Source organism: Pelmatolapia mariae, linkage group LG14 (genome assembly GCF_036321145.2).
Source record: "Pelmatolapia mariae isolate MD_Pm_ZW linkage group LG14, Pm_UMD_F_2, whole genome shotgun sequence".
NCBI classification, from domain to species: Eukaryota; Metazoa; Chordata; class Actinopteri; order Cichliformes; family Cichlidae; genus Pelmatolapia; species Pelmatolapia mariae.
Window position 1 is genome coordinate 17627379 of NC_086239.1, and position 144179 is coordinate 17771557.

Consider the following 144179-nt stretch of genomic DNA (forward strand, 5'->3'; position numbering starts at 1 on the left):
ACTATAAAAGTGAAGGGTTGCTATGGAAATGGCATCTGAGATCTGCCATCCATACCATTAAGCGTGAGATCCAGTGTTCATTTATCTTGAACAGGTCTGTTAACCTATTGAGGTGACCCTAACATTAACCTTATGAAATCAGAATATGGACACATCTGGTATGTGTGTGTCCAGAGTTCATTAAATTTAACATTTTACATCAAAACTGGAAATTTTGAATCCAATATCTTGTATCTTGGGACATTGTTTTTGAGTGTGCTTGATTTTAATTGAGTGCTACCTGGGGCATTGGATACTGATTTTTGTCTTTGTCCCATTGTGCACAGAGATTTCTCCAAATTCTCTGAAATTATTTAAAATATTACGTACTGTCGATGATTTGACGAATAAAGTGTTTGCATTCTGAAATTGTTCCACAATTTGCAATCAGTTTATGAGGGTTTTTTTTTTTTAGAGATTGGTGAACTGTTGTCCATATTTACTTCTGAGAAACTCTCTAAGATGCTCTCTCTATACACAGTCATGTTACTGACCTGTTGCTAATTAACCTAACTAGTTGCAAAACTTTTCCCCAACTGTTTCTTTTGTTGCCCCAATCCTAACTTTTTTTTGAGACATCTTGCTTCCATCAAATTCAAAATGAGCTCATATTTTTCCTTAAATTATACATTTTCTCAGTTTATAAATGTGCCTGTTGTTGATAAAATAAGGGTTTATGATATTTGCAAACCATTCTATTGTGTTTTTATTTACATTTTTACACAGCATCCCAATGTTTTCACAACTGGAGCTCTGGAAAATGTATGACACATCTGGTATGATTGAAAAAGGAGCAAATGTTGGACCTCAATTGTAAATTGTTATCATTAAAGAAGTTTACTAAGTGGTAATTGTATACAGCAAAACCTATTAGACACCTGCTTGGCTAATTGAATTACAGCCTGAAATCCACCATTTAAGAACCAATTACAAGACAAAAAGAAAGAAGAAAGAAATGTGACATCATCCATTTTTATTTTCAGTGACAGATTTGATTTTCTTGGTCATGCATAGATATTCTGCCAGAAACCATTTAACTAGGAGGTGCAGCAGAACCTTCCCCAAACTGCAACCTCTCACCCAGTTCACTGGTCCTCAGCTGCCCATCATCATTCTGGTCTGCACCTGCATCTATAAACATTATTTACACATTTGGGGTTTTGGTCCTTGTGCACTTATAAATGCCATCTGTCTATGCCAAATATGGCCTCACATCAGAACACTCCTACCTTTGTGTTTTGTTCCTGAACATTACCCATAAAGGTTGAATTCATGCTGAGTCCTTTTCCCCATTCAGAAGCCTGCACTTGTTTTAATACAAGCTTGCACAGAAAATTGTGTTTTGTGTCATTTTTATAAGGGAGGGCAAACACCACATCTGTTGCACTGCTCTTCCTGTACCTGCTACTGCTGCAACTGTGAAGTCTCACAGACTTGTTTCTCACATATTCAGGCACTTTCTTATCATTTGTAAGCCATGCTGCATCTGTTGCATTGCTCACAGGTACCTCCACTTTTAAAGGTAGCCTACTTCACTTGATTCATTAGATTAAGCACACATTTTCCCAACTTGAAAATAGAAACATTGGAGTAGATAAAGACACCATGCAGTTTTTAAACATTTCTACAGTGCTGCACAGCCTTGTAGAAGCTTTGAATAAATGATATATTCACTAGTGTCAATTAAGTTTGCATTTGAGTCTTGAGGCAGTTGTCACTTATGGGGAGTTTTACCCATTTTCTATTGCTCTGACCGTTGGAAGACTACAAACACACATAGATAATGTGAGAGTCTGTTCATGCGTGCATGTGAACTCTTATGTTTTCCTGTCAGCCCATGTGCTCATGTCAAAGCAAGCTTAGAAGGGTGAGGAGGAAGTGAGAGATAAAAGTCAGTAAGGCTATCACTGCAACATCTAAAGCCTGTCCAGCCTGCATGTGTGTGTGCATGCTTGCGTGTATGTCTATGCGCTTTTAATGGTCTACTAATCCCAAATGCATTTGGCTGGCAAACTAATCCAATGCTTGTCTAGCCAAGCTCTAAACCCCACTTCTATCCCACACTGCCATCTCCCTGCCTCTCCCCTCGATCCCTGCTTCTCTCTATCAACATCTATCTCCAGATGGTATCTTGGAGGTAGGTGTGATAGAGAAAGCGGGAGAGACAGACAGACAGAGAGAAAGAGAGGGCGGATGACCTCAACGGAGCCTCCTCATTGGAGCGCGTGGCGCGCTAGAGAGAGAGAGAGGAGAGGGGGTTCATTTGTTGCCATAGTGAAAAAGTAGATTAACCACCGCGAGCACAGTGCCCTGACGGACTCGTGAGGGATGCTGTGTTTCTCTGGGAACATACACCTGTCCCGCAAGCAAAGGTAGGCTACAACTTCTCTTCTTCTCCTTTCGTGGACAGAGTCAGACATAGTGGCACGAGGACGGCGTGGATTACCTCATGAATTCTCGTTTTTTCTCCCTAAACCACACGACTTTTGCGTCTCAAAGTGCGAGGAAACGCTTCCTCAAACGACCGGCTTTCACACTTTCACAGGCCCATTTATGAGAGGAAAGCCAACACGAAAAGAACAGCAAACCTGTCTTTTATGTGAGAAAGAAAGAGCCACATTATCAGATGTATTTTTTTTTTATTGTTATTGTATTACCTACAAGCATATATTGATGAAATCATAAAATTGGGTTTTATTTTCTATAATTCATTGAATCGAGATATTTAAAAGGACTCGCAAACTTAATTTAAATTCAAAGATGCCATTACAAATGCAAAATTAGGTTTTCTCTCTAAAGCTAAAATTGGTTAATGGCAGTGTCCGTGTTAAAGCCTGTGCCCAGAGACATTTGCAGGAGAGCGCGATGTTTCTATTACATTTGCATTGATTTATTTCTATTTTTTTTTAATCTTTAAGGATTTGATCTCCGTGGGTCTTTTAGGTGGACGCCAGCCAAAGCAGTAGGTTAATGGCTCTTTACTCATCTGAACGCTATGAAACTTCAAATGCTATCGATCTCATCCACAGTGCCGTCGTCTCAGCCCACAGTGTCACCTCTGAAGTCTGTTTGATCAGAGAGGAGACAGACTCTCATAGTCTAGCCCATCATCTTCTTCCTACATTATGAGGCAGTGCAGCTCACGGGGCAAAGCAACCCAACCGGGGTTTTTGTGTTGCCTACTTTTAATCTACAGTATCCGGATCTAATTTTTGTTTGTAGCTGGGCAATTAGAGATGCGTGGGAGTGAAGGAATTAAGAACGAAAATAGCGACACACGGAGAAAACACGTAGGCTACATGCGAGTCAGACATAAGTTAGACAGTGGGCTCACAAAATCAGTAAGCTCCATCATCGCACTGATCAGTGTTGTACTCGTGGATTTCACTCGGTCACGTCCTCTCCGTTGCGGGATGCGCGCTTTGGTGAGAACAAAGTTGGACAGTGTAGTTTAAGTTTTAAAGAAAAAAGTGTGTGTGTGTGTGTGTGTGTGTGTGAGAGAGAGAGAGGGGGGGGGTGGGGGGGGTCAACTCTTCTTTGATCTGCTGAATTACACTCAAACCTGCAAGGGTTTGAGTTTTCCTCTAAAGAGTGTTACAGTATCTCAGTAACTTTAGGCATTTTGTAACTGCTTATTTTGAAGGTGAGGCTGGACTGAACATCCACTGTCACCTGTAAAGGTTGTTGGTGGCGTGTGTGTGTTAGGGAAGGAAGAAGCTGGAATCAATCAGTTGCCACAGAGGAAATAAAACAAATTTTTTAATGCACTGTTTTATACTTTCATACTGAGCTCACTGAACGCTGCTGTAGTAACAAGAGACTATTGATTGATTTATTCTGGTTTAATTCTGGAATTGTGAGAAGAATGTTGAATGCTCACGACAGACACTGATTAAATAATCAGTGTCTGTCTTTGGACATTTCAACTTTAAAACTGAACTCTGAGGACCTCAAAGGTGCTCAAACAATACATTGTTGGGTAATTTTGCTTATTATTCATAATAATACTTAGCGCTTGTAAACCAATAGATAAAAGAACACAGAAAGGATCTCTTTGGGAGTGCCCAATAGAGTTTACTGAATGCTTTAAAAATGAATCAAACCAACACGATGTATGGAGCAGGAGAATGCCCAATGGATGGATGTTAAAATGAAACATGCCTGAACAAAACTGTCATTAGCAAAATTAGTTCAGATCTTTTGGACGTCCGTGATTTGGGCTTGTTCCAGTGTATCCCAAAGATCATGGTCGGATCTGGGGAGTTTTCATTGTCCTGTTCCTGATTTTTCCCTAGCAGTTTTTGCAGTTTCTCCAAGCATATTATCCTGCTTGGAGAGACTGCTGCAACATAACCAATTCTGTTTCATTCCAGCTCAGAGGATGGCTTGTTTTTGGTGGAATATAGCGTTCATGCCTTGCTATGGTTACACAGGGGCATTGCTTGTTTTAACAGAGCTTTGCTTGTTAATCTAGGAAATTTCCCACGTTACCAAAGTGTGCTACGCCCGTCAGGTACAGTACAAACCGTTCATACTTTCAATCATCCAGGGCTTGATTTGTTCCCATTCCAGCTGGAATAGCATGGACCAGGACCACTCTGCATCAAAGCTGGGCACATGCCAGATCCACTATGTTAAAGCAACAACAAGAAAATAGTGATCAGAGACAGTCTTAGCGGCAGTTTTACAACCATAACATAACATTTCAGGTTGTGAAAATGTTGTGTGCAAATATGCACAAACCTCTTATTTGAAGCCCCCACCCCCTGTCCCCCACCACACACACACACACACACACACACACACACACACACACACACACACACACACACACTTTGGCCGCTGATGGACTCCATAAAGCTAAAGGCATTAAAAAAGACTACCCTGTGATGTAAATGGATTAGCCTAACAGTTGTAGGGTATTGTCTTACATGAGAATGAAATAAAACTATAAAGCTTTGCAGATAAACCCCGACACTCGAAGGATTACTCTACCGTCTACAGTACAGCTGTACAGTATGTCTATTATTCACAGCAAGACTTTTGCGATTTGTCTTCATTTTCACCACATCAGGTCAATGGGAGGAGGGGGCAGGATGATGTGCTAAGATGGATGAAGTGAAGAAAAAAATGAGAAAAAGAAAGTGAATGACCCATGGGCACGCTGTCTCAATCATAAACAGCAAAGGGATGGGAGGGGGGAAAGAAAAGTGGAGGGAAATGGGGAAGTGGGTGTTTAAGTGCAATTGGATATAGGGAAAACTGCAGAAAAATGGTGGCTACATTTACAAAGATGGAGAGCAGGAGGGGGCAAAGAAAGTGGGGTCTGCGGAGGATGAGATACGGGGGAGAGAGGCTGAGAAGAGGGAGGAAAAGGGGGCGGGATGAAGAAGAGGTGTTTGGAGAGAGGCTCAGGTGTGCGTGACTGGAAAACGGAGGAAGCTCGGAAGCTGCACAGCGACCAGAGGCAGCTTGACATTGGACTCCACATTATTAGCCGCGTCTTTGCTCCACGGTGGGAACTTGCACACCGGTTATCAAACGGGACCGTGCCAGTGTTGTCGGAGGGGCACGTAGGCTCCTATAGGTAAGGCTTGATATCCAGTTTTTGCATGCACATAGCCTGTATTCTGCTCAGACTCATATTGTCGCACTTTGTTATAACCCACTGTTCTTGCAGTATTCCTGAATGGACTTGCACTTACACGTGGCTTACTTATCCTTGAATTACACGGGTTCGCTGTAACCTAGTTAAAGAAAGCAGCCAATTGCGCTGATGTATGGGAGAAACAGGCATGCCACTGAGACAGAGGACGGCCAGAGAGGCGGTTTTCACCGGCGCGTGTTGTAGCTGTGCTCATTTCAGACCGTGTCTCTTTCATGTTTCGCACCTTTCGATCTCTTTTTCGGATCTGTGCAGATGATGGACTCTTTTTTCCCCCTCTCTTTTTCCCCTCTTCTTGCGGTTAACGGATGCAGCGCTGCGCCAGTCGATGTTGTTGTCTCTGGATTTGATTTCTCCTTGGAGAGACTCAGTTTGAGCAGACGCTGTACGTGCCTGTCAGCGATTAAGCACTTGCAAAGCGTCACATCATTCAATTAATTACTTTAGATTGATGGTACAGGAAGACCAACGAAACCACAAAGGATTAAAAAAGGACATAAATAAATGCACCTGGCTGAAAACTGCCGATAGTCTTACTACTAATGGAGACTGCGAGTCCCAGATAAGTGCTGTAAGGTCACATCTTGTTTTGGGGGAGTTGTGCAGGCGCCTTGTCTCATGTGGCTGCAGCGGTTTAAGTCTTTACTGTCTAAGCCTTGTTGGCGTGACGATGCATGTGTGATATTTGTATCCCATTCATACTGGGAGCTTGTTGGTGATCCGTGCTCAAAGGCAGGCCTGCACTGACATACCTATTAGCCATCAAATGCCCATATAAGCTATGTCACTGTGGTGCACTGAAGTTATAGAGGTTCAATGCTGTTTATTGGTTCTTTTACTTAGTGGGTGTACTGGATGTTGCAGACAGGCGAAAGGTAAAATCAAAGAGTGTTTGTGTCTCCAAGCCTTGGCGCTTTTCTTCATTAGAACATCACTCATCTGTGGCACTGAGATGATTCTAGAGACAAGGCAGCAATTACAAAAATAAATCTTTAGTCTTCTTGAAACCTGCAGATGCACATTGTGTCAAAGGGTTTGTGCAGAAAAAACAAAAACAAAAAAACAACAGCAACAATATTGACCATCTCTTTAGCTGGGAATAGGAGGCACATGGAGAGAACCATTGTTACAAGCCCAATCAGCAAAAGCCTTCCCTGCATAAGTGAATGTGCACACAACACAGAAAAGCAATATGACCCATTTCAGATACCAGCAAGTAATTTGAAAAAACACCATTATGCCAGATCATTTTGCCCGTCCGTTCCTGTTGACAGTTTATGTTTCATGTTATTATTTTATGTGGTATGTTGCAGTATAGTATTGCAGCTCCTGTTTCTCTCGGTTGTATAAAAACACCTTGCGAGCATTGAAGTAATTCTTTATTAATGTCAGGATTACGTCTGGTGAACATTTTGTTTTTCATACAAAATGATTCAAATTAAAGACTTCTGATAACATTTCAGACTTAAATGTCATGTTTACTCAAACCTTTTTATAAAGGCTGCAAACACCCCAAAAATATTCCCCTCAAAATGTTTTACAGGGGGATATTTTGAGAGAACCTGTCAAATATTAGTTTTCTTTGACCACCAATGTATTCAGAGAAAAGGCAACAAAACATCTTTTGTGTAGATATCCATTTATCTTGACACATGTCACATGACACATTTCAAAACTTGTATGCCGTTAAATGAGCGCGCTGGAGAAATAGGGTATGTGGGTAAACGCACATCCATTTGTATTTGGCACACTTCATTTGACATGATATGTGTCTCTCTATGGGATCGTGTGTTGTTAATAACGGCGGTAAGCTTACTGATGTACATCTGTCTTAGGGTGCTTTCTTCTTCTCCCCTCATTTAACCTGTCAGAATGTGCAGTCAGTGGAGAGCTTTTACAGTCAAACGCAAACTGCTCAGATGATGGAAAGCACAACTATAATCTGTTCTGAAAACTCCAGACATCGCCCCCTCAACCCATCATTAAATGCAAACACAAACGTCTGTGCGTCATACAGGACAAGATAAAGAGAATAAATGCATTTGTCTACAAGCCATGCGTCTAAATTTAGTGTAATTCTTAACGCCCCTGTTTAATACGCAGTAAATTAAATGCTTTCTCAACACATAAAGCAGTATGCGAGGCGGGGAGGGGGAGGGAGAGTGTTTGTTACTGCCTGTGTTGTGTGTTTCTGTTTGTGTAAAAGTTGATTTGGATGGTTTTATAATGCCCGTGTGCATAGTTTGGATGGAGCTAGAGATATAAATGCCTAATGGCGTGAGCAAGATGTTTGTTTAGGGAATAAGGATTTGACTTTCTTTTCAGTTCGGCCAACAAGAGAATGATACGGGGGGAGGGACAGACAGACACGGTGTATCTGTCTGACTGAGTGTGCAATGCAGAAGCAGTGGATCGTTCAAGGGAGGGAGAGAAATGATGAAATGAACGTGGTGAAGCGGTTTTGGTGTGGGGGTAATGTGTGTCTGCTGTGCAGTGAAATTCTAGGGAGAGATTCTTCTATGAGGATTCTTCATCTTCATCTTTGTATTAACGTGTCAGTAGAAAGACAAAAGAGGAGGCCAAGAAAGAGACAGAGTTGCGTCACTGATGGAGAGGGAGCGCATGCGAGACAGAGCAGAGTTTTGTTTGATTTGTTCATTACTGGAGCAGCAGTTAGCCCTGTTGCCATCCTGACACTGTCACGTTAATTACGTATAGAGAGACTCTGTCCCCTGGTGCCTCTTTTTTTAATCGTTCACGCCTTCTTGCTCTATCCCCTACTCTGTCTCTGTCTTCCTCTACCGTCTTCAGCATACACTCTGTTTCTTCCTCCTCATTTCCTCTCCTTGCAGTGTTCCTCCATCTGTCTTTTTTGTTCGTTCGTTTTCTCTCTCTTCCCCCAAACAGCAGTCTGCTAACCGCCCGACATCCCTGCCACGACCTTGATCCTGTTTTGCATAAGCAGTGGATGCCATCCTCTGCTGAACTGTCCCAGCTCCCCTGCTGTTTACGGTCAATTAAATTTCTCAGTTGCAGTGAAGGAAAGTATTTGTGCAGCTTCGGGGTTAGGCAAATTACAAGTCTTACCCATTAATGCAGAGGGATGGCTACTTGAAAGTTTACCCGAAGGATGAAACTGATGCCCCCGCACTTGGCTGACTGTTAAACACAGGGCGCTTGGTGTACATCGCTTAGCTAGATATGTCCCATATGCTGTTTTGAATCATCCACTTAGTAGCTGACTTGCCCACGTCTTGCAAAAGGGGATTCTTTACTGTTGCCTAAACTCTGCACTTCATTAAAGGAATCCTTTCTATAATTTATAATAACAAGACACATGGAATACTCAGCGTTCTTTGCCAGAACAAAAGGAATACAAAATACCCCTGAAAGCACTGCTTTTTTGCCAGAAGGATGTATAGCAGTCTTGGTACAGTTTGAAAACAATTTAAATTGTAATGATAAAAACACAACGGGGGCTTAGTTTAGAGAGAACACCCAAAATTCACAATTAGAGTAATACCATTAAAGCAGCAAGAGAATTAGCTATAACATGGCCTCAAATTTGATTTGGAGAGAGTCGGGGGGCAGACACTTGAGGATTGACTTGTGGTATGCCATGTTAATGGTTTTACTTGGTACTCATCATTGGTTTCAAACAGTGCTGCTAATCTTCAAGGATCAAAAACATTAAAAGGAATTAAAGAGAAAAAAGGGACCTCTAATGGGTTTATGTGCACTTGTTGGCATTGTGGTTGTTGTGCACTGTATAAAACACCTCACAGCAGCTGTGAGGTGTGACACAGCTGCTGGCAAATGCAATGATCAATATTTTGATTTTATTTGCACAATTTCCATTTATATTAGCGACTAAATGATTAGAATTACAAAAAGTGAGGTAGAAAATACAAACGTAGGTGCTAATGTCCTGTTTTCTGGACTTTCCAAACAGTAGCTGGAAAAAAAGCACAACATCACTTAATATGTGTCATTCAAAATAATGCACTATTCAATCTGAGCTCAAGGGCGCCGAGCCAGTACTTACATGTTCAGTGCTGTGAAAAAGTATTTGACCCCTTCCTGATTTCTCACGTTTTTTTCTTATCTCACTTACAGTCAGGTCCATAAATATTGGGACATCGACACAATTCTAACATTTTTGGCTCTATACAACACCACAATGGATTCCAAATGAAACGAACAAGATGTGCTTTAACTGCAGACTGTCAGCTTTTATTTGAGGGTATTTACATCCAAATCAGGTGAACAGTATAGGAATTATGACAGTTTGTATATGTGCCTCCCACTTCTTAAGGGACCAAAAGTAATGGGATAATTGGCTTCTCAGCTGTTCCATGGCCAGGTGTGTATTATTCCCTCATTACCCCAATTACAATGAACAAATAAAAGGTCCAGAGTTCATTTCAAGTGTGCTGTTTGCTTTTTGAACCTGTTGCTGTCAACTGCCAGGATGAGATCCAAAGAGCTGTCACTACCAGTGAAGCAAGCCATCATTAGGCTGAAAAAAACAAAACAAACCCATCAGAGAGATTGCAAAAACATCAGGCGTGGCCAAAACAACTGTTTAGAACATTCCCAAAAAGAAGGAACGCACTGGTGAGCTCAGCAACACCAAAAAACTAGGAAGACCACGGGACACAACTGTGGTGGATGACCAAAGAATCCTTTCCCTGGTGAAGAAAACACCCTTCACAACAGTTGGCCAGATCAAGAACACTCTCTAGGAGGCAGGTGTATGTGCGTCAGAGTCAACAATCAAGAGAAGACTCCACCAGTGTGAATACAGAGGGTTCACCACAAGATGTAAACCTTTGGTGAGCCCCAAAAACAGGCAGGCCAGATTAGAGTTTGCCAAACGACATCTGAAAAAGCCGTCGCAGTTCTGGAACAACATCCTATGGACAGATGAGACCAACATCAACTTGTACCAGAGTGATGGGAAGAGAAGAGTATGGAGAAGGAAAGGAACTGCTCATGATCCTAAGCATACCACCTCATCAGTGAAGCATTGTGGTGGAAGTGTCATGGCGTGGGCATGTATGGCTGCCAGTGGAACTTGTTCTCTTGTATTTATTGATGATGTGACTGCTGACAAAAGCAGCACAATGAATTCTGAAGTGTTTCGTGCAATATTATCTGCTCATATTCAGACAAATGCTTCAAAACTCATTGGACGGCGCTTCACAGTGCAGGTGGACAACGACCCAAAGCATACTGCAAAAGCAACCAAAGAGTTTTTGAAGGGAAAGAAGTGGACTGTTTTGCAATGGCCAAGTCAATCACCTGACCTGAATCCGATTGAGCATGTATTTCACTTGCTGAAGACAAAACTGAAGGGAAAATGCCCCAAGAACAAGCAGGAACTGAAGACTGTTGCAGTAGAGGCCTGGCAGAGCATCACCAGGGATGAAACCCGGCGTCTGGTGATGTCTATGTGTTCCAGACTTCAGGCTGTGAATGACTGTAAAGGATTTGCAACCAAGTATTAAAAAATGAATGTTTGATTTATGGTTCTTATTCTGTCCCATTACTTTTGGTCCCTCAAGAAGTGGGAGGCACATTTGCAAACTGTTGTAATTCCTACACCGTTCACCTGATTTGGATGTAAATACCCTCAAATAAAAGCTGACACTCTGCAGTTAAAGCATGTCTTGTTCGTTTCATTTGGAATCCATTGTGGTGGTGTATAGAGCCAAAAATGTTAGAATTGTGTCGATGTCCCAATATTTATGGACCTGACTGTATGTATTTCAGATCATCAACCTAATTTTAATATTAGACAAAGATAACCAGAGTAAATACAAAATACAGTAAATCATGATTCACCTGGCTCTGTGTAAAGTAATTGTCTCCCTATGTTAAATCGTAATTGCATACCTTGGAAAGTTCAAATTCACAAGCCACACCAAGGCTTTTCCAGGCATCTGTTGGTCTGGAAAGGGTTACAAAGCCATTTCTAAGGCTGAATACTAACTTAACATAACCATAGTGGGAGCTGTTATCCAAAATTGGAAGAAACTTGGAATAGTGGCGAGCCTTCCCAGGAGTGCCTGGATGACCAACATTACTCCCAAGAGTGCATCGACAACTCATGCAGGAGGTCACAAAAGAACCCAGAACAACATCTAAAGAACTACAGGCCTCACTTGCTTAGGTTAAGGTCAGACTTATGGTTTAATAATAAGAAAGACATTGGATAAAATGGCATCCATGGAAGAGTTCCAAGGAGAAAACCATTGCTGGCCAAGAAGAGCACAAAGGCTCGACTCACATTTATCAAATAACAGCTTGAAGATCTCCAACACCTTTGTGAAAATATTCTGTGGACTGATGAGACAAAAAATACCATACCAGCTGTCAAAGACAGTGGGGGTAGTGTGACGGTCTGGGCCTGCTTTGCGGCTTCAAGATCCCCCCCCCCCCCCCCCCCCCCCCCCAAACATAGGTTTAGAGGGCAATTACTTTTTGATATGGCTGTAGGTAGCTTTGGATAGCTTATTCCTTTTAATAAATTCAGTCGTATATGTTACAAAGAAATGGTGCTGTCGTAAAGCAAAGAAATGTGTCGGCAAAGCTCCTTGGCCTAACCATTGCAATTTAGTGAAGTATGGCAAGTGTGGAGTAATGTACGTGTAATGTGTTTGCCAGTAAGAAGGCTGTAAAACTGACGATGATTCAGATCTCTAGGGTGAAATAAACAGTTCGGACAACCACTCTCATGATGGCATTCTTCACTTTAACACAGTGCTTCCTGGTACAGTGAAAAGCTGCTATTTCTGTCCTTCTTCTGTTCAGTTTTCTCACTTTGCAAAACTATCCATTTGTACCAGGTTGGACCATTTTTGTCACCCCTGTTGTACTTTTATTCAACCACAAGTTTTATGAATACATATTAAAGACCCAGGTTATTATATGTGATCTAAATTTCTAGCTAAATTTTATGCCCATAGCTTTACATAAACATGTCTGTCTATCACTGATTCCCCTGCCTTTTAATTTGATGATCCAGGAGTTATTACAGTCAATGGGATTTAACCCGAATTTTCTTTTACATTTCCCAGGTTGCACCGCTGCACCTATACCAGCCATTGCAGTGATGGTCCCACCTTGAAATCCAGACGGAGCAAAAACGAGTCAGAAGAAAGGATCGTTCTGAGATCTTCAGTTTTCGAAAACTCCTCCGTGCCACAAGCTCATGCCATGGCCAGGAAAACAGTTTCTCGGAAAAGTAGTTCCCTGTGACGGATCCACAATACAAAGTTGAGGTCTGCTTCTTCTTAGTAACCCGAAAAGACCAAGATGATGTTTTGGCTGCTGCTAGTTCTGTCCCTTTGGCTGGGTCCCAATCAAGCCGACTCTGCTCAGTCCAATGAACGGCGAGTTGTAGCACACATGCCTGGTGACATAATCATCGGAGCATTGTTCTCTGTCCATCACCAGCCTCCTGCTGATAAGGTAAACTGAAGTGGTTGTGTGGTTAATACTGGTATAAATGAATCATCTGTAGCTAAAATGATTACATTTTACTTCAACTGACCTTGTGTAATTATTGCTGGATTTCAAAGAAACACCATGAAATGATATAGAAATTAATACTTTTAACACAGTGACAGAAAATTGATGCATTTTGTCCAATCTCCTGTACCAAAGGTTATAATGTTGCTCTGGTTCTGAGACCCAAAGAATGCTTTCAATTTGTAGAATGGGTAGCTCTCTGTGAGTCCATCGACATTTAAGTTCCATTAGCTGCCCCGGGAACCAGAAGTCACCCACTGACATTTAAGCTTTTTCCATCTCATTAAGGATAATTGCAAACAGGAAAAATCGAAACAAGGCAGCTATGTGAATACAAAACCAATATTATTCCAACAGTGAAGCACCTGTGTATTAAAAAGCACGGTCTCTTGCATTCATATGGGTAAAAATAACCATTTATAATAATCTAAATGTCACTTCACTTTGGCTTGATTCCTATCTCCTTTGTGTTGTCTGATCAGGTGCATGAACGCAAGTGTGGTGCGGTGCGAGAGCAGTATGGCATCCAGAGGGTGGAGGCCATGATGCATACACTGGACCGCATTAATGCTGACCCGCACATCCTTCCCAACATCAGCCTGGGCTGTGAGATCAGGGACTCCTGCTGGCACTCGGCTGTGGCTCTGGAGCAGAGCATCGAGTTCATACGGGACTCGCTGGTCTCCTCTGATGAGGCCGAGGAGTGGGGCGGCGGAACTTCTTGGGGAGGCGGAGGAGGGACCCTAAAGTGCTCAGACCCCTCTGCCACTCCAATGCGGGGGAAGAAACCTATTGTGGGTTTAATTGGACCTGGGTCAAGCTCAGTGGCCATCCAGGTCCAGAACCTGCTACAGCTATTCAACATACCACAGATTGCCTACTCTGCCACCAGTATGGACCTCAGCGATAAGGTGAGCTCTGTTCCTTGTAGACGAATGCTACTGAAGCTCTACAGTTGCACACAAATAAATATTATATAAGACTCAATTACAGAGAAAATCTATTACTGCCACTTTTACTTTAAATTAATTATGCGAAGTTATTCATTACTCACCGAGTTGAATGCCCTGCATGCTCCTGCAAAACACAGCTTGACGCTCTTTTTGTTTCTGTTGTTCCAGAGCCTTTACAAATACTTTATGCGGGTGGTGCCTTCAGATGCCCAGCAGGCAAGAGCTATGGTGGACATTGTCAAGAGATACAACTGGAGCTACGTGTCTGCAATACACACAGAAGGTACGGTCACCCACGCAGACTCTTATGTTTTTCTTTTGTCCTTTTCTCTCTTTTTCTCTCTGTGTTTGCCTCATTATACTGTGTTCTTGACTCCTCTTTATATTTATTTGCCTGAAATACCTTCGAACGCAGCCATGTCCAAGCTGAAAGACATCTGAAATCTGTGATGCCTCAATAAAAAATAACAAAAAACCAGAACTTTCTCATAAATTCCAGCTAAAAAGAAAAAGAGGTAAAATTGTCTTTGAAACAAGGCAAGGAGTTTTATCAGCGTAAGGATGTGAAGGAAGAGGGGAGAGGCAAATACAACTGACGAGATCAGCCACGGCGTAGCAACGCTGCAGCAGAGAGCGAAGGAGCGGTTATTACAGAGATGAGGTTTCGGCTTATGAAAGGAAATGCGTTAAAATGGAATTACTGTAGATGGGTTAAAGCTACCTCTATGCCAAGAAGCTGATGGAGAGTAGATCAGAAGGTGATGACTGGAGGACAAAAGGGTCGTGAGAACTAAAAATTATGCTAGAGATTGAACTCTCAAAATAAATGCCTCCATCCTCAGTGGAAAACAACAAGGGAAAAGCACGTGAAAACCTGGAGGAGGATTGTGTAGTACAGACAGAGAGAATACTTGCAGGATTTGTGTGACTCATTCATTCACTCTCTCACCCTGAAGTTATCGGTGAGTTGAGTCACTTGGTTCGCTGGTGGAAGATGCTGAAGATAGTGCAACAGCTACCTGAACTGCAGGACAATGAGTACCTCTGTGCCCGCTGAGAGAACAGCTATTGAACCTGAAAGTGTACGATAAAGAGCGATAAGCACACACACAAACACATATCAAGGACTGTTGATCCGGGCCTCTGGCTTTGCCTCCAGCTGCTGCAAGAGCTTTTGAATTTAGGTGTAATGAGTCTGTGTGTGTGCGCGTAGGTGTGTGTGTTAGTGGTGTGCAATTATCTAAGAGTATATATGTGTATATGCATATAGGTTTGTGTATATAAGAGAAATAAGTTTATGTGAGAAACAGCAGATCTGTTCATTTGAAGAAATAAGGCTGCTGAGTGTTTTGTACCCTGAGATTTGCTAATAAGAATACCACAAGTCAGCACGAAGTAATTTGCGCTAGTGCGCCCAAATGACTTTCATACACTATAAATTTCTCTCACAAACGCTTTCACTGTAGAGCTGTGCGATAATAAATGTTTAGTTAAAACTGATTGAGTGTGAGTGAGCATATGACTCACTGAACCCTGGTAACATGGATTGATTCTAGTAAAACCTTGTGAAATTAAATCCTTATTTGCTTTAATTCTCCTCCAGTGAAACTGAGAAAGGGATTTGTTCACAGATGTTGAGACATATTTATAAATCTTGTCTGAATTTGTTTATTTAAATGAAGAGCTACAGAAAGATCAGGTCACATATTTAGAACAATATAGTGCATATGTGTGACATTTTTGTTTTCTTTGTAATAAGAGTGTGCCTGTGGGCTTACCTATAATGTTATAACAGCATGTATACAGAACAGCTACAACATTAAAACCACTGTTGGTTGGATCCCTGGCTGTTCTGCATGCTTAATATCCTTGTGCAAGATGTCTCAAAATGCACTAAAGCATAGAAAAAAGTGCTCGTTTGGCTGTGAATGGATGATTGAGGAACATAAAGTAGGAAATCACTGTCTAAGCACTGTTTTGTGCAGAAGCCTTGGGTCCTGACATTCACATGGACATTACTTAGGTGTGTACAACTTGGCAGACTATACAAGAGCCCCTGATGGCAATGGTCTTCTCCAGCAGGACAGTGTGTGTCTCCACGCTTAAGCACAGGGCAGGGAATCCAACAAAATTCCAGCAAAACATTGATCAAACCTCCAAACTGCCTACACCCTGGATTTATCTAGAATCTACTGAATGGACTGGAATAAACCCACTTCACAGAAGCTCGACTGCGTGTTCCACAGGACCCAAAAGATTTTCTTCTGGCATCCTGGTGCCATACGATGCGTGACACCACCAGAGTCCTGACACTTCTAGCAGCACATGAGAAATGTGCACGATATTATCAACATTTTTACAGAAATTTATGCCTTAGAGTATTTGTCTTAGCTTAAATGTGAGGAAAATACTGGTCTTTTCAATTACAAAGACTCAGCTTAACCTTGAAACAGGTTTTCAAGGTCAGATTCTGCTTTGTCAAATGCAAAACATGGCAAAAACAATTAGTGTGACAGAGAGAATGAATTAAGACGAAAGGTAATGGATGGAAAAGAAGTGGAGGACTGAAGGGAGAGGACATATAAGGTGGGGGTGGGGAGAGAACTGTAGGAAAAATAAGGGAAATGAAGGATTATTTTTTTTATTTATTTATTTATTTTTTAAAAAGAACCAAGATAAATTGGGAATGGGGAACAAGGAGGGAAGAGAGAATGCAGGGAACCGATGATAATAATGCCAGAAAACGACAGAAGACGGAGTACAAGGTGTGTCTGTGTGTGTATTAGGATGTGGAGTGCTTGCAGTAGATAAGAGAGCGTACAGGAGCTGAAGATTTGGAACAAGATTGGTAGTGGTGGTGCTGCTGCTGCTGCTTCTGCTGCTGGTGGTGGTGGGGGGTGTTACAGAGACTCATTAATTCTCTGCATTAAAATTTTGCATCTGGAGGCAAAAGACGGGGGAAAGTGATATGCAAGATACTGGAATACACGGAATATCAGCAAAGTCATTACACTGAAGTAATGAAATACTGCATTATTTTTTCACCGGGAGGATATAAGGTACATGCATGCAATATGTTGATGTTATTACTGTTTCTAGGTTGTGTAACGCAGACTGTCTGGGCCTGACAGAATATCTTTTCAGCTGTGACTGCTAAAATCGATGCCTGAGATGGACGTAAGAACTCTCGAGCCAAGCACTTTCCCACAACCTTTAATGCAAAGTAACAGGTTCTCTCTGTAACTCAGTTTTAATGGGTGCTTGTTCTTTCGCGAATATGTCAATGTCTAATCCTCAAACTTCAAACGTCACAGTATCTTATCAAAAGTCGATTTAAATGTATCACATAGGCCACTACTATTAACAGAGAATTAGTAGAATATCATTATATAGCCTTCCTTTGGTCACTTTAACCACAGATGCTGAAGGTGAATTATGGCAGGAACTGTAACGTAACGTAGCACCTCAGATATATCGTGTTCCAAAACATTTGATAAAATAGCATCAAGAGAATTGAAAGGTCAGTTGCATGGAGCATATATTAAAAAAAAAAAATCATAAATGACCTTTTAATTTAGGTGATGTCTGTGGGACAGTGGCAGAAACACTGGCAGTTCTTGGAATAAAGCCTTTGTAGAGCACCTTGGAGAGACCTGCTTATAGCTGAATATACTTATCTGCATCACTAAATGCTGTGGAGGGAAAGGGACCCTCTCTTTACTGTCAGCATTTTCCTAATGCACCATCACATGTGTTTCTACCACACGGTCTCATGTGATGATCACAATAGGTTGCGAATCCAACAACTCACTTACTGTTCATTGTGTGACTTTAATCAGCCAGAATCATCATTATCATCCTCCACCACACCGAGTTTACCATTTCTTTGTTTCACTCTTTCTCTGTGGCCTTCCTCTCCCATTTCTCTCTGTGTTCCTCTGTTCACCTCAATCCAATTCAGCTGAATGGGTTTTATTGGCATGATATTTGACATGTGTCACCCCAGCACGCTGAAACAGAAGTTGATCAATGTCTCAATAAATCAAGATGTCAACTTTCCCTCCACACTACTGTTTTGTCTTTTCTCATTTCTTTCTCCTGTTGGTCTTTATTGACTCATTTGATCCTAGCACTGCAGATTCTCCCTCTGCCTCTCATCCTCTGCGTTTTGTCTTCCTCTCTGTTCTCGTCGTTCCCCTTTCTGCCATTGTGTCTCACACTCAGACTCTGGAACAAAACATGGTCCTTGTCTATTTAACTCCTGTGCCTTTTTAGGATTGAGGAAGAGGAAAGTAGGAGGGGTTAGAAAGGGCAGTGTAGAGAAAGGTTTAATGAATGGACAAGAAGGAAAAAAAAGTGTTGCCTAAGGGTGAAGATTCAAAGAAGGACAGTTTCTGGACGGGTCCCCAAACAACAACAATGGCTTGTGGTTTAATGAGCATGGGGTCACAAGACTGCATCTACTCAAATTGGCTTGTCCTCAGGTTTCAGAACTCATGTTCGGGGAATCAATTTAATGGCTTCTGTTAAGACAGATAGTAGTTTGCCAAACATCCTTCAGACCAGGCGCTAGAGGGACTAACTGCATGGTCATTAAAGGGGAGACATGTCTGACCTATTGTTATGCTTTTAATGGGAATTAATGATTGTTATGTATGCAACAAAATGAAGCTATGTATGAGGAAAAAGATGCATAACATTTCCACTGACCACAGGCAGACCTGCAGACCCAGATTCCTGATGAGAACAGCTTTTCCACTTTCCTCAGTCGATTTTTAAATGAGCTTTGGTTCTGAGAAAACACCAGTGTTCCTGGTTCATGTTCACATGTGGTTTCTTCTTTGCATTATAGAGCTTTAACCTGCATTGTGGATGCCACAGTGAATTGTGTTCAGACAGTGATTTCTGGAATGTTCCATAACAGAATCATCCCTGTTTTTAATGCAGTGGTGCCTGAGGGCCCAAAGATTATGAGCATTAAATATGGATTTTGGGGTTTTTTTGTCCCTTGTGCACAGAGATTTCTTCAGATTCCTGGAATCTTTTGATGATATTATATGCTGTAGATGATGAGATATTATAAGTTTGTACAGTTTTATAGTGAAGATTATTATTCACAGTAGGCACAGCTGTTTGCAGATTGATGATCCTCTGCCCATCTTTACATCTGAGAAACCCTGCCTCTCTAAGATGCATTTTTAATACCCGATCATGTTAATGAACTGTTGGCAGTTAACACAATTTTTTTTTTGCACTATACAATTTTTTTGTTGCCTCTGTCCAAATTTGTGTTGCTGCTATCAAACATAAGCTCCATCACTCCATCAGAAGTGATGCAAGGCTTGGAATCAAAATGCATGCCAGTGATGGCCAGAAAGTTTCCCTGACAGACAAATGAATTTGGGAACCAGTACAGAGGAAGAGAAGACTGCTACCAGTTGCAGCCCTTTTATGCGTGTGGGCTGGCTTTTGTTTAGGAATGGTGGGAGCAAAAGTGTGTTTGTTTGACAGTGTGTTAGCATTGTTGAGTAGAACCGAAAGAGTGAGAGGCAGAAAAAGAGAGATAAAGAGAACCACGGCAACTTTACTGAAAGAGAAAAAGTGAGAGAGGGCGAGATGTCTCACACATAAATCCCTGTTGAGTCCTGAGTGAAGTAGGTTACAAGCTTTATCGATTTTGATGATGGTAACTGTGTGTGTTTGTGCGTGCATGTGCGTGTGTGTGTGTGCGTGTCTCTGTGTGTCTGTGTGTGTGTCAAAGGATGGTCTGCACCATCTGTCTCCCACTCCTCTCACTGAGACACTAATTACAGGACTTTACACTTCACTCCACCACACTGACTGGCCTGACTGTAGACAGAAACACACACACACACACACACACACACACACACTCACACACACAGAGCAAGATCCACAGTGGTCTGGGACTGTGGGACCGCTTCTAATTTCTGTATAATTTTTCTCTTCCTCGTTTCTCCCTTGACCCCTTCTTTTTTCCTCCTCATCAATTTATGTGCTGCACAGATCAATGAGACATAATTAGGTTGCATTCTGTCACAAACACACAGGAAGAAACAAACATTAGATAAAAAGAGGGGGGGTTTGATCTTTTCTTCAATCAACATTGAGAAGGGAAGGAGATAAGAGGGAAGAGGAGGAAAAATTAGAGAGGGGAATCCTATCATGTTCTTTGCCAGTGTGTACAACCCTTCATTAGCATAAATTCCAGGTCACCCACTTTCTCTGGCAAAGAAAGGGGTGCCACAGTGGGGAGATGCTTTCTCTGACACAAATTTCAGCATGCAGGCATCTATCTGTCTACAGTTAAGTCCACAATTTGTTGGACAAAGGCAATTGTTGTGATTTTGACTTTGTACACCACCACAGTGGATTTTAAATGAGACAATCAAGTTGTGAATGACAAAAGTGAAACCGTTTTTAATCAGGGTGTAGCATCAAGCCAGTTAAACTAATGCAATATTTATCTGGTCAGTTAAGAAGGAGGGGTAATTACTTTCAGCTGTTGTTGTTAATGAAATTAAGAGCAGGTACACTAGAGGGGCAACGGTGAGACAACCCCTAAAACAGGAAAGGTGTTACAGCTGGAGGCCACTGATGTTTTTTCCCCTGCACCTCTTTTTGGACTGGTTTGTAACTAGTTTTAGCTTTTAGCTAGAGTCAGTGTCACTACTGGTATCACAAGGCAATACCTGGATGCTACAGAGGTTGCACAGGTAGTACAACAAAATGTCTCTGACCAACAAATCAGAAACGGACTTCATCCTATAGGGAGCCCTGTACTCACTGCCCGGCACTGTGGAGTCTGATTAGCATTTGCATAGAATACCAGAAATGGCAGGTCCACCGCTGGTGCCCTGTGCTTTTCAAAGATCAGAGGAGGTTCACCCTGAGCCATGGAGAAGTCGTGGAGAACGTAACATCGTTCAGCATTGATGGTATATCAGTGATGGTCTGGGGAGGCATATCCATGGAGGGACGCACAAAACCTTTTCTAGCTAGGCAACGCTACCCTGGCTGCCATTAGGTATTGGGATGAAATGCCTAGATCCATCGTCAGACCCTATGGTGGTGTAGCAGGTCCAGGGTTCCTCCTGGTGCACAACAATGCCCGGCCTCATATGGTGAGAGTATACAGGCGGTTCCTTGGGAAACCGTTGCTATTGACTAGCCCCCATGATTGCCTGACCTAAATCAATGTTTCAGTCTATTCAGTACCACCGGACTGGACCTCAGACTGGAACAGGGCACCAGCGATGCCATTATTAGTCTAAAAAGCCCAAAATAAACCCATCGGATAGACAGGAAAAACTTCATGAGTGGGAAAAATCAATAGTCTGGTACATTTTTAAACAGAGGGAATGAAATGGCCAGCTCAGCAATATCAGGTCTGAAAGGTGCCAAACTCTGTCTGTCTGCTATTGAATCCGATATTAAGTATTAATATTAAGCAATTCGAATCATCCACAATGCAGGTTATAGGGAACATACAAACTCACTATTTTTGCAGTCTGAAATATTGAAAATGGATGATCTAGTGAAATTCCAAACAGCACAAATTCTATTCAAAGCAAAAAATAAAGAACTGCCAGGTAATATTCAGAGTATGTTTTTTTTGAAAGAAGGAAGTTATAATTTAAGGGGTTTTTGTAACTTCAAAACAGGGAAGGTACGAACTACAAGAAAAAGCTTTTGTGTTTCTGTTCATGGAGTGAAACTATGGAACAGTCTGAATATGGAATTAAAGCAATGTCCAAACATAAAACTGTTCAAAAAGAGTTATAAAAATATGATCTTCTCGAACTATAAAGAAAAGGAAAATATTGAAATTAAGTGAATGTCTCTATTTAAAAAAAATAAATAAATAAAAAATTCATGATGTGATATTGTAGTATAAAGTATATCAGAAATCTGTTCACTATTTCTATTACAAATTATATCCGTAAGGAAGCTGACTAAATATTAACTGATAATTTATGGCAACGGGGTGGGATTAAATAAGTGTTTACTTCTTCCCACTCCCTTTCAACATGTAAATTAATCAGAATGTTGGGTTTTTTTGTATGTATTTTGTATAGTATTTTTTTTCTCTCTCTTATTTTCTTTTCTAAATGTACCCGTATATTGTTCACATGTTGAAATAAATTACTAATCAATCAATCAATCAAGTGATCTTTAATCATCATTGATCTGCCAATTCCCTACCACAAAATCTGTGTGATGGCTTACTCTGTCCATGCAACCCATTATTTCACTTGGATTTCCAGTAGAGAGAAACTATCAGAAGTGGACTCTCAACTGCTGTGAGATAAATGTGAGAAAGGGCAACTTTGGGCAATGTCTAGACTTGATTCTCCTGACATTTTCCCAAGTTCCTGTGTGGAGTAGTTCATCTATCTCTCTATGTGCTTCCATCTGTCGACACAGAGACATTTTCCTGTCCTTTTGAAAAAGTTGTTTAAGTAATTCTGCCTCAAAACTGAACTAATTAAAAATGTCACCTTTTTGTGTGTTTCTAGGGAACTATGGTGAAAGTGGGATGGGGGCGTTCAAGGACATGGCAGCCAAGGAGGGCATCTGTATCGCCCACTCTGGTAAGAGACGCAGGTCAAAATAACCACAGTGAAGTCAACTGTATGAGTCATAAACATTGTTTAAAAAAATATTAGACAGGAAAAGGCTTGCTGGAAATTTAGTTAGTATATAGTTTAGTACTGATTCAAAAGCAATAGAGCAGAAGTGCATCACCCACATAAAGTGCTGCTTAGCATTAGGAAGGGCATTACCATCTCTACTGTGTCGTACACCTAATGCTGTCAACACAAACAGCCTGTTAAACAAAAGTTAAAATTACTTTAAAGTACAGCTTAATTCTAAATAAACAGGAATAGTATTTTTTCAATGAAGGTGAGATTGTAAGTCATTGTGTTGTTCATTTTTAAATTTCTTCTATCTATAAATGTTTACATTGTGAGTACCACATGAGAATCACAGAACTGTGTTTTGATTTGTGTGACAGGGAAAATCTGGAGCAATGCCGGAGAGCAGAGCTTTGATCGGCTGCTGGAGAGACTGAGGGCCCATCTGCCTAAGGCTAGAGTAGTGGCATGTTTCTGTGAAGGCATGACTGTCCGAAATATCCTCATGGCTATGAGACGCCAGGGACTGGTTGGAGAGTTTCTTCTCATCGGCAGGTTAGTGGGGCTAAATATGTACTCTGTAACATGCAACTGTGTTTTTGGTACTGGAGGTTTCAATTTGTGCGGTTTGTATGAAAATAAAAGCCTTAGGCCACAATGCAAGCTCAAAAGGATTTACTATCAAATGAGAGTGATATTGTTTTTCATAGGCCTTTTAGGTTTATTTGCATTCACAAACTGACCGGTAGACTGATGAGGAATTTGTGAAAGAACTACAGGAAGGCTTAAAAAAGTATCTGTTTTCAGTCAGCAGAGCAGCCAGTGGGTTTGCAGATTGCAGTGTTATTAAATCAATTAAAAAACATTAGCTGGAAAATAATGAAAAAAATATGTCCTTACAAGGCAGATGCTGTGGCTTAGTGCTCTTCTCTAAACTAACCCTCTCAGTCTTTGAGAATTGCAGACACAGCTATTTAGTTGATCAGTCGATAACTGGACCAATGTTTATTTAAACACTTTGTTAAAAAATAATATTTTAAGCACTTCTTTCTGGAAAAATGCTTAAAATCTGTTTGATATTTTCAAATTATTTTTTCATGAATTTGTTTGGTCTGCTGGTAAAAGAAGACATTTAGTGATTTCATGTTGCACTGTTGGATGGTTTTGTGATGGTTTTTGCATGTTTGGAGGTCAACTGACTGATGTAACTGAAACTAAAAAAAAATAATCAGAAATTTAAGTGTCAATAACAACCATTATAGCCACAGTTATGAACATTTAATAAGAGCCCATCTGGTAAATATATACTTTCAGCTAGGCTCTGCTCTGCTGTTTTTTGTTTTTGTTTTTTTGCATAAAATGTGCGTGCTGCTGCTGATGAATAGACTTCAAAGCCCCGTCTGTGCTTCAAAGTAGCATCAACCTGTTTTTTGACTAGCAGTGCTGCACACATCCCCAGCTGGTTGTGACTGATTGAACTGTATTTGTTGGATATAATAATAATAATAATAATAATAATAAATGACTGTGTCTTTTGCAATTTTGAAACATAAGCTTAATGCACACACCAATCGCTGTAAACGGCTGAGCTGAGTTGGACGGATAAAGACTTTGTTACAAAATTCTAGAAACTGAAATAAAAACTGATGCATTTCATAAATAGAGATCTGTCTCTGCCACAGACGGGGGTGAAGGCTGCAGGAAATGATTAGATAATGTAACAACCATTTTCTAAGTCTTGTTTGAGGTATTTCTTAGAAAAGCTGCCTTAATTTTTAAATAAAATAATATCCGCGGTTAATAATGAATGAACAGACAAACCCAAAAAGCCAGTTTATGGAAAAGCTACATTTTTTGCATCAGGAGTGGTGATAAACACTCAGTATATACAGCTAGAGACATTGTTGTGGTACAGTATGCACTAACATTTGGTTATATGAGGTCATTTTCACATAAAACTCCATTTCTGTGTGGATGAATTGATATGCAGAAAGAAAAACTTTCCAAATCAACAGTTTTTACCTACATCTGTATATATATGTGTGCGTGTGTGTCTGTGTGGCTACATACGTCTGTATGAAAGTTGCTTCTAAGCCTCTCGAGCTACGGTTGCCATGCCAACTGTTGATTAACATAAGATGAATAATGATTTTAGCACCTATGCCAGCCAGCATGTGAAGAGGAAAAACAATAGCTTTTTGCATATACTGGAAACAACATGATGGGATTGCCTTTAAAATGACACAAGTGTAACTGGTTCCAACTCTGTTCTACTTTCCCCCCCCCCCAGTGATCTCTGCTGTTTCACTAAATCATCGTGCCCTGCATCATATTTGTTGTCATCACCACCTTGATGCTCATTACCATCTTACTCATCATCATCATTATCCTCCTCATCAACATCATCATCATCGTCGCTGTCTATATGAGGTAAAGTCTACTGTACTCAGTCTGCAATTAGAGATTGAAGTGAGAGAGAGAGAACGATCATGAAGTAGGCAGACATTTTCTGTCCTCACAGAATTAAAGGACTTAATCAGTCGTAACTTTGATGCACTGTCAGGGGAGAAGTTCTTTGTTAGGTCTGACTATGTATGATATAAAGAGTTTAATGGATAATTTCCACAGAACCTCCAGGGGAAAAAATAAAATTAACAGTGACAAAAGGCCTCATTCACAAACTGTGCATGCGAAAGTTTTACATACAAATTTGTGATTCATCAATGTTTCCTTGCCTGAATTTGGTCACACTCTGCTGGATATCATGAGTATTCACAAATGATAAAGTCAAGCTGATTCACAAAAAAGGCCTCAATTAAACCACCTCGTTACTAGTGCATTAAATAACAATGAAAATGACCCATTAATCCTAGCTGGATGTTGTCATCGTGACTATAATGTTTTGACAAATACCTGCTTACTGATGTTTGTCCAGTAACTGAAGAGATTCTGTTGTTTTTTTCCTCCATCGCGTTCTTTTCTCCTCATCTGTTTAAGTTTACTTTAATTCTTTTGTTTGGACTTGATTCACTGACATACACATGGTGGTAAGAAGAAAATCATCTGGTGTGCACATGTCACAAATTTACACAGTTATTTTATGTACAAAAAACAAATTTCTTTCCACATTAGTGAATGAGACCCATCAATTGCAATGCATAATGAAGTGTGGGAAAAAAGTCAGTTGTGGGACATCACTATGGTGTCACAATTACATCGTCGTCATCTCCGTTTTAGCAACGAGAACAGAAGAGTTATTCTTCACTCAGCAGAAGTTATCAGGACTAAAAATCAGCCAGTCTGTTTTGATTTGGTCAATTAATTAAAAACCAGCTTTCCTTAGGAATCACTATCATAAATGAACTGTAGTTGTAAATTGGAGATGGTCACGGGTGGGCGCCCTGCTAACTGGAGGTCTGTGAAAGGAGCTTCTGATTAATCCAGTTGGGGAGACAGGTGTATAATGCAGGATAATTAGATTACCGCAGAATCACAAAGATGATGATAAAGCAGGTTTATGGAGTGCAAATGAGCATGGAATACCACAAGATCTCTGGATCTCCAGGGTCCATATTTATACTGTTTAAATAAACCAAGTGCCACATGAAATACGAGCATTTAATCTGAGTAAATTGGTGGTCTGTAATTTATCCCTCACTGTGCCATTATCTCTAATATTGTCCGATTAATTAATTCCACTTCTAATTCTTTTTTGGATTAAGTAAAATCACCCCCCCCCCCCCCCCCCCCAATGCAACTTAATGTATAGTATGTAACCTTATTGCAGACATTAGTAGAAGCCCTTCACATTTTAAGACTATTTTACATCTAGGCTCGGCTCCTACATTAACAATGTACAGTTTGCACATAACATTGTATTTGTTACAAACTCCTCAGTTCAGTAGTTTTGCAACAACTTGAAACTTAGATTTTGCCGATTTTATGAACCCTCAATGGTTGCTTTGTTTAAGTGCTTTTCTGATTTTATATTTTTTTTCTTCTTCCCTCTTGAAATAATCTTAACACCCACATCAGGTCCTGGGGCTCACTATCACATCGCAAGAAAACTAATGTCTCACACACACACCCATAGGCAGCGTAATGTAGACCCAGAGATTCTCCTTCCTGCATCTGAATATGTTTATTGCTTCTCTTCTATAATTCCTTATGGTGCCAGAGGGCTACAAGCCCATTAATGAATAGCTGGGCTGAGATAAATATCTATATCCACACGGGACACGTAGATACCCCCGCACACTCAATGCAATAACATAAATGCAGGTTCTGTCGTAGCATCAGTTTTTCTCTCTGTCAATTTAATAGCCTCCTATTTGTCTTCAAGTAAAACACCATCTCCTTTATGAAGTCTGATGAAGTCTTTTTAGTGACAGCGAGAGATAAATCAGTTTTAGCCGCCACTTTGGTGAGATTTTCTGCATTTTATGGTCGGCTATTATACTTTGATATGTCTCCTGCTCAAGCACTGCTTCTCAGTTACCTGTTACGCTGCGTTTCAGGGAAGCGTTAGTAACAATGTGCACATTATTTCTCACAAAGTAAATGTAAAAAACCCATAGAGAACATTGGTTAGAAAGTAAAAAATGCAAATGCTTCAACTACAAAATGTGTTTAAAACCAGTAGATTTTAGTAAATTTCAGTAAGAATTCAGTAAATTTTTGAAGGCTTGTGGTGCTGCAGGGATTTACTGTGTCAGCCAACGTGTAACCAGTGCTGGCTTGTCTGTATTTCCATAAGAGGCAGACTCTCTGACTCTGCTGAAGAGGCTCATATACTGCTGAATGAATTGAAAGTGAATAGTTTGAATCAAAAAGTCAAAAAGCAGAGTCTCTCTGGAGATCATCCCGCACGAGTCTGCACCCCTTCTGCCTGCTGTTGCCATGGAAATATCCCCAGCCATATTTGGATGAATCCAGCATAGCAGCTGGGGTGATATGTGGCGCATGCGCATGTGTTTATGTGAATGGCTATGTGAATGCGTGGGTGCATCTATATATATATGTGTGTGTGTTTGACTGTCAGTAAATGTGTTTGTATTCTGAGGTTTTCTGTGGCCTGACATCATCTCTGCCTCTGTTGGAAGAAGGGCTTATATATATGTATTTATGGCTATTTTAGTTAATTTCTTACACACAACGCTTTGACTTCCATACATCTTTTGTCCAGATTTCTTCCCATGAATACAGCTGCTTGCATTTTTCAGAGATTAACAGTGTGATGTATACCTGTCAAGCACAGCATCGTAACCACCTGCCCAATATTGTGTAGCTCCCACTAGAGAACAGCACTGACAGTGGTATCCTTTGATATCCAGCACCAGTATGTTGTGAGAGGCGTGCGTGGTCTGTAGTCAGGTTTAGTTGGGTGCTGCATGGCGCTGGTAACACCAGGACCCAAGCTTTCAAAGCAGAACATTGCTTTGTAACAACATGATCAACTTTAAACAGTTTACAGTGGTTTTTATGTTGTGGCTGATCTGTGCATGGAGGCCCTGCAGTGTCGCACTTCACACCCCAGCTGTGGGTTAAGGCCCAACATTCCTGTGTTTTAGACTGAGAGAAATTGGAGAAAAAAAATCTCATGGTAAAACATTTGAGTGACTCAAAGCAGCCTGCCTTCAGAATTGGTTTTTAGTGGGTTGTGCACCTGTATAGTCGTGAGATGAGGCCAAAGACATAGTGAGGGCAGAGAAAGGAATCTAGAAGCAATTCAGAAAGAAGAAGGGAGACTGTGATTGAAGAGAGGAGAGATTAGCAGATCATGGCAGAGAGCAGACAGTGTGTGTGTGTGTCACATTTCTTGTCGCACATAAGAAGCAAATCTCTCAGTAGGAATGTAATTTACGCATCACTGCTGCGCTTTGGATACATCTGCCCTTACAAACACACACACTTACATGTGGACACCCGCAGGTGCTGATCCACATACTGTACAAGCGCAGGTTTCAGTCTGTTAGTGGTTATGGAGCTGTGTAATGTTTTCTAGTATCATGTTAATTAACCCTTGATTAAAACAAGAGCCGTTTCATGTAATTTAATTGGCGAAATGATAGAAATAAATTCTGCTGTTTCTTTTTAAAGCTTTGCAATAAAAGGCGGATGACAATTAGGCACGAGGGAATATGTCGTAATGAATGATCGAAGGATGAAAATGGGGGAGAGGGAGAGAAAGGGGGACCTTTTGTTTTTTCTTGTACATTGCCACATGTGTGATTATTCATCATTAGTGTTTATTTTCCTCCGCTGTGTGTAAATGTGCATGCGTGCAGCTGCATGTGACAGTGAGTGATCTCCCTGTGGTGTACTGACGGTTTCCGGAGGTTCACTGATAGATGCATTTTAACTAAATATAGGCATGTAAACACGTACTGTGTGTTCTTATAACCCAGTGTAAACTGTTGGCATGGGTGTAAATTGGATTTAAAAATTTAACACTGGAAAGCTGTGCTAATGACTCAACATTCGAGGCATCAGGAGCATCTAGCTTTGAATTAATCTCTATCAGACACTTTTAATTAAAAAAAAATAAACTGTTCCTTGGAGCAGTGAAGATGTCCATCTGTATATGAAATGTTAATCTTTAACCAGTGCTCTAATTTCAGTAATTTGAATTTGCAGAAAACACTAAAAGCTTGTCTGTAGAGAGCTGAGGCCTGGTTCTCTCTTCCATTAATTTGTTATTTTATGCAGTTTGTTCTTGCTGAACATTCAGTTCAATAGGTTTTCTTAAAAAACCCAAAAAATCTGTGCATACAGTAATGTGTAAAAGTCTTGAGCCACCTTTCATTTCTTTATATTTTGCTAGGAAAACGAGAAATGGTTGCAGTGATTCATTGAAATGTGCTACTATACATGGAAATACAGTAGATAACGCAAAAATAGAGATGTGGAATTCTAATGAGCTTCAAAGTCAATATTTGGTATGACCTTTCGTTAGACTTGGGAACATGGCGTTGTTTTTGTAGCCATTTTTCTAGTTTTCAGGTTTCAAAAATGGCAGTTTTGATTTTCGTAAACGAGACGCTCTCATGACTCATCGAGTGACGCTACTGACCAGCCAATCGGTGGCATGCAGTCTGATGACATCACATTTTAGAACCCGCTCAGATCGCTTGGAACTCCAAGGAATTAAAACAGTACCTGCTACAAGGTACTATGACCTAATGGCAAACCCTGAAAACTGTGGCGAAACGTGACGGGTCAATCTGAGTAGATAGTAATGGAAAAGGGGATACGAAGATCCCAGACTGTTTCCATAATGTTGAGCTCTGGGCTCTGTGAAGGTCAATCCATGACTGATAGTGTTGCATTGTGTGTTTTTCTATCCAGGTGTGCTTTTACTGCCTCGGCTGTGTGTTTGGGATCATTGTCATGCTGAAAAATTAAACTGCTGTCAATCAGATGCTTTCCAGATAGTACTGCATAGTGGTTTAAAATCTGATGGTATTTTTCTGTGTTCATAATTCCATCAAATTTGACAAGATTCCCAACACCACTGGTTGAAAGACCCATCTTGTTTTACAGATGACTGTAGAAATCCACTGTTGTACCTTTCTTCTGATAGATGTGGATGCATTTTCTGTCCAGTTCTCATGTAATTTGGCATAACTCAGTCTTTTCTCCCTGTTTCCCTTCCTTAAGAATGGCTTCTTGACAGCCACCCTTCCACTGAGACCATTTCAGAGTCTTCACTGAACAGTAGATGGCTCAACTGAATAATTGGATATATTTCTTAGGTCACGTGTCAGGTCTTTTCTGGATTGTTCCCCATTTCTTAAGGATACAAATTTCAGATACTGTTTATCTGCTGTTAATTTTTTTTTTAGGCCTGACAATTCTTTTTTTTGTCCTCCACTTGTCCAGATTCCTTAATTTCTTTAAGGAGACATGCCAAGATTCTGACAAACAACTCTTTGGGAATCACCAAATACTATTTTATGTCTGCGAAAATCTTTCTTGTTTGGCATTTTTCATAGTTTAAACTAAAGAAGTGGGAACAAATGAGGTGTTTTTGCAACAGGCTGCTAATAACAAACCTAAAGATATTTAATTTTTTTCCTAAGTTGTCTGTTATGTGTAGACATAACCCTGCTTCACCCCTCATGTCAGGTGCCTATTATATTAAGAACAAAATGCTGTGTTTGTGGCTTAACAAACTTTTACATTAACATTAGCTAGCAATGGTTCAGGTCTAGCTAACAGGTATTCCTTTAATTCTGCTTAGAAAAGGAATAACAACAATAATCCACACAGCTTGTTATTGGACAAATATGCACATTTGTAGAAACATCTTTCACGATATTTGAATTTTTTAAACAAGCACCCTGTTTTCATCACTGTTCCTGACATTCTTTTGTTGTACCACATCAAAAGTTTCCCTGTGAATTTGACAATGGAAGAAATTCATAAAGCAAAGAGCCTTGGATCTTTTCATTCAGTGGTGTCAAAAGTGTCAACTACATATCAAAGAGTTCTGGCAGAAGGTGTATGACTTCACTTTATAAACTCCAATAAAACTCTGCCTTAGCTTCCATTTTCTGTTGTCAGTTTGGGTGAAGTCCGCTAAGACAGCCGATCAAAAGGCTGTTGCATGAAACTACCCGACATCACAGAATTCTTTATTCAACTCACACACTGTTCCCTGTCTTTATCTGTCTGTCTCTACCTGCTTCTTTCCTTGGCCGGCTTGCTTCCTTCCCTCTTTGTCATGCTCCTCACTTTTTGACACTTTCTTTGTGCCCTGCTTTTATATTCTCTGTCTGGGTTTTTCTCATGAATGAATTTTGTGAGTTGAGTAGAAACACTTAAAGCCATATCAAGGACAGCAGCTTCATTGTTGTTCAGTATGACGCCTGAAATTGAAAACCTGCCATTCTAGGGACATTTTGCAGCCACAGACACACCCAGCCTACACAGCAAAATCTCCAGTGTTAATTCAACTCCTATAGTGTTAAAGTTAACACTTTTCCAGTGTTTATATAATTCTCACTGGTTTAGAGTTAAAGTAACACTTTGCAAAGTGTTATTATTTTAACTCCATTGTAGTGTTAAAAATATAACACCCATAGTGTTAAAATTTCACTCTGTATGGTGTGAAGTGTCTTCACTCAGAGTGTAACTACCTAACATTTATAGTGTTGTTTTAGGACACTGATAAGTGTTCACTTTTACACTGGCTTGGGTTAACTCTTTTCACTGAGGGTGTTACTACACAACAACTATGGTGTTATTTATGACACTTTTAAGTGTTTATTTTCACACTGGATTGTGTTGACTGTTTTCACTTAGAGTGTTATTCTGTAACTTTTACAGTGTTATTTTGGCACTTTAAAGTGACATATATGAGCTTTTAAATACTAGTCTGTATTAATTGTCTGAATACAAAAATGCATTAAAGCGCAATTACTGTATGACTACTGTGTTACATTCAGTGAAAATCCTTGTTAAGTCCCTTTACAGGATAAAAGGAGAAAACATAAAATTGGTCACATAAGCATTTTAATAAATATTAAATTCCAAGCACCATACAGCATACGTTCACAACAAAAATAATGGCACAATGTACAGACCATCATCATCACCATAAGCACTTTGCAAATCAAAGGGCTTGTATATTTCAATACAGTCTGCTTTAACAACATCTTTTTCATCCGTTTCAAACACTTTATAAGCATGGCAATGTTCACTGAAATTTTCAACCACAAGCTTCTGAACTATGAAGTAGGTGTGACTATTGACCAAAACTATTGTTTTTATTCTGCAAAACACCGGCATCTCATGTTCAGAACCACAACAAATGACCAATCCTGTTCTGTACTCAGTCCCATTAATGTTAACCCAATTAGCAGAGAAAGCCTCTTCTGCAACAGCAGGCAAGCCTAGGGAGATCATTTCACTATTTTCCTCACTATCAACATCAAATGATTTCAAGGGCCCATACTCAACATGGCTTAAAGGACATGTCTCCCACTTGTATGCTATGGATGTTTGATGTTTTTTGGCAAGTGACACTGTGATGTTCTTAAAGTTCTTAAGGGTGTCTTTGAACACCCTATGTTTAGCCTCACCTCTCATGCTCCATACATGCAATAATGGCCCAATTTTTCTGATGCAAGTTGGGTAGTGCAACATAAAGTGGTGTTTGGGAATCATGTTCCTACCTGGATACAACAATTTGAACAAGTCATGATGTTCCATTGTTAAATGTTTTAGAAGCACAGTCATGCCATGTGTAACAGATGGAGAGAATATGATGTTAATTATTTGCAACAATAGCAATAGCATAGTCCAGTTCTGATTTCCTTCTGGCACAATATCACCAAAAATTAAAGGAATGTTTCTTATCAGACAAAGAGTCTGAATGGAGTTAAGACCTATACTATTACCACTACTGTCTAAGTTCACCCTTGTTGGACGATTTTTGCTCTCCAAGTAGCCATAGTCAAAAGCATAGATCCGTGACAAAAGAGCATGTTTCGGCAGAAAATTGTCTGACAGATATTCCAACAGTAACTTTATCTCATATTGTGCTACCCCTTCGAGAATATCATGCATAATGTCCAAGGAAAAGTTCTGGCAAACATGAAAGAATTGAAGAGTGTTCAGTGTAGAATTCTTTCTTAAGCCAAACACATGTAGCTTTTGAGGATCAGATTGCAACTCACTGCAGTGCATTTCAAAAAGTTCTTTCCCTCGTAAGATGATCTTTGGATCATCCTCAGTATACACACTCTGTGCATCCTGTTTTGCAATTAAACACAAACGACAAAAGTAACGTCCACTGAAAGACTCAACAAAACCCAAAATTGAGTGCATCCCCAAGTTGTCCCCAGTTATCTGACATATAGTGCCATGGACCTTTTCAGATGAGAAGGGTAAATCAATGCCATGGCTCTCCAAAAACTTTATGTCATCAATCAGAGGCTGTAAAATAGGATCAAAGCCGTATTTTTTCACATCTTCTGCATGAAACAATGCAACCAAATGAATGTTCATCAATGCAGAATTTAACTTTGGAGGCAGATTTCTGAGGACAAAATAGATTGCACCAACTTTGTGAACACCACGTTTGGAACCAAGTGGATTAGCAGTCTCAAAGTCATCATAATAAAGCTGAATTTGCAAAGAAGTCTGTGGTTTTGAAAACAATGGATGAGACTTATAGTAACTCCCATCACAAAAGTCTTCATATCTGTCTTCTTTTGATACACATAGTTTAGCAAGCAGCTCGCAAATATAAGAATTGCGACATATAAATTTGATTGTTTCCAAAATTGGAATGTACACAAAAGTGTCTTTTACTGGTACCTGGTCATAAGTGCCTGATTTTTTATTTAACCTTGTATCATAGCGTATTCCTAAAGTCTTTTCCACTGGATCCACAATTCCCCATTTTTCACGGAAATATGACTTTCTTTTAGCTTCAGTGTCGAACTTCTCAACTGGATTGTCAAAAGTCTCAAGACATTTTTCCACTGGAGATCTAACAGGATTTTCTGTTGGCACAACGTTCAGTACTTTATGTTTAAACTCACAGTGCAGTCCATCAGCAAAATCTTCCAAATCACAAACAAGTGATGACACAAAACTATTTGCCAAACCACTACCATTGAGTTTACCAATAATTTTAGTGCAAATTGCTTCAGAATTTTTTTTAATTCTTTGACCTGACCCATTGTTTTCAGAACACCCAACCTCTAGGCTCTGAGTAACACTTGTTCCTGCAACTGCTATGTCTGTATCTTGTAATCTGTCAAAATCAGCTTGAAATGACTCTGAGGGTTCTGCATCACCACTTTGACAACAATCTTCATCATGAACACTATTTAAATGTTTTTTTAAACCAGAATATGTAGTGAACTGACGGCTGCAACCATCTTGTGAACAAGCCAACTTAAATTTGGTGCTTGGATAAAAACTGTGACCTAGTCGCAAATGACTTATCAAAGCCTGACTGGTGCTATGCAGAGTTTGACAGATAAAACATTTAAACATGGTTCTCATTCAACATTTTGGCACGCAACTCACGAACACGTGGTGACTCATCTGTTGAGGTGGCATCAATGTTGAATATGGTGGTCTGCACAAAACTGTAGAGATGAACCAGTGACTCGTCGTAAGATAAGTTGAACACGTAGTGGGATTTGAAAAGTTCATCAAAAGCACTGAGTGAGCTGGTGGCTTGGCAGGGGATGAGCTGTTTGTCCACTGCGATGTAGAAGGTGTCAATGCTGTTCTGGGTTCGACCAACAGCGAGGATGTATGGTTGTTTACCATCTCTTGCTTGCAAGTGTTCATCAATGCTGCAGCATGACTAAAAACAAATGAGATATTGACATATAGGCCTAGCTTATACTTGCTGAGTATGAACCATTCATTCAGTTTGACATTATGTGCCCTGCTAACTTATTACAAAATACTAAGACACATACTTCATGGAGAGGAAAACTAAAAAGTGCAAAAACTGAAAAAGTGTTTTGTAGGATTTTAAAAAGTGAGACAACATATTTACCTTGTGAAAGTGCACCATTTTGTGTGCTGCATCAGTTGGACTTATTTTGGTTCTCCTCTTTCGTCCAGCTGTGGGTGGCAAAAGTTGAAGGAGTAGCAGCAGAGAGGCCATGTCACTGTCCCAGTCTGTGTATGGTTGAATTTATAAAACAATTTCAAAATGACAGGTAAAAATAAATATTATTAAAATCAAACAAGCATGGTGCGACGCCTACCATTTGCATCACTCTCTGTTGGTTTCTCAGCAGCTTTTATCAAACGACACAGGTCAGTTGACTGAGTCAGCTGTTTGGCTTCTTTAATAACCTTTGGCTTGAATGACATGTCCCACTTCTCAAGCAACTTGGTGGCTGTTTCAGCACCAAACAGCAGCAGGAAGTCTTGATTGACCTGTTCATCATACACACAGGACATAAAGACAGTGCTCAACATTGTTTACATTGCAATGTGATTTTGAACAATATGGGATATAGCCTGACTGGGATGACCAATGATCACATCTTTTACTGTTGCCATCCACATCAGCAAAAAAAAAAAAAAAAGGATTAACAGTTGAAAATATCAAGTGATTTGACTTACTAGTCCTTTGACATCCAAAAAGCGTGGAAATGTTTTGAAGACATCTGCAGTTCTTTGTGGATCATGCACCAGATCCTGGCGATGGTGGAACGTCATTTTCATCTTCTGAAATACACTTGCTTCATCAGGAGAGTGAACAAGAAATGAGATGGCCTCCTTGCAGGCATCTCCATCAAGTTGCTGAGGCAATGTGGTTGCTAATCTTCTGCGCTTAGGCCCTTGTTCTTGATGCACTGGGACTTCCTTCACTGGCCGTTTGGTTGTAGACCTGGACATGGTTTTGAGGCGCCACGCTATATATCCAGTGCCTTTCACTCCGTCGTAGAAATGCTCCTGTCACATTTAAACATAGATGAAAAATAAACATCAAATGCAATCTTACAGACTTTGCAGATTCAGCAAAAAGAAACCCAAGGACTATTATCATGTAACAGGTGCAATACATGTTAAACAACATCCACAATTTCAATACAGTTTTATGACAATAGTTATTAAGAAAGAGGAATTAAGATTTTTCTTTTAAATCATTTAGCTGATGTAATTATTCCATGATGAAAACTAAATAATGTGCTGTTTTACAATCACTGCATGACTTACATAGCCGTTTGGAGAAAATGGATCCTTCAATGAGGGAAAGAGTGTAATTATTCCAAGGGCATATTTCTCCTTTTGCTTACGGGAGGGAATTCTGCTATAGAGGAAATACAATTGACAATGTTAAATCAGAAGTATGTGTCTTTACTGCAGTATACATTACAAGAATATTCCATATGGCCCATCTTTACTTTTTTATTAGGTACTATTACTCTTACCCATGTCGCTCAGTCATATCACTTGCCAATATGTTAACAAGCTGCCGCCGGGTGCGGTGGCTCAGTGAATTTTCGGCATTGTATTCTTCAAGAATTTCCTCTCCACCAGGTTTCCTAGTCAAGGCATTTTTAACCATCTGCTCATATAAAAGGGAAAATAATAACAATAAAAACTTGTTTGTCAGTAAAGGTGAAAGTTTAGAGGAATGTCAACAAACCTGTGAAAGACATATCTAGCAAGAAGCACTAACTTCTACTAACATTTTTTCATACAGGGCAAGTTGGGAACCACCATGTTTTGAATTTCAATTTGTATAACAATCTACAGTATAAATGGTGTCAACTCAAAAATACAAAAGACATTTTCTGTTCTCAATTACCTCTTTTGCAGCCTCTGACACAGAAACATTTGGTGCAGAACTGTCTTTGCTGGATCTACTGCGGCCTGCAGGAATGCCCTTTTCCCTGAGGTCACTGTCACTTGATGAAAGTGATATAGTGTCCGTGAGGGAAGATAATGTATCCGAGGAGGATGGTGTGGAATGAGCTAAAGGACAAAAATCTTTGGGAGAGATGATTTGGTTAACTTTCTTTAGGCTACTCCACAATGCCATTAATAACACAATTTCAATGTTCATGTTCAGACAACATTCTATACAAATATGACCCAGCCCTGTCCACTGTCATGTATATTGCATGAAGACAGGTCAATGTCATCTGCATCAAGAGCAAAAGAACTTGGCTCTACATTGAGTGGGCTATACTCTGAAAATTTAAGTTATGATAACATTTACCTTCATCTGAAATCTTTTCACGTATTGTCAGGCATAGGTCTGGTTGGGCCTCCAGTAACTCCAGAAAAATGTCTTCTTCGACAGCTGTGTCAGTTTCATCGAAAATATCAAGGTCAGCAGCATCCGGAAGTCCAAACTTGGTTTTGGCTTTACAAAAAGATAAGCATAATGTCACCTAAAACGCCTGAAAAACTTTTTTAAAAACTAATTTTGACTTTTTTATTTAGCTAATATTTATTAACAGCTGTTTTACCTGTCTTTAAAATGGTTAAATTAGACAAGTCTGCAGCAACAATACAGGCCTAGGCCTACTGCTCTGTACTGTTTTTAATGTCACACATTAAAATAAAATGTGTTAACATTTAATTCGTTTTTTAAATAGATGAGATGCAAACATGATGAACTGATACATGTGCAACAAATTTTGTTCTGCCAGGTTATCTTACCTTCACTGATGAATTCTAGATAAGTGAATCCTGCGTGCAATTTAATGTACTTCTTTACATTGAGGTATTTCACTTTCAGCAACATGTCTTACAACAGCACCTGGTGGAGAGAAGGGGGCACAGAATATTTTTTACCATATATTTAAACCATAGCTTAAGTGGCAACAAATCCGGACAACTTTAAGAAAATATTAGGCTATACATTGTGTGATGATCTGTGAAGGGGTGACAGACCACTTCAACCTCAGGAACATAATTTGGCTTCCCCCTGCGCACTAAAATAGCCGAACTTGGGTACACAGAAATAGCATCCAATGAATTATCCACCCATCCACATGTTTATAAGACGACAACGGCGATCTTCTCGTCTGCACGCAGGCTAGATACTTAGTTCTGCTATGTTGCGAGTAAATCGCTGTAGCCTACTTGAGGAAAAGCATCTCTGTTTAAACCATGTCAGGATGATAATCCACATAAAATTTCCTGTTGAACGCACACCTGCCTTCATCACGCTTTCACTTATGACAACAAATATCCCTTATACTGTAAATTAATGAGTGCAAGTCTTACATTTATATCGGGAGTTTCTGACACATGCACAGCCGTCTGGCTAGTTGCTACTTTGTGGTGGTTGTTTTGTGACAGGACATGCTAGGATTATCAGTGGAGGCGACGTCAACGACCCTCAGTCGTTATACCGCTTTGTCTTAAACACTGGATGGTAGCCTATTTCACTAAAACTGTAGAAAAGGGGAAAATGTTCCCTTAGATTAGGCCTACTACAACATGTATGATATATCCTAACCGTTAGCAAGCAATCCATGCACAAACGCAGCGCGCCTTGCTTGGTCACTAACATCTAACAGAATTCCATAACCCCCTGCCACTTCAAAGATTTGTAGGCTAGGCTACTGCTAAACTCGCTGGTAGCACGTGTAATTAGCCTATCTTGACGCTTTCCAAAACTTGACTTGAACGTCTCCATGTGATTGTTTAGTTCACTTTTAAATAGGATATTTCTGAGGCGAATGTTCGCTTCCCTTAAAAGCAGTGGGCTAAACGCATTTGTCTTAGCTGCCAGCTAGGCTACCACAAATTCAAATTTTAACATTACATTTAACATATCCAGAGGATAGCTAACTCCTCCCTCGTTTCATTTAATAAGCATTGAACACTGGAAAGCATTTCTCTTATGACATTAGAACTAACTAGAATTGAGAATTATATTAAGCACGCATTTATTTTCGCTGCAATATTAACTTGTTATAGAGGATAGTTTAGCTACCTAAGCTAACGAATCCCATCTCTTACCGCAGATGAATACACTCCACATTAGGAAAATATTGCATGCTTCTGATAAATAATGTTATAGGCTAGTTAGTTACAATATTTAATAATGATAAAATAACATAGGTCTTGTTGTATAGTTCTTACCTGAACAACCTCCTCGATCTTGACAGCAAACTTCTGGCGGACTCCTCATGCCCATGAGCGCGAAAAACCCGGATGTGGAAATCAACTCCAAATGAGTGTTATAGTATTGACTCTTTGAAATAACTCCGGCTACAGAGCTTTTTCAGCACCGTTAGTGTTACTGTAACTCTCAAACCAACACTTTTCAACTCGAAATTTTTAACACCAGTAATTTTAACTCACATCAACACTTCGGATTTTGCTGTGTATTTGCAGTTATTTGGCTGTGATGCAGGGTGATGCTTCTACAAAAACAAACTTGACAAGACTGAATTTTTACTCGTGAACTAATTCTGATTAGTGACAATCTACACTTTCTGCTTTTACCATTTCACCCACTGAAAATTACAGTCTGCACCTGCTAAAATCGAAAGCTGTCTGAAGACTTTGCATATCGCGCTTTTGCTAATAACAGAGGAAAAAAACAGAAATTTACCACACTAGCTGATTTTCCAGCCAATGTGTCAAAACAGATTAATTTACTACTGCGTACATTTTCACACTAACATTCAAATGTACAAAATATAGCACAGGTGTCTCCCACAGAAAGAGGGAAAATACAGCGACATACCCTGAACGCACAACATGTCTAACCTTGATGCAGATGGACTAAACCAGTGGAAGACCACACCAAGTGCCATTCCTATCAGTTAGAGGAATTGGATTAATTCAATAATGCAGACTATAATTCACACGGTCTCACCAAAATTAGACAATAGAAGATTGGAAAAATGTTGTCCTATCTGATGAGACTCAATTTCTGCTGCAGCATTCAGATGGTATGGTCAAAATGTGGTGTAAACAACATTAAAGCAGGTATCCATGCTGCGTTGTATGAACAGTTCAGGCTGGTGGTGGTTTAATTGTTTGGGGGTTTCTTGGCACCTTTTGGCCTGGTCTGTTCCAGCTAAGCATTGTTCAAACACCACAGCTATACAAGCAAATTTCTGGGGACCTTGTTGAATCTATGCCATGAAGAATTAAATCAATCCTGATTATAAAACGTGGTCCAACCCAGTACCAGCGAGGTGTAACTAATAAAGTGTCCAGTGAGAATAAACTAATCAGAAATAAGAGCAAGACTAAAACCATAAAAACCCTTTAAAGGATCCCCAAGAGAGAAGAGGAAGTGAAAGAGGAAAAAGACCTAAGGAAGCAGCTTTTATTCATCTGTGGTAATAATCCATAAACATAAACCACACATTTAGTGCATTAATTTAAAAATAGTAGTCTCTGACATTTCATCCAATTTAAAAGATACATAAGAGCGTGTTATGAGATTTGAGTAGAACATGGCAGCAGTTCTTCGTGGCAGTGTGACGGTATGAGGGATTAACATAATAGCAACTTGTTATTAAAAGTAATAAGGAATTCAGTATCTGTGACTTTTGTATATGTTTCAGTTTTAGTGCAGCACTCATAGGCATAGGCATTGGTGCTATTGGCACAGCTGTTATTGTGCTCACTCCCTTCAGGTCAGAGCCTGCAGTTAGATTTTAATTGTGAATTCTTCTTGATGTGATGTCGAGTTTGCTGAAATAGCATTACATCATGCATCACCAAAACCTCGTGCTACGTCTAATGCTGCACTGACCTTGTACCAGTGGTCCATGGCAATTTAGCAGTAGGTTATTTTTAGCAACAGAATTAAACTCCAACAACAGTAGGGAACAATGGGTGTAACATCAAGTAAACTATCACCAACAGTTGAATATTTGTGCCTGTATTTTAGGTAATTTGCTTGTCTCACCTTCAGCCACCTTTAAGAAAATTAGGTAGAAAATAATGGCTCTCAGAATTTTAAAAAACGTTATATCCCATTTCCATCCTCAGGCTGCCATTGCTTTCAGTCTCCATGATTTCAGGTGGTTCCCAAGACAAGTGACCAGTGTCATTTAACATATCCCATGACACCAAGCTTGACATTGGTTAAATCAGTACAACAGCGTTAATCCACCCATGGTGCTCACTTGTTAAATTTTTTGCCCTCTTTTGCTTTTTAGTTAGAATTTTTAGTTTTTAATTGACTAAAAGCTTTTCCGGTGCCAGATAAATCAGTCAGTTCAACTGAATCAAACGTTCTTCAAAATATAACCTAAATATAAACTTTCCAGTCACCATCAGTGTTTCTGCTACTATTTCTGGTTTCATAGTAGAAGTTTTGAGTGCATTAGACCGTTCAGAGGCTTCATGTTTCGTATTTTCTTTTCTCTCTGATCTTACTGATTAATGACTGCTAATGATCAATGTACAGTTAGAAAAAAGAAAAACATTAAAGGATTGGATACAAAGAAGAAAAAAACAGGAATTGCTGTGTTTTTCCAATACGTTGCATCTCTTTCAAGCGAATGAAGAGGGTGGAGCCTTGGGCATGTTGATGCTCACACAGACACATCAAACATAATAGGAAAAATTGATGTTTCACGCATAAACAAGCACAGATGGACAGCTGTACACATAAACATCCTGTGTTCAGTGGTGCATAGACTGAACAACATGTGCAACATACAAAAAACACACTTCTATGTACACACAGTCACGGGCATAAGCAGACACACAAAAAACACCTACACACACATATTCATCCTCTTATTGCTCTCCCATGGAATGGCCTTATCCTCTTACAGCACTCCAATGGGAAAAGTGCTTGGAATTAGAGAGGCTAGGAGGGAAAGACAGACTGACAGACAGGGGAAACAGGGAACAAGTGATAGTAGGAAAGGGAGGGAGAAAGAAGGTAATCCAGAGTAGATATATATCTGCACTTGTGTGAATATGTGTGTGTGTGTGTGTGTGTGTGTGTATGAATCGGTGTGTTGGTGCAACAAACAGAGTTATTTGGGCTGTTAGTGTGTTATGAGCTCTCAGTTCAGTATTTTGCTGCTCATTTCTGAGATTTACACCGAGGGATTAAACCAAGTGTTACATCACGTCCGCTCATGCACAAATACACACACACACACACACACACACAAAATCCTTTTTATGGTTGTTGTTAGAGTAATCCACACTGGAATCTAACGGGTTTTCCTCTTAGTTTCTTTAATTTCATTTTTGAGATATGTGACTGCTCTGAATATTCATCTATGTGCCTTTTCACACTGCTTGTCACGATGACACAAATTAACACCAACAAAGATCTCACCGTGACACAAAAAGCACTAACGTTATCTCTCTGTATTGTTCATTCTCTCAAAGTCTTTCATTTCTGCATATTTTTTTTGTTCTCTCTTAACTTCATTTCCATAATCAGCAGGACCTTTGCAACCTCCTCCTTTCTCTTCCCAGTTCACTTGCCTTTCCATCTATTCATCACACATTTGAAGGGCTATCTGTATAAGAATTGCCTTCTATGTCCTGAAGTGCCTGGACAGGAAATTAATTGGCCCTTAATTTAGCTCAGACTCTGAACCAGGCAAAGGTAATTAAGAGAAATCTGAACTGAGATTTCTCTGAGAAATGGCTCCAAACTCTTGGTGGAACGGGATGTACAGAGTAATAAAACAAAATCTAGAGAAAGTGAAGCTGTTTAGTGTTTTGTGTGATATGACATTTCTTTTTTTTTTTTCATGGTTTGTGTGAAGAGAATTTGAACAAATGGGAGCAATTAAAGAAACTGGATTGCATGACTTAATGCAGCTCATCCTTGGTATTTCATGAACTGTTCTCATCTCGCTTGTTATTCAGCTCTATCTCATATGTTTAGTGAAGCAGATGCTTGTATTGATTTACCACATTTGTCAGTTGGTTCCGTTGCCTAATGTGTTAATATGTTACAGCAAGAAATAAGCCATCAGATTAAATGGAACATTAACAGAGAGTGGGCTGCTTTGGCTGAGTAACACACAACTTTTGAAATGGACTCACATCGTCTTCTGATAAGACCTCTGAGCTGAAATGGGAACATTAGGCTCGGTTTCCTTAACACTGATTATTTTTTTTATTTTTTTTATTTTTTTTTGGTCTCATTGTACAGACATCAGATGATGGTACAGCTGTAGCTACAAGGATACAAAGTGTACAAAGTATTCTTGGGTGAGATACTGAACTGTGAGTGTGTGAAGGTGACTGAATGTGAATGAGTGTCGTTGATTGTTATGACCTGGTAGCTCCCTGCTCTCTTTGCATTTCTGTTGCTGTGGAGCCATGAGTTGCCAACTGAGTTGGACCTCCAATAACAAGAAAGAAGAGGGGGAGGTGAAGCAAAAGTACACAGCAAACCAATAAAATCCCTTTGGGAACACTGTTAGGCAATCTCCAGCCACTTAATGGATAAGCTCTAGGGTTGGGCCATCTTCTCCAATGTCCTGTAGTTCCCCTGTGAGATTAATAATAACCTGTACGATTGCTAGTGGGCAGGTGCAGAGGCTAACATGCGCTCGTTAAGTCAGCACTATTTGCCCTCTATAATGCATATTGTGTGACCCAAACACAAAAAAATAGCACTACTTCTTGTAGTAAATGAAAGGCACACACCAGGATGTCCATTTCCCACTTCTGTCATGAAGACAGGGATGCTTACTTTATTACTGACCATAAGTGGTAAATGGTGTTAAATCACAAAATTGCCTGATTCTCTCTTTTCTTTTTTTTTTTTTTCCCCCCTGTCCCGTTTGGATCTTTAGCCATCAGAATTGTTGTCTTAAGGCCAAGAGAGATGCCAAGCGGATTTACTTTACCAAGTGGATTATCATGGCCTTGCCATATTGGTCCATTTGATTGACCTTTATTATAATTATGTATTTATTTTATTTTCGGTTGTTACAGTCGGGACAGACATGACTGGGGGATAGGACAGGGAGAAAGAATGAAAGAAAGAGAGGGAGAGAAAGAAAAATAGAGGGGAGAAGAGATGGTGAGAAAGGGGAGACGAAAGAAAGAGAAAACAAACAAAACACCTGGATCACCTGTATGGAGAAAAAAAAACAGAAGAGAAAACAAACAAACAAAAAAGAGCAACATAATAAATACAGCACCATCACAATAAACTAGCTAGCAGTAGATAACAGTAGACACTAAATATTAAATGTTATTGTGCAGCACGCAAGATAGACAGCGCACAATGTGCTTTGAGGTAGCAGCCAAGAAAGGTGTAGTTTGTGTCTGTGAACACCCGTGTGTACACCTGTGTGGATAAGCATGCTTGTATTCCGAAGGTTTCTCCATGTAACGATCTGCTAGGGAGTGTGGGGAGCCATAGCCCCGTCCCCCAGGGCATGAAGCAGGTATGGAGGAGATCCAGGCCCCAGACATCCAGAGGCCCCAGAGTACAAGGACCCAAGGAGGACCACCAAAGGGGGGGAACCGTGCCACCCTCCTGGGAAGAGCTGAGTAGAGCCCCAAACGAGAGGTCACCCAGCAGCCACAGAGCAGAGGCCAGAGGGGGTTGCAGTGGCGTGCCCGCGGGCTCTGCCGGCAGCCAGCTGCGCCAATTTTTTGGTCATGGCAGAAAGTGGACAGTACAAATTAAGAGCATTATAAGTTAAGAAAAAAACCCCAATAGAATGGAATAAGACAAAATAGAATGACCTACTATACGAAATAGAATAAAATACTTTGTTATATCAAGAAGATTGCACTTGGTAATATTGCACATCAGGGAGACAGGGCGAAAGTTACCATTGTGTATTAGGCGTGTGTGTGTGTATCTGTCTGCATGTCTGTGGTCATCTGTAAAGTCTTTGCTCCAGAGTCTGACAGAAGCTGGAAAGACCTATGAAATCTCTCCGTCCCATATCGTTGGTGCCGCTGCCTACTGCCTGGTGATCTTATTGTTGGTGATTCCCAAAGTTGTCCATTGGCACAACTCTGATCAGCTGGCAATATCTGTATCTGCACCTGGCACAGACTGTTTCTCCTGTGCGGTGCTAAGACTGGATCCATTTTGCTGCACTATATAAGGCTTCTGTATTGTATCCTGATGAGCTGCCCATTCTGTGATCATTATTTTCTGAGGGGTTTAATGAACAGTTTTTATACCTGGAACAATTTGGCGCTATAAAATGAAACGTGATGATAGATTTAGTTAATAACATTAGTCTCTTTATAGCAATGAACTGGGTTTTTTTGCCTTTTGCTGTAACTGATTGTTATGAAGTAACTGTTGAATACACAATCTAGTGCCTGCAGAATAATAAGACCACTGGTGTTCAGCTTTGTTCCCCACAAGCCTCTTTCAATATGCATGCCTGCTGAAATTCGACCTGACAAAAGAAAAAGGCTCCACTTCAATGGACGGGGGAAAAAAAGGTGTAGAAAGTGATCAAAAGTGAGGGTAGAGAGTGTGAACAGGTTCCAGATGAATAAAGCTCCAGAATTGGACAGGGTTAAAAAGTGGCAATCAGTTGGCTTTTTTTTCTAATAGATTGGTGCGTAACAAGTCCCTTTTAATGTTTTAGATCAGAAAGTATGTTGCTGGAAGGGGTGAAAAGTGGCCTATTACCACTCACTGTAATATGTCACTCTGCTTGAATCTACTTATCATTCTGTTTAGAGTGTCACCAATTACTGATAATGTACAGTCCAGTAAAGACTGATTAAGACAAGGTTAATCAGTCTCATACCATAATAAAGCAATCGCTATTATCATACCATAATCAAGCAATATTTAAAATGCTCTGACTCATGAGCCATTACCCTGACAATTAAGCATTTTAAATATTTTAAATATTGCTTGATTATGGTATGATAATAGCGATTGCTTTATTATTATTTGCTTTATTATGGTATGAGACTGATTAACCTTGTCTTAATCAGTCTTTACTGGACTGTACATTATCAGTTGGGGGTCTTTATGAAAGTGTCAGATGATCTGATTGCGCTCGATATCAAGTCTTTGTCAGACAGAAATCTGCAGGTGGTGGCCAGGTTTAGCATCAACCAAAGAGGGGGCCAGATTACAATAAAGTTTGCAGTCATTACCTATTAAGCAGAACATCAAACCTCAAATGATTTGTTTGAACTTCAAGATTAGAATTTTTTTTTCAGCTCAGTGTCAAATGACACTTATCCCCTCCAGACTCCGGCAAACACGCACACCAGACCCTCATGGCCCATTTGTCTCTGTCTCTTTTGCTTTCCCCTCTCTTCCGGTAAGCTCAGTTCGATGGGTGTGATGTGTGCCGCATCATAGCCCCCGCACAGCTTGTTACCATGGCAACAAAGGAGACAGAAGGCAAGAAAATTATAGAATGGCAGAGACCGAGTGTGTGAAAGAGAAGAACTTTGCAAGAAAGGGATCGGGATGTTTACTTGTGTACTATATATGTGCTTCCATCTGTGCCCAATTACTATAAGGAGAGATCTGACAGGCAAAAATATGTAGTGTAGGGATAAAGCGACAGCTAACTGAAGACTTGTCCACCTTAAGAATATCAATCTGCTGTAAAAGCTCTAAATAATAATGATCTGCAACTTATTGCTCCAAATTCAGTGAGGCAGTGTGAATGCCATGTCATCAGAAAGTGCAAAAACTGAGACCCAAAAAGCCTGCTTAAATAAAAACTAGCAACTGAGACTGTTGTTACAAATAACACTGTTTTTATTAATACTGTAAACCAAATGCACAAAGGCTTACCGAGACTAGGACTACACAGTATATGACAATTCTGCAAATACATTTTTATAAACTTCCTTAAGCACAGTGAAACACTGTTTAATTATTATTGTAAGCCAATCAGTCATGTCCATCACATTTTTTACATGGCAAAAAGTGCAGTTGAACCTCTAAAGAGAACTGCAGGAGATATCAATAAAAAGAAATGAAACAATAGTGGTAGCTTTTAATAATACCAAAAAACACACATTTGACAGACACTGACATCTGGAAAAGTGTTAGAAATACATCATTTGCTTCTGCAAGCACTAAAATGTACCATAAAATCCTCTTTCTACTCCCCCTGAAGTAATCCAGACTCTTATCAATGTAGCACGGCGCTTTTATATGGGAACTACCATCCGCATTCTCAAGGGAGTCAATTGCTGCCATTTTGTTATAGTGGTGTGTTAGAGATAGATACAAAATGTTCTTTGGCATCTTTGTGGTGTTGTACCCAATAATGACACCAAACTCCTATCATCTGGAAGCTTTTTCAGCAGCCTTTGGAATCACACAATAGTTAATGTGCTATCTGTGAATCCAAACCAGATCTTTTCCTAATCCTAACAAAGTAGTTTTGGTACCTTAACCAAAACCAAACAGTGGGTGAAAGTGGAGGTGAAAAGCAACCAAAAACAAAGTTGAACAAAGTGCAAAACCAAGCTCCCAAATGGGACTTAGATCAGAGTAACCTGGCAGAGAAACTCCACTAAATTGCTGCCACTCTGTCTTTTTGTTGCTCTTTAAAGCAGCGCTGTTAGCTTACATTTTCCAGTATTGCCACAGTTGGTGTCTTAAGGCACCAGTGACAAAGGACACCTTTTCTCCAGGATGCCAGCGGCTTTTGACAGAATTGCAGTATTTGACACCTTTGGATAAAAAAGCATTGGCACTAAAAAAGCCAGAGAATGGCCCAGAGGCTAGTTCTCACACAGCAGCAACACCAGCACTATACACAAAGAAACTGGCACCGGTCTTAACTTCTAGTTAACAGTGGCACTTATTAATTTAACTAATAAAAATTTCATAAACATGCACAAACACCATGGACATTATCTGGTTTTCTGTAAACTGGCTGCAGAAAAACATTGCTACCCAGAGACCAGACTTCTTAAATATTCATAATTAGGATACGGAGGATAAGCAGTTTACTCTACTCTGTTCAGGTCAGAGACTTAAGTAAACTGTGCACATGGATATCTGCATAAGCTTACATACATAAAGAATCTATGTTTGTTTGCACGCTTACAGTTAGCTATTGAGGTTTTGCAGACACATGACTGCTAACCATGTAACATTAACATTATTGCTAAAGTTCAGTCACACAGGCCTACAGACTGGTCAGTGAGCCCCCTTTTTTCCTAGTAACCCACCTGTCACTAGGAAAAAAAATGAGTATTCCCTAACCAGATGGGCAAAAACCTCCTTGTGATTGTTTTGGACACTAGCATATTGCTGTGTTTGCCCATAGCTTGCATGGAAGTGACGGACCTGTATAGAAATACTGAACGTGCGAAAAGTTGATTGCAGCTCAGAGTCACAACTTTTGCATACAGCCCAAATGATTGCCATCTCCGCTTTCTGTTTTACTTGGCCTGCTCAGCTAGTAGTTAGCAAATATATGCAGACAAACATGAAAAACTACACACAATTGTAGAAGTCTCCAGTGTGAGGAAATCAGTTAAGCAATATATAGTTTTCCGTAGCAACCAGTGGTGTCATGTCCAATATGGTGGACAAATCTTGAGCAATGTCCGCACAACCTTATATAAGAAACCTCAACATTTTCAGTGTAATAATTTTTCATTATTAGGTTTGTCAGCATTGGCAAATTGTTCAAAATGCTGGTTCAAATTTGCAAAAATGGCCAACTTCTATGAAATAAGGAAACAAAGAGGAGAGCACTGGTTATGGCATGGGGTACCAATGAAATGGGAGAAAATCATTAAAATCCACAGTAGTGTGCAGCTAATTTACTGTAGATCCATCTGGTAATCTTTCCCTTCCCCTCTCTTTTTCTTTGATACACACACACATATGTGCACACAAAGACACACACACACACACGATTCTGTGGGCGATAAGCTGGATGTCTCGTTACTGGGCATTAGCTGCACTTCTCCTCACTAATCCCTGCTGTCAAGCAGACAGACTGGTTGTGTATGTGTGTGAGCGCGTGCAGGCCCAACCAGTATAATTATCACCATCGTGTAAAGCAGCAAAAACTCTGACTACTGCTTCTAAGCCACAGGCCCATCATTAGGCTACACAAGATTGTCTGTTAATGGCTGTGTGTCTGCATGTGTGCAGGGAGGAGTGTGCATTTTTAGAAACTTGCAACCTCTCTTGCAGAGTGTACCGTAAATGTCGGTGTCTCAAATAAAGAACCACATTTAAGAAATATTAACAAAATGAATGGGTATTGTATGTTAGACTGCTTTTATTTTTCACTGTAGTTAAATGGTTAAATCCAGAAAAAATGGCATGTAAATCTAAGTCCATGTTCATGTTATATTCACAAGTCATATGTGTATTAAATTCCCTCAAATGGAGTGTTGTATTACTACTGTCTTTTACATTTTAACACTATTTCAATGCAAAGTCACTTCACGGTATGGTCTCTGGCTGGGCAATTGCTGGTAAAAGTCAGTTAAATTCCTTGGATTTTGCACAGATATCTTTAACGTAGAGCTGGAGACGTGGAGGGAGTGCTGAGGAATAAGAGAAAATGATAGAGAGGAGTTTGGAAGAGCAGAGACGGAAAGGGGATGAGAGAGCCAAAGACCAAAAGGCCACCATGGTGATAAAGATAAGCAGAAATAAGAAAGACGGAGAGGTGGGGAGGTGGGGGGAGTAATGTTACCTTGCTGGTGTATTACCTCAGCAGGTGATATTACAATGTCTGCGGTGCTGAATATGAGAGATGACACTTTTATGTGTGAAGCAATAAAAAGTGATGAGGTGAGACCGGGAGGAATAGGCAGAATATACAGCCTCTGTTTTTCCTCTATCTCTTTCACCCTGACACCATTCCCATATTTCTCGCTCCCTCCTTCTCCTCCTCTCTCTTTCCAGCCTGCTCTAATTCCCAGGGACCCAAATTCTGCTGTTGTGTCAAAGTTGCTGAAGTCTGAAAGTCCTTTTGGCTTTAGTGCAGTGTTACAGGGTCACTGCAATGGCAAGATTGGTCAACTCATCACATATAGATGCTCTTTCAGAACTCTTGCTGTCACATTTGAATGCACTGGATATCCTTAAGCATCATTTTTCAGGATGTGGGGTTTATTTTTAGAAGGCCTTACTCAAACCAAAATCTTCTTCTTAACCTTAATAAAAAATAATTTGCAAGCAAAAACAAAGGAAATCAGCCACCTCCGCCTTTCCTGCCTCCCATGAAGACTTTGTTCCTAAAACAGGAATGCTGGTTTTCGGTATCCAAGCTGGCAGAGAAACTCTACTGCCACTGCCTCTTCCTTGTACAGTCTTTAAAGCAGCACTGTTAGCTAATGTTATCCAGTACCACTGCTGCAGGTGCATCAGAACACAAACGCCAAAGGGCATCTTTGTATTTCTTTGATAGCTTCTCCAAAAAATGCAGCATTCGATGTCCAGGGATGAGACTTTCTCCACTGCACGTCTAGGGATGGGGACATAAACGGTAGTAACCAGACTGAAAAGCAGCGCACATTTCGGTGCTTTATTTCGGTGCTTTTTTTTCCTGAGATGTCATACACTTTGGATTCTAGCCAATCATTTTACCTTTCCAAGGATAGTAGGCGGGCCCAGGTATGTCTGTTCTTTTAGAGCAGAGCTACAGATTAAAAATGCCCAAGGCGAAGCGGTCAAAGTCTGGCTGTACTCCACAGCAAAAGATGCAAACTCAGCAGCCTGCAACAAGTGCTTTAAGGTGATACTGTGCAAAGGAGGTAACACCTCGAATCTGATGAAATACCTGGCAACGTATAGCGTTTTTTTAAAAGCCAAGAAATGCACCGTATTTGATAGCTTGCTGCGAGACCTCACACCGAGCACATCTACTGCGGGTGTGGTGCCTGTTATCGGACCTGGAGTTAGCAACATCCCCCAAGAACCCGAAGAGGAGAGTCCTGGCCCCTAGCCCTGCCAGTGTAGCAGAAATGATGACGGATGATGATGGCAGCAGCAGCCGTTCTTCTCTGGGCGAGTAGCTTGATGTTGTTTGTGTGTAATTTACGTTGCAAGTAAGGTGAACTAGCAAACACCGTCGTAGTTACATGCAGCTGTCTTCTTGTTTGATGGCAGATACTCCCTTCACCCTGGCAAAAAAGACTAAAATGACCAAAGAAAAAGTGGAAAACAGCTAAACATGAGAGGTTTTTGGACAGAGTTTGTGTTTTTTCCATTGCTTAAGCACTGCTTCCAGCCAAGAGTGATACCATCTATGACCTATAGCTGCAGAAAAGGCTAACATTGTTATCTTTTTACAAAAAAAACAGCTAAACATGAGAGGTTTTTGGACAAAGTTTGTGTTCTCCATTCTTTAAGCACCGGTTGGAGCACAGTTTCAAAAGTACCGGTTTGGCACCGGTATCGGATAAAACCTAAACGATACCCATCCCTATGCACAACTCGACTGTTTTCACCTCAAACATTACTGCTCTTCTTCTTCATAACCTTGCAAAGCACACACTTATCCACCTTACAGAATGCTGCTAGCTCCTTTTTGATCCTCTTTTCCCTCCACTCATTCTAGCTCTTCCCTAGAGATCATATCTGTGTCACTTTATCCCCCCACCTCTCTCTTGTTCTCTTTCTCAGCTCAGTGGATTTTATTTTTTCACGCCTTCTGGTATTTCAATCATCAGTCTCATTCTCTCTGGTTTGCTGTTTATTGCTCCCTTGTACTTATTTTCCACGTTTTATCTTCTCTGATAAAGTTTGGCAAACAATACTGATTGACAAACAAGAAGTAGGTGATCATCCCAAATACTGAAATTTCTGAAAGTCTTTTTCACTCCTAGTGACATGCATGCACACCTTTCAACAGCAGATGAGATTTTTAGTGAACCGGTGACTATGTACATCTCTTGACCAACTGTGTCTCAACTGTGTGTGTGTGTGTGTGTGTATTGCTCTCACACCTGACTGCATCCAGACAAAGACCACAGCTGGAGGGGAATAATTTCTGTTATCTGCACTCATCCATTTTCTAACCTACCTTGTACTCTCATTCTGTATCTGTCTCCGTTCATGGCAATGCTCCATTGCAAGTTATTTTCACTCTTTGCACCTATTTTCACTGGATCTCCGGCTTTTTTTTTTCTTTTATGTGTTTTTCTTCAGTGTTTCAGTTACTAGAGCAAAGAAAGGAAAATATTCTTCTTCTCCTTCTTCTCCTTCTTCTTCTCCTCCTTCTTCTTCTTCTTCTTTTTCTTCTTATCATTCTTTTTCTTCTTCTTCTCCTCATTCTTTTTCTTTTTCTTCTTCTTCTTCTTCTTCTTCTCATTCTTTTTTTTTTTCTTCTTCTTCTTCTTCTTAGTAGTAGTAGTAGTAGTAGTAGTATATGCGCGGACACCCCATGGTGCAGTGGTTAGTGTTGTAGCCTCACAGCAAGAAGGTCCTAGGTTTTAATTCACTGGCTGGCTGGGACCCTGGAACTGGCTACAGGCTCCAGTGTGGACATTAAGCTGACTAATAGGAATCCATAGGTTCCATGGTTTAGATTACCTTAATAGTAACCGAACCATGTAGCAACATATTAATGACTAACCTCACTTTGTGGATAAGTCATATCGGATGCTCTCTTTTTCATCGACCAAGCATCCCATGTCATATGATGGTATTTCAGCCTCAACAAATACTTTTAATAAGAAAAATTTAACCCTTATCCTTTAACTTCCCTGTGCTATTGTGCTTATAACCTAGTCATTGCTCTGTTTCTATTATATGTAAGCTATCCCCTATATAGTTTTCCATTTTTGTTCACATCTGAAGTTATAGCAGCATATTGTACTTAAAATCTTTCAGTTAGAACATGGTATTTCATATTTAGTTGGAAACTTGCTTGCTAACTTCCTGCTAACATGAGTCCTCTTTTTCATGGATTCCTGGACTTAATTGCAACACTGGGGAGAGAACAGCCACACTGATCATTTTAATGAAACTGAAAGAATTTATACCAAGTCTCAGTGGAGCCTGAGTTTGTTTAATTTTGGGAAGTGAACCAGCCTTTGGACCCAGCAATAGATAATGAAGTCAGACTTAAACAGGCAGGATGAATTACAGTTAAAATCTGTACATATGTGGACAGAGACCACAGTTGCATCCAGATTTAAATATTCAAATTGTAATTATGATGATGTGTTGGTCCTTACACACACACACACTGTACTTAATTTCAAGAATTCAGCAGAATATTTCTAAGAATTTAGGGCATTAGTAGAGTCATAACTTAATTAAAACTAAAATGAAGAAATTAAAGTAGGTATGGAGAATGTCTGCCAGTATTTAAACTGAAATACAGTGTCTACTTAAATTTGCGTTTGCACTCTGCAGCACAGTTAAAGTCAAGTAAATTAAATCAAAGCAAATTTGAAAAACCTTTTGTTATAATCACACAACAAAAGAGCTTGGTGGTGTTTCTATTATTATTATTTTTGAGTGTAAATGCAAATGTGAGCTGTCATTTGAATTTTGTTTTTCAATGTTTATTCTGCACACATTTGATGCATTAGATGGTTTGAGATTTAGTTGTCACCGGGGATACACTGATCAAAAATACACAAACTCGTAGTGGTGGATTTTGTGTGGTGCAGCAGTGGTTTGACCTTGTGTGCTGGGTTTTCGCAACACGATCAAAACATTTCTTCCTAATTGCGTGTTGTTTTATTTCTAAGGACATCAACTCGGTGACAAACGGTATTGGAGTAAGTTTCAATAGGTCCAGATGGTCAGTGGTATTGTTGAAGTTAACATGCTGGAAAATGGATAATACTGTCGTACTGCAGTAACAGATTTAAACCTTCATTTTTCTCCATTGTGAAAGTGCTTTTGGTTTGTTTCCATCACTTCTCCTTCTGTCCAAGTGACCTTCTCTGAGCTATAGTGGCTGCAGTGTGTCGGTCCAGAATGAATGAGAGTGAGCCAAATGGGCTGTCTGAACATCACTTTCAGGTTTTTTGTTTTTCTCTTTTCCTCTGTAAAAGCAACAATTGAGGCATTATATGTCCAGGTTGTCCGTCTCCATGTCTCGTTCTCATGAACACAGTCTTGCTTGAATGCATTGAGGGAATATGTCCCTGTGTCACACATCAAATCAAGGGAAAAATAATTTTGCAAAAAGAAGCAGCCTTTGGTGCTTCTTTCTGTGTCTTTGTAGATATCAAAGTTAACTAATTATACGCTATCAATAACATAATATATAAAACTGTGACCATTGTCTGCAAATGCAAATTGAGTCTATATATTTTTCTTGTGTTTATGAATATGAATCTTTTGTGCATGTGCTTGTATCTGTATCAGGCATTACTTAATTGCTTCTTCTAGAAAAATATTGGGAATAATCTCTCAATTTAAGTTTTATTCTTGTAAAAAAAATACAAATGCTATCAACTGAGAGAAATCCCTCAGCAGTAGAATAAAATGGAAATGTGAGAAAAATAAATAAATTGTAGTGCTACAGCATAAGGTTAGGATAAGTGGAAAGTCCACATGTAGTAAAAAAAAGGCAAACAAGAAAAGATGAGGCAAAAGAGTGTCAAAGAAACAGAGACAGAGGGTAATGAAGTGTGGCATCAATAGATGAGTAAAAGTGAACCTGCTGCCAAGCTAAGCAGGTGTGTGTGTGTGTGTGTGTGTGTGTGTGTTATTGAATGATGAGCGTGTAAAGTGGTCCGATCACTCTCAAAATTACACAGTTGGGCACACACATGGAGACTGGCCTCGCATCTTTCTCTTTGTCTCAAACACATAAACACACACGCTCAGACTTTAGCGCCGCTGTGTCTATGTGTGAGACAGTTCTGACATTTGGCTTAATGAGTTTTGCTGTTGTAACTGTGAACTTTGACCTCCGTTTGGCTGAGGCCATTAACAGATGAGCCGGCACAGCTCAGGAGTGGTTACCGCTTTCAGTTGAAGTCATCAGAAAGACCAGCCAAGGGACGTCATCTCCCCAGCGAACCCTGGGTCTACCCCAGGCTCTCCTCCAAGTGAGACGTGTCTGAAACACCTCATTTAGCAGGCATCCAGGAGCCAGCCTAGTCTGACTCCTGAACCACCTCTACTGGCTCTATTCAACGTAGAGGAGCAGTGTTTCTCCTCTGAGCCCTTCCCAAATGACTGGACTTCTTGTCCTCTCTATAAGACAGAGTCTAAAATGGGAAGCTTATTGTTCTTTTCTTATTCTATCCATAGTGACCCAAAGTGTTTAGGTCAGGTTATTAATGTAGATTGATGAGTAAATTAGCAGCTTCACCTTCAGGCTAAGCTCTTTTTTTTTTTTTTTTTACTACAACAGACCGGCACAGCATCACTGAACCAATCTCTCTCTTTCCCCAGCCTTTTCCAAGCGCATGCAGGCTTTGTTGGTTAAACTCCCATTCTACTCCATGCCTCTTTGTTTGTTTGCTTTCTTCTTATAAATCATACTAATAATAATGGTGGAGTCAAAACTATACCTCTGTGGGGAAATTACAGCTATCTTGCATCCGCTATTTAAGTCCTCGCACTTAAAACTTGACGTGAGAGACATAGCTGCTACTTTTGTGATTTTCCTGTTTGGTTGAAAAGTCTCAGATTGCTGTGTGTACTGACAGAAATTGACACTTGTTGCTGTGTTATTGTGCATGGGGAGCCTTCAGCTACAAACGCAGCAGCATTTTAAAAAGATGAAGCGGCCAAATTCAGTGACTTGGATCCTTTTGACATCTGCCTTGTTTGTATTCTTACTTCAAAATTAGTGAATGTAAGGCTGTCGGATGTTGGACCACCAGCTTCCGTTTTACAATTGCTTTCCAGTTGTAAGCATCTACAGTATCTAGGTGTAGTCACGTGCTCGACTTGTCTGTCCAGCTAATTAAAGCTGTCATATGTTGCTGGTGGACCACTGATGTGTGTGTGTTTCTGTCTTTATGCGTGTGTGCACTCTTTATGGTTGTAAGCAGCAGATGCTCATCTAGAATCTTTGCCAGGTTGCCATGGCAGCTAGAGAGTGGGTGGGTAGGGGTCGCGTAGCATGTTATTATTGAACTCAGACATTAATTACTAAAGTGACCTATTGGCAGCACAACCTCAGATCAGATTCAAGTATTTTGCCAAAGCAAAATCTCTGACCTTATTTTCCTGAGCTAAACCAATTTTACTACAATGATTTGACTGATATCCAAATTTCTATATTAATAAAGTGAGACTGGGAATTAAATTCGGGCCCCATTGGCAAAACGTCCACAGCTGTATCATGACCAACTGCAACCACAACTGAGGTCAAGAAGAAACAATAGCATGGATGAATTTAAAGTTGTGGAATCACAAATGCTGTGTTCCATTTACTCATTTTAATTTGGATGAAGTGATTAATAAAGATATGTTTTGGGGTGCAATGATACAGCCAGGTCATGATTTCACTCACAATAGTTTCAGCTTTAAACCTTTCCAGTTTCACCATATCTCAGTGAGTTTGTACAGTCCCTGCAGTTTAGTGTAGGGCTGCTCAATTATGGCATAAATGATAATCACGATTATTTTCACTGAAATTAAGATCTCGATTATTTGACGATATTTATTTAACAATAACAATGTATTGAATAATGGCTTTAAAGATTGTCAAAAAATAATATAAAATAGTGTGCAAATACTGATAACAGTGCAAATGTTTGTGTGAGAGATACACATATTGACGGGGTCGGGTTATGTTAAAAAGTATAAATTGTTATACTTTGTTGATTGGTTCAAAGGTACCCCACACTTTTTTTGCTTGTTTGTTCTGGTGTATTTTTCATTTGAACTGTTATTCTGCCAGAGTACTCATATTTACAAGACGGCATTGAACGCCCCATTGGTGTGTCAGAAAAACTCTTTTGTACGTATGTTCCTTGAAGGGGATTGGAGTCGTTCTTTTCCACCGCAGCCAAGGGCTAGGAGTTGAAGAGGAGCTGCTGTATGTTTTTGTCAGTGATCTGATTTTGAAATAAAGGATATGAAGTGAAAAAGCAACTCCCGTGGTCATCCCTGCCTTAAAGCTGCAACATTTGCAATATAAAAAATAAATGAAAAATGTAAACATCTATGTTTAGTTGCTCTGTGGTGCAGCTACGACACCATAGCAAAGTTTACACACTATGTCTACTTGATCCACGTCTGACTCCACGAACCCATGTTTCCACACCACTGAAGTTGTTGAACTGCATTCTTTCTTCAGCAGCCATTATCCTCTCCTCTCCAAATAACTTCTGCTTAGCTTTCCGAGCTTTCCTCGGGTCCTCTTAATTGTTGTGACGCGTGCTCGAAACGCAGAGAGGTGCGCTCGATTTGCCACACAGAGCAGCGCGAGAGTAAAGCATGAGGGAGGTGCTAATAATCGGCTCAGTCATTTTTAATGATTGTTGAAAACCCAGATCGTAATTTAGATTAAAATTCGATTAATTGAGCAGCCCTAGTTTAGTGTAGAAGTTCATTCATCCTACATGTTGTGTCATGCTACACTAAGCATTTCATTTCACCTTTCTGCTCTGCTGAAATCCCGTGACTTACACTCATTGCCTCTTTGATAATTATTATTGTCTGTTCGTTAATGCAAATATCAAATCAGCCAATCATATCGCAGTAGCTCGGTGCTTGGGTAAAAACAATCTGCTGAAGCTCCAAGTAAGCATTTCCTGCACATCTCCAGGATTTACAGAGAAACTGTCTGAAGAGAGTAAATATCTAGTGAGTGTCAGTTCTCTGAGTGAAAAAGCCTTGTTGAATTCAGAGGTCAGAGGAGAATAGCCAGACTGCTTTGAGCTGACAGGAAGGCAACAGTCTCTGAAATAACCACTTGTTACAGCCAAGGTATGCAGACAAACATTTCTGAGGGTCAAAGTTTGGCATAAACAGCATGAAAGCATCGACTCATCCTGCCATGTATCAACAGTTCAGGCTTCTGCTGGTTTAATAGAGTTTTGGATATTTTCTTGGCACAACCTGTACTCCTTAATACCAATTGATCACCATTTAAATGCCACAGTCTTATTGAGAATCATTGCTGATTATGTTCATTCTATTGTGATCACAGTGTAATCATGATGGCTGCTTCCAGTGGGATAAAATCCACCATGTCAGAGAGCTCAAATCATCTCAAACTGGGTGTTTTTAACATGAAAGTGAGTTTATTGTAATCAACTAGCCTCCACAGTCAAAAGATCTTAATCCAATAGGGAGATTCACATCATGCAAGTACAGCTGATTAATCTGTAGCAACTATGTGATGCTATCATGTGAATATGGAACGAAAGGAATCTTTCCAACACCTTGATGAATCTCTGAAGGCAAAAGGGATGCCATATCACAAAAGAACCATCTAAAATCTGTGATTACTAACCAGAAATTAATGACTATTGCTGTTTCGGGTGATTAATAGACATGTGTATCTCAAATGACCTAATAAAGATAACGGTTCAGGATCAAAATGGGCCAGATCATCTTGTCTTTCTTGCACATCTTCTCACATCTTAAACTGAATTGAATTGGAAAGATAAGAATGGCTGAATTGAGAGAAATCAAGATGCAACAGATGGAGACAGCAAGTAGAAACAGGTTTTTTCTAGGTGCAAGGATTACATAAATGTTGCTCGTGCGTGATGTATTTCTCTGTAAACATCCATATGGAAAAGAAACACAAATAATTTAGAATGAACTATATTTAAATTGCCTCACGTAAACATTATGTGTTACGTTACTTTGTTTGTTTTGGGGTTTGAACCTCCTGGTCAGCTGAGCCCCCCTTGTTCTCAGTCTGCCTTCATGGGTTTTCTCTGGTTTCCATCCACAGTCAAAATCATGCAGAATAGGTTCTTTGATCATTCTTCATTGACTGTAGATGTGGATATGAGAGTGTGGTTGTCTGTTTCTCTTTGTGTTTGACCTGTAATAGACTGGCACCCTGTCTAGCATACTCTGTCTCCCTCTCTCCTGCTTTATGTCAGCTGAGAGACGGCTTCAAGTTGATCGATGGAAGGGTAAATTGCTTTTCCACATGAGACTATTTTCATAAAAATCATTGTTAGTGTGATGGCAAGGGGGAATACATTAAAAATATTTTTATTTTCATTTGTTCATTGTGCCTGGTCCACCTGGAAGACCTTGCCTGGAACTTAAAGAGTTGGAAACGCCTGGCTTAGATAGATTTCATAACCAAGAAAGAGCCGACTGAAAATTAATAATAATTTGCAAATGAGTTCCAGTTTCTATTTATACTCTGAATGAACAGAATGGAAAGGCAATTGCCCCAGGCCTCTGTATGTAGAATTGGTTTTTAAAAGTTCTGCTTAAGGTGGTGCAGTGGCCTACAACACTGGCATACTGTACGGTTATGCAAATAGCATTTCCAATATTGGTAGAGATGGGACGCCTGATGTTAATTGAATAGCGAATAGAAAAGTGCGCGTGCATGTGTGTGACATGGAGAGTAAGGCAGCGTGTGTGTGTGTGTGTGTGCGTGCGTGTGTGTGCATACACTTAAAATCCAGTGTGCTTCTAATGAGACACAAAGTACAGACGGCAGGTTGAGCGTGGGCTGGAAACCATGGCGACGGCCTTCGGCTCCTAGACATGTGGAGAGAGGCAGAGCGAGGATGTCATTTAAAACAGTCATTGTGATCAAAAATAGAGTGATTGATCAGCCTGATGTATGATGACACATACTACTGTATACAATTACTGTTTTTTACAGATACATCTACAGCATGTTTATATACATACATATATACATATATATATATATATATATATATATATATATACACACACACACACACACACCTTAGGCTCCCTGTAAAGCCTTTAACTATTTCCCTCCGCTTGTGACGTCACCTATACAGTTGCATATCGCAAGTGCATCCTTGTGTTTTTGTTCAAAACTGTAGACTTTAATCATTTTTTGGCAAGAAAGTAAAGAGTGCAAAGCTTCTTTAAATGCATAGTGATGACAAACCTCACACACCTTTGGTGGTTTTGTGATTGGAAGCATGCAGCTTGCCTGTTGTGCTCTCAAAAATGAGGTGGGAACTGAAAGGAATCAATTACCATACATTAGCAGTGGGTGTGCTGGAAACTAGTGTCAGTCATCGCATATCACACCAACTTCTCTCATGCTTTGTAGAACAGTGTGGTCCATGCAATGAATCGCTGGCACTTTGTACCTGAACAAAGTGAGTCCACTCTATTAAAGGATCCTAATATCCTTGTTGAAGATGTGCAGGTTTGCTTCTTTGCATGCTGCAGCTCCTTAGTAATCAGGACTCCACAAATATTTTGCAGACTGTGAGTAATTTGTATTTGAAACATTCAGATTAACACATTAATTATATGTAGGTGCTGTACAGTCATTTAAAAAAGACCTATTTCTAGCATGTCCTTGTCCTTGACAACAACATTACAGTTTGCAGTGTGAAAAAGAACCAAGATTCCACCCCGACTGTGCCTCCGCCTACAGCCTACTTTGATGCAAACAAGTCACCAAGATACCAAACAGGCAGTGTTACAAAGTATCACTGCACCACAGCAAAATTGAATGTGACACATCTCACATCTAAGGCACCTTAAAGCAGTCTAATGCAGGCTCTGTATGTGAACTCAGTCCTTTATTAATAGTCCCTACTTTCAGATTAAAAAATGCTACTTAATACATAATTAGCTAAGTCATATTGCATATTGTTTAAAGAAACGACAGTTTGTGATGCACATGAGCACAACAGTGAACTGCACGTGTGAACAGCCGTAAAATGTTTTAGTGAAAAACTAAAAATAGGAATCTGGCATTTGGATGAAAATGTGTTATTTGTGGAGACAACTTCCATTTTCCAAAATGTGTGGGAGTCATCTAGCCATCTGAGAAACTATTATTTTATTTATGCAAGACAGAGAACAGAGCAAATATCATTTGCTGCAATTGTACTGGAGAGCTCACAAAACATATTGCTTTCTGAAGGGCCCAATTAGAAGTTTGTTGATAAATCACTGCAGATCTTTGTTTTTTTTTTTTCCTCTGCAGTCATTAGTGTGAGTGGAAGCCAAAAGTTGGGCTGGTAGAGCAATGAAAGGCTGGAAAAGTTGTGTTATCCTATTATTAACAGGTGAGCAATGTGATTGAGTATTGGGTATGTAAAAGGACATTCATGAGGAAAAAAATGAGTTTAGCAGTTTCAGGATAAAGTGTGATGCAAAACTGCAAAGAATTTAAGGGTTTTCATGAATTACAGTATTCAAAATTCATATTTGAAATTCAGAACAGAACTCGGCACTGCATTAAACCACACAAGTTCACTCGTCAAAATAGTTGAAAGCAAGCAAACTTTTCATTTTACATTTTAGTTTTCCTCATTTTGGTGCTAGCAGATGCTAGAGCACATTTGCAGTAAACCATAGGAGTATGGAAAGCCAGAGATTTTCCATTTTTGTTTTGTAATACACGGAGAATGTGGACGGGTATTTTCTGGCCCAAATTAAAAGAAAAAAAAAGTTGTCATCAGGATGGCACCATACTTTGCCCCAAATCCTGGATTTATTATTCAGCATTAATGGGTGTGCTACCCATGCCGAGGTGCATTCATGCACCCCCATACAATCATGAATGCTGCTTTCAAATTTTTCTTGCTTATAAATATGGGGTGTATAAAAGAGAATCATCTGATTTCAGCGATTTAATCCCACAGCTGAAGCACGTCCTCTTAGAAATAGGGGATGTGTGACTTTCACGTGGTTGGCGGTAGGTAGCATAACAACAACAGTGGCTGCAGTGACACTAGACATGCTACCAAAAGCATAGGGGAAGTTTGACTATCTATCATGTATAGATAAATGCTGTGCACTCGGAGGGGTAGACATTGAGTATTTGTGAGCATTGTAAGTTTTGTACGCAAAACCTTTAAAATACATACTTAATTATAATTAACCACAAGTTTCCATGTCCATTACTTAACATTGGAGGATGATTAATGGAAGAGTGTGCATGTTGCAAAAAAAATTTTTTGGAGCTGCAGGTGTGACCTGGAAAGTTACCAAAGTGGTGGCAAGTTAAAGAAGGAAAGGAGGAAAGTATAATTGCTAAACATGAAGAATAATGAGAGAAATGTGCCTGTGTATTAACAAGTAATTATGTATTGAAAGTATGGGCGTTATCCATGGAAAGAAAAGTAAGAAAATGAAGTCGGTGAGGCAAAAAAGGCAGAAAAAAGAGAGAGTGAGAGGCACATAATTACAGATGGCTGCAGTGGAATGTGACAGAGCTGGAGAATAAAAAAGAACAGGATAGAAAAGCAGAGCAAAGGGGCTCAAGGGAAAGCTGAAGGTGAGGCGATAATGAGAGGAGGCAAGAAAGAAAAGACAGATGGGGGGGGAAAAAAACCTGTGTCAGAGAAAAAAGGAGAAACCCACTGATGAGATGAGGATTAGATGGTGCTGATTAATGATCATTGATTGTTTACCTCGGCATGTCTCTTTCTACTTCTGTGATTTCACTCGCCTGCCTGTCAGTCTCTTCCTTCTTTCTTTCTTTCTTTCTTGCTGTCTTGCTTTGGAACCTGCTGTGTGTCATAATGTCAGTACAACACTATGTTAAACAAAGTCCAGGAGGAAAAATCTCACATAAATATCCCAAATCCTTTCATTTCATGCCGCAGGGGAGCTGTTCATCGATCCCTCATCCTCTGCATGGCACCATAGACAAACATTTACTGCAGCCAGCGGTCAAAACTATTTTCAGCTCCACTGACTTTCACTTTTTATGGAGTCATTTTAAAGACACATGACTTCAAATCGAGTTAAAATGTGATGTTTACAACAATCTGGTATGAAATTGGTAGATATTCCATGGCTGGTTATTCTGTGCTTCACTGGAAGTTTGATTTATTTATTTATTTATTTTGTTAAATGAAAACCATAAAACCACATTTCAGTGGAAATGGACATCAAACAAACATCCATTGTTTTGGTTAATTTCATATAACCAAAATAATAACTAGAACAGCTATAATAAAAGCATTAAAAGAGGTTAACAAGCTTTCCTCATAGAAACACATCAACCCCCAGCCCTTTCATGCCAATATAACACCACACATTGCACCCTTGTGCACTTATATTTGTAAGTTTAATTTAATGGATTGCAATCTAGAAATGTTTCTACCTTGATTTATAACAACAGCCACATGGCAGGAGGTGGCAGCAACAACAGAGAGAATTTAAAAAAAAAAAAAACGGGGGAATGCACTTGATGGCAGACAGACACTGCAAGGATTGCTGTTGGAGAAAATAAGTTTTGTTCTCCGGAGGCTCAGAGAGAGAAAGAAATAAGAAGGGAAGAATGAAGGAAGGAAGGAAGAAAGAAAGAAAGATCGTTGTCTCGCTTGAGGCCTTGTTGGGTGTAGTTGTGAAAGGACGAGAGAGGATTTGTCATTCACATCCACTTCTCTCTCTTTATCTTGCTCTCTCTCACACACACAGACACACTCACTTTGCCATCTGTTCCTCCTTGAGGAACAGTAAACCCAAATCTCCTCCAAAAAAATGCAAAATGCAGCGATATGTCTCCACAGTTTATGTATGTGCATTGTGAGGAAGTTATATTCGTCTTGCTGGTGTCTGACGAGGCATTGCTGCTGAGCTGCAGCCAAAATACTCCATTTGACCTAGATCGTCTCTGAGCCCGGCTGGCGTATGCATGCGTATGTGTTTATGTGTCTGTGCATCCTAGTTCTGTCTATTACTCAGCAATAAAATGACTTTTGGACATTGTCCATAGTGATATAAGCTCTCCCTGTCATCTGTCTCTCTGATAATCGTTGGGTTTGTGCCAGCTTTCACGGCAGTTCTCTTTTTTTATTTCTGTTTCTCTGACTTTAGCTTGATTTCCCATCACTCTGTTTCAAATTTTTTTCTTTTCTTCCATTCCTGCAAGGGAACTGGGAAACTTACAAAGTAAATGTCATCTACAGTGTCTGCGTGTGGATGTGCCAAAAAGGGTTTATTTGTTACAGTGACATAGTGCTGACCCTGCGCTTTACCTCTCAAGCTAAACCTGCACACCCCTAAATGTTTCCTGTATTTTGAGCTGTGAAGATATAATAAAACTCGAATGGCCCACTTTCCTCTGTGGTTGCTGTGAAAAGGTACCTTGGATTTTAAGCAAACCCAGACAATCCCACAATTTGACCCTTCTTCCCACCTTAGTGAAAGTGAGAAGAAGAACTTCCTCTTGACAGGAAGAGACCTTCAGCTGAACCACGCTCAGACATGGGCAGCCATTTACTGTGAACAGTCAGCGGAGAGAAGTTAGAGGCAATACAAAAAGTGAGGGAGAGAGTAAACAAAATGAAATGATGTAGGCTGAGTAGATGGGGCACATTTGGGAAGTTGACATAAGCCGACAAGAAAGACTGTACTACAGTTTATTTGTTGGGATAGCGTCTGGTGAAGTCAAAAGCCTATGGTGGAGGAGTTTCTATGAGGATGTCAGTCATGGTTCTATTCAGCATTAAAAACACAGGAGCTTGGCGCCAGTTTAGCTCAGTGCACTGAAAGGGTGGCCGCATGCCATACGGCTAAGAGCGGCCGGCCTGGGTTCGAGTCCAACCCACAGTCCTTTGCTGCATGTCTTCCCCCTCCTCGCTCTGCCCCTGCTTTCCTGGCCTCTCCTCACTGTGTCTGACAAATAAAGCTGAAAAAGGCCAAAAAAAAAACCCCAATTAAATACACAGGAGCTCAACTACGAGGGGAAATAAAGGACCAGTATAAGATTCATTAGAAGCTTCCTTGACAACAAATGTATATACATTTAAATTTATACCTTTTTGGGCAGTGAGACTTGCCTCTGTACACCACCACACTGGATTTTAAAATCAAACAATCAGGATGTAACTGTGCAGTGCAGAAATGGCCATTCACTGTGTGCTTTAATGGAATTAGATGACATGAAAAACTGTCCAAACTCCAAAGTGATCGTGGGAAATAACTCTGTGGTAGTATTGTGATAATATTAACTACTGACATTATTTTCATTTCTCCTAATATTTCTCCTGCAGTCTTGCATACTTGAGCTGCATTTTGACTGATTTTGACTGTCTTAGCACAAAAAAATGCACCAAATTTGGAGATACTGTACTCTACAAGAACTCCTCTGCTTTTGTGCAGTATTGTGGTGTTCCTGCAGGGCCTTCTTGCTTGTCTGTTTTGATTTTGATGTTTGACGTTGGTCTTCTCTCATGTTACTGACATCTGTTACCCAAAAATTAAATCCTGTTTGGATATGAAAAAGTGGAGCACAGATAATTGGACTGAATTAATTCACTGGTGTGCTGGAGCCTACTCAAAAATTCTAGTCATCATTTTATTTGTATCTCTGCAGTGATGGATGGGCGGACAGGTATGATGTGACAGATGGCTATGTTAAGGAAGCGGCCGGCGGGATTACCATCAAGCTCCAGTCGGCTGACGTGAAATGGTTTGATGAATACTACCTTAAACTTCGTCCTGAAAACAATCACAGAAACCCTTGGTTTCCAGAGTTCTGGCAGCATCGTTTTCAGTGTCGACTAAAAGGTCACACCCAGGAAAACAGCAAGTACAACCGCACCTGCAGCAGTAAGTACAGACAGGAATAGAAATACAGTCAAAAATAGACTGTCGTTATTGCACTTGAACACTTTTAATGGTAGAGTTATTATAGTTTACATTAGGTTTGTTATTGGTCAAGTCCCTTTACTCACATAAGGGATAACACCAGAAATTTACAGCTGTGCTTGAATACTGAAAGAAAAGAGAGGCTGTATTGTTGGCAGACAATATATATTGTTTTGAGTCTGCATAACAGGCCACAGTACCAATCTGCATTTCTGTTGATAGGTTTTTATAATGGCTTCTGTTAATGCAAATAACAAACAAAGAGAATGTGTGAACACACAGTCACACACCTACACACAGACCACATGGATGCACAGAGCTTTCCAGTTCATCTGCAGCCATCTCTTGTGGCTGTGAGTGAACCCTCCCTTTATTTTCAGCTTCTATCCGCCCTCATGTCTTTCTCTCTCTGTTCCTTTCCCCCATTCATAGGCAAAACAGTGTGTGAGCGTAGCATCAAAGGGACCCGTGTCTCATGTATTCTAATGAAATGGGACGTGAAATACAAATGAACAGGACACAGACAGAGACAGAAAGAAAATGAGACACGGAGGTGGAAAGTAACTGATGAGGAAGAGGAATGACAGTGGTCTTTGATGTTTGGGGGGGACAGTTTTTTTCATAAAACTTGAAGGGAAATTAAGAGTTTCTCTGATATGTTTGCCTTTTTTCTAGCTACTGTTCCTCACTAACCCAACTGTCCGTTTCCCCCAACTCTACCCCTTCACCTCTGCAGAGCGAGAGTCACTTCGGCAGCAATATGCACAGGATACTAAGATGGGATTTGTCATTAACGCCATCTACTCAATGGCATATGGCCTGCATAACATGCAACGGGCACTCTGCCCAGGTTACAAGGTAGGTGCTGCTCTGGTGGATGAATAAGGAGGGGTACACTAAGACATACTACAGACAAAATGAGGGTAATGAAGAGATGGAGAGGGAAAATAGCAGGACTTACAGAGCCTAAGTATTGATGCCATGGTACAGTGGCCACGCGGCCCATTTTTGACTTGTTATCACATTATGTAAGTTGGTATCCAAAAGTCTGGGAACACCAGTAAAGATCCTTCTCCAAGGTCTTGCTGAGATTTCTGAAGGGTTTCAGCAGTGCCTGTGGAGCAGTTACTTTACTATTTTCAGACTATTTTTTGAGCTCATTATCTGTGACAGCTGTTTTCCCCAAACATATATTTATTTCCGCTGCAAAAGTAAAACATGTTACAGGAGCTTTCACAAACTCCTGCAGGTTAAACTGGGCTGATCGAGCAGTTTCTATGGTGATTGCATATAAGAGACTCTCAGCAAACTCACCAAAACAGACCACCAGCTTAGCAAGACTAATTCTAGGAAAAGGACGAAAGGATAAGAATTAGATGTAAAATGGTTACATTTTAGGTCCTGTCCTAGTTTGCATTTGATATTTAAAGCTCTAAAGATTTGTGCAAAAAATCCCATACTCTAACAGGTAAAGAAAATTAATTAATTTTCTTTTTGCATCTCTAATTTCCTGTTTGCATCTCCACACACAGCACTGTGTTACTGTGATGAAGTTACTTTTTCATCTCTTAGCAAACAAAGCTTGTTGTGCTGATGTTCTGATGATAATGTCCTGATTGTGCTCTGGACAAATCAAATCCAGTTTCCGCAAAGGACTGCCATACACCCCCTCTCAGACCTCAGGTCTAGCCATAATCTAATGCACACTTAGTCTTTCTTTGCTTACAATAACAGTTTGACGTCTGACGCTATCACTTAGTTCTGATGCCACGATTCCAACTTTCAACACACTACTTAGTAAGTAATGTTTTGCTAGAAAATTGAGGCGCAGTTAATAAAAGGTGAAAAATGCAAGTGTATTTGCTTGAGCAAGCCTCTAGCTGTCATGTTTCAAAGAAAGGAAGAAACCGAACAAGGAAAGCTGACCTTTTTGTAAGATTTTATTTTGGGGCTCTTTTTAGACTTTAGTTTTGACAGGACACTAAGTGGACAGGAGAGAAGGGAGGGAGACACTTGAACCAAGGCTCCTGCAGTAGAATTTCAGAATTTGGCACAGCTGCTCAAACTTGGGAGCTACATCACTACCCAAGAACATTTTTTTAAAGAGGTTTACGCGGAAATATAATAGACTTTGGACCCCACCTTGCATTTATTCAGGAAAATGTAAATTAAAATGATGGCAAACACTGATAGTATATGTCAAACCTCGTATTCACTTAGAAATTCAGAAAACAAAATGCTAAATGTAAACCATTTTAAGTATAGAGCAGCACGAGTCTGTATTTTTGGCACCAAACGCCGGTGCTACTTCACCTCTACATACTTTGTGGGGATGACTTAAAATTCATTTTTGCAAAAATGTCAACATGGGCTTAATTTTAACTAAACTTTATGAGATGATTGTGAAAATGTTGCACTGTTTGGATGGCAGAGAATAGACACTGCATAGGAAACCATACTGCCACGCTGTCCTTCTCACTTTTTCTAGAATGTGGCGAGCCGACTCACCTCAACAGCTGATTGGTTAAATTTTATCTTTACATTGTGTTGCTTCTAAAGTACAGTGAACATGTTTTGAGAATAATAATTAATTGAAAGGCCAGTTGTACACAATTTATTTCCATAAAATTATTTATGTTGTTGAAGTTGATGGTCATAACTGTTTTTTTGGGTGCGACATGACCATCTATGTGTTTTAAGGGCCTGTGTGATGCCATGCGACCCATTGATGGGGCTAGACTTCTGGACTTTTTGATGAAAACCAACTTCACCGGTGTGTCAGGGGAAGGAATCTTATTTGATGAAAATGGAGACTCACCCGGCAGGTAGGTGCTTTAAACTGTGCAGAGATGTCATAGATCTCTTTGGAGTGCAAACAACCTCTCACTCTTGTTCAATGTGCACCTTTTGTTAACAGGTATGAAATAATGAACTTCAAAAAGATGGGGAAGGACTACTATGACTACATAAACGTCGGCAGTTGGGACAACAGAGGCTTAAAAATAGATGATGATGAAATCTGGCCCAGCAAAGAGAGCGTGATCAAGTCAGTCTGCAGTGACCCCTGTGACAAAGGGCAGATTAAGGTAAGATGAGTAATTTTCACACAGTAGACCCGGAATTAGATTAAAATAACTGAATAATAAAATTATTAGTATGATGAATGTTTGAGGAATTTTCATTATCATCACAAACTGATTTGTATCATGTTTACGTTACCAGCCTACACCTCTTTCACCTCAGCCTGTATTCTGCTTTTATACCAGACCTCTTTGCTCCTCCTACAGATCATTTACATGACATGACTGAAAGTAAAGCTTCACATTAATACAGTGGTTTCATTTAAACTCTGCTTATGGCGTGAGTGCGTATTCTGTGTCCTCCAGGTGATCCGTAAAGGTGAAGTGAGTTGCTGCTGGACGTGCACCCCCTGCAAAGAAAATGAATTTGTGTTTGATGAGTACACCTGCCAAGCCTGTGAGCTGGGCTCCTGGCCTAATAATGACCTCACAGGTCGGTATCTTTACCTGCAATCTCAGAAATACCCCAGGGATCATAAAAGATATAAAGAATATTCACATGATGGATTTTTTTTTCTTAATCCAGTCTGTCAGTGTGTATTACATATTAGCATTGCACAGGAAATCCTGCACAAGTTACCCTAGAGAGAGAAAGTGAGAGGCATCCATTTACCATACCCTCCTCTTCCCTCCTCCTAGTTTCTTCTTCTCCACTCCCGTTTCCTCCCAGCCACTCCCTCTCTCTCATATCCTTAATTTGTTACCAACATGGTCACTCGTGTTTTAATTATTCTGCAACAAGAGCGGCTTGCCATGCAAATACACTTCAGTTGCAATGAAAATTTATTTCCTCTCCATTGCGTTCGAAGAGGTTGCCTATTGCCTTGTTGTTCTTTCAGCTTCTCATTATACTGCACGCTAACTCCTCACCAAGCTCAATGATTAAAACATGAATTGAGCCCTGCTGAAAATTCAGAGGGAGCTTCTCTGTCTGAGACAGAAGAATCTTTAAAAACTGAAACAGGGAGTAAATCAGTGCGAAAATGATCAGCAGAAAGCTGACAGTGGAGAAAGAAGATAAAGGAACGGAGGCTTAATTGGGGTTATCCGTGTGTTCGTTAGTGTTCGTGAGTGTGGGCTCAGAGTGTGTGACTACATGCATGTGTCTCGTTTCATCAACAATAAGTGCTGCGTGTCCCCCTGCGGGGCTATATGGAACAGTAATAATGAGGTGTAAACAAACTGCTTGCCCTGTTCCACCAGCAGACATTTTGATCTTTCTCCTTGAGGCCAAAAGAAATCTGAGGAAAAAAAATATTAAAGATAAAAAGGGGAGGGGGGAAAAGGTAAAGGAGCAGAGAGAAAAGGTAAAGCAAGGTCTCAGCTGACAAGGACAGAAGCAAAGTGGGAGCGAAAACCATTGAAAGGATATGGAATAGTTTTTCAGACAGCAGTGGAACAAAAACAAGAAAAGACTGGGAGAGGAAAAAGACTTAAAAAATAAAGTCATGGTGAAAGTGGGATAGAGATGAATAGAGGCTCCATCATGAGCAGCAGCAAGGGAGAGTGAAAGAAGGAGAAAAAGGGAGGATTAGCTATGGGATTTGAGCCTCTTCGCTGATTGGTAAAGTTCCACAGTCTGAGTCTGAGATTGTTTGAAAAACTTTATTTTGACTGCTCACTTCAAATGGTCACTCTTCCTTTCGTGCACCAGTTTGGTTTACAGTCAAGCGTTGCAGCATTTCCTGCAGGTTCCATGAACTAACTAATTATCAAATTGCTGACTTTGCAAATGCTTTCTGACTGCTCTGAGAAAGCCCACGAGGAAAAACACTGATCTGGGATTTCCCACCCATTAAGATTAATTGGAGCTAAATTTCCACCCACCTTACGTTGTCATTAGTGGGTGATCTTGAGCTTGTATGACTGGAAAAGACAGGTACTGTAGTTATTGTTTTTGAGTTTGTTTATTATGTGGAACAGCTGTATAGGTATAGATTTAACAGCATAAACATAACATCGTAAATATTCTTAAGATGACAAAGAAACAGATACGGATACATTAAATTATTTTAAATTGTATTTCAGAAAGATTTTAATTTGTTTTCATTCCATTAATATTTCACTTTGGGCTTTTCAGTCATTTCAGTCTGAAAGTCCTGCCTGACTTTGCTTCTCTGTTTGTTTACTGGCCCTTTGGCTCCCATTTATGCTTTTGTTTACGCCCTTAGACCTAACCTCATTACTGATTTAATAAACTTTGTTAACCATGTTAAAATACAAAGTTTATGGATTTCTTAAGTTATTTCTTTAATGATCTTTTTCTCTGTTTGCATGCAGAGAAAATGGAAGAAAAAAAGGTTAAAAAGTAAAATGTACAGGGGGCAGAAAGAGAATTAGAAAGAGACTATTTGCATTTCTTCCCTCTAAAGTATGTCTAGACTGACCAATAATTCAGCAAGCATTAAGACGGCTCGTAATTAGAACTGTCCCTTTAATTAATGACACTTTATCTCCTTGCCTATGAGGAAGACAGAGATGGAGGTAGAGAATTACAGGAGTAGGTGGGAGGTATGAGGATGAGGAGAGATAAGGAAGATATTTGGGGAAATAGAAGCGGGCACAGTGATGGATGGATTATTACAAAGAAATGGTGAGCAATAGGAGACAGACAAGAAATGGTGAATGACAGGGAAGGAGGAAGAAAGACCAGGAGGATGGATAAGAAGAAGAAAGTGAAGTACAAAGACGTATTTGTAAAGTATTATTAGAAGTAGTATTCCAAATAGCAGTGAAGGAGGTGCAAGGGAAAAAATAAATAAAACTGTAATTTGTGATAAATGAAGGTCCCATAGTTCAATAGTGGAGAGATTTCATACTAATAGTAATTAAACAGTCATCATCTCATTTGGGCACCTACACCAACAACCCCCTTCCTTCCTTCCTGTTTGCTTCTCATGCTTTTTATACTAAATCAGACCCACATCTGTATACAAAAGTTGCATACTTTGCAGGCAAAGCTTGGCACAACGGATAACTCGCAAGCGTTTCTTGCCTGGAGGTCTAACATGTACAACTCTAACCACGACCTGTGCAAGCTGTTGGACCTTTAGAAAGCAACCGAAGTCCAATTTTATTCAGAATGGTTAAAACTGGATATAAGAAAAAGAAAGTGTGAGAATGAGCATAAAGTGAAGGCTGAACAATAGTTTGCCATTGTTACCTAAATCTTATTCTTCTTCATTATCCATATATATTCCTGTGTGTCAAATATCAAATATACTGATGATCAGTGAATAATCTTTTCTGAAAAAATACATTAACAAACTGATGTCCCCCACATCCCCAGGCTGTGACCCAATACCAGTGGAATACCTTCGATGGGGAGACCCTGAACCCATTGCTGCTGTGGTATTTGCCTGCCTCGGTCTAATGGCTACATTTTTTGTCACTGCAGTCTTTATTAGGTAACATATCCTTTTTATTTCTTAAAATCTTTGAATTTTTGAAATTGTTTTCCTTCCTGTTTATTTAAATTCTTGCTTGCGTGTGTTTATGAATGTGGATATTCAGATTCCGGGACACTCCAGTCGTGAAATCTTCGAGTAGGGAGTTATGTTACATAATACTGGCAGGTATCTGTTTGGGATACCTGTGTACCTTTAGCCTCATAGCCAAACCCCACGTCATCCATTGCTACCTCCAGCGACTGGGAATAGGCCTGTCACCTGCCATGAGCTACTCTGCACTTGTCACCAAGGTAAAGCCTGAGTGAAATGGTGGGTCCACAAGTTGTGAAAAGTGTGCAGTTAATGTGTTTTTCATTGATATGGCTGCATAATAACAGTGAGTGCTCTGCAGGAACGGAGAACGCAGATTGCAGCATATTCAGTATGTACTATATGTCCTGATGATGTTTGGAATCTGACCCCAGACAAACCGCATTGCTCGGATCCTGGCAGGAAGCAAGAAGAAGATCTGCACAAAGAAACCTCGCTTCATGTCTGCCTGTGCTCAGCTTATCATTGCCTTCCTCCTCATACTGCTACAGCTGGGCATCATTGTGGCTCTCTTCCTCATGGAGCCCCCGGAGGTAGGCTCTGTGTGTTTTAATAGAAAAAATATCATCAGAAGGAGGAGACAAATCAGAAGATTAATAAAATAAAACAAAATAAACAATAACCAGAGGATGTTAAGTTTGAAATATAACAGATTGCAGATTTGGCCTATTAGAAATTAGGAGAGTGTCTTATTGGATTTTTGTATTTTGAGTTCTGTTAAATGTGTTAAACTACTTCACCGGTTTCACATGTTTCCTCAGGTGTTACACTGAGCATCTGAATGTCAACAGAAATTTCACTGATTATAAATAATTGATTTGATTGGCAGATAAAAGGCAGTAAGAATTCAAACAAGACCAAAGCTTAAAATGTTAGTGTATACCCCTAAATGGATGTAGCCTAGCTGGATATTGAGACATCTACTTGTAAATCTGTAGTTGTTTAATTTAAAATTTTCTGACAGCACATATCATTTGTATAGTTGATTACCATCACATTTGGTTCTTATCTGCTGAAGTGCCTAAATTCCTTTTCAATAAACCAATAAATATTGTGCATCAGAAGTGGGCAGCATAATCATGAAATGTCAGTGAAATTACTTCCATAACTGTAATTTTACATGCTGCCATTGACTTACTATGGTCAAGTCTTATTTGTATTAAAGACGTGACAGCAACAGTGTTGTCACACTTTGGATCACACACATGTCACATTTCCTCTGGTGTCTGCAGGTCATCCACGACTATCCCAGCATCCGCCAGGTCAACCTCATTTGCAACACCACTAACCTCGGCGTGGTTGCCCCGCTGGGATACAACGGCCTGCTTATCCTCAGCTGCACCTTTTATGCCTTCAAGGTACGAGATAGTGTTTGTCACTTTTTCCCATTACCACTCCAATATCAAAAAGACCTGTGACAATATTGCATTATTTCTATAACAGTATCGAACACGACTGAAACATGTTGTTACAACTGGTAAAGCTGTCAGTTAGAGGTGGTTTAAAATCCAAAACTCTAAGCGCTGTTGTGATGCAATAAAAGTTCAGTGTGTTGTTATCCGTAGAGATACTCTGTATGAGTGTCTCTACATATGAGGAGGTTTACACAGACATAATGTGGAAAAAAAAATGATTAAGCCACTGTGTTTTTGCGTCTCTAAAATCTTTTGGCGGCAGTAAATGAAATTATGTTACCCCAATCAAATTATAAAGTCAATGTTGTGATTATCCATGACCAGCAGCCATCCATTTTCTGCGGAGTATATGAGCAGAATTGTAAAAAGAGACAGAAGATTAATGCACTGCACTTCAAACAAATAAATTAACCGAGTTTTAAACACATCAGCTGAGTAAACCAATTTAACTTTGGAGGCTGAGGGTAAGGACCAAATGCCTCACCTATTTCACTCGCACAGATCAGTGTGGCCAGCAATAAAATGACAACTGTAAGGGGTTAAGAGTGTGTATCGCTGTATATACTGTAAAGAACGTCTACATTTGGTCTATTTTCCTTGATCACAGCGAAATGCACAACAGCAATTGTGAAGGGAAATGAAGGAATGTTTACTTATGCTTCTCTTTCTCTTTCCCTCCAAGACCCGCAACGTCCCAGCTAATTTCAATGAGGCTAAGTACATTGCCTTTACAATGTACACCACCTGTATTATCTGGCTGGCATTTGTACCCATCTACTTTGGCTCTAACTACAAAATTATCACCATGTGCTTCAGTGTCAGCCTGAGTGCCACTGTGGCTCTGTGCTGCATGTTTGTACCCAAGGTAAGGTTGCTTTGCTTAAATTGCTTTTCATTTCATTCTGATTGCTTGTCTGTTGTTTTTATGAATATTACCTGAAACCGACTATAGTTGTAATCTAAATCTGTGCATAAACTACATTAAGCTTCAAATGACCATTGCAACAGAGCTCACTGTTGTTCCCCACCAGTTGTGAGAATTTGAGTCAAATATTTGAATAGATAAATGCTAAGATTCAAGAGAACATCTCTTTTGATATTTTAATCACAGATGTTTCAGCACTTGTAATATCAGGATCTAGATTTTCTTGTACAGTGTCACTACATTAAAAAAAAAAAAAAAAAAAAAAAAAGCCTAAACAAGAAATTCAGTCAATCAAAAGTACTTAACAGAAGCTTCTTTTGAGAATTTTCTTTTTATAATATGTTTAGAATATTAAGGTGAGTCATGAGAGGCTTGATTATTATTCTAAAAAAAAAAAGATTAAAAGACCAATTTGTGTAGCCAACGCCATCAAAGTCTCTCCAGAAATTTGTGCCGTTTATCTTTGCAGTAAATGACAACAAGTAGTCACTGTTCATATCTAACCGTTTCCATCAGGTGTACATCATTCTGGCTAAACCAGAGCGTAATGTGCGTAGTGCCTTCACCACTAGCACGGTGGTGCGCATGCATGTGGGCGATGGCAAATCATCCTCAGCTGCCAGCCGCTCCTCCAGTCTGGTTAACCTGTGGAAACGGAGAGGCTCCACTGGAGAGACACTCAGGTATTTCTGCGTGTGTGGATTGTGTGTACCCAAGAGGCTTGTTGACCAGGTTAATGCCGGGTTGCTCTTCAGTTATATTCCAAGGCACCATTTCTCCAATAGCCCACTCTGAGACTATTTATGGTGTGTGCATGTACGTGTGTGTCGGTGTGTTTAAGCTCTCTAAGAGATTGATTCTCTGAACTCCATCGAGTCTGCCTGACTGTTCTTCTGACCCTGACATGAACTGCAGACAATTGCCTAATGGAGATACAGCAAAGGAAGAGATTGGAATGAACTGAAGAAGGGTTAAGGAAAATACTAAAAAGAGAATTATAAATGGAGAAGAAGATGCATAGAGAGAGAGAGAGAGATGAAGAGGGGAAGTGATAAGAAAAGAAGAAAAGAAAAGGATAAAGGAGTAGTTTGATCAAAGAGACATAATAGCTTTCACACCCTGCTTAAGGCCATCCACAAGTCATCTACAGTGACAAGGAACCGATCAAAAGACACAAAGGGAGTGACGCAAAGCCACTTGCCCGAAACGAAAAGGGGAGAAAAAATAGACAAGAAATATTTTCGTTTGTCAGCAGGTTCCTCCAGCACACCCCGCTTGGCAAGCAAGATTTCAATCACACTCTTATATGAAATGTCACAAGTGTTTCCTTCTTCATTCGCTTTACTTTGCTCTTCCCCTTTTCTCTTATGGTCCTGTCATCCTCTGTGGGCGGTGATAATTGGCAGAGGGCTGTCTGTCTCTTCAGTGCAGGGCTGGAAGCTGTTGCCTTTGAGGTGCTGTCATTGTGTAAATTGAACAGACACATACAGACATGAGTCCAGCAAACCCGAGGAAAAAGAAAAGACATGTTTGACTGATGTCTGAACTGTGGAAAAATACTGGATTTACCTTCAGGACATTCTCAGAAATTAAGGGAGTATACAGACCTTAACAGGGTTCATCGACTTGTCCCCATACATGAATCAGTTTTGTTTTCTGGTGGAAACTTTTATAAATGTTCTACCTGGAACCTTTTCAGTGGGTTCTGATAAATAGTGATAAACCTGAAATCTTCAGTGAAAGGTTTCACCTTGTAAACCCCCCCCTCCACTTACTAAGTGTGTAAATAGTAGCTTATTTTCTGAGCATTTTTCAGTGCTACACAAAGTGCGGCATAAAGTTTGGAAACCAAACATTAAAAGTAAGAAACAAATGTGATTTGAATTTTGCTCGTCTCATTTTAAAAATTGGCTCCCTTACATCACAGGGAGCCAAATCTGGCAGTGGCAAGCAGCAAGTGTGTTGTGTGGTCAAACTATTCCTGCCTTGTTCATTGCACTGAGAGCAGGTGCATGATGGCTTGTGGTGTTATGTGCCAAATGTTCTTCCTCGAATGCCCACAGATATCACAGTAGTAATATGTGTGGTGAAAGTGACTGTAAGAGTCAAATTCAAGGTGATTATCCAACAAAAAGAAGATGAGTACATTCTAGGATGTGGTCTTTATCCAGTGCCCTTTCTTTGGAGGCTTGGACTATTCAAATACAAACTGCTGTTACCTCTGTGGGTAGTAGTGTGAGACCCAGCTCTCATCATCAAGCTGATTCCTTCATAAAAAAAAAGTCAGTTTCAGATAAAAGTTGATGTTTGCTCTCAATCTTTAATTTAGATTTAAATAAAATCTAAATTACCTTAATTCTGTGAAATTTGTGATCTTCCGTAACTTCTGTCCAGCCTTTAACAGATCAGAATTCATATGTAATAACTTGATCTGCACCATAATAACACAAATAACGCGCAAAAGTAATTAAAAAAACATTGTAGGGTTTTTGAATTTAAATTTAGATTTCCTAATATTTCAGTGAGTACCCAGTAAAGGGTTAATGATAGATGATCACACTTTTAGACAAATGTGTGAGTAAGTGTGTGAACAAACCTGTAAGGGTATAGGTATTGATCATAATGGAATTGCAAATTCCAGTGGAGCTGCAAACTTCACTTGCTTCAGTGCAACATCACCACTGGTGATGCTCCACTAGTTTCAAAGCAAATATTTGTCCTTTTGGTGGTATAGATGGGTCATACTTCTATATTGTTTTAGTAACTTCTGTTTATGATTCTTAAAGTGGTTTCTCTCTTCTTGTAATGGCTCTGGTAGAACCTTAGCCCCTCAAGAAGCCTTCCAAATCCCCTATTTCTAATAGGATCAAATTTAAGATAAGATAATCAACTCTTTCTTGGGTTTGTCAGGTTTGCTCAATCAACATGCATGGCATATGGTTTGTGTGTGTGTCTGTGTGTATGTGAGTGTAAGCATCACAGCCTGTGTGTGGGTTTGTGTGTCTCCAGAGTGATTTCAGTTCATTTCACTCCCAGCCATGGCGGTGTGACTTTTAATCAGGAGTTCAACTTTAGATTAATCACACTAATTAACCTGACAAAGGGATGGAGGTGGTGGTAAGAGGGTGGAAGCGCTGTGACTGATGTGAAGCGGGGAAAAAAGTAAGCTGGAGGAAGAAATAAAAGCAGGATGAAAGAACCTGACAGAACACTGAAGAACAAGCTACTGATTTTATAAGCTTTAAATTACTACGCTTATAAAGTCAAACTGGTTTCTTTGTCTGAGTAAAGGCTCCATTTGGATACATTTTTATATATAGTATTAACTGACAGTACTAATCAACACAGACATGTGAAAAAGAAACAGTCCTGTGAAGTACTAAATGCACTCTATGATTCAATCACTTTCTTTCACAAATTTCTATATGAGTTTTCTCAGATCATCATGCAGGAATTAAGGTCCATTCGTCTTTGCAACACTGCATCAGTTCATTGGGGTTTGTGAGCATTCATTTATGCACAGCTCTCTTAAGGTCTGACCACAGGATTTCAATCAGGTTGAGGTCTGGACTCTACCGTGCTTAACAGCTGGTATAAAGTGTTTGCGCTGAAATGCTCTGTTTTGTTTTCACTCAGTAGGGTGCTGTGCATTATGGTCAAGTGTCTTCACTTTGGTGGCATCTGTTCAAAAGTCCAGAAGTCTTGTGATTTGTTCAGATGCAACTTTGTAAAGTTGTGCTTCTATGTTGTTTTTAGAGAAGGGGCTTTCTCTTGGCAAACCCTTCCAAACAAGCTATACTTGTTCAGTCTGATTAACTTTAACATTTAACATGTTAATTGAGGCCTGTAGAGTCTGAGATGTAGCTCTTGGGTTTTGGCACATATTCACCTTGCCAGGGCATTTATTCCTGGGAAGACTGACAATTGTTTTGAATGTCTGTCAGTTCTTCTTCACTGTGGAGGACTTCAAATTGTTTGAGAATGGTCTTTTTACCATCCCAGATTGAAGGGCACCAACAAATGTACAATTAAGAGCATTGCTGATGATATTTTCCTCCTTGGCAATGTGCTGCCAAGACTTCTGTTTTAAAAGAATTGTTCACAATGGTTAATGATCAGTTAATCAAGTGGATTTAGCAACACCTCGCTGCTACTTATCATCTTATTTGCTGTGGAAGCAGTAAGGGTGTACTTAGTTTCATACAAGATCTCTACCTTTCTTTTTCACATGACTGTTAACAAGAAAGACTTAAAATATTAATGAACAGCATAATGAGTCGAACTGTATTGGATAAACAAATGTAAAAATGAATTTAGCAGTACTATCTTGGGTTTGAAATGATATACAGTGTTATGTGCCATGCAGTAATAACAGAACCACAAGCAAATCCTCTGATTAGAATATTAAAATAACACTTATAATGCCAGAAAAATGTGTCTTCAGTTCAAAGAAGTAAGAGAAATGTTTGTAATCCTTTAGACAGCCTTTTGTCAAACTGTGTGCATGCACAAAATAAATTAAATCTTTCCCCACCACTCTCTTGTCTCTTTTTCATCCTTTTCTTTAGCTCCAATGGTAAATCAGTGTCGTGGGCACAGACAGAGCGCAGCAGTTCACGTGGGAACCACCTGTGGCAGCGTCTGTCATTCCACATCAAGAAGAAAGAGAACAATCAGACTGCTGTTATTAAGCCTTTCTCCAAAACCCCTGAGGAACAGTACTGCAGTGGGGCTGACCTGCCACCACATGTCCCTCTGCCCTCACTCCCGTCCATGTCCTCTCTCCCCACTCATTCTGACAATGTCACCGACAAGACCCTGTATGAGCTCTCAGAAGCAGAGGAGCGCTACTCGATCACATACCGGCCACAGACGCCTTCACCGATCAGCACAGTCAGCCAGAGAATAGGAGCGAGTTCGGGAGAGGAGCCTCAGATGGGCAGTATTCCAAAGTATCCGAGCAGCATCTGCAGCGCCGGCAGCGGCAGCAGTTGCGGTCCTCCCAGCAGCGGCTCTATTGTTACAGGGAGTGACGGTAGATTGGTTATTGTGGACGATCGCCCAGGGGAGCCCCAGAGTTCACTGATGGATCAGATCAGCTGTGTGGTTAACCGCTTCACTGCCAACATAACAGAGCTCAACAGTATGATGCTCTCGCCCTCCCCATCACACTCACACATGCAGAAACACACACCTCCATCTCCTCATCCCACCGACCCCTATCTGTTACCCCGTGAACTCCAGATGCCCCCGACCCTCACCACCTACGCTGATGTCCAGCCGCTTCCTCCTGTTGAATCAAGCTTTGGGGGCCGGGGTGGTTGTCCCATTCACTCTATGCCTCATTCACCTTACCCCCTGCCACCCCCTCACCCCCAGGCCTCCCCGTCCCGCTCCCCCATGCGAGGGGGTCGGCTCACCTGCCTCACCGACTCCCCTCTGAGGAGGGCAGAGTTGGAGGAGGAGCTAATCGCTTTGACTCCTCCGTCACCCTTCCGTGACTCTCTGGCTTCCAGCAGTGGCTCACCTGTCTCTGAGACGGGTCTTTGTCTCCCTCCAGTCCCGTCCCACCCTCCCCCCTCGCCCCCTTCGCCCAGATACACCAGACTGACACTCAGAAACTACAGCCAGAGTTCATCCTCACTGTGAGGCAGAGATGAATCACAGAAATGAAGAAAAGCACTCAAAAACAACACAGCTTGTAAACAGAAGAGATAATGGGTAGACAAATCCATTTGCCCGAGAAATGTAGGACAGGTTGGTGAAGACACCAAACTGTGTTTGTGTTTACATGTTTGCAGTGAGTTGCGAGTCTAAGAAACTTGCCCATGTTGTATTTTCTTGCCGTTTCTCACGAATGTGGATGGAAAACTGCAAAATTGGCCACTGTAACTTTGAAGTGTTTTGGCACCAGTAAGGCCAGGGATCATTTGTGAGGGTCTGAGGCTACTCATCATTGAAGTTTGGGTAGTGGCCTTAAGGTAACTTGGCTATCAACTAATTAGAGACTGTGGATGTGTGTGTGTGTGCGTCTGTGCGTGTGTGCGGGGTAATGTGAGTGTATTTTTACTGTATCTTAGTTAATCAGATGTGATGGCAACATGACAGCAAACAGTATTGATGAGTAAAGACTCCTTCAGCCTATAAGAATTGTCAGAGGCTATCAAGGGCACATACATTGGCTCGTAGGCACATTTACACAGGTGCACATTGACAAACACAACTGTGGGCACACTGATACAAATACAATGTAAGGGAAACACTGTAAATATATATGAGGTTACAGATTTTTCTTTGATTATTAAATCCAACACGCTTCTGACAAAGTGCATTGCATCAACAGTGTTAACATATACAGGCACTATGTTAAGAACCACCTTTTCATTTATTCAGCTTCCCAATCTGCTCCAAGCTATTTATGTCCCTGGTCCCTTTCTGTCTCACGGCTTTCTTTTATCCTGCGATCATTTCAGTACTTTCTACTCTTCCAATTAGTTTTCTTCAGAAGTTTGAATGTATGTTTTCTACATGACTCCTGAAGCTGTTGGGACCAAACCTTTTGTAGCTTTCTGTGTGTGACTTGAGAAAGAGGACGAGAGAGGGACTGAAAAGACCAGGCCTTGTTTTACCATAAACATCTTAGTCATTAAATGAGGTTCAGGTGGATCATTGGCAGAAATCTGATCTCAAAGCTGAATGTTGATGTGTGACATTTAACACTGCATTTTGTGAGGCTTAGCTGGATCCCAGTCATGACATTTTCTCTATACAATATGTCAGCAAGACACAGTCGCTCTGTTTCATCACAGACAGTGCTCTGAATGGATTTAATTGAAATCACGGCAATCTATAATGTCAGTGGGTGCAAATTGATAGATTCAAGCTGGGGAGCGTCCTCCTATGAGGTCCATCTGTTGCTCAGGTGCTATGAATTTTTTTTATTTTTTTTTAAACAAAGGTGGCAGAACAACCAAAGATGTTCACAAAAATTGAGCATTAGGTAGATTTTTTTAAATGTTAGGTTTACTTAATACACTGCTGCCACATTACTGTTAGTCTCACAAGACCATACTAGTTGACTGTTGATGATGACTGACATCCAGTATAGCCAAATAAAAATGTCAGTGATGCAGATCCAGGACAACACAGACTTGAAAATTACCCAGACCTCAAGTAGTATTGACTTAAAGGAATACTTCCTTATTGTGGAAAATTGGCTGCGGTTACAAGAGCAGGCAATCGATACCACTCTCATGCTTTATCTGTCAGGTAAATGTAGGAAGTCTCTGTTAGTTGCCTGGCAACCGTGTGGTGATGACAATACTTCAGGAAGTCATGGTTAAATTGAAGCAAGATGCAAATGATCCCCTACAAATAGCAATGTGTTTTTGAGATTTGACATTTTAATTATTGAATTAAGACTAAGACAATAAGGCTAGTTGTTTCTTTACCGCCTGTAGCTTCATGCGGTCAGTATTCTCACTTCAGTAAGAATTTAAGTCTATTAATTTAGTCTTTAAAGTCTGGCTTCGTGCCATATATCCTAGACTGAGGAAAATGTGAGTGAACTCAAAGTGTTTGGCAACAGTAGTTCATATATTTGTAGGAGGTCAGATTTGGCTTTTTAAGATTTTGGGTATGCCTTTAAATAGAGTGTTCTTATATATGTGCCAACGCCTGTACCTGGAGGAAAAATGTGCCACTGAATATATTTACTAAGATGCTTTTGAGAAACAAGGCCTTGGCTTTGTTTCAGCTCCTTCAACCGAGAAAATCAGTTTTCGCAAAGCAAAGCAAAATACACAAATACAAAAAAAAAATAAAACCAGGAGGTTTTCATACACAACATGAGCAGTTTTTTTTAAAACATTTTATTTTTATGTTGTGTGTATACAGTGTGCACATACCATTAAAACGATTACTAATTGGACCGTTGATAAACACAACACACCAAAAATAAGTGCTGCATTGTTGTCCATCATGATAGTCCACAGTCTGGTTCCTCCTTTTTGAGTTTACTTACGAATTTGTGCTCTACAGTAGCCAGCAAGAACAAACTCAGACAAAATGACTCTGTAAATACTAAGGGCATGCAATGACAGTTCTGTTTTGTTTCAGATGAAAGTACGTTTATTTACATATCAGCAAATGTTAAAAAAGAAAAAGAAAAAAGAGATCTTTTTGAGCTATCTTATAACATACAGTACCAATATGTGTTACGACTACAGAAACTGTGTTACTACTCTGAATGTGTGAGTGACCATTCCTATTCAAATGTCTTGTATACATACAATATAATAATATTAATATGACTATTGTGCCAAAGGGGTTAGGAAGGGTCTAGCTTACTCAGTTGTGGGTAAATACGTGGTTTCTTAAAAAAGATGTAAATGTAAAACTATTTATATTGTTTTGGATATTTTCTATATAAATACTCCACATTTTCCAGTGTAAAAGCAATATTATCCATCTGTACACAAGGTGCACATGTTAAATCAAATCAAAACACTGTTTTCTGGTTCTTTTTCATCATTCTTTACTCTGTGGAGGACAGTTGAACCAGGAGGAGGGTGGAGAGATTAGTTGAAATTTTCTTTGCATTTTGTAATCTATATTGAATGAAATTAGGACATTTGTTGATTTCAAATAATCAACAAATGTGGGGTAATTTCCTATTTTTGCAATGTTACTTACTCAGTTTAGAGTCCAGTTTGTTTAAGACATGGCTGCAGATTTAGATCGGTAAGGACATTAACTGTTGGTGCCATCATTTATTGTACTTTTTTGCTGCTTTTTGTGTGGGGTATGCAGGTTTATTAAGCCATAAACCTGATGTCATCTCTCCTTAGTGGTATGCATCCAAGTCAAAACAAGAAAATATTTTTTCTTTGGTTCCCAAATGGAAAAATACACACATGCGCACAACAACAATCTCAGATTATTGCTCAGAGGTTTTTGCATATGAGAAAGAATAAATCATCTAAGATCTTCTGAATATAACTTCAGACAAAATTAGCCCCTCTTCTTCATCTGAAACTGCTGCTGCTGCATCACTACTGCTACAACTACTCATTTAATTTTAATAATCTGTGTCCTGACCTGTTGTTAAAAATTAACCTGCCCTATTGTTGAGCTTAATATTGGGAGGAGCCCGTTAATATGCTGTATAATGCGCCGATAGAGTAACACGGAGCTTGCTTCAGCACTTCAACTGCGTGTTATCCACCCCCCTTGAAAAAGGCAGAAGAGCTACCCCTGCAGAAAACACAGGATCAGTGCTTGCATCAGTTGCTATCTTATTCTCTTTAAGTTCTGTGACATCACCTTAAATCTACAGCCGTAGGTTTTAAGAGTATGTTGTAATTATTACACAGTAAGAAAAGTTAGCATCATGGGATTTCTTTTTCATGTGAAATTGGGAAACTCTAATTCACAACAAATGCAGAGCAAGCAACAGAAAACCAGACCTGATCCTGCCTCCTGAATCCCAAACATGATGGCTCATAATAATCTAGCATGAACTCAGTTAATGATTATTCTCTTGATAATGGTGATGACCATGTTCAGCAAAAATCTTGATTTCCTGATGATGTCCCCCCAAAATGTGTTGACTAAGTCTGATAAATGCACTTTATAGAATTGGACTGATAATCCCTGCGCTTAAAAATATCTTTTAATCCAGATGCGGTCAGCTGCTGATCAAAATGACACACAGTCATTTTTCATACCTTTTGGATGAAAATCCAGTCGACCTGTTATCAGGACGATTCCTGTTGCTTCTCAACCCATATATGCTGATTTAGAGCCAGATATAAATATATATAATAATCTCCTGTGATGCTTATTTTCCTCTGTTGATCATAATGTGAGGAAAGCCTCGATCTTAAACGTTTGCTACTCTACTGAATTGCTACTGAACGGAATAAGGCTATCACTCTATGAGGTCCAAGAGTGGTGCATTTAAACTGACCCTCACCACTGACTCTTGCAGAGGGAGGCATGAGAAAGAGCGTTATTTCTCCATTAGGGATGAGTTTGACTGGGAGTGCTGTGTGGCGGAACAGCCTCTCTCACTGCCTTGCTAGAAATTTTATTTAATTTGGTAACGGGGAAAAAAATGAGTAATGTTTACTATGTAAACACCACACAGACTTTTGGTTGCGTACTCTGACAGGGTATGTCCAGAGAGGTTTGCTTTGTCACTATAGTACTTATATTGTATCGTGATGACCACCCGTCTGAGTGCAGTTTAGTGGATGTTATAAATAATTTAACTCTTAAAAGTGTTGGTGAAATCTTTCGAGGCAGAGAGCAACAAAGCCCTCTTCTCTTTTTCTCACAAGCAGTTATATAGTTATAAGTAGTTATATCTGCTCTTTATTTTAGCTTTCTTATTGGAAGTCAGAGATATAAATTGATACTGATTATTTCAAGATAATTCTCAGGCCTGCAGTAGTGTTGCAAAAAAGAAACATTCCTCAATATGACTGAATGATCGACCAACTGAGTTGAAAGCTAGATTGCAGGATAAAATAACGGCATTTAGACTCTAAACTGTGCTGTACAAAACATTACAAGATAAATATCAGCATCCTGAATGTTGACTTTTTGGAAGCGTTTCATGAAACTACTTTTGCTGCAACCGGCTTACTGAAAACCGAGGCGCTGAAGGTGGTAAATTAGATGTCTTAAAAATCAGTGACTGTATTTTTGTATGTTTGTCTGAAGCTGCTGGTCTCATGTTGCTTTTGTTTGTTTGTCTTTTTTTTTTTTTTTTTTTACTGGAGGCTGTGCATTTTGATATTTTGGTATTTAGGTAGTCAGTGTGGGTAATGTTGTTCAGAGTATAGAGGAATAATTCATACTAAGAGGTTATGTTGTAATATTATACTGATAAGAAATGAAAGAGAAGTTTGAGTATTTATTTATGTGGCTTAAAGATTTGTAAGGAAGTGAAATACATTTTTAACCAGGTCAGTGTTGTTTTTAGAGCATTAACGTTTTACATACAGAGCAGGAGGCTGCGGAATTTATGAAATATACTTCTTTACACCCAGAGAATTAAATCAAGCTGAACAGTTCTGAACAGCACACCATGTGACGGTGACTTCCTGTAATTATTGTGGTTTTTTTATATTCCTCATTTGTGTCAATCTAAGCTTGGATCACCGCAGTGGACATGAAAACACAAGTAAAATCCTTGTTAATACCCCTGCTTCAAATTCTGATGAGGTTCTATTTGCAGTAGAGTGTGTGACACTAGAGCGTTCGTGACATAAATAGGATGAATGTTGCCTACAGAAGTGACGTTTACATTTTTACTGCTCACTTGAGATAGTTGAGGCGTTGGTGTCTGATTGCTGACTGATCTGTTGTAGTGACTTTTTACAAGCTTGTAATCCAATATAAACATTTTGTGTTTTTCTGGAACACTGAGTCTGATATTCTGAGCAAGAAAAATACATTTCATTTATTGACAAAGGAAGCTCATCTGCATATAAATGAAGGGCCTGTGCGCTCCAGTCTCTTTACATCCCAGATTTATCAAAATCGTTATTCAGCCAAGCTCATCGGAGCAGTCTACTTTAAGCTTCATTTTGATAAAGAAAGATGATGGGTTATTATAAATCTAATTAAACAGAAGGAGCCGATTTATCTGTACTGAGTATATAGAACCAAATATATTTTTTCTATATATACTGAGAGGTTTTTAGGTACTCAAGACGAAAAAATAGCTACTAAAATTAAGATTTATGATGGATGTAAATGAGTTTTCTTATTTATTAACAATGTAAGAAGGAAAAGTTCAGCTTCAGGTGCAATGTAACCCCAGGTTCCTCACAGCACTATTCATTCGAGCTTCTCCACTCAGTGCCAACTTTTTTTCATTGTATTTTTTTGAATGGGTGGACAAACACTGCAAAAAAATCTGACTAAACCACAGTTACATCTGTCATTGGAAAAAAACAGCAAGAAAAGTTTTCATAAGCTGTGTACCTGTGCCAATATCTTGATATGATAACAGTGGATCAAACTGATCATTTCCTAATGGAAAATGGTAGTGTTTATCCTCCCATGTGGATTCGATTGTTAGTGGAAAACTTTTAAGTGTGGCTTTATTTTTGCTGTTTTGTTTTCATTTAACTCGTGATGTTAAGAACTCTAGAATGTAATTCAATGCTATGTATGTAATGAAAGATGATTTTATATTTGGATGGTTGACTATCATTATTATTATTTTTCATTCAGTTGTGTAAAGTGTCAAATATAAGAATATGTGGTTCAGGCTGTTTGGAAAATACAGTTTGTTTCTCAGTGGCTTTGTTGTGGGTTAGCGAGAAGTGATGTGAGGAGTTTGTTCGTGTCTGCTTACGGCAGATTTTATTACTCAATTAGTTTTAGCCCAGCCTCAGACGCAACAAACACAAAGGTTTGTGGGACTGGATTCCACACTTGTTTGTTGCTGACACTGGAGCTTTGTTCATAGGCTTTTTAGAGGATCCCAGAAGACCTGGAATAGATTTAGCCAAAGCGGAGTTTTTCTCATCTCCCAATTAATTCATCTTTATGTCTTCTTCCAATCGGGCTCACGATTACTCTCATGAAGGCCTTTCTCTGGGCTGATCTTTCACCACTGGGGAATAGAAAAAAAAGAACAAGGAGAGTGGGAGTGTTAATCAGTTGTTTCTTGTATTATTTTTTTTTAATAGAACAAAAGATTTTTCGTTAAAGGGTATAGCAAAAAAAAAAAAAACAATAAGGGAGGTCTTTTTTTTTTTTTTTTTTTTTTTGTAAGAATAGCCAGGGGGAGAGAGGCTTCAAATTGACATCCAGTGTGGATGAATTTTGTTGTTTTTGAGCAATAAAAAGCACAGTTAACATTGTATGATCGAATCATTAGCCAGTAAGTTCAATTTCAAAACCGCTTAAATTTGGCACAAATCTGGACACACCTCCTCAGAAATATGTTCACATTATAGGTGATCTGTGTTTTAAGAGCGCATGCATCATTGTCCTGTGCCTCCAATTTTTCACTGCCGTTTTGCTCTGCTTACTTTTTTTTTCTCCTTGGTGCCATAAGTGGGAAAAGCTGATGAACAAAGATGAGTTGACAGGCAGGAAGTGCAGATGCATTAAAGGGATCACCGAAGAATCACAAGCACTGAAGCCTGTGCTTCCGGGAAGCGACGTGAGCTCTAGCAGTTAGGTCAACACAAGGCAGCTGTAAACTTGCAGCACATCCACATACCAGAAAAATATCTCTTTACTTTTGTAACTGCGTCGGGTGATGATGGAACGTACAAATTCATGTTTTTGTTGTGCATATCTCCTCTCGGCAGAAACACTGTGCTACCACAGTACTTTGGCATTAACTGGTCGATTTTTAAAAGTCACCAGTTTGACTCACTGTAGTCAAACGCCCACCAGCTGGGCACCAAGAGACAGCCTGAGTAGCCAATTCAACATGGAAGAAATGCACAGAGCAGTCTTTAACTTGCACATATGAGTCACATATGGTTTGTTTGGTTTTTTCACTGGGCTATAACACATGTATTTTGGTACCTTTCAGAAAATGTGACCACCATGCAGCAGTGCTGTGGAGTCCAAGAGGAGAAGGGTTGTGTGGTTCGTGTGGGGGGGAAAAAAATGACAAAAAAAAATGTCTTTCTTTTTATGCCATTGATAATCATTGTGTAAGTGTACTACAAAGTACCTTTGAATCAATATTGAAATTGTTATTAAAAAAATATGACTGACTTCCTTGTATCTTGACATTTTTTTACATATATTATTTTTGGATTTACAGTTTTTACATATAATATGAAAGATGTGAGGAAAAAAATAGTTGTGCATTAAGTGAAATAATTACTTTTAATTAAAGGGGTCACTGCAAGATAAATAGTGAAAACTCAGCAGGCCTGTTTTTGAAGATAAAGTAATATACCAACAAATAGTTTTTTCATTGGTTCAAAGTGTCTAGAAGGTTCCAGGTTTGCACCGGCATGGTGCCTGTATGTTATGAGTGTGCATGTTGTTTCCAGGTGCTTTGGCTTCCTCCCGCAGTCCAAAGACATGCATGCTGGGCTAATTTAAGATTCTAAATTGGCTGTAGGTGTGGACGTGGGCACAAATGGATGTTTAATCATATCGTTTATAGACTTACAATACTCACAGCAGTTTCATCGATTTTACAGAATTTGTTGTGAATGTGCAAAGTAATGAAATAAAAAGTAATGAATGAAATAAATGAATGATCTGATCAAATGGATAAAAGGACAGCAATAACCTCAGGTTTAAAATCTTTTTTAATATGAAAGGTGCACTAAAACTGAATCTCAGCATCCAGCAACTATTATGGAGCTAATTTATGACAAATAGAAACATATTCATATTATTATGATTAAAAGCAGATTGATGCAATATCAGTAGGTATTCTGACTTTGTTAAGCACATCAAATATCAGTCGTGACATAGTCAGCAAACATTAAATAAAGGTCTTTGTTTTTTTGTTTAGTCACTGTTTATTTACTCACGCTTGGCTGCCAACTTAGTTTTTAGGCAGCAGCAGTCCCAGGTCTAATGCAGTCTTACATAAACGTCCCTAATGAGTTCCTCTCGGTGAGGTTGTAGTTTTTAAATCTGGGGAAAATAGAGCACCGGTATTGGATCATTGCATCCCAGCTTGTAAAATGACTATCATTCTGTCTGCTCATTGCACTGCAGTCAAAGTATTAGTTAAATAATAAATATCATAACAATAAAACAGAAGAAGTAAGGATTCGTCTTAGCTTAAGTAGAGAAATCATTTGTTATAGTGCACATCTGAGTTGGACAACCAGAGTTTTTACCAGTCCGCATTAATGTGCCTGAACAGTTTGTGAGACTGGCATTCATGTTGAACCCAAACAGTGGAAGCTGCTAGACAGCACCTTGACAGCTTCTGTGATATTTGCTTCCCGTTCCATATCCTTCAGTGTCACATAGCAGCCAGGATGGCTAAGTGACACAGTACAGCTATGAATCAGCCTCCAAAAACATTTTATTCATTTAACTGAAGGCATGCAGGTCAAGGCAATGAAATTACCCTGCCATCTTTCATTCTTTCTCAAAATCTCCTCCAGATCTGCCCAGTTTTGTCCTCTGTATTTCCTTCTGTCACTCTTCTTCACTCTCCTTTTCTTTCCTTCTCTCTTGGCCTCTTAGCGTAGAAATTGTTGTCTCCAAAATGAAATTTCCAAATTGCTGCAAATGGCTTGCTATTTGCGTAAATGGATGGAATGAAAAGGCAATAATAATAACGGCCAAAATACAAAAAAATGGGCAAATGAAAATGGCCAAAAAAATAGATTATGGCTTGTTTTACAATGGAGGCAGTTTAGGCTGAGGCATGTGCGTAATATGACAGCAAACACATTTGTGTGCTCCGCTCAGTCAAAGATGCTTTTAAAAAACTATCATGAACATTTCCTTCTATAAGCTGCTTGAGATGCTCTTATATGTGTTTACAATAATTACAAATAATAAGTAAATCCTTCCCAAATCAAAAACCCTGGATTAACGGAGATGTTCGCACAGCACTGGCGGCACGGAGCACCGCTTTTGCCTCCGCGAACACATCGGACTACAAACACGCACATTACCAACTCCGGAAGACGATCAAAGCAGCCAAACGTGAGTACAGGGACAAGGTGGAGCAACATTTTGACAACCCTCGGAGTATGTGGCAGGGACTAAACACGATCACAGACTTTAGAGGGAAAACCAGCACACCGCAGACCACGGCCTCTCTGTGTGAGGATCTAAACGTATTCTACGCTAGATTCGACACAGCGAACACCACGAGACCGGACAGTGTGCGCACCGCGGATGACGTCAGTGCGCACACTGTGTCTGAGGAGGATGTGCGGAAGTGCTTCAGGAGGGTGAACGCACGCAAAGCTACTGGTCCGGACGGGATTCCCGGCCGCGTCCTCAAGTCATGCGCGGCTCAGCTGGCTGGAGTGTTTACACACATCTTCAACCTTTCCCTCTCTCTGTCTGTAGTCCCAGCCTGCTTCAAAATGGCCACCATCGTCCCTGTACCCAAATCCTCCACCATCTCCTCATTGAACGACTGGCGACCCGTAGCCCTGACCCCCATCGTGAGCAAATGCTTCGAGAAGCTGGTCAGGGACTTCATCTGCTCTGCACTACCCGACTCACTGGACCCTCTACAGTTCGCATACCGCCACAACAGGTCCACTGATGATGCCATAGCCCTGACACTCCATGCTGCCCTGTCACACCTGGAGAAGAGAGACACGTATGTGAGAATGCTGTTTGTAGATTACAGCTCAGCATTCAACACTATCGTTCCCTCGAAGCTGGACAGGAAACTGCAGGATCTAGGACTGAGCAGCTCCCTCGGCAGCTGGATCCTTAACTTCCTGTCTGACAGACGCCAAGTGGTCAGACTGGGCAGCACCACCTCATCCCCCATCACACTGAACACTGGTGCTCCACAGGGGTGTGTACTGAGCCCTCTCCTGTACTCACTCTACACCTACGACTGCACGGCCACTAGAAACTCCAACATCATTGTGAAGTTTGCGGACGACACTACAGTGGTGGGTCTTATTACCAACGGTGATGAGACGGCCTACAGGGAGGAGGTCAGCGCCCTGACCCACTGGTGTCAAGACAACCATCTCACCCTCAACGTCGCAAAGACAAAGGAGTTGATAGTGGACTTCCGGAGGTGCAGAGGAGTACACACCCCCATCACCATCAACGGCGCCGCTGTGGAGAGAGTGAGCAGCTTCCGCTTCCTTGGTGTACATCTGGCTGAGGATCTTACGTGGTCAGTACACATAAACAAAACAGTGAAGAAGGCGCAGCAGCGCCTCTTCTTTCTCAGGAGACTGAAAAGATTCGGCATGAGCCCCCGCATCCTCAGGACCTTCTATCGCTGTGCCATTGAGAGCATCCTCACTGGATGCATCACCACCTGGTACGGCAACAGCACCGCTCACAACCGCAAAGCTCTCCAGAGAGTAGTGCGGTGTGCTGAACGGATAATTGGAGGTGAGCTTCCCTCCCTCCAAGACATCTACAGGAAGCGGTGCCTGAGGAAAGCGGGGAGGATCATCAAGGACTCCAGTCACCCCAGCCATAAACTGTTCAGACTACTTCCATCAGGAAGGAGGTTCTGCAGCATCCGGTCCCGTACCAGCAGACTGAGAGACAGCTTTTTCCATCAGGCCATCAGACTGCTGAACACGTCATAGACACCTCACCCTCACTACTGGAACTTCAACATTATGCACTCCATACTGTATATAAATACCACTGTTTTGCACATACCAACCTCTGTATATTTTATATATCTTATTTTATTGTTTACTTTATTTCATTTGTAAAACATGTATATACATACTATATACACACTCAAACACACACACGTAGAAAAACATATTTAGTATACACATTCAGTAATGTATATACCTTTACATATTGTACATATATTTATTACTTTTTAGATTAGCCATTTTTATATTTTGCTTGTTTTACATTATTGTATTTTGCACAACTCTGTTGCTTGTGAAGCTCGCACACAAGAATTTCACTCACATGTACTGTACCAGTGTACCTGCACATGTGATGTGACAATAAAAGTGATTTGATTTGATTTGATTTAAATAAAAGAATAAGTAATAAAAAATGAAATTTGAAATTATAGTAGACATACAGATGTAAAAACAGGATGCTGTCATGCCCATGAGAGCCTGTATTATTTTCTATATTACTATATTTTAGCTGCTCTCCTATTCACAGGGAGTCTCCACAGTGGATGGCTGTGGGGGTTCCCGATGCAACCCCCAAGGGATTTGTGTCTCCTCCAGGTCTCCACCAGAGGATCTTTCACGAGTTAGGGGAATGTGTAAACTACTACACAACACCATTATTAATAATATAGTGTTAATAAACTTGGAGTACAGTAAGTGCATTAGTTTGGGCATGACATTAAAAGCAAAATAAACAAATAAATACATTTTAGCAAAGCAGCAAAACCTAAATTTACTGTAATCAGTGTTCTTAGTATATTTGATTTGGAGAGACAAGGATAACATTAGAAACAAGAAACAAAGCTACACTGAAACTGAAGTAAACCTTGGTAATATGGAAATCTAGTGTAGTGTATTAATCTTTGAGTGCCGCATAATATTTTATTGAAAAAAAAATCATGTTTTAAAAACTCAAAGAAACAAAGTGCTTATGTCCCCAATGAAAACAAACTAAAGCTTTTCCATGCAAGATGTGACCATGACCTTCGACCTACGATCTTGAAGCGTTATATACCAAAACTGTGTATTTTATTATCTTTACCCATATGATTGGAGCAGAATTAGCTGAAATCTTTGGCTTCTTAAGTTGTAAAAAACTTGAGACTTTAAGATCTATTCATGCCGTGTGGGATTTTGTGAAACTTTATTTTGATGTCATATTGAAAAATAAAAACCATGTTGTACAGCTCTTGAAAATTTTTTCAAGGCCAACTTTGATCTTGAGAGTTAACAGTGACAGTCAAGGTCAAATGCTTAGCCAACTCAGATACTGTCACACAAAATTTGAAAATGATATCTTGAAAACTGTCAACACTAGACTGCTGACAAACAAACAGGCAGGAGGAAAAGAGGAACATCTCTAAGAAGCTTCATGGATGTGGTGTAGGAGGACATGCAGAGGGGTGGCGTGACTGAGGAGGACGCTAGTGATAGGGTGAGATGGAGGCAGATGAAATGCTGTTGGAACCCCTAAAAGCAATAAGCCAAAAGCAGAAGAAGTTGTGACATTTTGTGGTTTCAGCTTAGTCAGATGGTCCCCACATCTATGTGGGCAGGGTGTCATGACAGCGTGTTCATGTGTGTGCTTGTACATACAGACATTTGCTAAGCGTATGCATGTGTGGGCATGGACATATGCACTAGGAAGGTGGTAACCTGCTTTTGTGTGTAGGTGTGGTAACTGATTGTCAAGCCACTCCACAGGACTTGCAATCTAAATGCAAAGAACTTAACATTAACACCACCAGGCCTAAAAAGCTAACCCCACTCTGTGATGGGAGAGGCTCCACCCACACCTCCAAGTTAATGAAATGCTTTTCTTGCATCCTCTTTGTGACTCGGTATCAACACACAAAAGCAGCTCTAAGCTTCTGCTAAGAGACGCTATTAGGCACAATATAAATAGTAAAACCCTCTTAGCTGATCAAATTATCATCAAGCTCCCATCAAGTGGAACTAAAACAGCGGTAACACAAGCAACATTAGTAGCCTAATAGCGTTCAAACAGCATGTTAATATATAAATTAGGGAAACTCTATTTAGATGTCATCAGGTACTTAACAGCTTCAGAAATGACTTAACCATTCTCAACTGAGAACTGGAGCAAACATTACATTTCAGAGTGTATATTTGCATAAATTTAGTATCAACTTTTACAGTAAAATTTTTTTTAAAAAGTAGGTCTGTGAGAAACGGTGCAGGGAATGTGATGAAAGGTTTAGCTCGAGGCATGCATAGGCTCACGCATGCTGCGTACCTGTTAATACACACACACTTACTTGCATGTGAGGCAGATTTAAAATGAACTAAATTATTGTTTATTAATTCTATTTTTTATGATATTCTGTAGTCAAAAAGAAAATCAGGGAATCAGGAAATACACTGGAAAAAAATTTTTTTTTAAATGAACGCACACAAGCACGAAGCATGTAGAGCAGCAGCCAGGGGACGAGAGACTGAGAGCAACATACAGAGTCCGTGAAGGCATGGCAAAAGAAGAAAAAACATGATCGAGGGAGCGAGGAAACCAAGCGAGCAGAGAACAAATTTGTGGGTGCCAATAAAGCAGAACTCTAAGTCACTTGAGTTTTAATTTCCTGCCAGGGGAAGCGAGAACAATATCAAGATTGAAACACGACTTTCAATGAGTCACTCTCAGAGGCAGCTCAGTGGGATCAGGCTGTTAACATTCGAAACATCATCCCTCCGTCTCTCTTCTTCCTGCTCCTCCATTTGTGTTATTGCATGGGCGCACATGCACACAAACACACTGGTATGCACCACCGCACATGGGCCCATAAATGTGATAGCGTACACATGAGCCCTCAGTAACACGCACAAACACGCTCACACAAAAACACAGTGCAATGGCACTAATGAGAGTGCATGACTAATACCTCTTCAGTCCTTTCTTCAGATGAGTGCTTATTATGGTCTGTCAAGGAGATGAATCAGTTTATGTCACGGTTACTATGGTGATCAAAGCCTCCAGCACTTCCCTTAAGTGCCTGCTAGCTAAAATAAGCTATTTTAACCCCTTTAACTACAGGCCTATCAGTGTACAGTGACACCCACACACAAACATATAAATAGGCGAGCTGACTCTCTGACCTCTCTGGAGACAAGTGAAAACCCCCCTGAGGGACTGTTTAAAACCCCTTTATACACACAACAGGTAAACAAGAACTAAAAAAACAGACTCAAATTAAGGCAGAAATAAAAGATAAACATGATTTTATGACATAAATTAACCAAAAAAGGGTGACTTTCTGGAGCAATGCATTTTTTATTAGGATCACCTCAGAGATCAAACTGTCATTAGATGTTTTTAAACCTTACCAACTTTACTGCGAGTATGTGCAGCCATAAAATGTAAATGCGTTGAGCAGACTTGACAATCCTATAAAATGTACCCAATCTGCATTTTTAATGGCAGGCACTTTTTTCAGAATCACAATTTCGTTAACTCATTCTCTAACAGCACTTCTGAGATAACAGATAATAACTAGTTTTATCAGTGCTTTCTGCTCATTTTGTGTTTTGCTAGGCCTTCATTTAGTTCTTTGAGTTCCTCACTTTCTGGGATTCACAGATTGGATCTCGCTGTAGCTTTCAGAGTTATTATATTTTTTTATAAACTTTGTATTTCTCTTTCTTGTATTTGTTGACAGGTGTTTGTGTTTAGGTTAAGATTGGTCTCCTCTGCTTATTTAATGTTTTACTTTGTGAGTTTGTTTTCAGTTGTATCTTCTTTCAGATTTACTTCCCGTTGGTCTAGCTTTGATTCCCTTACTGTGTTCACTTGTTGTTTATTGTGTTCAACTGTGTCTTGTTTAGCTGTTTGTTCAGTCCCTCCACCAGTGTGTATAAACAGTCCTGTCAATCCCTTTGTTCGGTGCTGTATATCGCTGGCTATGCCTTCTCTGTATTTTTGGTTTCATGCTCCTTGTGCATTTTAGAGTCTCTCTCTTTTTGTTTATGTGTGCTCACATGAATTCAAAGAGTTTGGACTTTGTGCTTATGCCAGATAATTAGCAATTAAAGCATGTACCTCTTCCTTTTGTGTCCTCAAAAGCAGAGGGTCACAGATGAGTTATATTATATGGCAGAAAGGACCATTTTTTGTGTTCCACTACAATAAATAAACATTTTTTTAAACAACTCTTTTTGGGGGAGGGGGAGGGTTAATCAGTAATGTTTATGATTAAATCACCAGAAAGATGCATCAACTACTGTTTTTTTTTCTGCCTAATTAAAAAAAAACAAATGCAATAAACAAAACACAAATCAGGTTCTAACACAGAACATATCCTAAAATTGTGATATTATTTCTTGTCAGTGTTTAAGATTTAAGTAGTTTAAATATTTTTACCATCCTTTTATTTTATTACTTATCTTTTTAGCATATTTCTAATATTTAAGTAGCAATGTTATGAAAGCACAATTTTTAGCAACAAAAATAACTGTGAACTCACCTGGTTTTCCCCGCTAGTCTTTCCAATGTCCACTGCGCATGCTCTTAGCTAGGTCATATGACAAGGAACTCGAAACTAAAGAAGTGGACTATGAAGCAAAGATCAGTTGAGAGCAAGAGATTCCCATGCAATCAGTTCCTTGTTTGTTAGACTAATTACACTGTATTAAAGTCTCGATAAGCTACTCACGGCGTAATTACATCTTGCATGCGTGTTGGTCACATTGATAGAAGACGAGCTTATGTTTCTGGAATGTGTCATATGTTAGCATTGATGTAAAAATAAGAACAAACTAACATGTTTGTTTAACTTTAGCCGATTGGCTGTAGTGCTAGCTAAATCTGCGCATGCGCGTTGTGCCGATAGCAGAGAGCTATCTTGACACGGCAAGTTATAAATCTGCGTCTGTGCAGAAGTTTCAGTGTGGATAGGTAGCTGTTTGGGGACTGGTTCGCTGACAAGTCGAAGTGGTACAGTTTGCAGTTAGTCAGGGTAAACTTTTATCTTTTTAAGAGGAGCAGCTCTAACTGCGTAGGTTTTATTTGTGTGGCCCGGTAAGCTAGCTGTGTTTGAAGATGAGGTTGAGTGGAGTGCTCGTGTGTTTGTTCCTGCTTTGTGTTGAGAGATGCTGGAGTGACACACCAGCAAACTGCACCTACGAAGACCTGGTGGGAACATGGGTGTTCCAGGTGTCCAAAGGAGGACACGACAAGACGGTGAACTGTTCCGCTGAAGGTAAAAAAACAAAAAAAAAAAGCACACCATATCTAAAAAACCAAACAAACGGTCACACAATATGGGGGTCACATGAGGAGGAAATAAAATAGTTAGCTTTTTGGAAATCATGTGACAGTCTTATGATGAGACATGTGTTAAGTTCCAGGAAGTTGTACTTTGTTTAAATTGTATTTTTAAAACTTGCAGTATTGCACAAGTAAAACATACATTAAAGAAAGTAGTAAAAATGGTCCAACAAAAATTTGGCTTAACTTTGTTGTAAAGAGTTGATGAAGTCAATCTAAAGGTCGACTTCGTTCAGGGGATTTTTGCAGCCTTTCATTGTGTGCCGTGTTTCTCTACAGCTGTAGGTGAGAGCACTGTGACTGTGACTCTGCAGAAACTGTCTGTGGCCACAGATGAGCTGGGGCACACCGGCTTCTTCACCATCATCTACAATCAAGGCTTTGAAGTGGTCATTAATGGGTACAAATGGTTCGCCTTCTTCAAGGTAAAAGATGGCTACGACTAATTTGTGGATTTGAGTCTTAAATTTCATGCCATGTTAGAGCTGCACATGCAATCTCCCAGCTTGCTGAGTTTTCCAACCATTATTGAAGTCGTGCTGTTTTTTTAAGTATTTTATGCACTGTTCTTTTCTGAAGCCAGAGTGATAAAAGACTTGATATGTCAAAGTTTGACTCATCATATAAAGCAATTAGAACTGTAAATGAATTTCAATCGTCGGTTAACCTTTATCTAAATATCTAAAATTTCACTCTGTCTCAATTTCCTCTTTCTTTACCTCATTTAATCTTTGAATTTCGTGTTATTTAAAAGCAGCAGTTTCAGACTTCAGAATCTTGTGTGTGTGTGTGTGTGTGTGTGTGTGTGTGTGTGTGTGTGTGTGTGTGTGTGTGTGTGTTTCTTATCAGTCACATGACAGTGAGCTCAGAGATGTGTCATGACCACAAGTGTGGTCCACTTCGCTAATGACCATTGTCTGGTTCTTGATTTTTATTCAGTGTAATGATATGGGAGACATTTTTTTTTCTTTTACACTTTTAAACAATCTTGTACCGTATTTTCAAACTTTAACATCAACGGTTACCTGAATAACTTAAATTAAATATGAGTCATACCAGTTTAACTATCTGATTTTAATTCAGTTGCTTTTAAAAAGGTTCTTTGTATTGGAATAAAACGATATGACTGAATTGTTCACACGATGTCCAGCTTAATCTGCATGTCTCTTCAAACTTTCAGTACAGTCAAGAAGGTCCTAAGGTGACCAGCTACTGTGACCAGACCCTACCAGGGTGGGTCCATGATGTCCTGGGGCGTAACTGGGCATGCTTTGTTGGAAAGAGGGTAAATCCAGTACCACCCCGAACAGAATACAAACCAGTCTTCGGCAGCAGGTACATAACTATACAAACCTTTTTTGTTGTTGTTTTTTTTTTTTTTTTCTGTCACAAGATCTTTAAGATGATTGGGTATAAAAAGAAGTTGTCTGAGAGGCTGAAAGAAAAATTGGTGTGCAAATGGTTCACAGTTTTAAGAGTGAAATTGCTAATAAATTGGATATGTCATCATCTTTGGTGAGTAATAACAAACCATTCTCAGAGTTGTAAGTAACCTTTGTATGGCAGAGACATGATTTAAAAACCAGTACAGCTATTATCTTTGACCCGGCATTGAAAATGGACTCCACTCTGCACTGTAAAATCACTCCCTAAAGCTGCTGTTAGTAAAAACAGTTTGTCACTGAAAACTCTGTCAACCAAAGAAGTCCAAACCTAAACAAGTTATAAACATGCAACTTCCTTCCTGAAAACCCTGCACAACTGTGCAGACACCAATAATTTTGAAAAAATTTTACCCTGAGGGGTGAAAATTAACCGGCCTACATTTAATATTTATCACCCATTGGAAATTCAATTCAGTTTAGTGCAAATAAGCACATATTATTTAAAAGTACAATTTTACCATTGTAATATTTTCAAATATAATATAGTGGAAAAATCATTTGGAAATTATTGCCTTTTTTTTTCCCTCACAGCCAGGATCCTTATGATCATGTCTTTTTACTTAGTAGTAGTTATCTGTGGGTAACAGATTCTTCTCTTGTGAAGTGAGTGATTTGAAACTTAATTGATCGTTTCCCACACTTATCACTGCCTTGCTCTAGTTTGTGGAAGTGCGGGGTTTTTTTGTATTTTTTTGTTTGTTTGTTTTTTTCTTTTTTTGAGAGTTGTGTAACCAACCAACACAACAAGTCTTTATTTTGCAACTTAAAGTTAAGCAACTTTAAGCTGAAGTGGCATAAAAAGACCACACTGGTTGGCTGCATCATTGAAAAAAAATAAATTGATTCAGGTTATGAATTAGTAAGGATGCATATTTGGTTGAAATATTATTGAGCAACAACATCCCATACAGTATTAAAATAAATAAATAAATAAAAAACCATCAGATCAACATTGTAAACTTCTATTTATAAAATGTGGTTGAATTCCACAGAGGTATGGCCACAAACATGCGCAACGTTGCATAAACTAGTTTCCTTTCCTTTTTGTCAATTGCCTCCTTATTTAACAATTTAGTGTTGAGGCAGTCAGAAAAAGGGGAACAGTGACTGTAACAGCTGTCTGGTCTTCCCCTTCACTATACTGCTTCTGCTTCAGTAAAATTAGATGTTTTTCAGCATTAATTACCAGATGTGTGCATTTAAAATAAATAAATAAAATCTGTACATTTTAACCAACTTTCTGTCATACTGTGATTTTACTCAGATCTGTTTCAGTCAGTTTCTCTCTCTGTTTGGGGCTGAGAAGTCCCCTTAAAATCTTTTAAATCTGTACCTAATTAATTGTAATGTACTTTTATTATTTCTCCAGACTGCCACAGAAGCGCTACAAACACAGCATGGACTTTATTGATGTGATCAACTCTGTTCAGAAATCCTGGAAGGCTGCGCCCTATCCAGAGCACGAGATGTACACTTTACAGGAGCTGCAATACAGAGCAGGCGGGCCCGCCTCTCGTATCCCTGTGTGAGTATTTACTTGCACTTCTCGTTGTGTACTCCGGGGTCCGGACATAGAAGGAGACAAAAGATGTACATATAGGTAATATGTTTGCAATATTAGGAACTAGTCTGTTGACTTGTTTGGGAGGTGTTTTCAAAAGGGGAAAAAAAAGGTTGGTACCCATTTGTGTTTTGTGTCTAGTTAAGTCATGACTGCTTGTCTTTTGTCCCGTCTTCCTCCCATCACTCCCAACCAGTCGTGGCAGAGCAAAAACTCCCTTCCTGTTAAAAGGGAGTTTTTGCTCCCCACTATCACCAAGTGCTCGCTCAAAGGGTGTTGTTTGATTGTTGGAGTTTTCTCTCTGTTATTTCGGTGTTTTTAACTTGTAAAATATAAAGTACCTTGAAGTCACTCCTGTTTTGATTTGATAGAAGAACACTCAACCCAATTTAGGTGTGGACAGTCCCCACACCCTTATCTTGAAAGGTCAGCCACTACTAAACTAAGGCTGTTCAGTGTGTCATTGTGGCAGTTCTCCATAGCATTCAGCAGCCCATCCTGGGAGTTTCCACCCCTGCAGTCGTATGGACTCCAACACACCAGCTGAATTTATTGTCATGATTTAATAAGTCAGTAAAGACTTTTCTCCTGCAGGCAAACTTTACAAGAAGCGTCATAAATAGTATATAATTCTCTACCACAGAGGGAGGATGTCCTGCCACAATGAAGAATTGAATTCATCAGTAGTATATTTGCTCACACTATTTTTTTTGTCTTTTTTTTGGTCTAGTAGCAAGTTAAGAGTTATTTTAGCCGTTTAGTTCTAATCTTTCCTTTTTATTTTGGACTGTCTCCTCCTCTAAGTGGATTTCAGCAAATTATTGTACAAATATCACTTGGACTAACAGATCCATCTTACTTAATGTGGATTTACACACATTACATTTCCATAGTTATGGTTTTGTATAGGACTGCTTTTCAGTGCAAATGTGTTAAGTAAAATTACCCCCTTTTACATTTTAGGCGCACTCGCCCTGCACCTGTGAAAGCTGACATAGCTAAGATGGCATCAGCTCTACCTGAGCAGTGGGACTGGAGAAATGTTGATGGGGTTAACTTTGTTAGCCCTGTGAGAAACCAAGGTACGCAATATAATAAATTTAATACAAAGTTCACTCAATATGATATAGAAAAGTTAAAGGGTCAGATTCAGACAAAGCCATACCTTTCCTTTTGAGCAGCTGTCACTAAGTCAGGCATTGAACAACTGCTCACCAGCTACCCTGCTTCCCTCTTTGCAAGCCAGGGTGTCCTTTCTGCTTTCCTCCTGTGTTTCTGCACAGCCTAGTGTGTGAGTGGAGAGATTATGCATGCTTAGTACTTTAAGTGTCTGAGAGGGCCTCTGTAGGATGGGGTTTAAGGAGCTGGAGAGGGTTGAAGTGTTTCAGTCGAAGCGCACTCAGCCACTGTGCAGAGTTGCAGAGCTTATTCTGCTTCAGTGTTATAAGTCAGGTGGATTCTTAAGGTTCCATTTCAGTTCACAAAAATTGGCAGGCTTGAAAGTAAATTGATGTGGGTGGTCTGGCAGAGGGTGCAATGCAAGGAAAGTGCCCATACACTCAATCAGAGCCCCCATTACTTTGAAATGCAGTGTTGTAGTGTATTGTCGTCACCCCGATGGGCGGGCAGGTGACGTGGACACCCAAGTTTGTGAATGTGAGAACTCAAGAACTGAAAGACATAGGACTTTCAAATTTATAACAAAGGTGTATCTACTAAATATCTCAGAGGAGTTTGAATCTCAGTAACCTTGACCTCAAGGTGAAGGTCAGAGGTCAAGTTTTCTGAAAATCTTATGAATGCGATAACTTTAGTACAAGGTGACAATGGATTCACACAAAAATTTATACAATGGGTGCATCTAGCTGGAGGCTGAGTGCTACCTCTGGCCGCTGTAGGTATTTTTAAAATTTATTATAAAAAGTCAGTATTTTATAAGGTGCCTGATTTATCACTGGGAATTTACCAGAAGTAGACATTAGTTGGTTGAAAAATTGCATATAAATGTTAACAGTCTTCCATCTGTGGGTACAGTTAATGGTGTTGTAGAGGAACATGGTAAATGGCCTGCATTTGTATAGCGCTTTACTCAGTCCCTAAGGACCCCAAAGCGCTTTACACTACATTCAGTCATTCACCCATTCACACACACATTCACACACTGGTGATAGCAACCTACATTGTAGCCATTGACAGAGGCGAGGCTGCCGGACACTGGCGCCACCGGGCCCTCTGACCACCACCAGTAGGCAAACATGGGGTTAGTATCTTCCCCAATCGAACAACCGACCTTCTGGTTAGTGGTCGACCTGCTCTGCCACCCGAGCTACAGCAACCCCACATGATTAGTGTTCCTAATGTTAGAGCGTTTATGACTCTTTATTAATGTTGCACCTGGATCTCCCTTGCATGTCAGCACTGGAGGATTGCAGGTGCATGTTATTTTAGCAAAGTACAGATTTATTAAGTCCTGTGAAAAAGCTTTAATTTTTCTGTCTTGGTCATACAAATGTTTGTCATCACAAACTAGACCAGCAGACGTTTTTCCACTACCGTAGGAACAAAGTGTTTGTATAAGAATTAAAATTAGGCCTGTTGTAGCTTTACAAGTTGTCATAGTTTGCTTGGAAACCAAACGAGAAAACAACAACTAACACAAGTTTTGCAATGTTTTTCTTTTCGTGCCCCATTTCTGTGGAACAACCTCCCTCAAGATATTCGGCAGGCATGCTCTGTGGAGGTTTTTAAAACTAAGTTGAAGACACATTTGTTCACCCTATCCTACGTGTCTTAATTCTATGGCTTTAAGTTTTTAAATTTTTATTGTTTTTAACTTGTATTGTGTCTTTTACCTGTATTGCTATGTATCGCTTTTATTTTATCTCTTTAGTTGTACAGCACTTTGTTTGAAAGCGCTTTATAAATAAAGTTATTATTATTATTATTATTATTATTATTATTAATGTTGGGATTTATTGAAGTGCTGCTGTGTTTCATAGTAGTGTTTTCTTAATGGAAATTTTGGATTTTCTGTTTCAGCATCATGCGGAAGCTGCTACTCCTTTGCCACAATGGGAATGCTGGAAGCTCGTATTCGAATCCTCACCAACAACAGCGACGCTCCCACACTCAGCCCCCAACAAGTGGTCTCTTGCTCTGAGTACTCTCAAGGTAAACTAACAGTAAATCTGTGCGTTTGTTACTTGACTGCCAGTTCAATTAATATTAAAACAGTTATTGGCTATTGCACATTTAAGCTACAAGTAGAAAATTAACAAGACATAAAGTGAAGAATATTTAGTCGATGTAAATATCGAATATCACAATACACTGTAACGATGGAAAATGTTTGTATTGAATTTTTGTTTGTTTGTTTGCTTTGAGGGGGGGTTGCCTTCAACCCTAATCTGAACAAATATTGCTGAAGTATTTTAATAGCGTGTACAAAGTGGGATCAAGATGTTCTGTAATCACAAAAGGATTTCTAGGGTGCAGACTATGAGCAACCATGTTAGAAGAGGTCTACAGGTCCAGAAAAAAGACTGACTGGTCAAATGTAAATTGGGTGCAGGTTTTGCAAATGCTCTAACTCCTTTTTGAAGAATCTTTTTGCATTTAGTATCATCTGTGGCTTTATAAAGTCATATTAATGCATTTTCAGTAATGACCCCCCTTCTTGGATCACATTAAGTTTTGCCCTTGAAAGGTTTTTGACAGGTTTAATATGTTAAGCAAACCTTGTTTTTCTCCTCCTACTTTTAAGGTTGTGATGGTGGGTTCCCATACCTGATTGGGAAGTACACACAGGATTTTGGCATTGTGGACGAGTCATGCTTCCCATATGTTGCAAAGAACACTCCGTGTGGCGTTCCTCAGAACTGTAGGCGCATTTATGCAGCAGAATACAACTATGTTGGTGGCTTTTACGGCGGCTGCAGTGAGGCGGCCATGATGTTGGAGCTGGTCAAGAATGGACCTATGGCAGTAGCTTTCGAGGTACAACAGCTTCTCCCCGATCTAAGGCTTGATCTGTTAATGCAAATTCAACCCTCAGCATAAACTAAGAGATAAAAAGAATTCTACAGACCAGTGTTTTTGAAATGGGGGGGGGGGATCAAAATCAAATGATCATACTTGCTGTTCACAGATCTTTCATTTTCTTGAGTTTATTACTTTGTTTGGTATTGGACGAGGCTGTCCTTGGAGAGTGGTTTACCTCAGCTATAAAACACTGAGGGAAAACCCTGTTCAACAACTTCTCTTAAGGGTTTTGAATGTTACAGATTTTCATGAATTTTCTAAATTGCATTGTTTCAAATCACCACATTCAATATAAACTGTCTTCTAAATCTTTCTAAGCACAGGTTTAAATTATTTTCTTAACCCCAAACATATAAGTAAGCCAGCGGACAGAGAGATGAGCAGAGCAGCAACCCCTTGAACTCTATATCCTTTATATCAGAGTGTATTTGCTTTCCAGTTAAAAATAAAATGATCCCATTCTGTTCACAGGTCTATCCTGACTTCATGAACTATAAGGAGGGCATCTACCACCACACTGGCCTTGCAGACCCATTCAATCCCTTTGAGCTGACCAACCATGCCGTGTTGCTGGTGGGGTACGGCCGCTGCCACAAGACTGGGCAGAATTACTGGATTGTCAAGAACAGCTGGGGCACCGGCTGGGGCGAGGAAGGCTACTTCCGAATTCGCCGCGGAAATGACGAGTGTGCCATCGAGAGCATCGCTGTCGCAGCCAACCCTATACCTAAACTGTAGAAGCTGAAACCTCAGAATTGACATAATCAATGATGATTGACATAACCAATGATTATGAGTCACAGATTTTAAAGCACAAATATTCCATGGTTTTTATCAACATATGCATTGGAGATTGACAATTTAAGGCTAAATGTATAACTTTTCACAAAAGAATTTAGTCACAGGGTGGCACTAATGAGCAGAGCAAGATTAATTAAATGAAAAATTATGGATTTGCGCTGTAATGGCAGTCTTCCAAATGGATATGCAATTTGTTTAAAAGGGAAATCAATCTGAAATCTTAACATTGTTCATTTATATTTTTCATAAACTGCCAGCTCTCAGATCAGGAAGTACGGTGCATACAGTAGGTTATCCACATAATTTCATACGTTGCTGTGATTTTTTTTTTTATAGTTTTTGCTCCCAAATGTAAAAATGTAGAATTTGGGTATGAAATATTTTGTTTGTATGAATTATACATGTTTACAGCTCTTAAAATGGATTTTTAATTAAAGGGAAACAGTAATGCTGCTCTTTTGATGCCACTCCCCAACACCACCACTTTTTTTATGTTTGCTGATTTAAGCAGTGACTGATTAGCTTTTGAATATTCAAGCTCTAACTGCCAGCAAGTACTTGGAATCAAGTACTTACCACTGTGGATTAGGACATACTGAGACAAGCAGTAAGTTTTACTTGTCACATTTAAAGGGAAATCCAGATGTGTGTTTTTGTTTTTTTTTTTGTTCTTTGACTCAGGAATGCACTGAACAGAGTTGAAACCTCTTTTGTCCTTGCTACATTGAAACCAAAACTGCCATGTTTTTCTGTGGGATGATTTTTAAGAGTTCCCCAGTGAGCTGTGATTGCTGGATCAGTTAATAAAGGGATGCAACTGATTGTAGTGCCTCTTATTCCTCCTCTATCCCCTTTCTATTTCAATTTGGAAGCTTTGAAATTATTTGTGTGTGTGTGTGTGTGTGTGTGTGTCAAAATGTAATGCAATTTTCTTTAAATGAAATAAAATAATCAGAAAAAGCATAATATAAAATTAGTACCAGGTTCTTCCCTTCAGCACTGCCTTAAGTCTTCATGGCAAAGACTCAATAAGATGCTGAGAGATCCTTGGTCTATATTAACATGATCACGCAGTTGCTGTAGATTTGTCGGCTGCACATCCATGTTGTTGTGTTCCACCACATCCCAAAGGTGCTCTGTTGGGTTGAGATCTGGTGACTGTGGAGGCCATCTGTGCAGAGTGACTCAGGTGCATTTTATCCTCCTGGATGCAGCCATCATAGGATTGATGTGCTGAGGTCATAAAGGAATGGCATGGTCAGCAACAATACACTGGTAGACTGGTGTTAAAATGATGCGCAGCTGGAAGGGAACCGAGTTATGTCCTTACCATCTTAATGTTGCAGCAGAAGAGATGAGAGTCATCAGACCAGGTAACGTTTTCCAGCTTTCTGTTGTCCTGCTTGTCAGTCTGTGATAATTATATCCTCTGTTCTTAGGTGACAGGAGTGGCAATCAGTATGAACTTATGTTGCAGTGGCACATCTGCTTCAAGGCTGGACATGTGCATTCAGAGACGCTCTTCTGCACACCTTGGTTGTACTTGAGCTCCTCTGATCTCTTGCATTTACAATGCATTTTCACTGCTGCTCACTCGATATTTTCTCCAGACCAGTCTCTGTAAACCTTGTAAGATGTTTGTGGGAGTAGAGCACAGTAGAGCAGCAGCTTCTGAAACGCTCAGATCAGCCCGTCTGGCACCAACAACCACACCACATTCAAAGTCACTTGAATCATCCATTCTGCTGCGCGTTTTGAACTTCAGCAGGTCGTCTTGACCACGTCTACAAACCCTAAATGCGATGAGTTGCTTACATGCAATTGGCTGATTCGTGTTAAGGAGCCTATGAACACGTGTACCTAATAAAGTGGCCGGGGTACGGAGTGTGTATAGGCCATTCCGTTCTTGCGCTCTGCTTCGACGAGCTGCGAAACCAAAAAATGTTACCAGTGCTGACGTTTCGGTAATGATAATTCAGTTTACATAATGCAGACCTGTGGCAGGCACTGTTATGCCCCATCTTTTATCATTTCCATAAAGCAGGTTACATTTTGCTGACTGCTTTTATCTAAAAAAGTAGTCTGCAAATACAAAACAAGCAGTAGTAGTCAGCTAGTATAAGAGAAGTGCTGCCTCTCCAGCTTGGAGCTGCCCATCGTGAGTCACAAGGTCCAGACGTCTCTGCTTCGCTTCCCTCTGTGGGCCAGGGCGTACCTTGCCGCCCCTTCTCATTCCCAGCTCGCCCCAGCTCTCTCTGCGCTGTCCTGTGCGTCTCCCTCTATCATCCCCAGGTCTTCCCTATACGGTGGATTCATGCTCGACTCTCGCCCTCCTCGGTCGCCATGCAGAACAACCACCATAAGGAGCATCTCTATAAGATTCTTGTGATAGGCGACCTCGGGGTTGGGAAGACCAGTATCATCAAGCGATATGTCCACCACAACTTTAGCCCCAACTACCGAGCCACCATCGGCGTGGACTTCGCACTCAAAGTGCTCAACTGGGACCAGGAGACCGTGCGCCTTCAGCTGTGGGACATCGCAGGTAAACCAACTTTTCACTCACATTAAATAGGAGGAGGTGAAACAGTTCGATAACACCGCGGGGATTGTAAGAAACGAGGATTTGTGCGATTTGTTTCCCTTTTGCCTAAAAGTGTTTTAAGTATGTTACATTTAGAAGTTATGCAAAGCAGATTATTATCAATTTATAACTTCTTTGGAAATGTGTGATTTTCTTACGCAGAAAACATACTGGAGAGGGTTAATTAGTCTTTTAAGTGAAATTACCATAACATTTGAAAACTCTTTAATGAAAGTGACAAGCTATAATCGTAAAGAAATTTCAGTTTACAATTATTTAGCCCGTTATGTCTTAAATGACACACAATCACACAATGATTGTCGTTGTAAAAACCACTTTCTGCTCCTCGGTAAGTGCTGTGCTAAAGCTTTCCAAATAATTAATGAAATACTTATGAGAGGTTGGCTGCTCCGGTAGAAACGACATGTTTTGTAATTTCAGGAAAATGTGTGAGCTGTCTGATTATGGACTTTAAAAATATTGTTTATTTTAGATTAAACAAATCATAGGTTAATAAGGAAACAAAAGCACACCAGTCCAAGAATTTTTTTTTCTTTTTACAGTTCAGCCTTGTTTTTAACACACACACACACACACACACACACACACACACACACACACACACACACACACACACACACACATCCAGTCTTGTTCGTCATTTGTACCAGCTGACTCCAAATTCCTGCCTTCCAATCGCTTGGCTATGCACTCATACAATCACATGTTAAAAAGGTTAAAGCCATATATACGATGAGCTTTTGCGCCATGTGACCTTGATGAAGGAGCATCACGATGCTCTCATGATAAATCAGTGTCGTCATAGTAACGGCGTGCCATTTTAAGATTGTTTCGAGGCTTATGCAAAACCTGCACCAGCTGGTCTGTTGAGCCAGAAAATTAATAATCTTATCTAATTTGGAACGAAACAGGGAGCTCATGTTTCAGCTGATGACATAATAAAAGCATGTTTATTATATCACCTTTGTAATTTGATGTCATGCGGTCCCCAGTACGGAGTTTTTTTGCTCTAAATGCAGCTGTCTTACACACACACACACACACACACACACACACACACACACACACACACACACAGTGTAACTAAACAAAGCGTTTTGTCATTTTTTCCCCGCGTAGATCCCAAGTATCACACGCCTTCACTATACTTTGTAAATGTAGAATTACATAAGTTGAATAGTGTAAATTGTCGGTAGGTGTTAGGATGCCATGTCATCAGGGATGAGGAATGGAAGTTTTTTATTTGCTTTAAAACTAAAAGTTATTATAATAAAAATTCAAATATGTTTACTTGTCGGTTTTCAGTTTTTAAATTGCTTCTGGCGATGACAGAAATCAGAAATAATACTGGCTTTTGACTGGGGTGCTGTTGGTTAAGATGACAGAAAGACTACAACAGCCTCATGTCACATGAGTGTCTGCTGAGGTTTAGAAGAATCCTCAGACCTGGTGCTCTCTCCCCTCCTGTGCGCTCTCTCTCCAGTAAGCGCAAGCAGTCATGTGTCTCAAACTCATGTGAGGGAGATTTGAGGCCCAAGCTCCTGTACACAGAAAGCTTTATATTATGAACCAAAGATGAGGGTCTCCCTCAGAGAAAACCACCGCAGGTCTTGCACTGTACTCATTGTGCTTCTTACACTCACCTAAAGGTTATTAAAGCCTTTAAGATGGAAGATTATCTCAAGTAAATACGCTACATACAAAGCTTTTCTTGAAATATTTATGACTGCGTCTCACTTTTATGAATCTAAGAAAAAACTCACCCAGCTCTGTTATGGGATTTGGTAATGAGCTACAGTTTTCTCATGCAACAGATGTAATAAATCACTCGCTGTTCTGTGCATTTACCAAGATAAACAACTTCGACCTTTCTATTTTTGTCTCCCATTTTTCTATGCCATGCTGCCAGTGTAGCAGAGCTAACTTCACAAGCCTAGATCATGTACACATATGAGGAAAAACCTTTAGGGTTTTGTTTCTTTGTCTTTGACTTCAGATAATTTTCAGTCTTTTGAACTTTCGTGGATTATGTTGAACTGCAGAGTTACACTATTGCTGCCTTTCTATGAGCCTAAAAGGCCCCTAAGTAGTACCTATTTTGAGGAGTGAGGTTAAATATTAGCAAAGATACAATATTTGCAAACAGCTACAACACTACATCCACAAAGACATAAGTAGTATTTCTGATCTGTTGTAAAGAGATACTTAAGTTTTCTAGTGGGGCTTTTTCAAACATCCTCTATAATGTACTTGCCCAGAAAGCAGTGTGTTTGAGAAGGCCAGGGGCATAATTTTCTGCTCGACATACTCCAATGGCCGACCTGTTTCAACAAGCATCTGCCCCTAGATAAGTCCTTGAGCAAACCTTTCCTCCTCCCACCTGTTCTGCATCTGACCTTGTGGTCTGATCCATCTGTTCAAAAAAACAAAAAACAAAACACTGCTGTGGGACTCAAAACCCTTTTTCTTGGCATCTTCTCTTGGACGCCATGATGAGTAGACCAGTTTGATTTTTGGTTATTCCACAGTGTGGAAGTGTCTTGATTTTATTCTGCGGCTGCGCAGCTGAATCTGATGGTCCTTCAGCAGAAATTATGGATGGGAAAATGTGTGTGGATACAAGATTCCAACAGGGCTTATCAAATTAATTTGACCCTCAGGAATTTTTTTTACAGACAGTTTCACAAGCAGGCACACACAGACTCCAGAGCCATGTTTCTTTCTCCCATTCTGCCTCTTTTCCATCTTTTCCATCTGTTCCTGCTTGTCTTGTAATGGAATGGAAAAAGAAATTGTGTGTCTGAAGTACCGGATGCAGGTGAAATATGTAAAGAATGCATCCATAAATACACCCAAAATGAGAAAATGGTAACATTGTTTACGTTTTGCTGATAAGGTGACATGATAGACCATTGTTATACTGGTCTGTCGAAAATTTCACGATGTGCTTTAATAAAGTATGAAAAGTTTAAAATGCATCACAGTGACAACAAGCAATAATCTTGTGTGTGTGTGTGTGTCACTTTGTTTGCACGTCTTTCAGGTCAGGAGAGGTTTGGCAACATGACCCGTGTGTATTACCGTGAAGCCATGGGTGCATTTATCGTGTTTGATGTCACACGGCCTGCCTCCTTTGAGGCTGTCACAAAGTGGAAGGAGGATTTGGATTCCAAACTGACACTTGCCAACGGGAAGCATGTAGCCACTGTTCTTCTGGCCAATAAATGTGACCAGGGTCGGGATGTACTGACCAATAACGGAATAAAGATGGAGCAGTTCTGCCAGGAGAACGGCTTTGTGGGATGGTTTGAGACTTCTGCTAAGGTGAGAAAGATGACAAACAGACACACACACGAATACATGTACACACACAGTGTTTTAACTACAAGGAAACAAAGAGCAGCCTTCAACAGAGCTCTGAGGTTCAATCCCCCTGTGTCAGCAAGTCCTGTCTCCTCAGATGTCCTTGGGAAGCAGCTGACTCCTTGACTCTATCAGACCTAGCACCTGATTACCCTGTGGAGATGCCACCACAGAGGCACATTCAGGATGTGAAGAGATCCTTTAAAAGTGCTGAGTGTAACAGTCCCAGTCTGTTCAGTATTTGCATATCAATCACAGAGCCCTGCTGCTTTTGCACAAGAGTCTCACAGTCAACGTTCCTTCTGTGTTATTCCAGGTCAGCTGCACTCGCATCAGGTGCTCTGTTATCCAGACAGGATGTCCAGGAGTGTTGAGGGAATATACTGGCACACTTTTTTCCACTGACTGCACAAACCATAAAAAAGTGCTTATTCTTAGGCTCGCAGAGACTCTGATGCAATTTATAAAAATTTTATTTTTAACCAAAACATAACTTTCAGCTAAAAGACCTAAACTGCTTACAAAATATACTTTGTTACGTTTGCTATATTCAGTCAGTCTGAAGCCTTTGTAACAAATTTTAGACTGGACTGACAGCAAAGCAATAATATTTAAAGATGAACAGAAGAAATGAGATCATATATTTAAATACTGAGCACAAATAAGAAATAAAAGACAGTACAATTACAGTAAAAGTTTGATTCAAGGCTCACTCATGAAGACAGAAAATAAAAATGCGGTGGGTGTATTCTGATTGTGAAATGAGCAACACACAGTGACACAGTAACACACTCAGACCTGAGTATGGCTGCTAGGAATCTCACAGCTGGGTGGTAAGAGGAGAAAATAGACTGAGGTGTGAGAAAGCTTAGCCATATACGGCACTGAAAGTTCAAATAAAACTTAACAAAAACACTCAGCCACTTAACCATATACAAAATCTGTTCTCACTTTTGTTTCTTTATACAAATATTTGTACAAATCTGTGAGGTCCACAGCTGCCACAGGCCCGAAATAGATTATGCTCAGTGTCCTCAGCAAAGCATTGTTGTCCTCTATAGTTTTAGTTGTTGTATAAATGGCATTTATACCATTAGAAAATAAAATACAATCTGTAAAATATTTTAAATGTATAAAAAGAAAAGAAAAAAAGACCACCAAACAAGTTAATGAAGCTTTATAAAAATAATGATGATAACGTCTACAACAATAATTGTTTCAGGGGAAGAATGATTAAAAAAACACACAGAGATAAACTGAGTATTAACCTTGCTCAAAGCCTGACATTGCAAAACAGTCGCACCTAATAAATCATCTGTTATCTTTTTTTCGCTAACCATAAATATAAATAATAATCCATCACAAATGTTAAGTAGTTCAGAGCTTAATGCCTCGAATGTTAATTGGAAACACTATATTATATTCAGGTGATAACTGACTTTTTTGGAGCTCAGTAACCTCCAAAATTTGCAACAACAGTTTTTATTGTGAAAAACTCTGCGGAAGGAAAGAAGTGAAGCTGGCACATGATATAGAATACATTTTATTTGAGCGGCACACTGCTAGATCATCAGGATATTAAAATATTAAGCACACGACTGCTGCTGCAGTAGACTTTACATGTTAGAAAAATGCATCTTTCTCATCTTTTTACACGCTCAGCCGAACATTTGAGTTGTATTCCTGTGGGTGAAGAAGCTTTGTAGATGATGACGTTCCATAGAGGATCATTTAGCTCTGGAATGTTAAAACTAGGCATCCCAATTCCTATATGAAGAAACTTTTTGGTATCATTTGTTTTATTCATCAAACTAAGGTAAAATTCCTCCTAACTAAACTTTGATAACCGGATCATGAAAAAAAGGGAAAAATGCAGCTTATTTAAATTTATATTGAAAGAGTAGAGCAGGGCAGGGTGAGAGACACTTCTGGAAGTTATTTCTGTTTTTATTAGAGACCTCATTTGACTACGATGACATTTCCTTCTGAGCTACTGCAGTATCCATCAATCAAAGACACACACTGTGTCATCACTGAGTTCATCTAGGTTTTTTAAATCCTTTCTAAGATTAGGATAGAAAGACTCTAATGTTGAGAATTTATATAAATTAGATTTCAGGCCTGCATAATGCAGGTCTTTCTTGCATATGTAAGTGTTCGATACTGTGCAAATTGATCATTCCAGTTTTTACCTATTCCAGGATTTTTGCAATCATCTCCGATTGTTTGGGCTTTCTCTGTTTTCTCTGTATTATTGTTGAGTCTTTACTTTGAAATATAAAGTGCCTTGAGGTGACTGTTGTTGGTATATGGTGCTGTATAAATACATTACATTGAAAAAAATATATATTTTTAGTGTAATCACAGGTCTCATTAGGTTTTGCTGTGGATGCTTTTGTCTTCATTTTTTTGTGTGTAAAAGAGGGATGCATTGTCATTCGGTGTGTCAGACCAGAGGCAACCACTCAAAGTAAATGCAAAAATCTCTTTCCAGCTTGTGTTCACATCGTTGCTGCTGAATGTTTTGTTGTGTTTCTTCCACCTATTCAGTTTAGTGATGGTCCATTTGATTCACTCAATTACTCCACAGGTTTTTCTTCCTGCAGGCGCTTTTTTCTATCTTGTTTAGTGCCTTATAACATTGATTGATCTTCTGTGTTTTCCTACCTTTTCATATTCTTTGTCTTTCTTTCCCCCCTCTCCTCTATCACCCCCTCCCCTTTTTTCCCCTGTCTGCTTTCAGGAAAACATAAACATCGATGAAGCAGCCAACTGCTTGGTGAAGCACATCATTGCCAGTGAGAAAGACATGCTCCAGTCGGAAGTCCCAGACACCATCACGCCTCAATTAGAAAAGGACAAAGGTGGGACATGCTCCTCATGCTTCAGATCCCAGTAGGACCCGGCAGTTGGATTCTCATTACACACAGTGTTCAGTTTGTGTGTGAGAAAGAGACCAAGGAAGAGCTCCTTTTGGCTGTTTTCGAGGAAGAAGGTGTGGGTGCCAACTCCTTTCCAGTCTTTAAGCTTGGGTGAGGTGGGTTGGGGTGGGTTGGGTGTGGGGTTTTAGTGGATGACAGAGAGGCAGCTGGCTCAGGAAATGGATGGATTTGAGCAGAGGCAGAAAGAGAGATGGGTGCAGCTGTGTGCTCTTGTCAAAGGCAAGGTCACCCTCTGGGTGACTTCAGGCCTCGACACTGCCACTTCGGCTACCATGGAGACGGAGTTAATGAACACATGCACAGAAAGGTTGTGGCAAATCACAGAATATCTGTACTGGAGGTGTGTGGAAGTAATCACTATATAGAAGCCATGGTCGCTGCTCCTCTTTCTCTCTTCTTACTGTCGTCTCTGTTCTTTTCCTCTACTCTCATTTTTTCCCCTCTGCTTGTTTGTAATTCCTAACCTGTACCTGACAGCACTTTTGCTTTGTCATGTTTTTCATGCTTCGCTCACAAGCAAGCAGAGAAAGCAAGTTAAGAATATTTCTCACCGACTCTCCCAAACAATTCCTTCTCAATGCTAATAAGACCACAGCCACATTACATGGCTCCTTCAAATATGGCTTCATTTATTTTTAACTTTTCATGTTCATCCACTAGTTCCAGTGAAGCACTGTAAAGCAGATTATTGCAATTAAAGTGCCTTTTCTAAAGCAACATTTTATTTAATATCTGCAGTAGAGATATTCACTATATATTATTTACAAGTCCTCTTAATGGTGCACATTTCTCTTTCTGTTCATGGCTAATTAAGAATTGAACTCATTTCAATTTCAGCACTTTTAAAAATAATGCTGAATGTGTGTTAATGCCCATTGTATCCATTATTTCTATCCAGTGGTTTTATATTAAATTTCTATCCCACTGTGATTTTTTTTTTATTTGTAATGTTTGTAATTATGGGATGAATGCAAACATGTATACAACTATGTACATATTATATACAGCAAACTGAGACAGATTATACAGTAGAACCAAAGATGTATCCAGTTTTCAAAATGTTCATGTGAATAAACCGTGGCTTTACTGACGACTAGCTGTTTCCCATTTGTCTTCTTATTATATCATTAAAAAGTCTGTATACACCCACACACGGTTTTAACATTCACTCTATGCACTATGATCATGGTATAAATGACTGGATCCTTAATTCAATACATTAAGGATCGTGAGGGAGATGTCAGTTAAGAAGTCTGCTCATATGCTTAGCCGCGCAGTCCTGGGAGGAGGTATAACCAGACAATACAGGTTGCTCTAAAGAAGGGTTAGATGGCAGTAGCCTCTTGTTGGCAAAACAAGAAGCCTGGGCTGTGTCTAAGCAGCACATCTGACAAACCATCACTGTCAGCCTGCAGCAGTGTATTGCTGACTAAAGACATTCACATAGCCACATGAAGTCAGCCAGCCAGTGTCCTCTGGTCTGATGTGAAAAAGGGTAAATATTTGCTGTGCCACAAGAAGAATCAGTCATCAGCACTGCTGATACTTGTTTTTACTGACAACGGTGAACATTGAGACTCCCCCCATCCTGCTCCCCAAGGCTCCATCCTTCCTCTAATGGAATACAAACACAAGGCATGTAGAAGAGAATTTGGTGAACAAAGTGCAAATAAAGTCACTTGGCCCAGATCAGGAGGACTTTAAAGGCCAAGCTATTTCATACAGCAGAACAACACCTTAATGTAGTTTTTCTTTGTGTTTATTCTTTAAAATGGCAGATACTACAATGATTGACATGAAACCAGTTATTCAGAGTGTCTGGTATCAGAGCATGCTGTATTAGATCACCGTGCACTGATTCCACCGGAGCCTATCCCAGCTGAAGTCCTATCAGGTCGCCATCTGAAATTAAACATAACAGCATCACAAACCTGGTGTCAAGCAACTTCAGTATTTAACTGATGATACGAATTTGTGATTGCATTTATTCCCCTTTGTATCATGTCTTGTAGTAAATGAAAAAGAGAATTATTGGTCATGCAAAAGCCACACCTGTACTCTGTGTGTCATTCAGTTCTTTTGGTTTTAACAGTTTCATGCATTATGCTCATCTAACAGAAAAAGAACATTTTCCCAGACATCTAATGCAGATTTTATACTAGAAAAACTGGGTTTACATTTATAGAACAGCAGCTAAGGCAGAGCTTCATAGGACAGCAAGCAAAAGAACAGAACTTGCTTTAAAACATCAACTAATGAGTTTATATGCCATTTGATTACATGGTTAATTAAAGCTGATGTACATTCTGTGTTGTTCATTTGTACTGCACAAGGAACTGAACTCTGACAGCAGTTTTCAACAGCATAGCATTTTAAATTCACATGTTTAGTGTATCAAATCAAATCAGGATCACTGATGCAGTTCAAGCATACCTCATAACTACGCTTTGAATTGTATTTTTCACACTTTAACTGGAGATCACAGACATTTCTTCTGGAGCAGGGATTTTCTCACTGTTTATGTAACACCCTGTGATAAGATGGAAATCCGATTTCACAGTGAAAAGTTCAGACTGGGACATAATAATAGTTCTCGTGCATTGTTTTTGACCCATCACGTGACTGCTGCATATACAGAGGATTCCAATCCTCAGAGACGTTAAAGGAACAGTTTTTAATCAGATTACAGCATCTGGTCAACAATGAGCAAAGAGGGGCACTGATAAGAGAACCCTCAAAACAGAGGCGTTTTTATAAGTGGCAGTCACTGACATTTCCTCAACTTTTCTGGCTTTTTTCACTACTTTTTAATTTTCTGGGGCCAATGTAACTACTGGTAGAATGATGTGAAACCTGGATGCTACAGAGGTTGCACACATAGTTAAACTCCTCCAGGATGTTATCATCAACATGTGCCATTGTCAGATGGTTTGCTGTGTCACCCAACACAGTCTCAAGAGCTTGGAGGAGATTCCAGGAGACAGACAGTTACTCTAGGAGAGCTGGACAAGGCTGTAGAAGGTCCTTAGCAGGACTGGTATCTGCTCCTTTGTGCAAGAGGAACAGGATGAGTAGTGCCAGAGCTATAAAAAAACAAAAACAAAAAACCTCCTGCAGGCCACTGTTGTGAATGTCTCTAACTAAACAAGGAGAAACAGACTTCACGAGGGTGGCCTGAGGCCTGATGTCTTCAAGTGGGACCTGTGCTCGCTGCCCAGAACTGCAGAACCCAACTGGTATTTGCAATAGAATACCACAATTGGCAGGTCCACAGGGTGCCACAGATGAGGGCAGGTTCACCTTTAGCATGTGGCAGATGTGAAAGTGAGAAGCCGTGGAGAACGTTATTCTGCCTGTAACATTGTTCAGCATGACTGGTTTGGTAGTGGGTCAGTGATGATCTGGGGATATCCATGGAGTGACACAAAGACCTCTACAGGCTAGGCAACAGAACCTTCACTCCTATTAGGTAGAACACCTCTGGACATTATGTTTCAGACCATCTGATGCTACCAGGCTGCGCCTTATTTCCTGATTACTGCATGGTGCATGTGACTGCATGGGAGTTGTTCCAACCCACTTTAACCCCCTTGGCCATATAGCTTGTGAAACATTTGCTTATATCTTATTAAATTCAACTGGAAAGCCAAAAGAGCAGTGGCAGCACAAGTTGGCTGATCACAGGCTTTACAAAAGGGAAAATTTTACTAGAGCTCACAAAACAAGTTGTTCGGTGACTTATTTCTAAATGAGCCTTTAACCCCACAAATCTAAGCAACCATAGAGTTGATGTTTGTGGGTATTTTTCATAAATTCATTTTTCAGCAGTTTTCTCCTGAAACTCACTGTCTAATTATCTCCCTCTAAAGATAACATTTTGAGCCTCGTTTAACACAGTGGTTTCTTCTAATCCTTGGGAGACAAAGACGCCGTCTGTTGTCTAGCGCTTCTCTCTCCGTTGCATATTGGTTTAGAGGTTAGGCCGCACGCTGCAGGAAGATGGTGTCACTTTCTAATTTTCAATAATTAGATCAGATTTTCAGCATTGATGTAATAATTTGAGAGAGAAACCATGAGGAAGCGGAGGGGAGAGGTTAGGCGCAGGGTAGAGTTGTGTGAAATTTTTTTTCTTCTTCTTTTTTTTTTTCTTCTGACTCAGAAGCCAACCCCTTCTCTGTACACCCACACAGACACAGTCTTCTCTCTCTCACACAGTCAAACACACACATGCCCAGATGATCAGAAGATTTCACAGATTTATCTCTCGCTTTCTGCTAGTCTCTAAGGCAACAAGCTACCAAGAAAGTCATAGCTTTGTTTCTCTTTACAGACTGACTCTGCCCTTGTAGTTCTCCTCTATTTCTTTTCCAATGTTACACAAAAAGGAAAAAGTAGAGGGAATAAGGAGAAAGGGATGAGGAGGAAATGAGCTGCATGTGATTTCAGGTTGGCATAAAGTCTCTCTTTAGTCGTGTTATTTACACACTCACTAACACAAACATGCACACTCTATTTTCACACCAATATGCCAACCTGTTTCCAAAAAGTAGTGATGCTGTGTCAACTGCATGCAAAACGAGAACGCAAGAAGTTGCATAACATATATACGTATACAATTTCTAAACTGAGATTTATTTATTTAGTTAGTTTGTTAGTTTTGTAAAACATGTGCTCGTTCTGGATTAATTGCTGGAAAAGGTTTGGGCATGTTTGCCACCGTGTTACATCACTTCTTCTATTAGCAAACCTCTGTAAACATTTGGGAATTAAGTTAAGTTAAAGTTTTGAAAGCAAAACATTTTCCCATTCTTGCTTGATTTCAGCTGCTCAACAGTTTCAGGCGTCCTTTTTGGTGTTTTCCAATTGGTAATGTTCCAACTGTTTTCAGTGAATGACAGGTGAGGTCTGACTCTTTTGCTACAGAGCCATGCTGCTGTCAGCAGAATAATGAGCAGAATGTTTTTTGGCGTTGCCTTGGCATGCATTAATGCGCACATATATTTTCACGGATAGTCCAAAGGATACCATAATTTGGACCCTGAGATGGCGTCAGTCAGACTTTTTTGGGGGGGGGGGTTATTTTATTTTTGTTTTATTTTATTATTGTGAAGTGTTTGTATTGTAGCCTCTAGCTTAAGTTTACAGGAATTTCTTCTTCGGCTTGCAAAGCAACAAATCCCACAGAGGTCTAAAAACTGATGTGCATTCACCTTAGCAACGTGTTCTCAGGTGAAAAATCACCCTCAAGAGATAAAGGATATTCATACTGTATACAGTATAAGTATAAATAAATTATAAATGCTGCAATAAAGCAGCCACAGAAAAAATACGGGCATAGAGCTCAGTTGTAGTGCTACTACATAATCGATAAACACTGAGAGAGGTGTTGGAAGTGGAGGCTGTGGCAGGCTTACTTTGGCTGTGAATTAAACACACAGTAAAAGAAAATCAATAGTAGGAGCCAGGAGAGACTCTGGATGAATGAAAATAGTGGCTGCACCTCCAGCTCTGATCGATGTGTGTTTCTGTGTGTGTGTGTGTGTGTGTGTGTGTGTGTGTGTGTGTGTGTGTGTGTGTGTGTGTGTGTGTGTGTGTGTGTGTGTGTGCCCATGTCTGTGTGACCTCACAGTAGCAAAAGTTTCAGTGAATTTAAAATATAGTGCTATGTGGACTCTCAAAGACTTGCTCCGAATGACTAATCATTCACAACCAGTTCAGCCTGAGAGTGAATCTGATTCAATACTAGACTTAGTGCACTCTCCCTTTGTCTCTCTGTCACACACACACATGCACACACAACACAACAAACACACTATTGATTAAACTTGAGGATTTGTTTACACATCATAGGATAGCAGATCCTATTTGAAACGTCTGCATGAGGTTTGTCTGTGCTTTTCCTCGCCAGCACTCGTTTCAGTGCTTTTAGAATTGATGGCATTTTTAAGGAGTTGTTTTGTTTGCTCTTCATAAGAGCATTCGTATGTCAGTGAAAATCAGAGGATGGCCTCTTAGAAAATTGTCATTTGTGCAGCAAATGGGCTGAATTGATTCATCTGACATGATTGCGTTAAACCGAAGCTATGAAATGAGTCAAGCAGTTGAGGAGAAAGCTTTTGTCTGCACACAGGGTAAAACAGTGGTAATGTGGAGAAATGCATTTTCTGTCTGTAGCAGTGGAGCTGGCTTACTTGTTGGTCAACTGCATCATCGGTCCACAACAGTATACTCAGACAAATTGCTGCACTCACTACACAATTACCTGGCAGCATGTTTTGGAAAATGTTGGGCTTCACATTGTTGCTCTGCTCCCTTTGTTGAGATAAGAAGTAAAGGCCACTTAAATGACAATGCACACAAGCACAGCCAGAAGTACTGCAGGAATTTTTAGTTTGTGTGACTTTGCAGCTGGTGAAATACAGAAACAAAGCCTCTAATATCGAGCCAGCTAGGCCAAAAATAAATAATGCATAGATAAAGTAATCCATGCTGACCAGTCTGTAACTGAATAGAAAGGTTGTTCAGGCTGCAAACAACTGCCCACTGAAGGCTTCTGTTGTTAGAGCCATAAACCTGGACACTGACAGAGGCCACAGAGCTCTGTCTTAGCAAGACAAGTGCTCAGATTGTGAGTACAGCAAGCACCACATCAGCCAGTGAGCAGGTCACCTCTATACATGTTCTGAAATATGAGTTTTTTTCATACTGTCACACCAAACTCTTTTAACCTCCTTAGACCCGAATGCTTTCATGGCATGCATTTTTAATTTCTCTTTGATATTTGGGCATATTGGGACCCGATGAATGTAAAAACAAAGAATTACCTGTTTTGTTTTGGGTTTTTTTTTTTACCTGATTTTTGTTTCTAAGAAAAATCAGAGCCACATATGAGGATATTCGTTTAAAATTCCGATCAAACAGTAGCAGTATAATGTCCTCATAAGTGGACATCAGGCCCTTGTAGAATAAAATTGAGTGTTTTGGTCTAAATAACCCAAAATGTGATGTCCACATATGTGGACGCCAGGTCCTAGGAGGTTAAACATCACCATTTATTGTTTTTCAATCTGTGGCTTGAAACAACAAATATTACTTTTGCTGGTCCCTTCTCAGACAGCTTAGTGTGCAATTGGATCAGTGCCTGGTTTGGAAAGCTGACAATTTTCTCTAAGATGCAAATTCTGTCTGTGATCCAGCCTACCTCAGAGATCACCAGAGGGACTGACAGAGCCTTTCTGTTTAAAAAAGAGAGAAGCTTTGTAAAGTTGCTCAGAGATTAGGTTGGTCAACCCAGAGAAAGAAAAAAAATCAGGTCCTTCTTGTGCTGATTCAGCATTGTCCTCATGTTTCTACCTACGTTTCCCTTTGATACTCCATAGTCAGGTAGAATGGCCTCTCTCTACAGCCCACAGATGCGTAAATGTATAAGGCTATGCTGCCTTTGTAGATTACTGACTTCTTCAGGGTATTTTGTTGCTTTTATTCCCAGCATACACTGTTTCTCATGTGGAGAAGAAGATTTATGGGAGAAAATAACGCTTTCAAGGATATTTGTTTCTCATCCAGAAGTGCATTAGTGAAGTGATGACGTGTCCGACGTGTCTCATTAATCCCGGAAAAACAAAATAAAAGAGAGAATAAAAGGGCCCCTGATAGTTCTTGCTAAAAATAAATGCATTGTACATGCATGACTGCATTTTAAGAGGCATTAGTGGTGTTCAAGACAAGTAAGTTACATCTTGCCTTTCCCTGAGATAGATTTGCCATCACTGCATATGGTTCTGTTACGCAGAATTTACTACTCCACAGGCAGTCCGAAATCAGCACCTTGGACAGCAACCAAGAAACATGGGGCTGTCTGATAGTGACGCTAGTACATGTATTATGCTGTTATGATGTATTCATTTTAAGTATAATAGCAATTTAGTATATAAATAAAGTGATTTTGTTCCTTAAAGTTCTGAAATGTCTTTAATTTATGTCAGAATAGATTTATTGCTTTTCTCTTATAATTGCAGGAAGTTAATTGCTGCTGCTGCTTATTTGTCCGTCAGATTCATCTCTGCTACTGCATGTGCCATTCAGTTTTTGCAGCTCTCTGTGTGTGTGTGTGTAGCTGCAAAGGGTTTGCTGTCTGTCTTTGCCTTGGCAGGGAAAAGACTAGGTGGAAAATTGGTCAGCAGTGCCCTTCCTCTCTGTGCCAACTGTGTCTCCTCTAGTGGATGTGTACAGAACAGCATGTGGACAAAATCTCCACATTAATGTGACCTTGTGCTGAATGTGCTCTATCCCAATTGTTAAAAGCCTGATAACGTGTGTGTGTGCGTGTTTATTTGTTTATTATGTGTGTCTGTGTGTGTCTGTGTTTGTGTGTCTGTCCATATTTTTACATGCATGAAAAACTCTGTTTATAGTTGTACTCTGGAGTCACTGTGTATTTCTGCAGACGGAGTTCAACAGCTGCGGTCCTCTCTGGTGCCTTACAGCGCTATCTAGCAGTGCATGTGCAGCACTGCATACCAACAAGCACACTCCCAACTCATGGATTAATCTAACGACACAAAAATGCAGGCATGCACAAATCTTCTTAAAGGTAGCAGACAGAGTACAAGGAAGCGCAGATGTTGATGTGATAGAAGGTGGACTGCATGGATGGACGGATGGATGGAGAGTGGGAGGATAGAAAGGAGGGAGGTAGGTGGATGAGAGGTAAGTTGCCAGGCAGCGTGGGAGTTTGAGGCCATGTTTAAGAGTTGTGTCTGTAAGCAAACGTGTGTGAGTGCATGTATGTGTGTTTGTGTGCGTATGTGTGCGATTTCGCTCTGTGTGGGCGAGCGAGCATGGGACGAAGCGATGGCTCACAGAGAGGCAGTTGTCATGGCAACAGAGGATGTCGTCTTGTTCTGCGAGATCTCAGCTGTCCCAGAATCAAACAGACCTCACTCCTCTCTCGTCTCTCTCTGCAATACTTAATCCGTTTCTCCTGTTTTTGAATACTTTTTTTATTAAAAAAAAAAAATGCCAAAACACCCACTCTCTCCTTTCTTCCTTGCCCTCCTCTTATCCCCTTCTCTCTTCTGTGACGTTCTCTATATCCCTTTCTCGCTGCCTCTTGCCCCATTTCCCTGCATTCTCCAGTCACTAGTTCTCCTCCTCCCACTCACTTTCACTCCTCCTCTCCCACATAGCTGTAACAGATATAAATAGAGGTAATAAATTGCAGTGAAGGTGCTGGGGTGTGCATTTATATGTGTGTGTACGCGCGTGTGTGTACTGAACTCTATACATGTTGCACACATGACACATGAATTTACAGCCAATCTGATTTCCAATTACCAAACAAAAAACAACAGCAGCAAAAAAAAAAAAAAAATACTGATGCAACTTTACTCAATCTCAAATTTCACTGGTTTTTCACTGAGGGGGGAAAATACTGCACATATAATAACAGTAACAATTTAAAGAACAAAAAACATCAAAATGCTGTTGGGTTTCCTTACACAAACATAAAAATATCACACATACATAAATTATTAATATTATATATATTGGTAAATACTTTATACAAATTTTGTGAGAACTTGGTGGAGACCAAAACAGAGCTGAAAAAAGACTGATTGTGATGTGTGTACTGATTGCACATTGATTTGTGTAAAGGGGCAACTGGAAATTGGTACATTTGGCTCCTCCCTTATTTCCCAGTAGAGGATGCATTCATTTGATATAACACAGATGTGAGATGCCCTCACCTTTATTTGGACTTGGGATTTTTGTGTGTCCTTCCAAGTGTCAAACTGGGGATTTTTTTTGTATGAACAAAAGAATCCATGAGGATTGCCATTATCACACCAGAGGCAACTATTATTGCCCTCAGACCGGCCAGAAAAGCCATTTAAGTGCATACATACATGCTGACTGTATCAGCTTAAAGACTAATGTTACACAAACTACATTTCAGTATTCACTGTTAATGATTCACTGGTTTATAATTATACTATATAAACTGAAAGAACACACATGCATAAAAAACAGGGGTGGGAGAGCTACAGGGAGTGAGAAACACAGAAAAATAGAATTCACATAGTGGATCATGGTCATATGATCTGTACTGTGAATTACTTCTAAGGTCAAGGATTGTACCTTGGTCAGTTAAAAGATCGAATCTCTTTTCAAAGTCTTATCTTTTATAACTGATTTGTAAAATATTTGTATTTGGATCTGTTACTTGTATCCACATTAAGATGAATGTTTCAGTTTTTCATGATAACCTGAATGTGACAACTCTGAAAGTCCACAAAAGTCCTCTCACAATTGTGCAATGGCACAATTAGAATAATACTGTCTCTGTATACAACAGGATTCTTCTGATAAACATCACAAAAGGTAAAAAAATTCAAAGGAACTTGTGTATCTTTGACAGCATAATTGAGCATTGTGATTGGGTGGCGAGAAGCCAATAAGAGCAAGAGGGGGCAAACCAAGGAGTGACAGAGTCGAGACAGCAATTTAAAAAATGTTAATTTATTTAAAATAAATATTAAATTCCTGCCCACTAAAACACGGATCTTATCAAAAAATAACAAATAAAGGGTTTTTTTTTGGTTTTTTTTACTGCCCAAGGCAGTAAAAAAAATAAATAAATAATGAAAATAAAATTGCACAATGTCCCAGAGTAAAACCCATCTCAGCAGCTCAGCAGTGTAACAGCAGTACGCTCAGTCTTTCATGTTCAGTTCTCTATCTTTCTAAATCATCTATTACTGTTGGATCTGTCTCCTCCTCTTGGCCAGATGCTCATCCTGAAGAAACAACTCCATGACCTCCATTTCCAATTGAAGATTTCCATTTTCTGTGGCCATTAAGCTGTGTCTCTTTGCCAACCCTTTGCTTTGCTAGTATGGTGGCCTCCTGTCTCCATTTAAACACAGTAGACTAAGCATTTGTGAACTGTTTTGTTAACTTGGAAGATGTGTGTACGAAGTAAAATGCCAAACATTTTTAAAAATGTAAAACATGCAAAAATGTCAAAGTCCACACTAAAATAAATAGGGTAATAAAATAAATTTTATCCCAATAAAACCAAACAATAAATCACGGGATAGAATACAAAAATTACCTCTGCTGGGTGACACGCAAAACTGCAACTGTGCAAAGAAAAGGTCCCTAGGAAGGTGCGGATGTGATCAGATTCCTCTCTTAGCCTTAAAGCACAAGCACAAAATAGATCATAAAATAATTAATCAGTATATAAATGACGACTAATTAATGTTAGACAATATTAATTAGTCATGATATTAATTACTAATAAAGTAGTGCAGCCACCATTACAGTAAGTTCATTTTTATACCACTCTATTCATCTTTCATTTACACTGTATTTAGTTACACAGCATTTTTATTGAAAAGTTTTGGGTGACATCCACATCCTTGCCACATGAGCTTCACCCTATGACAGCTGGGACAGACTCTCTTCTATCCATTCCATCTAATCTCTTCTAAAAATGGATGAATGTACTTAGGAAGCAAAGACAAATAAATACTTCTGTACAACCTGTTTCCCACATTTACTTTTCCCTGGTGGCTCTTACCTTATGTATTTCTTAATCACCTCTCAGTCCTTTACTCACACACAGAGGCAAGTAATATGCCATGTGATTTATGGCTGTATTAGCATCAGTATGTGTCCCTGGGTGTGGAAATAAGGTGAAAAAACAGAGCAAACAAATGAGCCCAGCTGAGACCTGACCCTACACTCATCTGTCCATATCTATTGGGGGAAAGAGATAGGAGAGATAATAGAAAGGCATTAGACGATAAATGTGAAATATATGACAATTTCTAATCAGAGCTTATCAAAACAAGACAGGAATTCCCAAGATTTATCTTAAAAAGACAGAGCTGCCAACTGAGGTGGTTTCAGGTTGCCATTTATGTCCCGAGGTCACTCTATCTAAAAGGTTAGAGGTCGTACCTGAAAACTGGAATATGACCACATCACGTCTATCAGTGTTAAGCATTTCATTGAAATCAACATGTACATAATGAATGTGTATCCATACCATTATCGTAACTGCCTACACAATATCATGGTCAATGTTTTCGATCAGCTACAAACAGAAAAAAAAAAGTTGCATTAATGTGAGTATTTAACCCTGTAGGAGAGGTTAGTAAAAAGAAATGAGTGAAATAGAGCCTTAAGCTGTGAGCAGTTCTAGAAGAACAGTGAAGCTGAGGTGTGATGAGGATGTGACGAAGAGATAGTGATGATGATGATAAATGGAAAGGGGAAGAGAGAGTACCATTGGGGAAAGGTTGGATGCGCTTTGTGAGTCCCAGTGTGTTGGTATGGCCTCTCCACACATCTGTCTCCTCATCCCATGGGGGGCATTGCAAAAGCAGTTGCAACAGGGCATGTGTGTCCTCACCTCTCCCCTCCAAACACAAACATCTGGCTCATCACACAGGCCATATGCCTTGTAAGCCCTTACTCATCTCTATCCCCCTGCCTCACTTTCATGTCCTTTTCTCTTTCTGTCCCCCATCTCGTTGCCTTTGATGAAGTGCCAGTAGCTGGCACGCGCTCTTTCTCCACAGCTTTATGGGCACACTGTCTCCCTCCGTAACTGTCCACACTTACACACACACACACGCACACACACACACACACACACACACACACATACACACACACACACCGAGGAGACAAATTTGCTGTCTAATACTGTTTTAAGGCGCTTTAAAGCATTTATTAGAGTTGGATGTCGTGGTCTTGGTATTGTCTTGGTCTCGACGGACTTTGGTCTTGGTCTTGTCTTGGTCTCGGATGCCTCGGTCTTGTCTTGGTCTCGCTGTCTCAGTCTTGCTGTCTCAGATCGACATAGTGGTCGGGAGATTTGGAGTCAACAGTATCCATGACACAGAACGTAATGTTCGATAACGTGTCATGCGCAAAAGCATCAGCTCTAAGAGCCGTGCTTAGAGAGTGCTTTCTAGTGAATCAGAAGAGTCGACTCCCATTGAGCGAGAGCCAGCTTCTCACTTAATTTCCTTTCGCTGCTCAGCTCTCACACAGTGGCTCAGCTATGTTCCAATCCCTCCATACTGTGGCCAATCACATGCAAGGATATAGGATAATATCATTATGTGAAAAACTGAGATGGTGAGAGACGCGACAGTCAAGTGGAGCGTGCGTCTGTCCTCTCAGTAAGTGAGTGAGACAGTAGACAGCGGTGAGGAGGGCTGTGCGAGTGCATCGCAAAAACACATAAATATGCCTCACACCCGTAAACGAAGCAGCATCTGGCTGCAGTTTAAAGACTTTTTTGTCTGGGTCTGGGTCTTGGTCTCGGTCTCGGTCTCGTCTCAACTTTGTCTTGGTCTTGACTCGGTCTGTCTTGGTCTTGGTCTTGGTCTTGGTCTTGTCTTGGTCTTGGTCTTGGTCTTGTCTTGGTCTCGATACCCTCTGGTCTTGGTATTGTCTTGGTCTTAGTTTAGGTGGTCTTGACTACAAATCTAGCATTTATCTCTTACTGCAGGTAGCAGCATACCCTAATTATTGTCTCACTGACAGATGAGAGAATGCTACTTATCACTATAGTTAACTAACTAATGTAGACCACATTAACAACAACAGTCTCTTCCACATCGATATAAAGCAACAGCTTGAAGATAAAGAGGTTGGTAGAATTAAAAACATGAGGCTTCTTTATGAGTAACTCAATTTGCAGAGTAAAATCCCACATGCTGTTTTTCACTCAGTACGGATTTACTCAGTTGCTAGACTTTGTTGTATACTCACAAGTATACATCTACATGTCCTTTTATACTTTTCAAAAATATATTATGATGTTTATGTAAGACATCACGTTAACATCAAATTTATTTGTTAGCTGAATTTATTGAACACGTTTTTATCAAGACAGTGTCCTCACTTGACTTCTTTGTCTTTCATCCCCTCAGAGTCACAGCTCATTGCTGCAACCAAACAGCTAGATCAGGGGTGTCAAACATAAGGCCCAGGGGCTAGAATAGGGCTACCAAAGTCTCCAATTTGGCCCACTGGACGACTTTGGAAAATGTGAAGGAGGGGGTAAATTTGAGACTTTGAACTGTATTGTCACAAGTCCAACATAAAGACACTACTTCATGGCCATTCATAATAACCAGATGAATTAGGTAATAGATAAACAACTAAATTATAGAAAATTCCTGTTTTTATTAAAATCTACTATAGAAATTTATGACTTTTACAGAGGGTTTACAGTAAAAGAAAAAAATCTGTCAGTTAACAAAAAATTCAGTGCTTGTAATTATAGGACTGTTTCCACCAGAAGTTAACAGATACTTTTTTTCTGTAATTTTACACATTTATTTCTTGCTGGTTGGGCCCAAAGCAGCATCTTTATCATGTAGAAAAAATGAGACGTATTGATAAAATTGCACTTATATTAAAATATTTCCAGTAATACATGCATAGTTAAACTTCTTTACACCAACAGAAGGTTGATGTAAAAAGTGGTCAGGCCCACTTAAGATCAAATCAGGCTGTACTTGGTTGACATTCCTGGTTTAAATAAAGCAGGGGTTTTTTCGAGCTGGGACTTCTACCTGTGATTCGATGTGAACACGTTTCCTGTTATTTTCCACAAATCCTCACCCAGTTGTGCTTTGTGAGCCCATTTTTAATGAATTTAAGAGGAAAAGCGGATTGGTTATATAACTGAGAGTTTTGTGAATGAACAAAGACAGTAAGCTCAGTGCATGGAATCACTCAAACAGATGAGTAACAACAGTGAGCTCACTGACGGTCACAAGTTCGTCTCCAAAACAGAACACTTCTGTGTTAATGTGCTTAACGGTGTCCAAAAACATTGTCGGTTTGTGGGCTGAAGTGTTTTAATACCAACATACTGTATGCCATTCTGCTGCTGAAATGTCAGGCAGACTAACTTCATCTGATCATGCAGAAATACACATTGCACCTGCTTGTTAGTTTTTGTAGTTACTGGTGGCCAGTTTTACTCTGCGTGGGTTTTGCTTTTCCGTAGTTACTTTTAGAATGGCTCATCAGTTGTATGCATAGACTGCAATGTTCACATCTAATTAAAAAAAAAACCCAACAACAACAAAATTGGCTCACAAAAATGCACGGTATAATCAGTGTGAGCTTTAAATATCATATGTGTGAGAGCTTTTCACACCTGAAATTAGCTCTCCTCCTGTAATGCCTGATGGAATAAATTATACCACTCAGATGAACAAACATGCAGACACATATTTATCAGCAGGCAGATGGACATGAAGGGAAAAATGCAGATGTGCTTGAGCACACACATCTCTTATATATCTCAGGAATCGATCTAAGCCATGTACCTGTCTAAAAGAGGATTTAAACCACGAGTCTACAAGCAGTCTGTCACGCTGCGCTGCCCAGCACACAGACGTGGGCACACACACAAACACTCAAACTGTCTATTCTTTACCGTCATCCACATTCATCCATAATGCATGAAACCTGTGTCTGGTTATTGGAAGTAGAGAGAGAGAGAGAGAGCATGTTTATCCTATCCTGTGGGTGTGAGCCTGTGCGTGTTTGACAGAAAAAGGCAGCATAACAAGAAGAAAAAGTTTCACTTGTCTTAAACGAGAACTAGATATACCTCTACTATGTTCACATGCACTCTCTCTGGCTCTCTGTTGCGCACACAATCTTTCAGTGACTGCTTCCTCCTTTTGTCCTGTCACTCCACCTGTCTCCTGCAGCGGTTTCCCTGGGGACCCAGCCAGCAGTGACCACTAGAAAATAGATTATATCCTTAACACTTTCCCTGCCAGTGACTCAAGACCTCCCAGAATTTTCTTGTTCAATACATACACATAGGCACATTGAAAGAAATTTAGAGTTTTAACACCACTGCATGGTGTGAAATTACTCATTGCCAGAATATGTTGTCATCAATGGGGATAGTGCTAACCAGCCACGATGAGAAGATGGGAAGAAAACTGAGATTGAGAGAAGAGCGAGCAACATGGCTGAGATGGAGGGACAGGATGAAGCAGGCTAAGTGTAGGGGAAAAGGTATAAAGGAAATATCAGGTGAAAAGAGGAGCAAGAAGAGTCATCAATGAAGAAGTGGTAAAGCTCTTAAATGGTTCATTAAAACTAGCCTGAACTGTGTTAAAATTGGGGAAAGACGAATGTGCGAATGAGAGAGAATGAGCAGAAGAAAAGTGAGGATAAGGGAATAGTCAATACTGAAAGTGTAAAGTTAAGGAACCATAATGTGATCATTTTACCTTGTAATACTAAAGAGCTGCACCGTAATTTGTAATATTGCTTTAGGGCTACCAGTATTATAGCTAAAAATGTAAAGTTTGAGGGAAACAGGCCATGCAGCCATTAAACTCTATGGTTAAAAGAGAACTTCACCGATCAGGTATTGATTTCCTAAAACATTAGAAACAAAAAAATTTTTATATAGACGAACCATGATGTGGACGCATCTTTCACGCTCTCCCTCCCTTATCTTCCCTGCTGCTGCTTCTACGTCTTTGTCTAGTCTCATCTAACTCTCACCCTCAAAGAGTTTCTTAGCCTTGTTCTCTAAAACCTAAAGAATTATGGATTTGATCAACTGGTCCCGTAATGAGATTGACACCTTCCTGGGCTTGGGAGAACCCGATTGTCCTGTGGAGACGTTTGCTGCCGGACACTCGATGATCGGTTGCGTTGTGTGTCTGGCGACACTCTCGATGGAGGACATTGAATGACATCTACCAATTCAGAACCACAATAACAGAGTTCTGGCTGATTGGAGCTGGCTCGGACCTGGCTTATCCAAGAACAAGAAGCGGCTACAGCTGTTCAAAACCCCATAAGGCTGGCCAACATGATAGACGATTGGGCAGGGCTGTGAGTACTCAGACTGTGTTTTGAACACAACATGGATAAGATCTTGGAGAAGCTCATGGCTCTGCAATATGGATAACATCTTGGAGAAGAAGAATGGGAATTGAGAGAATTGGTGACCAGCAACGGACATTAGACGAACTAAAAACTGGATGCAATTGTTCGCACTAAACCCAAACATTCACCATCTTCACTCATGCGGCTATCCCACTGGCGCCAGCTGAAGGCCTGCCAAGGTCGAAGCTGGCTGGAACAACAAAAATTCTCCATGATAACAGGACTGTTGTCAGAACTCTTTGTACCTCCTTCAAGGCCACCTGGGTCCACTGGAGACTGTTGATCTTCGCTTAACCGGGCGTGGTGACACTTTCTCTCAGCTGAACACGGGATAAACACACACACACACACACACACACACACACACACACACGAAACATGTAGACTGATACTGATACGCCCTCACTATCACCACCCCTCCTCCGAATCCAACGCCTCCACCCATGCTTACCTCCCATCCGATTTGGACAGCGGATCAGCTGGAGGCGCGATTGAAGATTGCAGCGGTCCCAGATCCAGCTGTACACACTGGAATATTCTCCCATGTTGCTTCTCTGTGTTTTGTTGTGTTATGGTTTGTTGATATCTGTGCATTGCTGGATTATCCTTTTGTGTTACACATTTCGATGTTTTTTTTTCCCTTGCTACATAGCCTGATCTGTCTCCCTCCCCAATGTGATGTTTGTGTATTTTATGTACATTTTATGTGCAAGGTCTGTCATCTCGGTTGTGGGCAACTGCAACTGACAAATAAAGGCCATCTCATCATCTCATCTCGAAAAGTCAGGAGATCACCAAAAAAAGATGAATCTTATCCTGAAAATTTTTAAATAATTTGTACAAAATGAATGACAAACGTGCAGATAACACCTACAATATTTTATCAGTTAGTGAGCTTCTCAACAGGAAATTGGATCTGTCAATATTGATTACTAAGGAATCGCTTTGCCATTTTCCTAGCATAAATGCAAACGTAGGTCCATCTGACATTTAAGGCAACAGTAAACATTAAACTGTTTGCCCATCATATGTATGAAAAATGGATGAAGCAACTTTCAGAAATTCGTTTCTGAACTATTATTTTGAATGCTCGCGTGTGGTGTTTGGCTGTTACTATCTTGATTTTTTTTTTACACTGCTCTGTTATTGAGTGAAGACGGGGTGATGCTACTGCTAGCTAGCTTGCATGTTAATTCTAGCTGCATCTATATTACGTGAAAACTGAACAGCTGACTCCAGCATTACAATTGGATGTAGTAGCAACTCTTCAACCGCAAAGTAACTCTGCTATTTAAAGTAGACTCCAAATGTGACCATAGTTTACAAATAAGTATTATCCGGTTTTGAAGAAGAGTTGGAATTAGCTTTCAAAACCACAAACTCATCAGGAAAATGCTTACCGACCCCAGTGATACAGTGGTTAGCACTGCTTAATGGCAAGCAGGTCATGGGTTTGAATTCATAAATTGGCTGGGGCTTCCCTGTGAAGAGTTTGCATGTTCTCCCCATGCAGTTAGTGGGGTTAGGTTAATGTGTGAATCTAAATTGCCCATGAGCATTAATGGTTGTCTGTCTCTCTGTGTTAGCGCTACTGCCAACCTGTCCAACCTCTGGCCCTGTGGATGGCAGCTGGGATAAGCTCCCCAGTAACCCGAATTGGATTTGCAGAAGAGAATAGATAGATGGATGACTAAAATTCAGTGAGGAATGGGTAATTTTGTCATGGTTTGTGTAGGATTGCTCCCAATTTGCCATTGGAACAAATGCAAGTTTAAGACACTTTGCAATTTTTGCAGCTTTAAAGACCTGAAGTCTTTCTTTCATATCCAGTCTATGGCCCATCATAATATGTATTATGTTTTGCAAGCATTTAAAGATAGCGTGACTAATTAAGAATGACAATCAATGTCTATTGTATTGAATGTACAGAAGAGATTTATAAGAGAAATGAGAAGTAGCCTAAATATAAAAGAAAAGACATGATGTGCTTGTAAATGGGTATGTGCATTTGTCTCTATGCATCCATTTTTGTTCGAGCGAGTGAAAGTAGGTTTCTTGACATTTTACTTATACTGACATTAGAGACTCGTCTGACATTTAAATTTCCCATTGATTTTTGCAGACAACTCCACCGCTGCTGTACAATAAGACTGATCACCCACCTCAGTACGTGCTTTTGCTCTTAAATGCATGACAGCGATTATGTATACCTACAGAAGGCCAGAACCAGATATAAGAGTGACCTAATATGTAACGTTTATTGTTGCTTCTGCTTGTTAATGTTTTCAATCCAGTTGCATACATGCGTGTGTTCATCATACTGGTGAATGATATTCAAACTACTTATTGCTTTCAAGATCATACCCTTAACTTAAGTTTCATACTTGTATCCTAGTACCAGAAGAAAATACAGTTTTAGTTTGACAGAAGGATGAGGAAAGCATCTACAGAGTTTGAGCAGAACAGCATTAGATGAAGCAGAATATGATGGTGAACATGGTCACATAAACTGGCTAAGAGGACATTGTATGCACTTGGCTCTGTGGAAAAGTGCCTACATGCAGAATGTCATGCTCAGTGTGCTACTGCTGGACCACACAGCACTGGTGGTTTATAAATGCAATTAGTGCCAGAGCTCCTTGAGCTGGTGATTTACTTTGCAGTTGTTTAACAACACCTGAAGCCATATGTTGTGGACACAGGCATGAATCACTGTAAGAAATGTGAAGCACTTTCCATTGATCACCCTTTGGTGGCGAGTCAATTCCGACAGATGGGAGGCTGCATGTTGGAACCCATCAGCGATTTTAGAATTAATGAGCATGTTAATGTCGGGGATTTATTCATCTATGTGGGTTTCATGAAGCAGACACTACTGTACATCCAACAGATGCTCACTCGTTTTTTAGAAGATGTTATAGGCCTGGGTTATTTTGTGAAGTTCAAATAATATGCATAAGAATTCATTCATATCTATAGACTATTCATATGTTTGTTATTCGTCCTGTATTCTTTGGCCATTTTCTCAGCATGAATAACTAATATGCTGCTGCAAATTCAGCAGTGTCAGCGTCTATATCAGAGAGCTGTCAGCAATCCTGTATTTAGATGCTGCTACCAGATAAACCCAAACCAGGAAAATGCTAACAAACTGAATGATTCTCATGGAAGTATGTTAGTTTAAAAAAAAAAAACAATGATGTGGGAATCCATTATTAAATCTAGGCTGAGTAGTCAGTTAAGTGATTGGTGAAATCTATACATTATTTGTTTAGGCAATACTTAGTTTCATGTATGAACTAATCTCCACTCATGCACAAAAAAGAAATATATTATTATTTTATTTAAGTTTTCTGAAACAGACACCATGTGATGGTATATACCACAGGATTTATTCTATAGCAACACTCGAGCTACTTTTTTTTTTTGTCGCACACTGCTTTTATTTCAATTAAACTGACACAGAAATGCTCCAATAATCTGATACATTGTATTGTTCACCAGCAGAGATCAATCACTGGTTGCTGGAGGAGCAGCCAAGTTATATGGAAAAGATGGTGAGACCTTGAGTTACTCTGTGCTTTTTTTTTTTTAATTCTTTTTTCTTTCTTCTTTTTAGCTTCAGATGTGATGATAAAGGTGAGTCAGCCTACATGGACAAAACTATGCACTAATTGCTGCAAAAAAAATTTTCAGAGTGGGTATAAAACCAAACCAAAAAGAAGATCAACATTTTTCTCTGCTGTATAATTGGACTTCCACAAAACAACATTTACATTTAAATTTAAAACCATGCTTAAAGTAGAGTACACGTGGGTTTTTTTTCTTGTTTAAATGTGTTTACAGAGCACTGACAATTCACATTTAAACATCTGTGTTTAAATTTTAAGTTACATATTGAATAAGGGAAAACTGAAAAGCTGATAAGTGATTGGCTGCATCTTACAAAAAGTTCATATTTTTCACACAACTTACAAAACTGCTCAAAATATTTAATCCCTGCAAGGCAGCTTCAAGTCTTTGGCATCACATTGTTACTGTAGAAAATGAATTCCCAGAATTTCCTGAAAAACAGGACCTCAGTGTGCTCAGTTCTAGTAACACTTCCCGTGTCCACCCATGTGAATATTCATGTGATAACTGGGTATGCAGTCCTATACTATTTCATTTCTGTGGATCATTCATAGCTCTAAACATATAAAATGTAAATAAATAAATAAAATAAATACTTTTTGCATTTCATTGCTGAGGTTGTAAAAGGATCCCTGTACACGAAGAAATAACCAGACATTTAGTTTCGTAGTACAAGTAAAAGTATTAACTGTATTTCTTTTTTTTGTTTTGTTTTTTGCAGCAGCTGTCACACTCTCCTCCCGCTACGCTCTATATATCCACCCAGATGGCAGCAAAGACTTTAAATGCTGCAAATTTCCTCATGTGATCATAATGCATATCATTATGTGTCAGCAATGAAAATACCACCTGAAGTAATCCATCCATCCATCATCCATCCATTCATCCATCTGCTCATCTAATTAATGGTTGAGCTGAAGCCTATCCCATAATGTGTTTTTCTAAAGTTATGTCACTACACTGTAATGTGAGACATTTTATTGCCTCAGCATCTTTGCATCATACGGAAAATAATGTGGTTGTGAATGTTGGTGGACTATTGTTTTTACTGTCGCTGGTTTGACATCGAACACCTCAGGCTTTCTCCTAGCAGGAGTGCAATGAATGGTCACTGGGACAAAGTACTCCGTGGTGTTGTCTTTGAGCTCGAAACCTTTTCCTCCTGGACAACTCCATAGTTGCATTGCTGGAGGAAGAAAGAGCACTGAAGCTCTCACTTGTATTGTTATATTTTCCCAAAGTCACTGGTGGGAAGTGTTTATGGTTTTATCACAGTGATATCAGTGGCTTTCTTGGCCTAAGAACACACCTCTGTATGTGTCTCATATCACTGTACTTCCAAAGGCACAAGCACAGGCTTGTACTTAGGGATTGCACGAAAGAGTGGGACGAAATATATATATTTCTATATTTATATTATTAGAGATAAAATTTGTCATTTAAGTATATCTTTTACAGATCAAGCAAATTAATCAATAGCAGTAATTACTTATTAATTGATAATTTTAGTAAAAAGATAAAAGTGCCTAAAAGACCTTCAGTGCTTTTTTTTTTTAAATACAAAAACTCCTAAAACAAAATCCATCTTTTCTTTCACCAGAAAAACGGCAGCTGTGCATCCATACTTACACTGGTTAGTGTTCAAAGCCCAAATCCCTCATGTTTTCTATATTTTCATACATTGCAATATTTTGTACCACTGAACATAAAAAAATGAGTCTCCTTTCTTTTTTTCTCCCTCTCAAAAAAACCCCCATTCTTCTCTCATTTACTGTGGAATTGAGGCCACACAGTGGCATTATATCCACTGACAGTAAACAAAGAGATTGTCCATTACCTGGCCACAATGGCCCAGCTGGTTTCTGGCTGAAAATATATTTTTACAAGTATTTTTTTTTACAGCCCACTAATAAGAATGTTGCCAGCTGTGATATTTGTGGGAAGACAGTCTGCTACAGTCATAATACCACAAATCTGATCAAATATAATCAGAAAAAAGGGCACAGCAAACTGTTACCAAGCAGAGAGCAAGAAGAAGCCACAGTAGGACCAAAATGAATTTAATTTAAATTTAGTAATTGATATTTCTAAGAAATAAAAGAATATCGAGGGCTGAATGGGAAACTACTGCAATCACTTATCAGATAGTTTGCAATGACACTTTTCATTTTTGCATGTCAACCATCTCTAATTTCATCCTGTTATTTTAATCTCTGTTTGGTCAATCAAAGGCTTCATCAGTGCAAATTAACATTTGTAATAACTAGCCAGATATATCAGTTGGCACCAGATATAAACCAACAGTGTTGGCTAAAGGTAAGTGTTAAAAGAGGGGGAAAAGAAAGAAAGAAAACCAGTAAGCACTGAGGAAACTGACTAGAGTACCAATAAATTAAAAACCCTCATACCCCTGCAGCATTGCGTTTAGTTTAAAAACCCTCCTGACTATACCCCACTGAAAAGCAATTTGATCCTGTTGTATTCAATATAATGTGAGACTAGCCACTGATGGGGGGACTTTGGAGCCGACTTTAACTAGTGTGCACTCTGGTTTTTTGCACTTGTACTGCCTCTGTGAATGTCTGATAATCAGGCAAATTATCAGACATTGTTGTTTCCTCTGCACCACGTCAGATTCACATACACTAAATGCTGCTAGTCATGACTTTGACATATTCTTTCCTTTTGCTCTACCCCTGATGAGTCCACTCAGAAATGGCTCTTCCTCAGTGAGCACCTATGGAAGTAAGCGATGTAAGCCACATGCAGAATTATACAAATACAATTGTTGGGCATCACATGCTTTTAAATGGGAATCCATCCATCTTCTGCCATTTGTCCAGGTTTGGGTAGCAGGTGCAGCAGCCTAAGCAGAGACTTCCCTCTTGAAGCACTTCACCTAGAAGGCATCCAGGTGGCAGTCTAGTCAGATGCCTAAACCACCTCACCTGGCTTCTTTTGATGTGGAGTAGTGGCTCCATTCTGATCCCTTCTGCAATGACCCACCTCCTCATGAGTCCAGCCATGCCATACCATGGCTAAGTTTAAAATTAAAATATAAAATTCTCAAATAGAATTTGTAAAAAAAAAAGAAAAAAAAAGTGTCCTGCAAAAAGGGCGTCTGTCAAGTAAGAGTGTTTGAGCACTAATCAGGTCTATCTTTGCACAGGCCTGCCGAAGTCATTTAGCAATCACATGAATCATCCCCTGCTGGCCAATTTAAAGAATGCAGGTTTAGGGCCCTTCTGCACTGAGCACACTTCTCAGACCCAGAAGCGTTGTCCATAACCTTTGTTCTTTGTGTAAACGCTAAAAATCAGTGTTTCATTATAGCAGTCTTGTGAGCTAACTGATTAATTTACTCTAAACACAGTATACAGTCTTAACATCACACTACCTAGAAAGCTTACCTGTAAATATGTATGGAGGGTGACCAGAACAGTGTGCATTGCACTCTACCATCTACCATCTGCCTCATCAATCTTTGACTGCCTTCCTCCACTGTACTCTCCCCCTCTCTCTCTCTCTCTGGGGCATTTTTTGATCAAGTGTTTGTTTAACTTCAGATTAAACATTGTAGATGCAGGTGTTTCTGTACAGAGAGATGCCACTACTTGTAATTTCAATTACACCATTACATGTGAAAATTATATTTACAAGCCTCGCCTGTTCAGTCCCATTTAGTTATACATGGCTCATCTTTTGAAGCATTTACTTGCAGCTGACTAAGATTTGTAATTGTTATTCTGCAACCCACAGACTGACTCCACAGACCCGGAAACAGAATCCTTTATAGGTGATTGATTTGCTCACTTCACAGGAAACATTTGGACCTTTCTTAGTGGTAAAAGGACAGATGTTACTAATAACAGCAATGACCTATTCAACTGTTCCAGCACATGTTTTTCACATTAGACTTTGAGTAGGGGAGGCACAGGTGTATTAATGAGGCCTCGCTACATTTGCTTTGGGGCGGTCTGACTTTTTTTTCCAGTGCTGGGCCACTTTGCCATCATTGGTTACAGCTGTGCTTTATATCTTTTACTGAAGAACAAGCACGTTGAAAAATCTAAACTGTAATAACTGTATTGTTTTCACTAGTGATGTTGACAAGAGGATATTTGATGTGGCTCCAAAATGACTTGGTATTTGTCTGTTATTTGTTGCCAATAGCTACATGTAATACTGCATTCAATTACTTAGTCTTGTAGCTTTGGGTGAGTCGCAAGATGCACAAACTGCCATCATATAAATGACTGCAACTCAGAGACAGACTCCAAAACCTAATTATGTCAATCACTTACACTCATGGTTACACAGTCACTTACACTGCTCAGTAAATACTTTGCATCATTGTCTCCCAGAAACCTTTCTGGGTGATGTCTGCAGAGCACTATTTATGTGTAACATCTATGCCAACTAAGTGGGTTTGTGCTGGAATATTCTCACTAATACATGATGATTTCATTAAAACTATTTTTTTTCCACATTATTTCAAGTTGATCTAATCATGGTTTTTAGATGGAGCTTCTTTATTAAATGGCAAACTCTTGCTTGACATCCAGTAACATCCTTGAATTTACTAACTAATCAAAATTCAGTTCAAGATATGTTCATTTCCTTTTTAAGAATCACGTAGCCCGAAGCAGCTTTTGAGACATTTTCTTTATTTATCCTGAATAAAATCTTTTCAACACAGAGTAAAAAGCAATGCCCTTCATGTAAGTTCAATTAAATGCTTTTTTTTTCATTTTACCTAGTTTTGTTGCCATTTCAAATGAAACTGCCATTAATACTTTGACTGCTTTACCTTAGGCAGTTTTTGTGACATACTTTTCACATTGACCTGTTGGATTAATGCCAAGGAATAAAAATAAGCCCCATAAATGTCCTCAATTCTTTATTTCACTTGGTTTTTGCTTGGTAGTTTAGGGATATGGTTAGATTATTATTATTAGGAGAATTCATGAGATTTAAGGTCTGTACTTATCAGTTTACAGATCCTTCTTTGATAAATCAGTGGCTTTAATAGCACTTTTTTTTTTACATAAACCAGGAGAATATGATACATCCAATCAAACATTTCTCTGGGATGAAAGGTCAACCTACTTTAGGAGGATCACATGGATTAGGCAACAGTAATTATATCAGTTAAATTGTCTTTGTTATAGCAAGAGACTTTTACATGAGGAAGCGTCCCAACTGCATGCCAAACTGTCCCTTCAAAACACATGTTACACTGCTGTAGCCCATTTTATGTTGTAACTGAGAACAAACACCAAAAACAACACCAAAAAAAACCTTTGACAGTCCCTAACATATTAATAGTACCACTATTACAATCGAAAAATAGGGCTGGGGGCTGAGAGGCAAGCAAAATTAGGTGCTTCATTGCACTTAAAAAAGTTAGATGTACAGTGGAATAGAACAAAACAAAACAAAAAAACACTAATTCAGAGCAAAATGGGATATTTGTTGGATTTCTTTCTTAAGTACAAATTCTTGGGAAGAGCTCATGTGTCCATTAGTCATGTGAATGATAAAATGTATTACGGCTGCTTTCATATTCCTTATCTGATTGTGTTTGTTTTGTGACTGTAGTGTCTTTGAGTTTTAATCTGTCTGTGCATGGTCCCACATTTCCATATTGGAGTGACTGGGTGCAGCTGTAGTGTGTTAGACCAGTTCTAATAAGCAGGGCGCAGCAAGTCCCGGATCATAGGCTTTAGATAATTGTCTCCTTCCTATGCGGGTGTCCAACGAAGTAGAAAGGCTGCAGCACAAAGTGGGTGACCCATGAGTGAACAAACAAACATACACACCCACAAATGCTGTCAAATATGCGACGGTATAAAGCTTACTAATACAGCCCAACATTCAGTCACATAAGCTATTCAAACCGGATGAAAGAATAAGGGAATTAAAGGTTTACAGTTGAGAGAACACACACGTCTGATCCATTTCATTTACTAACTGTTTAGATGTTCCAAATTGTACTTTAGGTTTAGTTTACAGTCTCTGAAGGCACATCAGAGTCATCTAATTAATATGTAGAAATGCTAAGTCAAAATTTATAGTTGACTTTGCTGTTAGCTTGACTTTTTCTTAAGGGTCAGATTATGAGCCGTACCATGAAGTAAGGCCTCATCTAAAAAAAAAAAAAAAGCACACTACAGATGTGATGATTGCTTTGAGACTGTTGATGTCGAAGTATCGACAAGGCCAGAAGATGTTGCACTGCAGAGAGAAACTATGATGCATGACGAAGTCAGGAGTGCCAAAGAAGTATGTGAAGATGTATGAGTACAGCAAGACAGTCATGAAGTGTGCGGTAGGAGTGACAGATGGGTTAAGGGTGGGGGTGGGATTACATCAGGGATCAGATCTGCACTCCTTTATTTGTAGTGATGGACAGGTTCACAGATAAGGTCTCTGTGGATTATAATGTTTGCAGATGACACTGTGATATGCGTTGAGAGCATTGAGCAGGTGGAAGAGAGGCTGGAGAGGTGGAGGTATGCTCTGGAAAGAAGACAGAATACAGATGAATGAGAAGGAGCCAGGTGGAAATATGAACGTCTAAGGAGAAGCTGTAGTAAAAGTGGATGGGGCCAACCATTGAAAGCAACAGACATTACACAATAGAGATGAAGAAGAGAGTGCAGGTGGGGTAGAGTGGATGGAGGTGAGTGTCAGGGATTATATGTGACCTAAGGATAGGTTCAAGAGTGATAGGGAAGGCTTAGGAGATGGTAGTGAGACCTGCTGGTCTCACTGGTTTGGAGACGGTGGCACAAACAAAAAGATAGGAGGCCGAGCTGAAGATGTTAAGATTTTTATTGGGAGTGACCAGGATGAACCTGGAGTAGAAATGAGTAAATCAGAGAGACAGTTCAGGATGAACGATATGGAGACAAAGACAGTGAGACAAGGCTGAGATGATTTGAACATTTGCAGAAGAGAGATATTGGATAAAGGATGCTGATGGAGTAGGTATGCAGGAGGAAAAGACGAGAGAGAAGATTCACTGATGTAGCAAAGGAGGACATTCAGAAGTTAGTGTGACAGAAGGATGTTTAGGGATAGGGTGAAATGGAGGCAGTTGATCTACTGTTGTGACGCTTAAAGTAAACATCCAAGAGAACAAGGAGGACTTTATGATCAAACATATGCCAAACCTAATGCCATGGAAGAGACCATACCTTGTTTAAATGGCAGTGATGAGACCGACTATAAGAGACGAACATAGAGAAAATATGACTGAGGAAACCGATGTCCCTGTGTGACTTCAGGTCAAGTTTTTCTATGCCCTTTATTTCTACACTCTGCAAGTGCAGATACACAGAAAAACTAATAGGAAACAAACCCTGACAGGCTCTTGAATTTAGATTATGTATGAGTCATTTCCAGTCAGCCAGTCTGCCAAACTGACTGTCTAATTGACGAAAGCAACGGACTCATTTTTTTGTTTTGGCTTTCAGGCTTTTCGCTGCATTTTTTTCTCTGACTTTGTCTTTAACACTGCCCCTCTTTTTCTCAGTCAGTTTCCCTTCTGTTTCATTTCCTCCCCTGCTCTTCCATCTCTCCCCCATCATTTTTCAGTCTGTTTTTCTGTCGGATATTCCCTGCTGCCCCACAATCCATCAGTGTGAGTGTGACTGAATTGAACCGTTGACATTTCTAAAGTTGACAAATGTCCTACTAAAATAACACAGAATCATTCAGCCTTTCACCCACATGAGTCCACTTTTTTTCCCACTGTCACACATTTGCTTCTCCTCTCATACAAAAACCACTGTACACAACCGATTACACCTCTGAGGGTTCATTATGTGCATATTAGAAAAAGTGCTAACACAGTTGCTTTCTTGTGTAACAGTCATTATCCTCCTGATTACATTGGACCGGTGAAAGCGTTCACCCGTGTGAATTCGCTCACTAGCTCACTAGTGTAATAAGATAGGTAATAATATGGCATATATTATTCTGATAAATCCCTACAAAACCAGCCATTTAAAACACATTCTCAGTCGCTGAAACGTTCAGGCGCTTTTAAGGGTAAGTAAAGAATTTGTACAGTTCAAATTTTGGCACATCTAATAAGGATTTCATTTTTGTATTTATTATTTTAGTAGTAGCAGTAATTGTAGTAGTAGTAGTAGTAATATTAGTAGTAATGTTGTAGTTATAGTAGACTATGTAGTCAATGAAAAACCTAGACAGCAAAAATCCAAGTTTACATCTTAACAACTTTATTTTTGCGTTCAATTGATCCTTTATTGGTTGCAAATTTTCTTATTTCAGAAAGAAAATCAGAAAATCTTGATTTTCTCATTATTTCATGTTAGCAGACAATCCACACTGTGCCACCAGACTAGACTGATGTTAGGACCAAATGGAATATAGCCAAGTACATTTACTCAAGTGATTTACATATGTGTACTTTAAATATTTCTAATATTACTTTCTGCTTTTACTTAAATGCTTACTCAAGTTTCTACATATTTTAAAGCTTTATTTTGTTATTCATTTTCAAATTAACTTACATTAACATAACTCAAGCTATCAAGTTATGCAACTTCTGCTTTATTAAGCTACTTCAGTAGGTTTGTAACTTGTATATAAGTTAAATCTCTAAATACATTGGAAAACTATAAAAACTGTTATCCAACATGTATATAAAATTATGCCCAGTGTTCCCCGTGTTCTTTGTTCTTGGTCCCCACTCTGCCACAGCATTTAATAAATCCTAGAAACGCCTCTGTACAGGCCTTTAAGTTCAAGTCATTCATTTACACACATTTAGAGAAACAAGCAATAGCGACACTGAGAAAAGTGACACTGACAGTGGCACGGTGACATCTAGTGGTGAATGATGGTTTGACATGAAAGCGGCATAATTCATACAATCACAAATCATCAAATGTGTAAAGAGCAGATTTTATGAAATCTGGTACTGTGTCAGATGTTTTACAACTTAAATGTTATGAGATGTTATCACTTTGTATTATTACATTGATATTATCACAGGGCAGTAAACACTGAAAGCCTAAAGAAAGACTTTTTCTGTGCAAAGTCAGTGACATGTATGAAGAGTCTAAATAAGAATTTAAGCGCTCTTTAGGATGAATGTAGTTCCATGAAAAAAAAAGAATACTTACAATACTCTACTGCCAGATTATTATTGACATTACAATAAAAAATACACTCTATATGTTCCAATTTCTGGTCTGACCTTAACACACAGAGTACGGTTTTGTTAGCCAGAAAAATAAATTCCAATCATTCACACTCCTTGCCATGTATAAAGAGCTCTCTGTTTCAGCTTGATGGCAAATAATTTGCCAATCTGCCTCCTGGCCAGGCTTTT

The 144179-nt window shown here is 39.7% G+C and overlaps 4 protein-coding genes across 4 annotated transcripts; 3 read left to right on the plus strand and 1 right to left on the minus strand.

Annotated features, from left to right (window-relative positions):
• The first annotated feature begins 2303 nt into the window (after positions 1-2303).
• Positions 2304-88592, plus strand: grm5b (glutamate receptor, metabotropic 5b). Its single transcript, XM_063492344.1, has 18 exons — positions 2304-2411; positions 12787-13180; positions 13723-14151; positions 14362-14476; positions 22734-22808; positions 23234-23408; positions 65657-65892; positions 66668-66789; positions 68632-68756; positions 68849-69017; positions 69318-69444; positions 72301-72418; positions 72525-72711; positions 72886-73044; positions 73744-73869; positions 74609-74791; positions 75368-75534; positions 79420-88592. The coding sequence occupies exons 2-18, from the start codon at positions 13025-13027 to the stop codon at positions 80498-80500; spliced, it is 3750 nt and encodes a 1249-aa protein (XP_063348414.1). The 5' UTR covers positions 2304-2411; positions 12787-13024; the 3' UTR covers positions 80501-88592.
• On the minus strand, positions 34858-39501 carry LOC135933778 (uncharacterized). Its single transcript, XM_065471951.1, has 8 exons — positions 39447-39501; positions 37567-37713; positions 37153-37319; positions 36773-36909; positions 36558-36651; positions 35609-35771; positions 35383-35450; positions 34858-35184 (listed from the first exon to the last, which is right to left on the minus strand). Exons 1-8 carry the CDS (start codon positions 39499-39501, stop codon positions 34858-34860), a joined length of 1158 nt encoding a protein of 385 aa, XP_065328023.1.
• An 8420-nt stretch (positions 88593-97012) lies between the features above and the next one.
• On the plus strand, positions 97013-106122 carry ctsc (cathepsin C). The gene is made up of 8 exons (XM_063493232.1): positions 97013-97385; positions 97733-97878; positions 98634-98788; positions 100268-100423; positions 101423-101541; positions 103499-103630; positions 104223-104455; positions 104972-106122. The coding sequence occupies exons 1-8, from the start codon at positions 97226-97228 to the stop codon at positions 105236-105238; spliced, it is 1368 nt and encodes a 455-aa protein (XP_063349302.1). The 5' UTR covers positions 97013-97225; the 3' UTR covers positions 105239-106122.
• Positions 106123-107214: 1092 nt separating this feature from the next.
• On the plus strand, positions 107215-115304 carry rab38a (RAB38a, member RAS oncogene family). Its single transcript, XM_063493228.1, has 3 exons — positions 107215-107846; positions 110950-111230; positions 114013-115304. Exons 1-3 carry the CDS (start codon positions 107645-107647, stop codon positions 114166-114168), a joined length of 639 nt encoding a protein of 212 aa, XP_063349298.1. The 5' UTR covers positions 107215-107644; the 3' UTR covers positions 114169-115304.
• The last annotated feature ends 28875 nt before the right edge of the window (positions 115305-144179 follow it).

Coding starts and splice junctions, on each gene's coding strand:
- LOC135933778 (XM_065471951.1), bottom strand. CDS start 39,501: ATGGGCATGAGGAGTCCGCCAGAAGTTTGCTGTCAAGATCGAGGAGGT. Junction 36,910..37,152: donor TGTCAGAGGCTGCAAAAGAG/GTAATTGAGAAC, acceptor TTATATGAGCAG/ATGGTTAAAAATGCCTTGAC. Junction 35,451..35,608: donor TGCTGAGAAACCAACAGAGA/GTGATGCAAATG, acceptor TGCCACCCACAG/CTGGACGAAAGAGGAGAACC.
- rab38a (XM_063493228.1), top strand. CDS start 107,645: ATGCAGAACAACCACCATAAGGAGCATCTCTATAAGATTCTTGTGATA. Junction 107,847..110,949: donor TCAGCTGTGGGACATCGCAG/GTAAACCAACTT, acceptor CACGTCTTTCAG/GTCAGGAGAGGTTTGGCAAC. Junction 111,231..114,012: donor GGTTTGAGACTTCTGCTAAG/GTGAGAAAGATG, acceptor GTCTGCTTTCAG/GAAAACATAAACATCGATGA.
- grm5b (XM_063492344.1), top strand. CDS start 13,025: ATGATGTTTTGGCTGCTGCTAGTTCTGTCCCTTTGGCTGGGTCCCAAT. Junction 14,477..22,733: donor GTCTGCAATACACACAGAAG/GTACGGTCACCC, acceptor GTGTGTTTCTAG/GGAACTATGGTGAAAGTGGG. Junction 66,790..68,631: donor CACTCTGCCCAGGTTACAAG/GTAGGTGCTGCT, acceptor ATGTGTTTTAAG/GGCCTGTGTGATGCCATGCG.
- ctsc (XM_063493232.1), top strand. CDS start 97,226: ATGAGGTTGAGTGGAGTGCTCGTGTGTTTGTTCCTGCTTTGTGTTGAG. Junction 100,424..101,422: donor CCCGCCTCTCGTATCCCTGT/GTGAGTATTTAC, acceptor TTTACATTTTAG/GCGCACTCGCCCTGCACCTG. Junction 103,631..104,222: donor TTGCTCTGAGTACTCTCAAG/GTAAACTAACAG, acceptor CCTACTTTTAAG/GTTGTGATGGTGGGTTCCCA.